Raw genomic sequence first — 132,554 nt, forward strand, 5'->3', positions numbered from 1 at the left:
AGCACTGGAACAGGCTGCCCAGAGAGGTTGTGGAGTCTCCTTCTCTGGAGATATTCAAAACTCTCCTGGACGCATTCCTGTGCAATCTGCTCTAGGTGAACCTGTTCTGGCGGGAGGGTTGGACTAGACGATCTCCAGAGGTCCCTTCCAACCCCTATCGTTCTGTGATTCTGTGATTGTGTGATGTGTACCATATAGCTCCAACTGCCAGTCAATGACTCCTGAATACTATGAGCCTGATCTTGAAAGAGGCTTCAGTTGAATTTTGGTGCTTTAATGCCTTTGAAGAGAGGTTTGATGGAATGTTTGTCTTAGGCAGGTTTACCCGGTGAATAAAGGGAATTTCTTTTTCGTCTCACCTGTGGCATCACAAAAGCATTGGCCTGGATGGGACTTTGGGGATCATCTAAGCCAGCCTTTTGCTCTGCAGGAGAAATAGTTTACCTGGAGATATTTATTTAGACTATTCACAAACTACCTACTGAAGGAGATTTCATCTCTTCCCAAGGTAATTCATTCCTATGCTGTCTCCCCTTCTTGAGTGATTTCTCTTTAATTGGCAGGTCTCTGAAGAATTCCTGTTGCTGCTGAATATTATTGCAGTTGCCACCAGGTCTCCAAAATGGTTCTGTTCTATTGATGTACCTGTCAGTACTGATTAATTTCAAGTTAGGCTGGGGAGTCCTGAATCCATTTGTATCTGTTTTGTCACACCCCAGGTTACATTTTTCCAAGGGGAAGAATTACAAGTAGACTATATATTCATGCATTAAAAAAAAAAAATCTGTCAGTGATTCAGGCTACAGACTGACAAGACTAAGCAAGTCTGCTTTATTTCTTCCACAGATGCTGAATTTTTAGAAGGGGGAATAATATAGATAAAATGAAAAATTTCTTGCTCAGCTAACTTCTGTAGCTCTGACAGACCATTTTGTACCCAATAATCCACAACTTATGGCTTAGTATTATCCCCCATTTTATAGGTCCTTTCACAGTGTGTCCTGATAACCAGATTCATCACAGAAATTAGAACTTTAACTGCTGTTGTTAATGATGGAAAAGAATTAGAGCTTAGGGGAGTGATTATTTCTTTCTATTTGGCATTTATGAGGCAGGATCTAAATTACTGTGTCCAGTTTTGGGCTCCCAGTACAAAGAAGACTGACAGACTGAGTCCAGGATAGAGACATCAGGAGGCTTTCGAGGTTGGAGCACATGTAGGAGTCACTGAAGGAGCTGAGTTTGCTTAGCTTGGAGAAGAGAAAGATAAGGGCAACTCTGACTGCAGTCCTTGCCTAACTAATGGGAAGTTACTGAGGAGACAGAGCTAAGCTTTTTGCAGAGGCGTACAGCAAAAGGGCACAAATTGTAGCAAGGAAAATATAAGAAGAAAAATCTAAGGAGAAAAATGAATATATGAATATAAGAAGAATAAAAGAAGATATTCTCCTTGTATGAATATAAGGAGAAAAAGGAATATATGAATATAAGGAGAAAAAACCTTCAAAGTGGAGATGGTTAAGCACTGGAACAAGTTGCCCAGAAAAATTGTGTAATCTCCATCCTTGGAGTTCTTCAAAACTCACTTGAACAAACTGCTCTATGATAGACTAGATTATCTTAATGACAACAGTAACTAGAAAGGAAAAAGTATTCACATTATGTGTCTGCAGTACATATTAAAAATCACTGGCACAAGAGCTTCTTGTTCTTAGCTGCAATTCATGGAAACAAAGTACACAGGCATTCCAGGTTGGATCATGGTGACAAAACATGACTTCTCTTAGGCTTAAAAAAAAAGTCAGCATTGATTCATTCTCAGATGAAAAACTGTGGCATACTAGTGTGGTATTCATATCTTTTCAGACTGGCAAATCTGAACCAAGTTATTCACCAGAACAATGGTTTTGATTGTCACTTTTCTTGTGACTTTGATAGTTGCTCAGTATTTCTCAGAGATAGTACTTTTGCCTCTTTCAGGGTGATGAATTACGTAGATACCTAAAAACCTTCCCTTGCTTCCTGTCTTCATTCTTTTGTTGTTCAATTATTTTCGCTTTTGGCAAGGTTGTTGTTAATATATTATCATCATCATGTGGTTTTTTAAAATGAAATTGATAATGTATTTTGTACAACTGTTTTGATTCTTTTTTAATCTTTGCAATCAAGACACAGATTGATTATTGATAATACAGAATAAGTGCTTGACATTAGTTGGTAGTAATTCCTGTATGTGATTAATTTTTTAGTCATAGACAGAAGTTTCTGCATAAAGATGATTTAAGTCAAAATATTATTTGTATATTAAGGACTGTATTTATTTTTTCTCAAATAGTGTTCCATTTATTTAAATTTACTTTATACTCTCTTTTGTTAGAGTATTCCAGAACTTTTCCTGTGAAAACTGGTTTGATACAATTGTGATACATATTATCACAATTTATTTTACAGTATTAAACTCGATTATTATCATACTGAATAGTGAAAGGGATTGTAGCTGTCCAAAATACGTTTATATTCTGGTGGTCATTTATTATATTACACTGCCCTTTCTTAGTATTTATAGCATAGCGTTTGTACTATGCATCAATAAAAGTGATCTAGGCTGTGTCATTAGTGAACTGACGGTGTAAATAACTGGAGAGAGATAGTTAAATTAGACATTTATTTCAATACAATGGTTCAGAATGCCTCTTAAGAGCAGAAAAGAATTTGGATTTGTTTTCCAAATAGGAAGTAATTTAAACAAATAGTCTAATATGTCATGACTTCCACAATACTTTCCCACTGTATTTAATGTTGGATTTAAGTGATACATGACAAATAGGGCAAATAGCTTTGTGTCCAACCCCAAAGATATTTACAAAATTAGGAGTCCTGTGGGGCCCAGTTTTCATCATGCTGATACGATTAAGTCAGGAGTTATGCCACTGAACCTAACTGATCACCCTTATTTTAGATTGGTCTTAGGGCAGAGAGTCAACTTCCTTGAATTTAAAGGCAGTTTTATTTTCACATTTTTTCTGAAAGCGGGCATGCAAGATTTGGCTTTGTGTCTCAGTATTAATTTAATATAATTCTAAAGATTAGCAATCTACTGGAGAGCTACTGGAAGTTTTAACATAGTCTGACTTGGAAAGACTTCTTTTTGTGTCACCTATTTGCCACTCACTGTTCTATAACAAAGAGCCATTCTGTTGTGTTTATTCCAGACAAAACGTAACAAATTATTTTCCCTTTTAGGTATTAAATTTGATCAGGTGATAAAAAAACCCTAAACTTCGAAAATATATAAAGAAGCAGATTTCACTGAGTTAGTTCTTGGAACAGTCTATTAGTTGCATGTGAATTAGGCCTAGGTTCTCAAAAATATTTAGATTCTTTATTCATGTTGATTTTAGTGTTGTCCAAATACTTTTGAGGATATTGGTATAATGGCAAGAAAGACTGCAGAAGCCTACACATTGGGCAAGGCAATGCTCACCTTTTAAATATGGGGGCCTCCATGTGAAGCATTTGTGCTCACAAGGAAAAAGTTTGGGCACACTGCAGCAAGGGTGCTTGTTGTGAGCATTGAGCCCTGGCTTGCAGTGCTGCACACAGGACTCTTCTACATTTTCCATGTGACCTTTAGAAACATAGGAAAAAAAAAAAAGGTTGAAATCCTTTCTTTTGATCCTTTGGAGAAATTCAGAGCATCTCAAAACCAATGGCTCTAAGGCAGGGTCATTAAACTGAAGTGTCTGTAGCTCTGAGGTATGAAATCGGAGGTTTTCTGCTAGGAAAAAGTTATGGAGTGAACTCCTTGCCCTTCTGAAATCAGTAAATGTTCTGTCATTGGCTTCAGTGGGGACAGAAGGCCGCCGTGGTTATCTGTCCTGCTAAGCAGTCTCAACTTCTGTTACGGAAGCAGTGGTGGAAGACTGTCTTTATCAGTGTTCTACACAGCTCCAGAAATGTAAAAAGTGGAAATGAAAAGTTAAAGATAGCTGTATCATAGTCCTGTTCCTGTTGTTTGGACTCCTGTACCCTCTGTGCCTGAGTGCTTTTAACCATACTGCTGCTACCTCTCCCTCCTACACAGGGGAGTTTGCAGGTGATTCATGTCTTCTGAGGTCTGACATGTATATGTGACGTGTAGAATAATTTGGGTGGAGAGGTGAGTGCTATAGTCATATATGTTTAGCATGATCTCTATAATCTTCATTAGCATATGCTGCAGTGTGAGTTGTAATATGCATTTCACCAGTAATGAGGCAAAGGTCAGTTATCAGACAGGAAGCCTTTCGAAGAAACAAAGAACCGTTCAGACTTCTGTTATTTTGCTGTCTTTGCTGACCACAAGCAGGGCTGTCCTGCATCCCCAGGGCCTCCTCCTTATCTGCATCCTGTGTTAATCAGGCAAGTCTCCACTCCCCTGGGTCTCACAAGAGATAGCAAGGTCAGTCTTAATGGTTCTTTGAGCACAGGAATCCCACCTCCTTATCCAAATTCCACCTTGTGCAGGAGGAAAGCCAAAATATATCAGGACAAACTTTTGTTTTAATATTCCTTAAAAGTAAGTGGAGGGAAAACTTTAAAGATATTGTGTGTTTTATTTGTTTAGATGAAATTGAACTTTTTGAGTGTGGTGTATCTTTCCCTAGGCTATAAACAGGTCCTAAAAACAAGAGGGTTTTTTCATTCCTTATCTTTGTTCATTATTCCTGAATTTCTCTTAAACTGCCTGAAGTCTGTGTGGTTGGGTTTTTACGTATTCATTCTTAAATACAGTAATATTATCTGGACTATTGTCTGGCATGCGCTTCTTGTAAAAGAAACAAATAAATAGAAATGTCTTCTTTTCTGATAAGTCTTGTGCAGGAAAAGGTGGATGAATGATGAATCACTTCATGGTTCTGGCAGTACTGCTCCCCCTGAGGACTTGCTACACTACATACTTACAGCAAGGTAAATATCTGAACAATTGCTTTCTTACTTGGAAGCAATCTACAACAACTGAAGCTTTGGACTTGCTCGTTTGTAAGTCTCCTGTGATTAAGCAACATGTTACACGCTTAATAAAATGATTCTTTTTGGTAAGGTGATGAAGCAACTTGTATAATTACTTTTTGTAACCCCATAATGTAGAATTGCTAGTTGAATCAATAACTAGCAATGATGTCAAGCCAGAGTGTATTTATTTGTCTGCTCCTCCTCTGTCTCATACATTTCTGAGCTGTACTCTGTCATCTTCAAATAATTTATTTCCTCTTTGACAACTTTTATGCTTTTCTACCCCTTCCCTTCACTTTCTCTTTTTTGTTTGTCTTATTTATGAAAACTTTAGCACTTCTGTTGGCTCTTTTCTGAATGTGCCGCAAGATTCCAGGACCAGATTTTTATTTCTTACACTTCACATATGTATCCAATACAAAGAAATAAGCAAATATGCATATTCAGAGGGAACAAAGTTGAATATAAGGATAACTTTCCAGAAAGCTGTGCATTTTAAGGTAGAAGTACTGCTTGCACACTTGCACACTTGCAGCTAGCAGTAGCATTGGGCATGACTCCATTAAAAGGAAAAAAGGAATGAATATTTTTAATTGACTCTTCTGTGACCACCATTAAGAAGGCAGAATTTACCAGACTGTAGTCTGCATTATAGAAGTTGTATTGCCTTAATTAAGTTGGTGAAGGAGGGAGAGGGGTGGGCTTTTTTGTGTAAATGTACTTGTTATCATACTGAAGGGGGTAATACATCTGTTTCAGACTTACTGGTCTCTCTTCAACCTTGAAATTCATGTGTTCACACTCCATTCATCCAAGGTGTTAGTTCCTTAGTTTTGAGATGCTATTACCAATGCCCCTAGAGTGGCAAAACTTTGTAATGCAGGCAAATCCAAACAGTTACTACATTACAGTAACTTGGTCACTTGTTTTCACATGCAGTTTTTCAGGAATAAAATTAGTCTCTATTGTTAATCATAAAGCTATTCATATAGTCTTGAGTTAGCTTTCAAGTTAAAACAAGTCTTAAGATGCCTTGGTTATTTTACTTTGCTGGGAGGGGAAGATTATAACTGTGAATGCTACAAATATTTCTACATGTGTAAATTATACTACAAAAGCCTTTAAGTCCCACATTGTATCTCAGTGGTCGTCAAGATCTTGCTATAACCTTAACTATATTGTTTCTTCTGTTTGTTGGTACTGTGTATAAGCCCTGACTGGTGATCTAGACTGTCTTATGCCAGGCTCTGAGGAAAACAAAATTGTGTGAGGTCTGAAGTGATATGTGTTTGTGGTGAATTGACCCTGGCTGAACACCAGGTGCCCACCAAAGCCACTCTATCGCTCCCCTTCCTCAGCTGGATGGGGAGAGAAAATATAATGAAAGGCTCGTGGGTCGAGAAAAGGACAGGGAGATCACTCACCATTACCGTCACAGGCAAAACAGACTCGACTCGGGGAAATTAGTTTAATTTATTACCAATCAAAATCAGAGTTGGATAATGAGAAATAAAACCAAATCTTAAAAACACCTCCCCATCACCCCTCCCTTATTCCCAGGCCCAACTTCACTCCCAATTTTCTCTGCCTCCTCCCTCCGAGTGGCACAGGGGGATGGGGAATGGGGATTGCAGTCAGTTCATCACACATTGTTTCTGCTGCTCCTTCCTCCTAACACTCTTCCCCCGCTCCAGCGTGGGGTCCCTCCCATGGGAGACAGTCCTCCACGAACTTCTTCAATGTGAGTCCTTCCCACGGGCTGCAGTTCTTCACGAACTGCTCCAGCGTGGGTCCTCTCCATGGGGTGCAGTCCTTCAGGAACAGACTGCTCCAGTGTGGGTCCCCCGTGGGGTCACAAGTCCTGCCAGCAAACCTGTCCAGCGTGGGCTCCTCTCTCCATGGGTCCACAGGTCCTGCCAGGAACCTGCTCCAGTGCGGGCCTCCCACGGGATCACAGCCTCCTTCGGGCATCCACCTGCTCCAGCGTAGGGTCTTCCCCGGGCTGCAGGTGGATATCTGCTCCAACATGGACCTCCATGGGCTGCAGGGGGGCAGCCTGCCTCACCATGGTCTTTACCACAGGCTCAGGGGAATCTCTGCTCTGGTGCCTGGAGCACCTCCTCCCCCTCCTTCTTCACTGACCTTGGTGTCTGCAGAGTTGTTTCTCTCACACATTCTCACTCGTCTCTCCAGCTGCAGGTTGTTGTGCAGGTTTTTTTCCCCCCATCTTAAATATGTTATCCCAGAGGTGCTACCATCAGAGTCGCTGATGAGCTTGGCCAGCGGCGGGTCTGTCTCGGAGCTGGCTGGCATTGGCTGTGTCGGACATAGGGGAAGCTTCTAGCAGGTTCTCACAGAAGCCACCCCTGTAACCCCCCAGCTGCCAAAACCTTGCCACACAAACCCAATACAGTCATCTAACCAAAAGGAAATAGTGGAGGGACACTCGTACAGATGGAGAAAAAACCAGAAACTAATGCGACCTTTGTTTATTTTGTCAAGTTAATTAAGTCTGGCAGGTGAAAATATTCTCCATGGTGAGAAAAGGGATGAGATTTTAGCTTGGACAGAAAGCTACAGATGTAGAGAAGAGAGGCAAGCTCATCATCAATGCAATAGGCATAGTAGTGACACTTGCAATTAGAATTGGCTAGAGAAGGAGCAGAAAAGAGGATAGGGAAATTCAGAAGGTATGTAGGGGTTGCTTTTAATGGTGCACCCTGAAAAAGGAAGGGTTTTCTGCCAACTGGATGGCCTTTCTTTCAGGTGTATTTGTTTCCTTTCCCTGGGTGTCTTACTTTGTGCCTGTGAGTTTCATTGAGAGATTAGCTGGGTCCCTTTCTTTAGGTTTGTTTATTTGTGCTGGGCCCATCTGCCTCCCCCAGTTGCTTCAGCCCTGCAGAAGGAAAACACAAGAATGGCAAGGGCCAGAGCTTTAGATCAGCCATCTATTTGCATATGTGAAATGAGATCCCCTCAGAAGCTTGGTACATCGTGCTTCAGGTAAAAGGATGATGTACGTACAGGTAAGGTTGACCAGAAAATGGGCAGCTAAGATTACATACTGGAGAGGAACAACATTACAGTCAATTCCTTAGCATAAGTGGGATTTTAACAGCCTTTATCTTGTTTTGATGGTGGAATTCTGTAGAATGTGGGGAGATGAAATGTGTCTTGTATTACCTTCCCAAAATAACGTAAGGTACTCTGCTTCCACAGTTAACTTGATGGCTCACTTTGTTGTTTTGGTTGTTCTGGCTCCTTGCCTGGTCAGTCCTTGGCAGTGAAGCTAACAGTATTTTTGTTTTCCAGTAAACCCTAAAATTGCTGCTCTCTCATCATTTATGCAAGTGAAATTTATCCCCAGGCCTTCCCCTTTATTTATTCAGTTCCAGACATCTACTAGTTATCATGAATGCTGAGTTTCCTTATGGTAGTATAAAACTGATGGCCATTATTTTTCAAAAGCAACTGTCAAGCAGCAGGTAGGTGGGGTTTTTTAAGGACCATGTCATAACCATAGCCAAAAAAGAAATTTTACTTCTGCACTTGAAACATTTTGGATTTACCTTGCAGAAAACGCTGATGCTGTAAAATTCTGCTTTCATGTAATATACACATACTCCTCTTTTTCCAGTAATTATATATAAAGGCTGCAGTGAGAACTGATAGAAGGTACACGTGCATATATGTGCATGTATGCTTCTTCCTTAAAAACTTTTTAGGATACCACAATCCTGTTTCTGAGACCAAGTGTTTGAACAATGAAACCTTGATTTCTCCCTCCAAGCATATCTGAAGAAGCCTATGCCAGTAGTTTCCTCTAGATTGAAAGCATATGGTTTCCATTTTGCTTTGACTTCCAGTACCTTTCAAAAGGAAATGGATTAAAAATATACCAACAGAGTTTGAGATTATTTGCTTAAAGAGCAACAATCCTTTCTTTCAGCAGTTTTTTACGCTGTTACTAATGGTACGATATATACTTTCCTCCATTTATTCTTCAATTATAGGCTGGACTTGTATAAACAACTAAGCTGTGTCAATGTCTGTATTCTCATAATTAATAAATATGCTTATGAAGTTTTATTTGCTTCCTTTGATCAGGGATTGTTATAACTGCTGCATCTCTTGAGCCTTTCATTTCTTAAGCTTAATGTAAAGATCCATACACATGGAAGCTGCTGCACAGAAGTTAGTGCAGAGCAGGCATCACAGTATAAATTGCAGAATGGTTTGGATATCAGATTGCTGCCAGAAGCATCTATCAAAATGTGGATTCTCAAAGTGAATTTCCTGAGTGCTTCCGTTTCTGCCAGTAATATTCTGTAAAAAGTCTCAGATAATCATTGGGTCAGCAGGTGAAGCACATCTGGGAGAAATGACTGGAGGTGGCAGTTTTGTGAGAAGGAGCTGCTGAGGTCTCTCAATCCAGCATGTCCCTGAGGACTGTGGCTGTAGCGGAGCAGGAATGCCCAGAATGAGTTCTGTTTTACTAATACATCAGTTATTTCTGTGATTTCTTTTCTGTGTCCTCGTCAGTAAAAGCATTCTGATCCTCTAATTTGTAACAAGTTGAAGCATCTTGGAAAGACACTGTGGCAAAAGAAAAAGCCTAGTTACTTGGCCATTTCAGTTTCCTGCCTTCATTAGTAACCAGATAAGTTTAGGGGGTTTTCTGTTGTTTTTTTGTTTATTTTTCAGGAAGTAGAGAAGGTATAGATCAGTAACCACCATATTTCATCTCTTCCAAGAGTTAGGGTTTTTTGGGAGGGATGATAGAGCAAACATCTACAGATCATAAGGTGATCTGTAGTTTTCAGTAAGCTAGTCTTTTTCAGGCGCCTTTCATTTCCTGATACCAAAAGGGACTTCAGTCTGACTTTTACTTTATTTTATTCTGGGAATTAACTCCAGACCCACAAAAGGATGGAGGTGCCATTATAACTAGGCATTATAAAATATTATAACTATAATTCCGGTAGAAGAATCCACAGCCCTGACTAAAGTACCTAAGCTCTGTGTAGAGCAACCAGGAATGTGCCTAATACTAGACTGTCATCCGAGCTAGCTAGTGGACGGCAAGCTCTAACCTATCCTGTTCAAATATTTGATTTGCATTAACTAATTTAATCTTAATTTGGTCAGAGAGCAAAATTGAGCCTAGATTTTCTGCCCTAATGATGAGAAGTCTTGCTGGGGTTTGGGATTTCATGGGATTCAGTCCCTGTTAATACATTATGTTGTTCCTTTTCATAAGACTATAAAGGGACATATCAATATTCCCATAAAGTAGCTAGTAAATTAAGGGCATAAAGAAATTAAGTAGCATACCCAATGTTATGGTGGGGGGGCTATTGAGTAGGTTCAGGAACCTCATTCTAGCCTGCTGATGTCTAAAGATTATCTTTGCTTTTGATATCAACAGCATGGGTCTTGATCACTTTTTTTTTTCCCCTTCAGAACTGTGTGGTGTGGAACCTATTTTACCTCTAACCACTGTTGTTTCAGATCTGCTTTGTAACTTACAAAAACTTGCTAAACATTACTATTTTTGTGTCCTTTGTGTGCTCCTAGAATCCATTGTGTTTCCAGTAGTGTACCTTAACATTTCCAAGGATTTGGCTCTTCAGCGGCTGCTGGTGGCATGGGATGTTGGCAAGTCAGCGCATGATGCTGAGCTGGCAATGTCTTTTGAAATACAAATCCTTCGAACAGATGAAACTACTACTGTGTGGACAGTAAGTGTATTTTGAATAAAGGTATCTTAGTTATTTACAATATAAAGGAAACTAAAGGAAAATCAAATGTTCAGATGCATATGCAGATAGCTTTGCTGTATAGGTTTACAATTTACAACATAGTATTTACAAAACTGTACTAGAAATACCTCTGTATTTCACTAGGGGTGCCAGACTTGGTCTAATGTTATGCCCAGCTTTTGTGCAAAAAATATATTGGTTCAGATGAAGTCATTTCCACCTGTGCAGAATGTAGATATGCCTTGCATACCCTTATTGATGGGTTGTGGTGGGCAGATTTAGGAGATCTGGTTTTGAAAGTCTCTGTTTCCCTTTCAAGGTGCTGGTCCCCTAAGCGGCCTCACAGAAACATCCCTTCCATTGTTCCTAAAAGCAGCCTTTTCTGTAGCATGATTGCTACTCTTCACTGGGGACTAACTGAGCATGAGTCATGTTGCTGCAACTCCTCTCACCTTATGAACTAAACGATAGTTTCAGTGTGAGTGAAGCCTTTCTGTGCTGTGCTTGACCCTGTTACCAGTTACCTTATACCCACCTGTTCCAGTTAAGGAAGAAGTAGTGATGTCTCTTTTGCAAAGTCCCTATCCTGCTAGTTTTCCTTAACGCCTAAACCAGCCAGATTTTCTGAAGAGGTGGAGATCACCCAAATCATAGGCTTAAGCCTGCTCCTGATGTTTTCCCAGTTCATGACTTCAGTGTGAGAACTTTTGTCTCCAAAGAAAATTTCCTTTCCTTTGGATCTGACAGAATCTTTTGGGAACTAAATGCATGTTTTAGGGATATTATAACCTATTATGAGTCATCTGCTGATTGAACTATGGAAGAAGATGAAATGCACATGTTAAAGCTTAGCAAAACTAGAAAACTCTTCTAGCTCATTTAAGGCTGCTATTTGTGAGGAAGCACATAAAGCAGAGAAAGGCTTATTTTTCTGAAACCAGAAGTCAATAAAATAAGGTGGGCACCTTTAAGAATCACAAGTTACTATCGTCAGCCAAGTTGCTAGTATTTTGTCTCTGAGTTTGAAGAACCACGTCTTCACTGCAGATGAGCTCTATGAAGTTCAGAAGAGTTTGACCACTTTGATACATGGGGTAGGATTTTTAAATACCTCATGAGTAGATCTAACCCTGAAGTCAGAAACTGGGGCCATATAGCCACAAACAATTAAGTGGTTTTTTGGAGTATCTTTCCAACAAACTCTTACTAACATGCTGGAAGAAGAAAACAGTTTTTCAAATCGAAGGACATAGTCTGTTCTGTTACTCATAATAAACACGACAAGGAAAATAAACAGGGTATTTTGGATGTCACTACCACAAAGGAATGTATTCACTTCTGTGTTTTTCTGAAGAATGTGTACCAATAAAGAAACTTTGTGAGTCTGCTCATACCAAAGTGCGGACATTGTATTAACATCCAAAGCAGTGACTACATTCCTCAGTGCTATAACTGAGAAATTAAATTGTAGACTGATTGCAGAGTTTTTCTCAGAGTGGTGGTACTATGAAAGTGCAGGTGTTGCTGATGGAAAGCAGTAATGGAGAGCAGTTTTCTAGTTGTCAGCGTGAGCCAGGGCTCTGGTATAGCTCATACAAGCAGCATGGATAAAATGCTGAGAATCTGGTACAGTTGTTTTAAGAAGTACTGAAATATATGTTCTGTTCTAAAATGTATTGATAATTACAGGTGATTAACAGAGTTTTTTTGAGCCATTTTTTCCTTCTTATGGGCTTTCATGCTGGACAGATTCACACTTGGGGTACATCTTCATCTGTCTGTCTGTGTGACTACATAGTGCCCTGGTTAGTTTGAGTTGCTGTGCCGTGTATTGGTGCAGCTCATTTAGTGCCCAGGCGGACCTTAGTATCACAGAATCATTAAGGTTGGAAAAGACCTGTGAGATCTTCAAGTCTAACCATCAACTACCACCTCCATGCCCACTAAACCACGTCCCACAGTGCCACATCCACACATTCCTTGAACACCTCCAGTGATGGTGACTCCACCACCTCCCTGGGCAGCCTGTTCCAATGCTTCACCACTCTCTCAGTAAATAAATTTTTCCTAATATCCAGCCTAAACCTCCCCTGGCACAGCGTGAGGTCATTTCGTCTTGTCCTGTTGCTAGTCACAACACCCACCTCTCTGCAACCCCCTTTCAGGTAGTTGTAGGGAGCAATAAGGTCTCCCCTCAGCCTCCTCTTCTGCAGACTGAACAGCCCCAGCTCCTTCAGCTGCTTCTCTTAAGACTTGTGCTCCAGACCCCTCAACAGCTTTGTGGCCCTTCTCTGGACACACTCCAGCATCTCAATGTCCTTCTTGTAGTGAGGGGCCCAAAACTGAACACAGGATTCGAGGTGCGGCCTCACTAGCACCGAGTCATCCAGGACCTCGGGGGAGGTCCCGGACCACTGGAGGATTGCCAACGTGACACCCATCTACAAGAAAGGCTGGAAGGAGGATCCGGGGAACTACAGGCCTGTCAGCCTGACCTCGGTGCGGGGGAAGATTATGGAGAGGTTCATCTTGAGGGCGCCGTCTGCAAACTTGCTGAGGGAGCACTCAATCCCCTCATCCAGATCATCAATAAAGATATTAAACAAGACCGGCCCCAAAACTGAGCCCTGGGGGACACCGCTTGTGACTGGCCGCCAACTGGATTTAACTCCATTGAACACTACTCTCTGGGCTCAGCTGTCCAGCCAGTTTTTCACCCACCAGTTTTTCAGTAGGTACATGCTGAGAGAAATTTGTAGGCTACCTTCTCTTAGAGAGCAGTAGAACAACTTATATTTTTTGCTCTTTGTCTGCATTTATATAATTCAATAAAAAAAAGTTTGCCAAATTACAGAGCATTTAGCTCTCATGATTTTTGAACCCCATTTTATATTTTAGGCTGTTACCTTCATGGAGTGCTAACAGTTTTGGATGTATTTTTTCATGTTTCTTGCACGAGCATATTACAGCAGTCAAGCATCCTGGGGAAATCAGCAGATATTTTCCTGCGGTGCCTGTCACTGATGGTAGTACTGTCCTCAGACGTTGAGCCTCAGAACTACAATGAGATGTCATCTGCATAAATCCTTATCAGCCATTGCAGATTCCTGCTGTAATTCAGAGCCAGGGATACGTAACCCAGAGCATTATACAAATTGCACTTGCAGGCAGCAGCATCTGTGCATGCTATTACTCATGTAATAGCAGGCACAAATAACCCACTGAAAGTCTCTGAGAGCAAATCCATTTCATGAGAAGCAGGGCCTGACTCACAACTATGAATCAAGCATTCTTGCCAGCACATCAGTCACTCCACCTCTGCTAGTACAGATCTCTAAGCAGCTACTTAGCTTGGTGGTTACTTAGCATGAGTTCACATGTAGCAAGTGGGATTTCAGAGATTCATTTTTCAAAAGTATTTTCTTCCTTTGAGCTTTCTCTCTCTCTCACTGTTTTTGATTGTACTTCCAAAGAGTCTACACATCACTGTGTTTTCAATACTTTGCCTTCCTGGCCTTTGTTTGTAGGAGTTTCATAATGTCACACTTGATAAATCAGGAAAGCCTCTTCATTGGATATGGGATTCAGACTTACCTTTGGAGTGCGTGTCACACTCAGTGAGAATCAGGAGCAAAGCAGAAGTATCAAATATCTGGAGTCAGTGGAGTCTGTGGGAGACTGTCCTGGGTAAGCAAAACAAGACTTTGCAATATCGGTTTTATTTTTTCTAGTTCAAAGCTAGATTGTAATCACCAGTGACTGTAATGATGAAGTCCGATTCAGGAGAGGTGGCATCAAATCAAGAATCCATTTTGAATTCTTTCCTCTCTAAGCACTAACCAAGTCTTTTTTTTTGCTGGCAATAATAGCAATGCCTCAGCCGTTGTTTTAATTTGCAGACTGTTTTCCTAAGCTAGTAGACCAAATGTTTTAGAGCTTTTCACACTCACACGTTAAAACAATGCAGTACATGGAGTTGCATGGGATCTTGGATAGGCTGTAGTGTAGCCTATCACCAGGTCAGATACAGCCCTGGCCCAGACTGCGGGAGAGGAGACGAAGTGCATAGCTATGGCTACATCATCTGATGCATGTGTTGCTTTTGTCTGGGGTTCATAACTTTGATTACTATTAAAGAAGCAGAGAGAGAAGAGCAAGTCAGCTCCTTACATCACTTGGAATGAACTTCTGTAAATTATATGAGAGTAAACAGGGAGTGAATCAGTAATGTAATTGTATCACAAAACCCTTTTTTTTTCAGATTACAATGTCTTACTAGAATAGTTTGGTTTCCAGAGAATTTGATTTAAAGGAAATATGTAACTGCTTTAGAAAAAACTACTACAGTGATTTTGTAAAGAAACACTATTCTTTGGAGCAGCAAGGCTTTTAGTTATGGGACACATAGGCAATAGAAGCATCACAGGTCCGTATACTTGGATTGTGGCTCATAAATTGCCCATCTCCCTCACTTTATCTAATGGGAAATAGAATGCAAGACTCCCTTTCCTTCTCACTAACCGCAATCTTGGAGATTTTATTTTTTAAATTGAAATTGGATAGGGATCAAATATACTATTTCTTTGTCACAAACTGCATTACAGACCTGGTTTAGAGCTCTCTGAAAGATAGTGACTCTAGACTTCATCAGGTTTTTGGATCAGATTCTTTAGAGTAGATTTTATCTCCAACCTGTGCAAAAGCCTGTGAGTCACTTAAATCTCACCAATTTTTGCATCCAGCAAGGAGTTCAATGGTGAAAGCCATAGGAGTCTCATTCCAAGCTGAGTATCCCCTTACTGATCTGATTTATTCAATGTTGACTGCTCTTAGCTGAGCTCTGCATGAGCTTCAAAACATGATGTTTTTCTAGCCCCCTGCTCATAATCTTCAAGAGCAGGCATTTTGGCTGCAAGCATCAGCTTGTTCATAGGTGCAGGAGGTAGTGTTCATCTGTAAAGGCAATTCTTGAACACACACTCTTTGTTTCCCATAAGTGAAAGGCAGTGAGATGGATTTAGTCTCTCAGGTAGTTTGTTGGACTACATTATATGTTTATGGGTTTAAGAGAAATACAGGTATGATTACATGTGGAGTTGATCTCTGTATGGGGAAGAATACTAAATAAAAGTCCATGAATGGATAATACAACATTAGCAGATTCTTGTGTAAATGCTCAGTTATGTGTTCTGGTTGAAGGCTGCTGCCATGAGCAGATTTTGAAATGGTTTATTATGTGTTAATTTGCAGGCCTGGACACTTCAAATAATAGTGGACCACAAATCTTTCCAAATGAAAAAATTGTAGAGGAAGGCTCTGACATCACTCTTTGTTGCATTGGAAGGAAAGGTCAAATCATTAAGGAATTCTTTCTAGTCCCATCTGTTTATGTTTTCAATCGCACAAACAGTCAAGTCAGATTTCTCACTGTGAAAAATGTGGCACATCAAGAAGTGCCTCACATAAGTGTCTACTGTCGAGAGTCTTGCAATGAAGAACAATGCTATGATAATGCAGTTTTCTTTGTGGGTAGTAAGTGAATGCTTTATTACAGTTCTATTTTCCTGTTATTATTAAGTCAAGAATGGCTTTGGAGAATGGGGAGAGAGAAAAAAAAAAGCTTGCTGTAAGTTGTCATTGTCCTGTCATGTACAGCTGAACTCTGTTTGATATGTGACTTCAGATCTGTACACTTACATATAGAAAGCATTAAAGAATAGCATTAAATGTGTTCAGATCAATCTTATTTATTGATCCTAGGACAGGTGACTGATTTTTAAATATACCTACCCATTTAAGAATTCAACTTCATTGTCTGTGTGCATGTGGTAAAAACACAGCACAGTCCCCCTTTCGAAGGCTAGTAGCAATTTTTACAGATAGAAAACAATACAGATTAAATTAATGAATGTATGAATATAAGAAAAATAATACCATACAGAAGTGTTTGGATTGCAATTATGGTGTTGTCCTGATTTTTCTCTGCAGAGTGGTCATTGCATAAGTATAATTGAAATAATAACATCTGTAGTAAACCAGACTTTGTACATATCCATTATTTCTAGTTTGTTAATATGGTAAAAAGGTTGATGACTTTGGCCTTGACTGCCATGCTGTTGGTGTTTTTTTGGTTATTTCTTCTGACAAGAACCACCTGATACACCTAATGATTTTTCCTGCCAAACTCAAGACATGAGAACAGTAACATGTACTTGGAGCCAAGGAGGAGACACCTATCTTTATGGACATCATTCACCAAAATACTCCTTGTCTGAAGAGTAAGTCTCCTCATTGTTATATTGCCTGTGGCCTGTGCTGTACAGAACAGTCACGTTCTTTCCTTTAGAATCTGTGGAAATGTTTTTTATCCTTGTTGCAATTAGCTGCCTGCCTCTTTCCAGCTCACTGATCATCTTATTTAACAAAGTTTGAGCAGTGCAGAACTGCTCTGAATTAGGCAACCTATAACAAGGTTGCAGGTCCATCAGACCAGGTTCTGCTTGATAAAGCTTGTTCTAACCATTCTTTTGCGTTAATTTGTTTGGATATTTTTCAGTAGGTATGAAGACACCCTGCAATCAGGATATAGATAACTTAAAAGTATAATGTAATTATTGGGTAACACACACAACAGATCACTAGGATTTAATCGGCTGGTAGGCTGAGTATTAGTGCGTTCACAATCCATTGACACTAATGCTTACTCAAACTGATGATTCCCAGCTAACCCTCAGTTAGCCTGATTAGCCTCCCTAGCTCTTTTTCTTTAGGATTTTATAACTTTACATGCTGGTTTCCTTCTTAAGTTCTTGAGCTACTAACAAACTTACCTCAAAAATTCTACTTCTGTCTATAACTTCTGTAATTTCAGCTTTTTCTTTTTTTGTAAAATCTGTCTGCAGACTCCTTACAGCTCTTTCGTAGTGGTCTGAGTCAAGGTTACACAGATGTGGCATATCAGACCTGGCCCTTGGCTCCTTGCCACAGAGGCATCTAAATGGAGAGGAGAGAGGCTTTACAGCAGGGCCTGCAGAGAAAGGGGAACTCATAAAACAGAACAGATGCCTCATCATAATGACAAACTTTCAACAAAATGATCTCAGCAGAAATCAGGTCATCATTGCATATACATGTTCTTTGCATCATTCACTTTCCTTAAGAAATTATGATAGTGATTTACAAATGGAAGTTTAGAAAATGCACTTGAAATTACTGCTTCATTTAAAAACATAATGGTAGGCATGTGAATGTTTTAATTCTTGGCAAATAGGTCCCTAGTTTACAATTTCCATGAGGAAATCACTAAAAGCAATTTAGTTGTATCTTGAAAGGATAAAGTAAACTTAGCTGTATCTTAAAAGGATAAAGTAAACCTAGACTTTGAAGAAAACTTTATTCTAATTGTACGAATACCTATATTCATCCTACTTCAGGCTAGAGGAAAGAACTGAGTGGCTTCTTCTAGTCTCCCTGTCATGGTTTAACCCCAGCCAGCAGCTAAGCACCACACAGCCGCTCGCTCACTGCCCCCCTGCCCCAGTGGGATGGGGGAGAGAATCGGAAAAGTAAAAGTGAGAATGCTCATGGGTTGAGATAAGAACAGTTTAATAAATGAAATTAAATGGAATAAAATAATAATAATAATGATGATGATAATAATAAAAAAATTGTAATGAAAGGGAAAATAACAACAACAACAAATAAAACCCAAGAAAGACAAGTGATGCAAATGAAAACAATTGCTCACCACCCTCTGACCGATGCACAGCCTGTCCACAGGCAGTGGTCCCCTGGACAGCTTTCCCCCTAGTTTATATGCTGAGCATGACATCATATGGTATGGAATATCCCTTTGGTCAGTCAGGGTCAGCTGTCCCGGCTGTGTCCCCTCCCAACTTCTCGTGCACCCCCAGCCTACTCGCTGGTGGGGTGGGGTGAGGAGCAGAAAAGGCCTTGACTCTGTGTAAGCACTGCTCAGCAGTGACTGAAACATCCCTGTGTATCAACACTGTTTTCAGCACAAATCCAAAGCACAGCCCCATGCTAGCTACTATGAAGAAAATTAACTCTATCCCAGCCAAAACCAGCACACCCCCTCAGCCTTATTTTTTATGAAGCTTTTTTCCAGTTGGGCATCAAAAATTTTGAGCTCTATGTCGATTGTACATTATGGAAAAATGTCTTTTTCTCTTTTCCCCTCCTTCCCCCTCACGCCTTTTACAGGTTTTCCAAAAAAACGGTTCCGTGCACAGTAAGTTGTTCTGAGCAGTGCTCGTGTTCTTGGGATATAGGCCAGCAGAGGATCTTTAATATCACAATGACTGTGGAAAACCCACTGGGAAAGAAAACTGCCATGGATGTTTTTGATGTAACTCACAGAAGTAAGGTCTTTTCTACGTCTTTGTTGACAGTTTTTTGTTGCAGGCGTTGTCCTCCTTCTGATCTTAATTCTTAAGTGCCCCATTTTAAAGTATATAAGTATTTGATTTTTATCTTCACAATTTTTATTAGTTATCTGTCCCTGTGCTATAGTTATCTGCGGTCTCTTCAGTTTCAGATTTGCAAATTTGTGTTAATGGTAGAAAATGGCTTCACTCCAAAGGTCAGATTTCATTATTGAAATGACCCCTTAATGCTTCAAAATCTGCTGCTTTGCTGAAGCTGGTTCATAGTATAGGAAGCAACATGATACAAGAATATAAAATTGGGAAGTTCAAGAAAAATATCTGTGTAGGTTACTTGGGAATTCAATCCTTTCTCCAAAATATTATTGCTGATGTTACTGTCTTTCCAAAATAGAATGGAGATGCACTTTTTGAAAAGTGAGTAAATAAAATTACTAGCACCTCTCCAAATGAGATGTGATACAGGTGTAAGCAGCTATTGCCAAGAAAGAGGTGACAGTGCTAACCTGTCTTGCTGCTAATACGGGGCAGTAACATCCGCTGTCCTACTGTATGGGAGGAAGAGTAGTTTATCATCAGGGAAATAAAACAGGTTATTCTGTGAGTAGTAACTAATGGCTGTGGTTCCTTCTTCCCTATCGGTTGTGTCCTTTATCACAGCATGCCCCAGGTCCAATAAGCTCCGACCTACTCCTGCCTCAAAACACCTGTGTATTTCCTGCATCTCCAGCAGTACTTCCAGTTCTCCTTGTGTCCTCTAGCCCCGCCACATCCACCTCAGTTTCCCAAGGTCCTGTGACTGCCTTACCTGTTTCAAGCAGCAGAAGGCAACATGTGCTTTTTTTAGTTCTGAAACTAACAAGCTGATGGACCAGGAGGCTGCTGGGGTAACTGCTGCATTCTGGCAGCACTTCCTTCCTCAGAGACACTGATTACAATTTTGCTGGACACGCTTTTTCATATGACTTGTAGGGACATATGTTAAATGCCCGTCTCTGTTAAATTTGTCTCAGAGTGTTATGAGTGTTCTAAAAGTTGATTATTGGATTGTTTGGGGATGAAAGAAATAGAGCAGGAAGGGAGTGGAGGCGTAAACTGACAGGTTGTAGTGAGACAACACAATATTGTTACCTAAGTTTTCACGGGAAATCAGGCTAAAATAGGTTATAATCAATGTATAACATTTACTTACATTTACATTCTAAAATTAATTTTTACTAATTTAGATCTGCTTCTCCTAGACTGGCAGAAGAATCTGTATTTCTTATTTGCTTTTACTACTCAGCTAAAATACCTTAAAATACTTTTGCATACATTTTATGTTTTACAAGAGCTAACTCAGATTTTCCATTGGCAGTTTATCCCGCTGCACCTTTCCAGCTGTGGGAAAAATGCACAGATACAGAAATCACATTACACTGGAAACATCGAAACAAAGGAATTGAACTCTTTTGTCAGATCGAAGTGCTCCAACCCAATGGGAAAGTAGACCTGGTATGAAATTCAGGTTTCATACATAAAAACATAGCAAGTATCTTTTTGATGTGAGATTAAAAAATTAGTCCCCAGCAATATGAATACACTCTAAATCTTGTGAGTGTCTTGATGTATCTGTTTTCTGGATTTGTTTGCTCCCAAGCTGTACACTGATGATGTGGTCCATGTGGGCAGCCATTGCTGGCACTAATTCATACTCCCAACACTTCCTATAATGCTGGCTGAAGTGTATGGTATGACTGGTCTGCATATGTGGCTCTGTCATCTGCTGGATGGGTTCTGAGATTTCGTGAAGTAAATGAAAATACTTATGCACCTTATAATTGCTGTTAGCTATTGCTAATCTTGATTTGTCATGTTTTTATTACTCATATCATCTTACACAGAAATGGTGGAGAGGTGTGTTGAAGGCTTTTTTTGTATTAGTCCAGGAGCTTTCTGTGTACTATTTACTGTACTTGATGGTAGCATGTCTGGTTTCTAGTGAGGGAACCCCAGAACAGTTTTTCTTCCCATCTTTTTCCATCTCCTTGAAGATAATTTGAGTAGACTCCTTGTCTTGTTCCACCTCTTTCACAAACAGTGAGGCTGACTGACTCTTTGCATGCATACTCTGCTTTCTCTGTAGCCCTTTTCTTATGAACGCAGCTTGCCTCTAGCATATTAAAAAGGCGTTATGAAGATCAGGATCACGTTCCTGTTCTTATGTAAGTGTTCTGTCTTAAGTATTGCTCAAGAGCTGTTAGATCAAATGGTTGCCACAGATAACCATTGCAGAAGACAGTTTAGAGGAGAGGCTTAAAAGCATGCTTACTTTTTGACTTGTACCAGAGCTCACTCTGTCTCTTAGGACGGAGTGGGTTAAAAGGTTGGGGAAAAAATGGAAAGAAAAGGTAGCTGTAGTTGCTGTGCACAGATCTGGAACAGCATTCTACTTACATGAACTGAGTAAGAGACCCAGACTCCGTGAGGATAAGATCTCGGTAAATTCCCTCCTTGATGTAAAGAGTAGTCATTTGGCAGGTTGTGCGCAACTCCTGCTCAGACAGTTACAGAGTTGGCTTGAAGACCTTTTTTTGGATCTCCCAGTCTTTTGATCTTGTGCATATCTTTTTTTTTTCCTTTTTTTTGACTGATGTTCCATGATTACCTTTTCCAAGTCAAGCCTAACTGGCTATCGTAGGTTCTAGAGGAAGAACTATTTTTTCAGGCAATAGCTGATGAAGCTGAACTGAGCTCTGACTATTCTGGTTTTCTGTCTTGCAGCACAACACTTCGGACACACATCTCCATTATTCCAGCATCACCCTGGGCGGACTGCAGCCATACACTGAATACACAGCTAGAGTACACTGTGGGGCAGCTAAGCATTTCTGGAGGTGGAGTGAATGGAGCGAAGCCTTAACCGTCAGAACAAAGGAAGGAAGTATGTCCAGCCTATTGAGAAGGGAAGCTTGAAGGATGTTCTTCACCTGCTACCTCTGTTTGCTATTTGTTGCTACTTTTCTGCTGTGTAGCTAAAGCAGAGGCCTGTTGCATGCATAAAAGTAGAAGCACACTGAGCGAACTTAAAGAAGGCAGCTTATTAAACAACTCTCATCCTACCTACCAGTCTCTGCCATTTCATCCAGTGCAGGCAGTGGGAAATCCAGATGACTGGGAGGATGAACAAACCGAGTTACAGTATTCTGTGAGGGCTGGAGGAACGGTGCTGATGTGGGAACAAGCACCTGGGAACTTGTGCTGGTTTTGGCTGGGATGGGGTTAACTTTCTTCATAGCAGCTAGTATGGGGCTGTGTTTTGGATTGTATGGGGCTGTGTTTTGGATTTGGGCTGGAAACATGTTGATAAAGCAGGAATGTTTTAGTTACTACGGAGCAGGGCTCACACAGCACCAAGGCCTTTTCTGCTCCTCACCCCACCCCACCAGTGAGTGGGCTGGGGGTGCCCGGGAAGTTGGGAGGGGACACAGCCGGGACAGCTGACCCCGACTGACCAAAGGGATATTCCATACCATATGATGTCATGCTCAGCATATAAAGCTGGGGGAGGAAGAAGGAAGGTGGGGACATTCGGAGTAATGGCGTTTGTCTTCCCGAGCAACCGCTACGCGTGATAGAGCCCTGCTTCCCTGCACATAGCTGAACACCTGCCTACCGACGGGAAGTGGTGAATGAATTCCTTCTTTCGCTTTGCTTCTCCGCGCAGTGTTCTTTTGCTCTACCTATTAAACTGTTTTTATCTCAGCCCACGAGTTTTCTCACTTTTACTCTTCTGGTTCTCTCCCCCACCCCACCTGGGGGGAGTGAGTGAGCGGCTGGGTGGTGCTTGGTTGCCAGCTGGGCTTAAACCACGACAGAACTGCAAGCAAAGAAAGATTTTCTAGGGAAATGAACCAGACATTCATTCAGAAAAAAGCATGAAGGGAGAAAGAAGTTAAAGGATAATGTTTTTGGCAAGACCTGGGAGCAATGCGGAAAAAGAGGTTTTGGGGTGGAATTTCTTCAAATGGGAAGAAGCAATTAAACAGTTTATCCTTTCTGAACTTAGAGCATATTTGTTTTGCTGTATTTATTGCAGTTCCTTCAGGGAAATTGGACATCTGGAGAGAAATTACACCAGTTTTGGGGGGGCGGAATGTGACCTTGTTCTGGAAGGTGAGACATTGGTACAGAAACGGAAGCAAAGCCCTTCATAAACGGGTTGGAAACTTCCCCCATGAACTTTAACAAGTTTGTGTGCACATAATAGCAATTCAGTATGAAAATGTCTTTTAAGAATCTAAGACAAATATTATATATAACATATTTCAGAACGTATGTAGCTGTATGGTGGTGTGCTGCCCTGGCATTTTAGACATATACTTCTAAGTATTGTAACACAAGAAATCCCATTACTGAGATTTCACATTTCCATTTCAACCAGTATATGGATACATGTATGGAAACAAGTGTTTGTATTCTTACAGAGATAATACATCCAATTAGTTATTTGAAGTTCTAAGTGCTCCTCATATTTTTTTGGCAAAATTTGCTAAGTAATTGGTGTTTACCCCCGTAACTTTTTCCCCAGCAAGCACCAAGTTTTCGAGCAAACGATAGAAGTATTTCATATGAAGTAACCTGGGAAAAAGTAGAAGATGGCTCTAAGCCTGAAAGCGTCTCCTTTTCATCAGTCTACAATAGCACAAGGATTTCCATTGATAACCATTCCTACAGAATCAGTGTCATGGCAAAGAACAACGTTAATTATTCACTTCCTTCAGTGTTGATCATCCCTAGAGCTACAGGTAACAATAGGAGTATTTTCAGTTACATTTCCATTATGAGAGTTTTGTTTCTACCTATTTTAAGTGAAGCGATAATTTATCATCTTGGGGGAAGAAATTAACCTGGCCTTTTAACTCGCATCACTTCTATCTGGAAATTACTACTGTATTTTTGCCTACAGGGTGGTAACTGTATGTGTATTAAGCTAAAAAGTGCCTTGATCCATCCCTTAGAACAGAAAGTCTGTTCTGCATAGAGAGTCTCCGCAGAGCAAAACATATTTAGCCTTGAACTAGGGCCTCAGACCTGTGGCAGGTGCCGTGAAGGTGCAGCCACTGCTGCGCAAGGAACTCTTGTGTGTGATTAGCCTCTTGTGACTTTCTGTTTATGACTCCAGGTTTCTGCTGAGTTGAGCTCTTTTTCTGACTATACAGTAATAATTACTGGATGTTTTTCGAGCTGTCAGCTTTCAGCATGCAATGAGATCAGCTTTCAGCATGTGAAAGATCCCATATGTCTGATAATGAAGGAACACAACTATTTTATTATTATTTTAACAGCTTAGCATAGGAACTATATTGATCTTCATTTATGAATCAGGTGTCATGCAGGAAAATAATAAGACACTCTGTTTTGTTCATTCCTAGGCACGAAAGAGCTTAAAGAAGAACAGGTTAATGGTACAGATGATGGTATTTTTATTTCCTGGGAGCCCAGACAAATATATGACAGTTACATTATTGATTGGTGTAACTTTCCGATGTTGCAGCCTTGTGATTTGCAGTGGAAAAGATTTGGGCCCAACACTTCCAGTGCTCTGATTAACTCAGGTGAAAGCTGAATGATTTTTCTTTCTGATGTCTGTGCAGCAATCTTTCATGCTGTGGGCATTAACTGAATTTAGGAAACAAATCCTGTGGAATATTGAAGCCTGTGCAGTACAGGTGTAATTCTTCAAAGGCTTGTGGCATCATGTTTTGCCAAGCAAATGAATTAGATGCCACAAATGTGCCAGCACCATTAAACCTTGGAAGTCAGCATAGTATTTTAGAAGAAAACTCTTCTGAGTAGCTTGTAGTAACATCTTGAAGGAGGATGGTGAGGTTAATGAAGAAGTTAAAAATCTTTTAGCAGGAAAAATGCAAAATGGAGCTCTGCCTTATCTGTAATGTGAGTCAGAAGTTTATACTCAGGCAATTTAACACCCACTGTGTAGTGAGAGGTTTAGTGCTGTCAGCGTGCCACAGATAATGTGTCTCAGCACCGGTCCTTGCTTAGGACCAGTTGTGTGTTTTTTATCCCAGTGGTGACCTAAATCCTTTCTGGCTGTGTGAAAGTTGCTCGGATATACTTCCACAGCTGCTAGCCTTCCTGGAGTCTCTCAAGCTGAGAGTTCACTTTGGAATGAAACATTTGAATAAAATTTGACGGAATGCATTTCAATATGCAATAAAGGAACTGCACTTCAATTCATACAAACACATGGGAGCCTGTGTCCTTACTGAAGAAGAGTGTGGTAACAAATGGACAAAATGTTGTCTGGTTGTTCAGTGGATTGCACTCAGTTAATCCAAATGGGAGTGGATGTCAGTGAGGATAACATGGAATCCTAATGCAGGGGTGTGTGTCTACATTAAACAGTCCAAAACATGACCTTTGCCTATGCCAGAAACAGAAATGAAATTATCTTGCTCTTTGATGCATTTGGAGTCTATTGTGCACTCATCTTGAATACTTAAGGGCAACAAAAATACATTAATCCTGCCTCTCAATTCTCTCAGACAGAATAAATTTATTCAATTCACATTATGCATACTAAGAACTGGTTTACCCTGTGTCTCCTTCAGTTGCTTTAATAGCACAATACTACAGAAAGAAGTTTTCTAATGGATTATAGACCTCTGTAGAAAGCAGTTAAATAAAAGCAAAATGAAAAGACAATCCATAACCCATTTTTGTAATCAGTTCCACTATTTTCTAGCTGCTTTTGTTCCAGGGGTGAGATACCACTTCCACATTCATGGATCTGTTGCTAACAGAGCCTCCTTACTGGAGAAGAAGACCGGTTATCTCAGGGAGCTACGTAAGTTGGGAACATATTTAGGGTTTGTGTATTTGCTAAATTCATCTGTCACAAACAGAAGAATTCCACAGCGTTCCTCCTGCAGCTAGCTAAAAATGTATTTGCTGTGTTGTTTTTATATCATCAGTGAAGCATTTAAAAGTTGTACAACAGCGTACATAGCCGTTCATCGAGGATATTTGACTAGTGCAGTGACCAGGTAGACTCCATGTTAATTAGAATAGCTAAACAATGCTGTGATTAGCAGTCACTGCTTTGTGTATAATGTGGACTGTGTGAAGGCTCTGTGAAGTTGACAGTTTTTCTAGTGCACTTTGGCTTTGTTCAGCTTTTAAATACAAGTAAGATATAAACAGAAACACCACATGGGAATGTAGACGTTTTTCAAGTGAGAAGATAAACTTTCTTGAAGAATAACGGCAAGTTTAACTTGAATTTCCTTTCTTCCAGCTCCTCTGCTTGACCCTGTTGTCGAAAAAGTTGAACTGACTTTCAATGCAGTAACACTATCTTGGGATTCTTATCCCACAAATGAGTCACAGTCTGGTTTTGTAAGAGGCTACCATGTTTATGTGTCGCCTATGCAAGAGGACTGCAGTTTGAAAGGATCCAAAAAACATGTTCTTCCAGGTAACTTGAACTCTGGGATTTAGGAAGTTGTGTCCTTGATATAGGTGAAAGACTTCATGGCTGTTGCTGATATTGCAGCCTCTTAGAAAGTTCACATTAGGCAGGCAAATTTGGTCATTAGGCAATATATAGATTTCAACACCTGCTACTTCTGTTTCCTCTCTAATGCTTGAGGTGGTAATGGGCGGAAGTAGGTCCTGGCTTTATACATCATTTATAGCTCCCATCCTGTTGTCCGTAGCTCCTTTTAGCTCCAGTGTGAGCTCCAGAAAAGATTCTTGCAGTACTGTAGGAGGAGTCCAGTTTCTGCTTCTTGTGGTCTGAGTTCTGGATGAATTTCGAAAACATCTGTTTGTGGTCTACTTGGATGAGAATCATATGAAGCATGTTAGTTTTACTAGGGTTTGGGGTATTTCAGAAACAGATGGGATACAATTTATTTCCTTCAGAATTGGAGCACTGTATAAATTCCCCATTTAAATTCTTTTATAGTGAAAGTATTTGTGGCTGTGCCCTACAGTGGAGTTCCTTCAGCAGAACTGAGCTGTGGGGTGGCACAAAGCCACATTTAAACTTCTATATCTGATCTTCCTGCTCCACGCTCAAAACTGCTCCAGATGACTTTGCTCCATTATAATTTTCAGATGTTTCCAACATGTTCAAGGATATACTTTTTTTTTTTCCTTGCTTCTTCTTCCAGTTGGGTCATGTCCTGTATCAGATCCTTCTGCTGATTAGACTAGTACCAGGCTGAAACACGTAGTTTGAACTGAAGGAGGCTTATGTAGGAGTTCCTGTCAGAACTAAACTAACCATAGAAGTACCATGATTCTGCAAGGAACCCAGTTAGACTTTAAAATGTTTAGATTGAAGATTTCCTGCTTCCCAGTTTGTCTGAACTAGCAGACAAGGGGTGTGACTGGGAACAGGAGGAATAAGCTAACCCTTTTCTCCCTGGGGTCTGGGAGTTGCACAATAGAGAGGCAAAAGAGTTTTTTTCAGACAGAGATTTCTTGCTTTTGATTATCTTCAAAGAACTTGACCTAAGCCTAGGGGCTACAGGATTCTGGCAAAAAAGGAAATAGCAAAACCCAAATTATTCTGTTAAAAAGCTCTAGTAAAAGGAAATTAAAATAAACAGTTGCAGCTTTTGACAGCAAGTTGTTAGGTGGTTATTAGACCTTATTGCAACCTTTCAGTACTTAAAGAGGGCTTATAAGAAAGCTGGAGAGAGACTTTTTACCAGGGCCCGTAGTGATAGGACAAGGGGTAATGGCTTTAAACTGAAAGAGGGTAGATTTAGATTAGATATAAGGAAGAAATTCTTCACCATGAGGGTGGTGAGGCACTGGAAGAGGTTGCCCAGAGAACCTGTGGATGCCCCCTCCCTGAAAGTGTTCAAGGTCAGGTTGGACGGGACTTTGAGCAATCTGATCTAGTGAAAGATGTCCCCGCCCATGGCAGGGGTGTTGGACTAAATGGTCTTCAAAGGTCCCTTCCAACCCAAACCATTCTGTGATTCTGTGTTATATGTTTCATTTTAGATGATTCAGTGCTATGTAAATACACAATTGAAAACCCAGAAGAAAAGAGATACACCGTGGAACACCTATTGCCAAACACAAAATACAAACTAGTGGTTAAAGCATATACAGGTGGAGGAGAGACTCCCATTGTTAACTTCATACACATAGACACACCGTTTAACTGTGAGTATTGGCTGTGGAAAATTTGTCTTCTAGCAGAAGGATGAAATGACTTGAAAGGTTAGAATTATCTCCCTTTCTCAAGGGAAAACATTTAATTCAACGTAACATGCATTTGAGAAAAGATCCAACTGGTAAATGAAATATGCATACCAACACAGCATTTTGATACTTTTAAGTAGCTATGTTTTTTATTTTAGAATGAAAATAATTTTACATCCTTATTTAAGTCTTATATCTTTCTGGGAAATAGCTTAATATATGCACATTTGCATGACTAGTGAGTTCTGTTTGCTAGAATGCGTTGAAGAATTGCATTTGTATTTAACTAGGTTTCTGATATGGGAAAAACTACAGACCTGTGTGCAAGCAGGTAATTTCTGTATGGACTCTTGAACTTCTAATGTTGATTCTTATTCTCATCAGTCTTTAAATCCATTGCCAAGTTAACTCCTTCATAAGAAAGGGTTGTTGGCTTGAGCATTGTTGTTTGCTAACTGGGCAGATCTGATCATCAACGCGGAACAGGAAATCACTTGCCTGTAGTTCTGTTCCCCTGAAAAATACCACCAGTCGTGGTTGTGAAACTTATAATCCAAATCAGAGGTGCCTGGTTTTGAAAAATTTGTTGGGAGTGCAGGTGAAGGAGGGAGTGGTAGGAAAGGGTGAAGCATTGGCTCATGCAAGGAGACTTCATGTTTTAGGCTAACTAGCAGAACAGTGTCTAAACCCTCATGGTACCCTCACAGAGGCAGTTCTGCCTCACACCCGTGTTCCAGCTCCCATTGGCCAGCCTTCTCTTGTGCAGGCACAGACGTTTGTACAGCCATGTGGGGAATCAAAATGGGGGGCTTAATTAACCCAGAAGGGTTGTACACGTAATGTACACGTGTCCATTCCCTGCTGTGGTGTGTGGTAAGTACTCGCAAACTCTCTGGCACAGGGGCAAGGGGGCGGTGGCCAGAGCAGAGGGTGAGCGAGCACTAACTATTGCTCCCTTTCAGCCTGCTTATTATAGCCTCAGCTGTTTGTCAAAAACGTAGCCCAAGGCTGTGTCTTCCAAATGGAAGGAAATACTGAGATTCTTGTGTCAGCATAAATCCTAGGAAAGCATGAACACTTGTGTAATGTCTGTCTTGCTATAGTCCATCCATAGTGGAGGTACAGATGTTCTGTCAACACCTCACGGTAAAAATCTGTCATCTTTGGAGATCTGAGAAGAAACGTAAAATGTGTAGACATGGCACTGCGGGACATGGTTTAGTGGGCGTGGTGGTGTAGGGTTGATGGTTGTACTTGATGATCTTACAGGTCTTTTTCAACCTTAGTGATCCAATTCTGTGTTTCTGTGAAAAAATTCAGTGATGATGTCATTGCCTTAACTTTTGGAAATTTACTCTTATAGTTAAGATGCCAACATGAGGGCAAATTAAAAGCAATCTAGTAATAATTCAGTTTTGTCCAAAGACCTACAGCTGTACCCCAGAACTTCCAGCCAAACTATCTTGCAACCACACACCACACAGTTTTACTGCTGAGTTAGTGGCAGGTATCCCTCATGGGCTTGATGTTATTTTAGTCCCAGAAACTCAGGCTATATTGACTTTAACAGGTGAGAAGTGGAAAACAAATTTTTAAAGTATTTTTCTTTCACAGCAAACACGCTGTACCTTCTAGTCCTGCTAGTGATAGTTCCATCACTACTAGCAGCTATATGCCGCTGGAAGATGAAGTGGTAAGTTACAATGCATTTTTCTGTTGTAGACAGAGACTGTTAGCTAGCATAATTCACAAACCACCGCTGCAGCTCGCTGCTTCCAGCCTGTTGTAAGGCCTTGTTCATTTTTGCCTTTGGCTGTCCAACTGTGTGGATATTGTAAGTATTTGGCGTGCAGCATTTCTGAGACACTCATCATCTGCTGCCATTTCTGTATACATCTACGTGTGGCTTCTGCTGGTAGAATATGCTTTGATGAGAGAACAAAAATGCCGTTTGTTTTGCACTGTTTATTTTCAGGGTGAAGGAGTGCTGCTGTCCTGTAATACCTAGTCCTAACAAGAGCAAAGTGCTGTCATTCAAAGAGTTTAAGGTAAGATCACTGAAAATCTAGTATTTTTAATTTTGATTAGTAAAGTTTAAGAAAGATATTTTTCTTGTGTTGACTACACTTAATGATGAGTTACACTCATTATACAGAAATTAACATAATTTAATCTCATCATTTAGTGGAAAATTCTCCTTTTGATATTCATGTGACTCTGCAGTGATCAGTTTATACTCTTCAGTCTGTTACTGCAAAAACTGAAGGCATAACTGGAGAATAAATGAAATATTTTGGTACGGTAGGTCATTCTTCCAGTATTACTGTTCAAAACTCAGCAGTGTCTGAACACAACAGACGAGACGATCCTGCACTTCACTGCAGCCTGTGAACGGTATCCGTTCGGTCCTCCTGCCCCACACGTCCCTTTGCGGTAGGGCACAGCAGCGATGCACTTGCTGGCCCTTGGGAGGATGCAAGGGGTTCTGCCAGGCACTGCCAGGTCCAGCTGAGAGGAAAGGATCAGCAAAAGGCCTTCAGTTTCTTCTGCAGGCCCTTTGAATCAGGAGCTGCTGCTTCCATGCAGCGTGCAAGGGGGTTGCAAAACTAGGAGCATGTCTTTACCCTGGCACACGTGGGGCTGCTGCGTTTGTGCTGCTGGTGCTTGCTGAACAGTAGCACCGGAGGGAAGAGTCTGTACACCCTAGCAGCCCATGCTGCTGCCTTCCAGTTGCTAGTGGTTCAGACTAAAAACTGCACACATCAAAAACCTGGCAAAGTCTTTAAAGGGACATGGTTCCTTCTTCAAATGTAGTCATATTGAACTTACTTTAAAAAGAAATCTCTAAATAAATACTCTGATAAATTCCACATAAAAGACAGCTTCCATTGAACATTCTGTATGTAGGTTTGCCTTCAAATTCTGTTCATTTATTTCAAAAATCCAAACTGAAAAAACCTTATAAGACAATATTGAAGTGCTTGAAGTAATCAGTCTGTTTTCTGTACTCTGGGCCTCTTTCACTGAGTAATTATTTTTTTTTTATGATTCTCTTGTAGATCGGTCCTGAGAAAGTATTGAAAATAAGTGACTGCACTCCTGACATGCTAGCAGTGGACAATAAGGCTGAGGCCCAGAAATTACATCCATGGAGCCAGTTGTCTTCAATGCCAAGAGAAGAGAAGATTGATGGTCACAATTCTTCCTGGATTTACCCTAATGAAAATGAAGAGAGAGACTTTACACCCACACCTACACCTCAGATTCATACTTGGTTTGAAAATTTTGCTTATTCTTCTCATCTTGCAGTTGAACCTGATCCCTGTCAAATACGGGAGACGCTAGAAGCAAGTAAGCCGGAACTGTCAGTAGTGCTGTACCAGCCACACTACTACTTTGATATTTTTAATGACAATGCTGCTGCATCACCCAGAGAAACAGCTGGCAGAAAGACCAGTGTGAGATATATTTCACAAACAGATGTGCACTGCCTAGGGAGGAGGCTTTGATGTATTTTCCTCCATTGAGTCCATCCAGTGTTTGGTTACACAATATAAGTAAGAATTTCTAAAACCACAACTTCTCCTTTTGACAAAGGCTTTCACAAGCCCAGCTGCCCTACTTCTGTTAATGCTGCAAAGCTCTTGCTTCAGGACTAGTTTAAAAATACCGAGTTGTGCACAGAAATGATGCATGCTATAGTTTCATTACAAGTTATAGGCATTATGTAAGATTTACAGGCTGGTTTGTGGCCTGTGTTACGTAGAAGGTTAGATCACAGCAGTTTCTCATAGCCTGATGCAGAGAACTACTATGTTTTGCAGAGATTAAAAACTTACTCAGAAAGTAGAGGAGCAAGTTAAACAAGCAGGTAGGTTGTTGTGCTCAAGGAGTCCATTTCACTTGCCATATTCTGTGTGTGCTTACTACATGCTTGGGCCACCCCAGCCAGTGTGTACGTGCAGCTGTGCACGGAGCTTTACCCAGCTTCAGAGTATGCCTCAGAACAGTAACATTGCGGGGGGGTAGGGGCTGTGGTGGTGTATTTTCTCTCTCTAAAATGATGTAAGGAATCAACATGGAAGGGTTACCTGCATTCAGTGTGGTGCATTACTGAAAGATTTGAAGGAACTTTGACATCTCTAGGAGTGCTACCCTATGCACCAAAATCCAATGATCACCCTGCTTTTACTTCACCTGTTGTCTAGCTACACGTGGTGGGTGAAAGAGCACAGAAAACAGATTTTTACAGTGCAGGCCCCTGTTAGTGGGCTGCCACTTCCACTTTTGTTAACTGGGGCTCTTCACACTTCTGCCTTCTCTGCCTGGAAGAATGACCCTTTGAAACCCTAAACAAAATCCCCTTAATGAAACAAAGAACTGGGGGGGGGTTAAGTGGAAAGAAAAGGTTTTTCCAGCAGGACAGGTCTTTGCACAGGTGTTACCATGGCACTGTCTCTCCCTTGTGCACATGAACTCTTCTGGCATTAACCCCTGCACTTAGGTAGAAAGGCCCAAACATCCAGGTGGGCATGCACAGTAATCAGATGCATAGCTATATTAATCCTGTTTGCGAAGAACATCATATTCAGGCTGCATATCAGCTAGACCTGCCAAACTTTTTTTTTTTTAATACATGGAAAAGTAAAGATTTTTATTGTAATGCTCAGAATCCCTACAGCAGGCAGCGGTGAATTTGGTCTTCCATTTTGATTTTAAAAAATTGTACATTCGTAATGAAGCAGAATACTTGGAATTGCATCTGCAAGTCTCATCAGATTAACCTCTGTAGTGCTCAAGGAACCCTTTGGTTTTTGCCTAATTACAATGCTGTCTGGGATCTTTCACAAATAAAAGAATTCAACTTAGAAGCACAGAATAAGCAGTTCTCAAAAGGGAAAAAAAAGAATGAAGTGTTTTTTATAATTTGATAATTTGTTAAAATGCAGTTACTAGCCTTCCCTCTGTTTAACTAGCTAATCACACTGCCTAAAAACTTAAGCAGTTGCAGGCAGAAATGAGTTTTGATACTGAACCACATCTAGGTTTTATATTGTTGCTTATAGATACTGTTTCAATGTCCATGGGCTGTGTTGCAACGGGAAAACCAACAGGACCTTACCTAGGCTTTGGCCGAGACAAGCATTGACTGCAGAGGGAGAGGTATTCAGGCAGGCAAAGGTGAGGTACAAACACACAGATGGTGAATTGTGTTAGAGGTATCCAGTCAACGCACACTGTGCTGCGTCCATGTGTAGATCACACACTGATGTACTTGAGAAGTAGAAAAAAATGCAGCACAATCCTTCCTTTCAGCCTTCAGACAGCAGAGTAAGGAAACACAGCTGGTCACATTCAGCTGAACAGCCGTTTGACAGAGAACAGGGAAGTAACAGAGGAGGCTGATGCTATTCCATGGAACTTTTCCTCCCTTTATGTTATTGTCCTTCAAGTTACAGTTAATTTGAAAATTTGATACCACATTATCTTTACAACTTAGAACACTTCCTTCTCCAAAGTGTTTCATTGCATCATACGTACTTGTGTAGTTTAAAAGCTTTACTGCTAGAAAACAGGCCAATAAACAGAAGGGACCTGTTTTGCCACTACCGAAATAAAACTTCCTAGCTGTGCATTTCAAATAAAGGCCAGTTTATTTAAAAAGGTTTGAAAGGTATCCTAAATCAAGAGTTACACATCTAAGGAATTCTGACAGAGCAGTCAGTCAAAAAAAGTCAGACTATCCCACAAAATATTTTAAATTTCAACATGGTGCAGTTCCTCATGCTAGAGGACAGCTGTAACAAAGTGCAAATTCCAACTTTTGAAAAAAAATGCTATTTCTAGAACTAAAGATTAGGAAAGTATTTTTGCATGGGTGGGGAAGCATGTATAACTTCTATATGTAACACATCTGTCTTGCATTAATGGTTGAATGAGTTCAAAACTGTAAACTGTCTTTTCTTTTGTTTGTAATTCAACTTTCACAGCTGTTCTTGAAATACTAGTACTTAAACCATCACATAATGGAAAATTGTTAGTTCTCAGTATCAGGATGCTAAATTTTTAAAATAAAAATGGTGTACAGCCTATAAAACAGTCCCCTTCTATTTTTATAAGGCATCTTACAAATCACTGATGCAAAAAATATTTTTGACAAAAAAATGTTTATTTGGAAAGCTTCAGGCTGTTCTACTTAATTAGTAACTTACAAATATAAATAAAATTCCAACCCATTTCTAGTGCTGAGAGGTAAATATGAGACCAGACCAACTATAAGAAGTTTAAGTACATTTTATTAACAATGCATCCCTTTGATAAGATTACGCTTCAGGAGGCTTTTAATGCCCATTAACATGAACTGTACACACTATACAAAAAACCAAAAAAAAAAAACCACAAAAGAAAATCAAGGTGGGCAACACCATTTTGGGACAAGCCTCTGTTTAAATTATACATAGCTCAATGCCATATTCTTACGGAAAATATATAAATACTTTTTCTTCCTATGTTACAGGTATACAATATAAATCAGATTTCAATGTCTGTTCAGTGACCTACAACCACCAGAACCTCCAAATATGTAGCAGCGTGTTACTAAAAAAAAACAAACAACCATATGGGACTGGGAGAATAAATCTTAAGATTTTCCTTGATCCCTTCCCTCCTCAGAATGATCAGTTTAGATAATCTCTTGCAATGCAGTTTCAGGGATGCTGACAGCCCAGTATTGGTACAATTTTTCAATTAAATCTGCCTTTCCCTCCCTTAGACATTGTACCCTATTCAGTGGCAAAATGGCATGTTACCCTTTTTGGCATAAATTACATCTCTCAAATAAAATAGTGTATTTTACAAAGCAACTCGAGCAAAATGTGCAATTTTTGCATGTTGTGGCATTGTTGTCCATCTATGTTACAAAAATAGTCCCAAGAAAATCCAGATTCTTTACTGAACATACAAATCTGTTGAAAACAGAACTTTCCAGGGAACCAGAATCAGGAGTTAAACAAAAACCAAGGAGATGGGGGCTTCTAGCGAAATACAAACATGGTTTCTAGCCTGTTCCCAAAGGTCTTTTAGTCTCAGATTTTACTCTCACCTTGTAATACCTCTAACAAGCAGGGTAGTACAAGTGTAACTTAAGAAAAAAAGTTACAGGACCTGCTTTCAGCTGGCTCCAATGAAGCTCCGAATAACAGGACTGCTGTGCAGCCCTCCCGAGGCGAGCGGAAACCTCAGAGACACTCCAAAGCCTGGCAAGAACTCTTCCACTGTGATTGCTCCGCTTGAGCTTGCATTCATTTACAAGGTAACACCAGCTTCCCTCAGTCTAAAAAGCCAAATACCAAGTCCAGGACACAGACTAAGAAGCAGCAACAACTCATTCATCTCTCACTAGGCTTTATTACCTGTTTCTCAAAGAGCTACCTTTCTCTTCAGCCATCTAGTAAAGGTGCTATATGTTTTTTCAGTCTCTCACTGCAAATTACAACTCTCATTCAAGACCACTACATGTATTTCAAAAGAAAATGACAAAAAGATCAGCAGGATTCCCACTGCCGCCTTTTTACATGTTGTAAGGGCAGCTTACCCCAGTGTGCCAAGCCACTGTGCCCAAAACTACCAAATACTTCAGCACTTCATTGTGTCTTGGGAAAAAACAACAAAACCCAATGACAGCACATTTAGGGTACATACGTCAGGTCAAATTAAGAACTATCAGATGAGGAAAAGCAACTGCTTCAAATACAACATGCCAAGGGCCCAAGATACAAGTCGGGCACCTCAAAGCCTGACCATCTCCAGCCCCCGGTGATGTCCACAATAGCTGGAAGCACTCAGCATCTCTGAGTTTCAGACAGCTGAAAAGGTCTCTCTCCCCAAAAGGACACTCTCAGCACCCAGCTTTGTCCTCCTCCCCACTCAACAGAGAGAAACAGGCCCTCGGGGAAGTGACTGGGAGCCCTTTAGTTAGCACTCTGCCCTTTGTAAAAGGCTATCGCTTTCCACTGACTGTGAAAGGAGACTAAGAAAATTAGCCAGCTCATGTAGTAGACTAAATGCGACTGGTTTCACAGCCAGCCTCTCCTTCCCACAAAGGTTTTCGCCTCAGAGCTGAGTATTTTGTGTTAGCATGTTGAATCATTCAGTTTTCTTTGCCATAGCAACCAAACTGTGTTTATAGTGTAAGTGAATGCTATAGGCTTTACCATTTATTTAACAGTATCACCAATCGTTCGGATTGAAAAAATACAAAGCAGGTGGTCTGTCAGCTTCCCTTGCAAACCTTTCTAGGAGAAGTGGAAGGAGTCTTTATTAGGTTTAGTATAAAGACAATTTTTATTTACTACTGTTTTGTTTTGAAGTTTTATCATGAAGAAAGTAAAACCCCAAAATAAGAACTTTGAAAGGGATATTTTAAAAAAGAAATCTATAGAATTAGAAATTCACAGTTTATAACTAGGCCAATATCAAATTCCTTCAATAACAGTATCCCTTCATTTGCCAATTAAAATGAAACATTAATGTCCGCTTAATGTAAATATGTAAATTAATTATAGAAATGTTGTATGTTATGTACAGTACAGACTTTACATCCTTGATGCATACTTGTTGAAATCTACTGACACTCATACACTTTCAGAAAAAAAATCATGTTTAGTAACTGAATTTGCAGCCATAATTTGTACGTCAAGTTTCTGTAGTCATGGATCCCCACACAAGCGACTACTTCAGAACACATGAGCATTTCAGGATGGAGATTCTTTCAAAAGTATATTGACATCGCTTTTGCTTACCTTTTTATAATCAGAGGCCTTCCTATGGCGCTTCTTACGTCAAGTGCTATGGGTTACACTGGTAACAAATGACCAAAGGTGTTTTTTAAATACAGGTGATAAAACTTGTTTATTTTACTTTAACTGCAGAAAAATAACATGGAGTTGTTTGATGTAACCCCATGTAGTTATGAAAACAAATCTCTTATACTCTAGCCTAACTGAGGTAGTGTTTGAAACTACTGTGTAAGATATGCTAGCCCCATTTTTGGGAAAACTACATTATTTCCTTTGGAGTTTATACCACTATTTGGTCTACTGTGATTGACATTTTGGTTTTACAGAAGCATTTATTTCTTACGACCAGAGAAGTCCAATAGTTACTGGTGTGGTATGTTTTCAGAGAATTTCAAACATGCCTTGACACACAGATATATATTATTTGTGTTTTTGACCACAGAAGAGTTGAATCAGTTTCTTTTTGCTCCTTCTTTCAGTGGGAACTCATGAAAAGATAATCTTAGGAACTAAATTTAACTATGAGCAGCAACTTACAATCTGCTTTACCAGAACTTGATGGTATGCAGTGCACATAAGAACTCAGTGAAGTGATAGCTGCAAAGCAGTGCCTATGTGGCAAGATGCAATTTCCTATAAGAACAAATAAATTCTGCATTTCACTAGGAATCGTGTTTTACTGTTCACAGGACTACTTATTGAAATCTCCAGTCGCATAGCTAGTAAGAACAAAGTTATGAGCATCAGGATAAATTTCACTTATCTTAAGTATTAATCTGACAATTATAAAAAATGGTAAAAGTGAATGGATAAAAATACGTTCTACTTAGTACAGTCCAGCTGAATTATTCACCTATATCAAAATCAAAGGGTAATCCCTTCTATTACAGGCATTCTAACAAAGGTGGCCATGCTACTGTATATACACATTTGCATATATTTATATTACCTTCGTATAAAGGCTTCTGAATCTTTAGATCCATGATAAAAGTGACGGGGATTCTTACTTTTGTTTTTTTAAGCTTGCACTCACTAATTTAGAAACCTCACTAGTAACATGATAGAGGCAACTAATTTCAGTCATTAACAGTCACTGTATCATTTAACTTTTGCAACAAGTCTTAAATACCAGTATAAAATTTTAAGTACTGCTGCTCCAAAATTTGGTACTTAAGGCTTTTCACTACAATTATTAGTACTGTCTCATGCTTGATCACTCATCCACTGAAAATTCAAATAAACCTTTGTTTTTATAAATGGCTGTTTCCATGGAACCTGGAAAACACTCATATTATGTTTCACAAAAGCAGCAATGATTAAATGTCTTCAAGTTTAGTTTATACAATATTCATTTATCTAATAAAAATCATGCTTTTTAAAGGATTTTCGTTAAGAGTAAGACCAACATTCGTACTATATGAGCATGAGTGTAGAAACTGCAAACACATGCATATCATTCAGGAAAAACAATCTGATTTCAGCACTTTAAATTTAAATGATTTGTTATTTTTAAAATCAAGCTGTAGTGAAAATCCTTAACGGGTTCAGATAAGATACATGTATGTAAATGTAATGAAATTGGAGAGACTGCTAATAAAATGACTTACAACTACAGCAATATTAAAATAACTTAAAGGAAACCTCAGATTCACAGAGGCTTTTCGTTCTGTCTGAAGTTACAAACCCCCAAGTAGTGTTATAAACAGTACAAAAACCAACAAGAAGAGCTAACATTAATCCCCTGGAGTCCACAATTACAGCATGGGTCCCCATTGCTGGCAATGGAATGCACCCTCATCTCTCCGATTCCTGGTATCCAAGGTTTAAAAAGCAAGGCATCATTCTGCTTCTCTGGAACAGAATCGGAAGTCAATCAAAAAAGATGTCTCTGCATGTTGTCCTGTTTTTTCTTAATTTATGGTAGAGAATGAAATGAAAACTTGTGGAGGTGTTCAGTGCTCGGCTCTTGCATATACTGGTAATTACTATTATTAAAACTATGGTAATGTTTAATAACTCCCCAAGGGGCTCAAAAGACTGGGGCAGTAATTGGTTGAGGAAGAAAGTTTTCAGTTCAGTCTTCAGGTACCAGTAGCCTCTGGAACGGTCTAGAAGATGATGCTCCAAGCTTTTTATCCAGTCAGTCGGAGGTTGTCTGAGGATTTCAGAAAGTCTATATGCAATGCACTGTGTGAGACAGAGGTCAGGATTCAGCTGATATATTGATTACTGGCTGTTTTGTTGGTGTTGCTAAAATAGCCTCTGCTTCTTCATGCATCTAAAAGAAAAAGACAGACGAACTAGTAATGTTGTTAGAGATTTTACTAGAGAGACGTCATAAAATGGTTTCCTTTAAGACATATTTGAAAGCATCTTTTATTCAGAACATGAAACCTGGACCCAGCTGGCACATTTCGGTGCGTTCAACACATCTGAACCCTCCACTTACTTGTAAGAACTGTACATCTTGAAATAGTTCCTGAATGAACCTTCGAGATGGAAGTCGAAATGTACAATGTGCTAACAAGTAGGACACCTCAGAGTAAAGGCATATGTCATCAAATGCTTGGGGATATTTCTCCTTAATTCTGAAAAACAGAAAAAACAAAGTTTTATAAGTCTTGAACAGATTTCCATTGTACTTGAAAAAAACTGTTCAATTGGATTTTGATTGTCATCATTAACAAAGTGGAACTCTTTTGTAATAGGCATTACAAATTCTGGATCGGACGAAGCAAGAAAACAAGAACAGACAGCATTATTTTGTACCAAACTGGAAGAAATGCATATTAATGAGATGAAACAGAATATGTAATTTGAAAGTTGTACAGAATTGCTGAGATCACCTAGTCTTAAAATAATAGATCTAGAAAGAGAACAGTGTATCAAAGAATTGGCATCCACATGCACAGCAGTAATAAAAACCATGGACAAACTAACTTAATTACCTGTAAGTATTTTTGAAACTAAAATGATGATTTCTGCATTTTCTTTTAGCAGTTGTATGTCAGTTCCCAACGTCTCTAGCCCAGAAACCTAAAAGTTTTATTCTAACATTTGGTCCCTGGATTTATATTCCTATATTTTAAAATGATTTTTTCCTATAAATTAATTCCAGCAGTTGTACTCTTGCTCAAAGCAGATTTGTGTTTCTCAAGAAGTTACTTTTCAGTTTGTTATTCTGCTTATCTGATATATATTATTTGGCACAAATACCAAAAAAGAATTATCATTTCTTTTTTAAAGATGCATGATATACTGGGTATGTAATGAAATATCACTACAGCTGAATTACTCTTCCCCAGTCTTTTTAAAATAACTAAGAAATGAAAGACAGAGCAAAAATGTTAAAAGGAAAATTCTTTGCTTAGCTTTTACATTACATTCAATCATATCTGCTTGACAATTTTTTTGAGAAGTCAGAAATAAGGTGAATCACTATCCCAGAGATCTTAGAGAATACATACAACTAAATGTTGCTAAAACATCTGTAACGTATTGAACTTACGTCAGAAGTCCAGTTTCATGGCCCTTAGTTCCTACTGAACTACTCAAATTGATTACTAAACGTAAGACTTCTTTCCGCAGAAGTATTCTGCACACTGGTGTATCATCTGGGATTGATTTTACTCCTGGAAAACAAATTAAACAGTATGAAGTTTAAACAGAATAGTCTTTGACTGCGTTAATCTTATGCCACCTAAGTCTGTTTTAGCATTCCATAAACACGCACACCCAAGTATTTAAGAATATATTCTGAACTATAGACAAATATTTCCATTGAAATTGAAACTTAAAAAAAAATATTAACATAGCAATAGTTTAAAAAGGTAAACTACCATTTCATAAATGGGAAAACCTGAAAGGTTCAATTACAGTGCTGTCTTTACCACTAAATCATGTTGCAAACTGGGCGAGTGATTACTTGTTCTGTTTCTATCAGATGCTGGAGAAGTTAGCAACCAGCTACTTCATAAGAAATTGTGGTAATTCAAAATGTAAAACACAAGCCTAAAAAAGAAATGTCTTTCTCTTTACAGAAATGCAGTATTTTTTTTTTTTAAGTTTTGGGTTTGTTTTTTTTTTAAACTAACAGCAGTATGGAAAAGAAAGAAAATTGCTTGAAATGTCGGATACAGAGCTATATAATAACCTGCAGAAACGCTGTATAGCAAAAGGAGAAGAGTTTAAAAGTATGTTCTCCCATCTGGAGATGGTTGCTGTTTTTATTCTTGTTCTTTTGCTGTTTTTTTTTTTTTTTTCTTTGTTTGGTGTTTTTTGAATAATGAGCACTAATTTGTTGCAGTATGTATAAATGAAATACTGTTTTTCCACAATACCTAAAAAATACTTTAAGAGTTGTAGTCCCTAATAATCATAAGGCTTTCAAACTTACCTAGTACAAGCTCTGTACTCTTGGTGCTGCTAGCTGAACCATGGGATACTGCATCACTACAGCCTGAAATTCCAGAAAATTTGGAGGAATGCACATCTAAGTGATTGTGTATGGTCTGCCCACACCAGTCAGTATATGGAATGTCTGAAAAATCTGACATAAACAAGATGTTGCATCTTTGTTATTCACACTTCTCCTCACTTCAAATGCTTTTCTTATTTTTCAACAATGGTAAGCATGCAAGACACTGATGCACTAAGTACTGTGCGTATAAACCAGCTAGATGGTTGGATTTTGGACAAATCATACTCAAAATGTCTAAAAATCACTTTTTTTGAATCTTGAAATACTTGAGTGAAAATAATCAACTCTTTTAGACACTGAAGGAAGCCTAAAAACAGTCATCACACATAGAGCTCTTATTGATATATCTGTGCTCTATTTTACGTAACATAATAAAGATGCATAATTTTTTTTTGTTCATACAATTATCACAGGTGTTGCAGGTTTCACTATCCACAGCCTTCGGCATTTTGGATTCAAAGAGATGAATATAAAATCCAAGCTTTTAACTGTTGTGCAGTTAACAGAACCACAGAAAAACATAGGTCTAAAGGGACTCCTGGAGATCACCTAGGTCAACCCGTTGCTCAATGAAGGGTTCACTTCAAAATGAGATTAGGTTACACTGTGAAGAGTTTCCCCTTGTGTTCAACTGGAATTTCTTTTCCTACAGCAGGTGTTCGTGGTGTCCCGTCCTTTGGTTGTGCTCCTCTGACAAGAGCCTGGCTCTGCTGCACCTGTAATCTCATTAGCTATTTGAAGACTACAGTCTTTTCAGGACATGGATTTTAAGTACTAAATAAAGTTTCGAATTTCAAGCTCTTAGAAATATTTAAAAAAGCATGCAGGTACCCAGTCATGTAACACCACTAGAAATTGAAAAGCTGGAAATGACCACAGAAATATCATTGGTTGTGCAGTGAGCTCATTACAGAGAATTAATTTCAAGGTCAATAGTCAGTAAGAAAAAAAATAAAATCTTACTGATTAATCAATTTTAAAGATGAACAAAATTCAGTATTTTCATTCAGTTTTATCACACTTTCTCACAAGGAACACTAACCTGTACGACTATATGAAGAGTTCATTTTGTTGTTAGGCTGATAACCCAGTATTTGAATGCAGACACAGTAAAGGCAGTTCTCATCTGTGTGCTCCTGCAGCCCCGTATCCTCTGTATTTTCTAAAAACTGAGAGGCATCTGAACGGCTGGTATTCATTATTTCTGTGAGACTGATCTGCTGTCGGAGCATCTGAAAAGGGCTTTTGACAAGATCACTTGTACCTGATGGAAGACCTGTAGACAGGCAATTAGACATCAGAAAAAAGCCAAAACCAAGCAACCAGCATTATTTCAATAATATTTCCCCCTTTAAGCCTTTTAAGGCTGGGGAGAGTGTATGTGTGAAGATCTAGAAACATTTTTTTGACTGGTTAAGCTCCCAAGTTTGGTAGCATTTGGGAAATAGACATCACATGTTAGTCCCTGCTTATCGTATGTAAGAAAACATTGCAAAGGACAGAATTCAACTTCTAAACACACATACTATACACATATACTGTAAGATATGGGATAAATCCTGACATTATAGCAACATTAATAATAGTAATACGCATGTAACACTAATACATTACCAATTTTTACAGTGTCAAACAAGATTAGTACAACAATATACCAGATGTTTAAATGACACATGCATCAATGAACACAGAAACACAACTTAAAAAACTGTAACTTAGTGTCTGCAATAGGAAGAAACTAGACTCAACAATGCAGAAACAAGCCGAAGACACTGGACATGCTCTTCCCTGGATGGAAAATACCAACAAATGTAATTTTGAACAGGAGTTAGTTTACACTGAAACTTAGCAAACTACAGACACACTTTCAGAAAAGTCAGCTTTATATAGTCATTCACACCACAAAAGAAAAAAAAAAAATCAGTAAGGTGTGTCTATTTGGATATTCAAAGTGCTTGTAATAAAATTCCAATTAACTAGGAAGCAAGACAACAGCTGTCCTGTACTACTTTAGGACCAGTTTCAATGCTTCTTTTTCCGTTGTCCTACTGAAAAGACACGTATTGATGCCCTACAGATTTCTGACTACTCTGAAGTAAAAAGGAAGTGCATTCCAGAACAAGCCAGGCATTACAGAGCACTTGCAATTCTCTTGTACCATGTTCCATCACCTCCGCTGATCAACTGTCAGGAAAACATCACAGAAAGACATTTACTTTCTGAAATACACACCTAACACCTTTATTGGTTCCTATAATCAAAGGGAAGTCAAAATGTAACAGCTCGATATGTGGCATAGGTATTTTCTCTTAGCTTAAATTTTGTTACTTTCTTTAATGCAGTATCACTACCAGTATTTGATTAGTGTTAGCTCGTATTATCATCAAAAATATGTAGACTTTTCTCCTTTGTTTATCAGAGCAGGACCAAGCTTATGTTGCTTTGAAGCAACACCACCTTATCTCAAACTAAGTAAAACAGGGACTTAATAGCCTGCTATCCTGAATCCAGAACACAACTCTCAAAACTTAGCAGCTAAAAATAATCTTTTCTGTAAAGAAAAATCAACAAATAAACCAACACCCCACCCCACCCAATGTAAAAATAAACAACAGAAAGGTACAGGAGAGGATCAAAACCAGTACCTCCTGCATCAGGTGCAAAGACCCTAGCTCCACGATCATCAAATGGAGGTGTTGTTTTCTTCTGGAAATAGGGAGTTTCCTTTACCTGGAATATTTAAGTGAAAATTAAAATTAGCACAGGTGATAATCATATACAAAGGAAAAATAGATTTTTATGAGGAAATAAAATGTTGTCCCATTTTTCACTTCAGGAATAAGATCTGATTAAAGGAGGAAATTAAGAATGGGCTCCTGAGTACAAAAGAAGAGCCAATGAGAAAAACATACATTTGTGAATGAACATTTATTAAGCAAGGCTTATGAACAGTCAGTAAATGTTAAAACAGTAGTAACAGGCTGTAAGGAAACCAGTGACCCAGAAGTGGCTATTAATGATCTGTCCATGATCACTCTACACCACTGGAGATCTCAGGAGAGCAGTGCAAAAACACCCAGGACCTCTAAAATGTTGCCTGTAAGATGCAGAGTCGAGATGTGTCTCAACTCTACAAAAAGAGCTGAGAGAGAGAGAAGAAATGAGCAATATAAATAAGCCACAAAGACTGCGAAGGAGAAGGAAAAAGTAGTCATTTCATAAAGGGGGAACGAAAGGCAGAGACTAAGTAAACTAAAGATAAGGAAGCCCACTGATTTACCTTTGACATAAACAGTGTTCTGGTTTTGATAATTAAGTAACAGAATATTAAACCATGTGATGCATCACTTTGTTAGATGGGAATGTGTTTTAACCAAGTAGAAAGAGGAAGACAATTGATAAGGCACTTAAAATAACCTGTTTTAACTTAAGTGTGTGTTTATCTATCTATCTATCTGTCAGGTTAAGTAAAGACAATACAATTTAATGCTATGATGATATATATACAAAAAAATCCTAATATTTAATCAAGATCATGGTAACAGGAAGTTAACTGTGTGATTATGCACATCATTTATGGTTGACCAATGAGCGTATCAATTAGTTGGCTAAAGAGGTATTAACAAATGTACACAGACTATGCTAATTTTAGTATAAAAGCTAGCCGTCAGCTAAAAATGTTACGACAGCATTATTTATGCTACCATTGTTTAACATAATTCTAACCTAGTCTGTGTCGTTATTTGCCTAGTAATACAAAACAGACTAGCACTTTTCTGTAAATAGGATTAGAAAAGAAATCTTGTTCTCCAAAATGCATTCCTTGAAAGTACCACATCAGTTTTTCCTCATTTCTCTAGATCTAATATATTCTGATGAAAATGCAACAGTTGGCTACCTTTCAGTATGAAAATGCAAATGAACCCAGTAAGTTAACCACATACATACCTGAAACATTTCGTTGATATCCACTGGGAGAGCAAGGCCAATGTAATCATCAGAGCTACCATATGTAGCATTAGAAACCATGGAGCGAACAGAAGAGGAACGCTGAAGCGTGTTTTGGTTAATAGGACTTAATAAATCTTCTTTATCTAACGAAGCATAACTTAAAGCTTTCATGAACCTGTAACATTGAAATAATAAATCACAATCTTGGTAAATCTCTCATTCTAGCACAGTAAAAGTAAAAAGGACTGCTGACACAAAGACTATCATCATCTTCCCACTGTAGAACCCAGAGCTTGTTACTCTGTCAAATTACAGCTACAGCCTCACTGCTTTTTTCTGTCTCATATTGTATTGCCTGGTTTGGCAGTTCCTCGAGTAAAAAGTTTTCCCCTGAAAGTCCTGGGACAGGGACTTGAAAGATTGCAGGATAGAACTTCTGTGTGAGGGGCTGCCAAGCCTGCAAAACCACGAATTTTCTCCAACTTACCAGGCTTTGAAGATTAACAGCCCAGACATGGTCAGTAAAGATTTAGGCTTTTAAACTGCTAACTGCCTCATTTCGAAATGTGCCTATACACTGAACGTTCTGTGGATGCTCACAAACTCTGAGCTGAGCAGGCACACCCCTTCAAACGCAAAGCTTGAGCCTGCTCAGGTACCAGAGATGTGAACAAGGAACATTTTTTTTCTGGTGCTCTAAAGGAGCCACCCATTAGATCACCCAAGCACAGAGGAAGAATTTGCTCAATGTGAACGCACAAAGAATAAACCTGAACCTGCGCAGTGAGCAGAGCTGCCTGTGACAAGCAGCATGAGAAACAAAGAAAGAGAGAGGTTGGGAAAATGAGACAGGAGAGAGGAGGCTGGAGAACAAGTCCTCAGTGCTGATCAGAGTCCTGATGATGGAAATTTCACATTTGGCCATCTGTCATTTTACTTCTCATTGAAGATAAAAACCTATAGATGTTTTCTACTAATCAGCCTATGTAGGTGGTCTATATGCAGTGGATTAAAGCTTCCCAGTAAAAAGAGACACACCTCAGGAACAGCAAATTTTTATTATATTACAGCAAATTATTATACATCGGGAGGTAAGGGACAGTAAACATTTGATTTACTGACTTTCTGCCTTAGAAATAATTTTCTACCATGTTTTATTTTAGATGGGCAATTAAAATGTCTTCTTATCCCTAACAGGTTAACAGATTTATGCTGAGATAAAAATAAGTTATCAAGGTTTGACGATGTAAGGTTCAAGTTATTATGCACAGAAGACAAATGATCAGATATCAATAGTTTTCTTGCTACTAACTAATTCTGACCAATGCTAGTGACAGTAGCAGTGGACTTAGAATAAAAGTCAAGCCATACTTGAAAAGGACAAGAGGAAATGGCCTCAAGTTGCACCAGGGGAGGTTTAGATTGGGTATTAGGAAAAATTGCTTCACTGAAAGGGTTGTCAAGCATTGGAACAGGCTGCCCAGGGAAATGGTTGAGTCACCATCCCTGGAGGTATTCAAAAGACATGTAGATGTGGCACTTAGGGACACAGTTTAGTGGTGGACTTGGGAGTGTTAGGTTAACAGTTGGACTTGATCATCTTAAAGGTCTTTTCCAGCCTGGATGATTCTATGATTCTATAACCCAAAAAGTTACCAATTGCATTAGTTATTTCATAATAAAGCATTCTACAATTACTCTCAACATAAAATTTAAGATAGAAGTATTAATCCTAAACATTTATCCCTGCTTTTCCTGGAAAAGCTAACAGATAGATCATCAGTGGTGATAAGCAATGGTAAGTTTTCAGGAAAGCATGTCTGCAGGTGATAGGGTGAGAGCCACAATCAGGATTTGAGACACGCATATTAACATTTCCGGTTGGTCTTCAGAGACAGAAGTGGAAAATTTAGCCTCACAAAATAATTTACGCAAAGAAATAAGCTTTTCAACCTTTTGAATGAAAAGAATAACTAGAAACATCACAAAAATCAATTTACAGCTGCTAATTGTTATGAACACATGAATTTGTCAATGAAGCATGAATCAAAGAAATTTTTCTGAAGACTGACAGAAAAATAGCCTTGGTAGACAAAAAGGACAGAATATTTCTTTCCAATTTGTTACTGAAACAGCAGTTAAAGACAATATTTAGCTGGTAGTAGTAACATACTCTGAAACCAAAAGGACCATAATTATTCAGTGCAGACACTCAGCTGTAACCAGTAAGAAAAACATATATACTTGTTTCATTATAGTCTTTCCAGTCAATTATATTAGTAAACAACAGAATCTGACAATCTTTTGTAATATGTATGTCTGCAATTTTTTGACCTTCTCAGAGATACAGGCACTCCAGCCATTTCAGTTCAATGTTAAACAGGTCAGCTCAAATCCTTGAGCCTAACCACTGATCTAAGAGATCATGAGCACCTAAGCACCAGGAATACTGTTAGTATTACATCGCATGCAGAGTCTGAGGATGAGAGTCCACTGCAGCAAGGCTGCTTTGCATATCAACAGCATGACTGCAAGGAATGGTACAACATTACTACAGCTGCAACAGAACCTGTTCTGTCACTGAAATAACCGTGATTTGCTCCTGCATTAGCACAGGAAGCCAGTGACAGAGCAAGCAACAGCACTTCTGATTTCCAGGGTAGTGCAGCTTAACTACTGAATTGTCCTTAATTTAATCAGCACACTCAGCCTAGTTCTAACTTAATTGAACAAGGGGAACAAAACTTATCTTTTATGGCATCTTTGCAAAATCGTATGTGAAAATATCAACAAATGAATGTTGCTCTTAATCAGGATAAAAATGCCTAGTAATAAACAGGCACTATATACACTCAACTGGGTACGTGGAGTGCAGTTCAGGGACTGGGCATTTACTCTTCTGTGCAGTAAGAAGGTGACTAACGTACTGGTAGCTTCTCCCCTTTCTCTCCCCTGAGAGAGGATGTTTAGGTAAAAACAGAGATAGAAAGTGTTTTCCCTTTCAATAGTAATGTGAAAATCCAATGCACTAGCTAGAAGATGATCTGAAAGGAAAAAATTGGTAGAAGAGCTTATAAGAGAAAGTTGTTAAGCATTGACTGTAGCCGCTGGGAACAGTGTTAATATCATGAGCTGGATATCTTACGTAACTATCCAATTAGTCTTCAGAATATCTAATATTACTCAAAAATAAAGAGGTGACACTGCCATCTAAAAATAAAAGCTACAAGTAAAATCTTTGCTCTGTTGTTGCTGAGAAGCCAAAACCTCACATTCATATCAATAGTACCAGTATCTCATCACTGACCTCGATGCCACAGTGAACATGAATATAGCATATTGGCAGGAGTCCCTGTCCTAAAACCTCACTGAGTGACACCGAGAAAATTCTCTTCTGAAATACAGCTCTGACTACATGGACAATTTTGTGTGATTGCAACTTTAGTAATGTTAGCAGTGTAACTGCATTTAAATATCTGAAAAGTGAAACAGGAAGCAAATGTGATAAAAGGAAAAAAATTCCTTTGTCATTAACAGCATTAAAGGGGCTGAGCTCAGCTATGAAAGCTGGGCTTCTCTGACAGCACTTACAAAGTTGAGAATTCTCATTCTATTATGTTATTCTCCTAATATTGAAACTGCTTTCAGTGAAGTTATGAATCATTCTGCAATGACTGTCACTTTCAGGTGAAGTTGGAAAAAATTATTAAAGAGATACTTTTCTTATTTAATTGCTTTTACAGCTTTGAAGTAAGAAATGAGCACATAATAATCTCTTACCGGCTTGGGGTTAGCCGAGAATCCAGGCTGCCAGACTTCATGGTAATAGTGTCAGTAAACAGCACGTCCTTTGCTGGAGATGCTAGGGCTTCTGAGTGAGACAGTGAAGGATGCATTCTCTGCTGTTGTAGGCGTTTTAGTGTAGCGTAGCCAAAGGCATCTCGAGAACTTGTGTAGCTAAAGTTATAGTCAGCCAGACTTTTTATTGTAGCAAGAGAAGGAGCTTTAAGAGACTGTGCTCTTCGGGGAAGTGTATGAGAAGACCCTGGCGGGACCAGGGATACAGAGTTGGATTTTGAGAGAGGCAAGTGGTTAGACTGTGGTGTTGAACAGTGACTTGGTTTAACTGTCTTTGTGCTTACCACAGTACTCAAACTTCCGCAGTCAGTATCTACATTTGTAGTGTCCACACCTACAGTCTCCCTTGAAGGGCTAGAGCTCATTGAGCTTATGCCACTTGTTGTGGTATCTGTATTAAAACTTAAGCTACGACTCTTGAAATGTGTTTGTGTAGTACCATCTCCTATTAGCCTTTCTCTGCTTGTGTTTTCTCGGTGAATTTCATTTCCAAGACCTTTTGGCAGCTTCAGATCATTTTCTCCAATACTTGGGGTACTATCAGTATCTTCCATGTGCTTACTGCCAACGAAAGAAGTTTCTAATCGTAAAGTCTGGATTTTAGGAACTCTGAAAACAGGGTTGAATTCTTCCCCAGTAGGAAAGTCTATGCTACCAGAAGGTTCTGTTACTGTACGATTTCGCCTCAGGCCTGATTTACTGTCAGATGATGTCAGCTTTCCTCCTTTTGGATCACTGCTACTTCTGTGTTTTTTATTAGGTAGAGTAAGAGAGTTTAGAATGCGATTTTTCACAAGCCTACTAGAAGAAAAAAAAGGAAAGGGACTACGGTCTTTGTCCTTTGAAGGTCCAGGTCTGTCATAAAATATTTGTTCTGCATCTTCAGTAATATCTAGGAAGAACGTACTAGTGGAAGTACTACCAAAACGGTCATCCTCCATGATGAACATACCTGAAATTATATGAGACTTTGTCACTGAAAACGGACATTTCTTCAAAGTGTATAAACTATATTGTGAAAAAGTAAGCAATTCTATAGAAGCCAAAGTGGGAGACTATGCTGCCATTTTAATTTAACATTTTTTCTGCAAAACTTAGTAGTGTGAATTAAGTATCCTGAGGAGTACCTGAGCTGAAGGTCTCATTGCCTCAAAAGAAAAGCCACACTATCTTATTTCAGTGCAAATATCCAGCTACTAGGATAAAAACTGATGCGCTCCTTTAACAAGACCTAAATATGGTATATTTCTGGATTTAAATTCCAAATATCCATAGCAAAATTAAAATCTATTAGGTACTCAAAATATACAAGAATTTAAATACAGCAATAGTGTGTGTGTGTGTATGCACACACAGAATGTATGCATTTATATTCTAGAATATTCCCTTGAGGACAACCAAGTAAATACATCTTTATACCTAAGCATGGCGATTTCTGCAGGGTATTACAGCAAGCTGCCATGACTTGACATAAAAACTACTAACTTACCCTGATGTTAAAATGTCTTACTTCTACACCAAATGTAAACCTAAGGCACTGTTCTCTTCCCTCTCACTTGCCTACATCTCCCTGAATGCATGTAGCTCTGCCCCCTTGCTTGAACTGCTCTTTCTTGCAATAGCACCTTTATACCATGTGCTTGAACCTCATCCTGCCAACAGGTTGGTAAGAACACCAAAATGCTGTTTTGTGGTGGGTTTGTGTTTTTTTTTTTTCCTTGTTTGTTTTATTGTTGTTACTTACTTGAAGGAGCAGATTCGCTTTCACTGTTATGCCTAGAACTGGTGGACTCAGAGTTCAAACTAAGAGTGCTGGGTATAGAAGAAAGTTCATTGCAGAGCTGCTCCATGTCATCAGGGACCACTGGCCAAGGCTGTCTACGACTGTGTCTCACTGCATCCCAGTTGTGATGCTTCAAAATGTCACATCCTTGTTTAGTTTTGGCTATTAGACCAAGCACGTAGACACAGGTTCTGTATTTAATGTATATATAGAAAAATGAGCAACAATAATAGCATCTATTTTAACTAAACTTACTTCTTTTTTTGAAAGGAAACAGTTTCAAAACAATTCAGCAGAAACTTCACAAAACTGCCAAGTAGCTTTTTGTTAATTTTTATTTGTAAATCAATGGAAGCTTAAGAAATGCACTAAAATGTCTGAGAACAATACACTATTCAAAAATAAAACCTAATTATTACCAGAGCCTGATTACATAAAGTAGAAAAGTACTTTTTTTTAAATAAAAAGACAAACATTAATGCAGTAGCAATATTAGGCAAAAGACCATTTATTTATGCTTTTGAAGATTCAAAAAAGATATTGAATAAAAATGATAGAATAATAAATTGATTCCAACAGATATAAGTAGCAAATATTTTAACTGTTTTTAAAAGGAGAAAAGTAGTATGTTTCTTTTTTATAGGTTTAATTTGCTTACTGTATGTTCTTTCAGACTTCTATACAATTCTGTGATTTTATAGGACTGAGATTGATACTCAGTCATCAATGATCTCTAGTAACTGACTTCCAAGTAAGTGCAAAACTATATTCATGTAAATTAGGCAAGGCTATTTGAAAACCTATAGCAACTACCATCTGTAAATTTTATGTATAAATCAGATACACATACCCTCTAACAGACAGAACCTCACAATGTTGGGCAAGTGCCATTATATCAGGAATTACATTCTCCTCTTGAAGCAAGTTAAGACCCCAATTTGATGATCCAATATTGCCCTGGAATAAAAGTTCATCAAGTAAGTTTTGATTTTGATGTGATCTGCAGCACTATCAGTGTAAAGCTTTCAACATTTTTGTTTGTTGGTAGTACAGTTTCAAGCCATATCTTCTCAAAGGAATTAGAGATTTGAGCACCCTTTTTGGCATTTCTTACTCATGCAAATCCAAAAAAGGACTTGGCACACTACGTATAACACCTAAAACTGCTCACAGTTAACTGCTATGTATTCCTCATTTTACCAATTCTACTACAGACAGCAGTACGATCTTGGTTTACTTACTTTACGTTCCTCTTACACAGGCATTTTATTACATACCTATAATATCTTCCAGTAATAGTCACCTTGGACAAATGTTCAAAAATAAACTTTGGGGAAGACAAGAAAGAAGCAGATGAACAGTTCAGGTGGCAAAGCAAGTTTAGAAGTGTAGCTTTGATAGGCAGACACTAGGTTTACACCTATCCCAAGTACCAGGCGTGTCATGACCATGTATATTCACACACACCAACAGCGGCAGCCAACTTTCTTCCAGAAACACTGTATTTTGGACCACCGTAATAAATACATTAAAATCAGACCACAGCCACTTGTAACTACTGGTTCCATACTAATATTGTTGCTATATGTGGCAATTCGTTCTTTTTAGTTGTTAAAAAAGAAAAAAAAGACAGAGTGACTATTAAAAAAACTCAGAACAAAAAAGGTGCAGTGAACTATTTTCAACTGAAAGTGCAGTTAGGGTACAGAACACCAACCTGGGAAAAAAAAAAAAAAAATCACACACACTTTATGACAAAAACCCTAATTAATGATTTTATGGGATTTTGCTTAGTTATTTCAGAATCAAGAGTCATAACAAAACTCAAACAACTGCAAAAAGTTTGTAAATCTATTACTAACCAAGGCCCAAAGTGCTGCTTTCAGCTGCTTAATTCCTTCCCACTTATCCAGCATTGGGGAACGAACAGTGTAACTTAGATCTGTAACAATACTCTGAAGGAGAAAAACAGAAGAAAAAAGCCTCAGTTGAAAATGAAAAGGAGACCTCAGTCAAACAGGTTCTCTTGCATTTTTAGTAAAAACTAAAGCACTAATTTGAAGTATGCACCCTAAAATGAACAGTGGTAGTTCTGGAATAATAAGTGTAAATTAACAGCAATGGTAATGCAGGTAGAAAATTTTAATGTAACCACTGATTGCATCAAGTTAATTCAGATTTTATAAAGATAACAGATTAAATTAGACTAACACACTGCAATATATACGCTTTCTCTTGAACTTTTCAAATACAATATTTAATTCATTATATCATCTTGCAAACCCACATTAGAAGTGAATTAATTTAAGCAACTATGAACTGGCTTAGGGTTTGTTTTCTTAGCTTTTCAGGATATTAGAAGGAAGATTTTATTCCCCCTTCTCCATGTTTTTATATGCATAAAAGGATAGGCACAGTTTTACTTGTCAATATACAATTCACTCACACACAGACTGAAAAATTACTTCTATTGGTGATTTGCTTTCCATTCTAAGATTTTGCTAGCTATTTTAAGAAAAACGTTGCAAGGTATTTCTCTGATATTTCAGTGTCAGGAGGGAATTTCACATGAGACTAGATGGCAAAGACTGTCTTCATAATTTTTTGGCTCCATATAACTTAAGACTTTCATAATCAACTTATTTTGCAATGACTATTTAAATGCCATCTCTTTTAGAACATATTTTAAAAGGGTTACAGTACTCTAAAATCTTTCAAGTTATAAAATAGTTATTATCCTCACCTGAGACTCTAATAAATGGCAGCCTGTTTTATGGTGTACCAGCTGTCCATAAAGGTGAACTGGCAGGTAGACGTGTGGTCGCTGTAATCTGGCAGAAAGAGAAATCATATGCTTTTCCAGCAATTCTGACATTTTCTTTTAAAAATAAATTACACTGCAGTGTCATGCAATGAGTTACTCTTATGGTTTTTTTAGACAAAGATGATTCTTTTGGAGAATTTAGAATAAAACAGAGTATTTCAGTTCGAAGGGATCTACAATGATCATCTAGTCCAACTGCCTGACCACTTCAGGGCTGACCAAAAGTTAAGGTTGTTATTAAGGGCATTGCCCAAATGCCTCTGAAACACTGACAAACTTGGGGCATCAACTACCTCTCTAGGAAGCCGGTTCCAGTGTGTGATCACCCTCTCAGTAAAGAAATGCTTCCTCATGTCCAGTCTAAACCTAACCCTGGCGCAGCTTTGAACCCACGCGTCCTAGCACTGGATACCAGTGAGAAGAGATCAGCATCTCCCTCTCCGCTTCCCCTCCTCAGGAAGCTGCAGAAAGCAATGAGGTTGCCCCTCAGCTTCCTTTTCTCCAAACTAGACAAACCCAAAGTCCTCAGCCACTTCTCACAGAACATTCCTTCCAGCCCTTTCAGTAAAGAAATGTTTCTTAATAACTATTCTGAACATCCCCTGATGCAGATTTGAACCATCCCCATGCATCCTGTCACTGGATACCAGGCAGAAGAGATCAGCATCTACTCTCCACTTCCACTCCCCAAAAAAGCCTCCTTTTCTCCAGACTAGCCAAACCCAGAGTCCTCAGCTGCTCCTCACAGGACATGCCTTCCAGCCCTTTCACCAGCTTTGTTGCCCTCCTCTGGACACATTCAAGGACCTTCACATCCTTCTTAAATCGTGGGGCTCAGAACTGCACACAGTGCTCAAGGTGAGGCTCCACCAATGCTGAATACAGTGGGATAATCACCGCTTTTGACCAGCTGGTTATGCTGTGCTTGATGCACCCCAGGATGTGGTTTTCCCTCTTGGCTGCCAGGGCACACTGCTGACTCACACTGAACCTGCTCTTGACCAGCACCCCCAAATCCCCTTCTGGAGGGCTGGTCTCCAGCCACTCCTCTCCCAGTTTATACTTGTACCCAGAGTGGCTCCATCCCAGGTGCAGAATGCAGCATTTGGACTTGTTACATTTCATCCCACTAATGACTGCCCAATACTCCAATCTATCTTGATACCTGTGCAAGGCCTCCAGTCCCTCAAAAGAATCAACAGCACCTCCCAGTTTGGTATCATCAGCAAACTTGCTAATGGTGCACTCAACTCCTGCATCCAGATCATTGATAAATATATTGAACAGAACTGGCCCTAGAATTGAGCCCTGAGGAACACCACTGGTGACTGGTCACTAGCCAGATGTAGTCCCATTCACTACACCACTTTAAGCTCTGCTCTTCAGCCAGTTCTTCACCCAACGCACCATGAAACTGCTCATCCCACAGTCAGACAACTTCTCCAGAAGCATGCTGAGAGGTACAGTATCAAAAGCCTTACTAAAATCCAGAAAAAACTACATCCACTGCCTTCCCTTCACCCACTAGGTGAGTGACCTTATCATAGACAGATACCTCATTAGTTAGACAGGACTTCCCCTTTGTGAACCCATGTTGACTGTTCCTGATGACTGCGTTGTCCTTTAAATGCCTTTCAACATTACCCAGTATAATCTTCTCCATAATTTTTCCAGGAACTGAGGACTAACAGGTCTGTAGTTTCCTGGGTCTTCCCTTACATGCTTCTTGTAAATTGGAATAACATGGGCTAGCTTTCAGTCAGCAGGGACATCCCCAGACTCCCAAAACCTTTGGCAGATAATAGAGAGGGGTCCTGACACAACATCCACTAGCTCTTTCAGTACTCGGGAATGAATCCCATCAGGCCGCATGTATTTGTGAACATTCAGTTGATACAGCTGGTCCCTGACACTTGTGGTCTTCCAACTCAGGGGAGTGGGCAGCCCAAGGTCTATCAGTATTATTAAAGGCTGAGGGGAAAAAAAAAAGCTTCCGCTTTTTCTTCATCCTTTATTAGTCAGATGACCATCTTCAACAAGTACTGGTCCAATGTTTTATTTAAACCTCCCCTTGCTATTAACATACTTAAAAAAGCCTTTTCTGTTATCTGACACAACACTGGCCAGCTTCAATTCTAATTGAGCTTTGGCCTTTCATGTCTTCCCTCTGCATATATGAACCACAGCTCCGTAACCTTCCTGTTAAGCCTGACCTTGCTTCCAGAAATGATACAATTTCTTTTTCTTCTTGAGCTCCACAAGGACTTCCCCGTTCAGCCAAGCTGGTCTTCTAGCCCACCTGCTTGACTTACAAAACAATGGGATTGCCTGCTCCTGTGCTTTTAAAAGGTGGTTCTTAAAAACTGATCAGCACTCTTGGACTCCTAAGCCCTCAAAAGCAGATTCACAGGGTACTCTGCTAAATAGTTCCCTGAGTTTGCTCTCCCGAAGTCCAGGGTAGCAACTCTGCTGTCTTTTTTTGTCATCACACCAAAAATTTTAAACTCAACCATTTCATGATCACTGTGGCCAAGACAACCACCTACTAGCACATCTCCCATGAGTCCTTCTCTACTGACAAATAGCAAGTCTAGGAGGGCATCTTTCCTAGTTGGCTCACTGAGTACTTGTGACAAGAAGTTATCTCCTACAAACTTCAAGAATTTCCAAGACCTGCTTGTCACAGCAGTCTAGTATTCCCTGTTGATGTCTGGGAAGTTGCAATCTCCCATAAGGAGAAGGGCTACTGATCCAGAAGTTTATCTTAATTGCCTATAGAATAACTCATCAGAGCTAACATCCCGGCTGAGCAATAAGCAGTAGCCACCCACTACATCTCTTTTGTTTCCCATCCCCCTAATCCTCACCCAGAGACCCTCAAACACATCACCACTAACTTTAAGGGCTGTACAATCAGACCTCTCCCTCACATATAGGGTGACACCTCCACCTCGCTTGCCCTGCCTATCCCTCCTGAACAGCCTGTAGCCCTCCATCCTAGTACTGTAATCATGGGACTCATTCCTCCAAATCTCACTAATACCAATGATATCATAGCTCTGGGAACTGACCAACGCTTCCAGCTTATCCTGTTTGTTTCTTGTACTGCGTGTGCTGCTGTACAAGCATTTCAGATACGCTCCTGAGCACTCTGTGCTCCCAGGAGCAGTGTAACGGTTCCCACTAGCATTGCCACCCTCAGGCAATGCCATGCCAACCCTTGGCTTACATACTGCAATCCTGTTGGTATCCTCTTCCCCCATCGATTCTAGTTTAAAGCTCTCTTGATCAGTTCTGCCAGCTTATGCCCAAAGACGCATTTTCCCAAATTTACCTTTGGTTGCTCCGACGAACATAGTTATCACCATCAACAGGTTTGCGGTACGTTGTAAGTGCTTCATTAAGTTGTTCTTCAATCAATTCAACATACTTTAAGTTATATTCCTGAAAGAAAACAGGTAAAGCTTGACACAATACATTTAGTGGTTTATGTTTTTACAGTATGGTACTTGATAAGGCAGGAATAATCCAAGTGCTCCTTAAGGAAGGCCGAATTTCTTTATGATGTGAAGGTGGGGCTCACTAGAATTACTGCACTTCATACATACAATGAGTCTGCACAGTGGGCAATTGATTCCGTAATTATTTCAGTGAATTTGTTTAAAAAAAGGAAGGCAGGAAGGAAGGAAGGAAGGAAGGAAATACTTTACATCTGACTCTAACCCGAAACATCTCAACAGACCACGACACATTTCAGTATCCCGAGAGAAGTGACAGCTTATAAGTTACTAAAAAAACTGCTGACAGGAATGAGACCAAGCACTTATAATCAATTACAAAACCAAAATATTTTATTAAGAGTTTTATTCTAGTCATGACAATGATGCATTTTTCTTAATGGTCTTGTGTTCCTATTTACTTCCTAACAGCATAAGCCAATTCTATCTTCATGAGCTCTAGATTTAACTTTCATTAGCAACAACCAGAGGTAACAGGTATCTTGAAAAGCAGTATTCCTTTACACACTTCTCTAGATGAGACCTTACAAAACAACCTATTTAGAAAGTCACTACACTCCTGAAATATTTGCTGAAATATCAACATTATATAAAAGACCTGGGTAAATCAAAAGCATGCATGTACAGAAGATCTATGAAACTAAGTCGCTGTCAATCTTTTTCAGGAAAATCGTAAGTCACTGATGCAACACATGTATTAGCATTAGCAATACCCGCATATGAATATGCAGTATTTTTAAGAATTTTTGACCTTCTAAACCTGCATATTCACATCCTTCCTCCTCCTAATATCAAACACACTTTTTATTCTTAGCATTACCTTTTGCCACTTTTCCATTTGTTTTGTTACATAACCTCTTTCATTTAGATAAGAAAACCCCTTTGGGATGGACAGAAATCTGTAAAGTAACATCAGGCAGTTAGTACCCCACTTTAAACAAATCACATAATTTGAATAAAAACAAACACTTAATTTGTTTCCACAGTGTAAAGTCAAACAGCATATGCAACATTTACCTTAGAAGTAGAAGCAAACCCTTGTCTCCAAGATGAGAAAGAGCGGGTTTCATTTGGATAAGGGCATGAAGATTGGCCTAAAATAATTAAAAATGCATAAGGAGTATCTAAGCACTATGCAATTCTGAAAACTACAACAATTACAACAATCTGCCAGAAATAAAGCAGCAAACTTTCACAAAAGGAAGTATTAAACAGCACTAACCTCATCCTAATATCCACCTTAGATACCTTCTGTCATTAAATACATATTACTTCACAAAAAGTATAATGATCAAAATAGCTGAATTAGTCTGAATTCATATTTAGAAGTAGGCATAATCCAGAAGTCTGCATTTTTTGCATTAATACTGCGGTATTTTCAGCGAGGGGGTCTATAAACTATTATGAAGCCCATTAATGACAATCAAGAAAGGAAACCACTGGTAGCTTCTTGCATACTTTTACTTTGCTACTGGGGGAGGGAGTGGGGAACAGCTAGCAGAGTAGCATACCAAAAAGAGGTTGAAGAGGGAAAGGATGCTCACCTTGTCTTCACATGCCTCATCTAGAATATCAAGTGCCTCAGAAGAAATAGTTTTATTTTTATCATGTAACTGGGTCACCAGTAACTCAATCCCCCAGTTGCTGAAGAACTCTACATTTGCTCTCAGTAATACTCGTAAGTGTTTTGTTGCATACAACCTGCAGCTCTGCAAAAGTAAGGAAAATGCTTTTTTGAATGGAAGAAAAACAGCTTATGTAGTTAATGATTTATCACTTTAAAAATACATTTAAATTATCATATTTTACAGCAAGTAGCTGTGATGCACACCTTATTTATTACAACTACAGTCTATTAGAGAGCTATTTCTGTCTTATCAAATGAGAAATTTCAGTCTGAGATGACAAGTGATCTGGTCACTGCAAGTCTCCTTGGAAAGCCCTTATTAATTAGTCATTCACCGTGACAGTACCACACAAAGTCATCACGATTAGCAGGAAAAATTCCTTGTAAACAGCCGGTGCAATTGCATGTATGTAGTGTTTTGCAAAAACACTTTATCAAGCAAATACTAGACCCTCTGTGGAATTTATTTTAATAGATTTTAAATTGTTTCCCAGAAGTATCTGATCTTCAAAACTTCTTGGAAAGCCTTCTAAATAGAAAAATACTATTTTCTGTAATAAAGATGTTGTGAGGTTTTGTAGGGAGAAAATTAGAAGGGCCAAAGCCCAACTGTAACTTAACCTGGAAACGTTTCCATATTACTGACAAAAGGAGGGCTAAGGAGAATCTTCATCCCTTACTGGACATGGGGGGAAACGTCGTGACAAAAGATGAGGAAAAGGCTGAGGCACTTAATGCTTTCTTTGCATACTTCCATATTCTTTCAGCTATCTTACCCTCTCGGAATTGAGAGGTATTTTCCACCTCATATGAATATTTGAATTTCTGGAAGAGACTTGTAGTTTTGTCAATTGCAGTTGTTCAAAAATACCACTTATACTGCTAAGGATACAGTTAATACCAGAATAATCAAAAGGTTTTATCCTTTGGGTTAGCTTTTTACTCTTTGATCCTCTATTGGGAGCCTAAACACCAGAAACACTGAAGACAAGCATTCTGTCCAGGAGAGGATACTTGCAATATTGTATACACCAAGCATTGCCAAAGGGTTCTTCGACCAGTCAACATTTTGCCTTTTTGTCAAGTAGTACTCAGTGAAATTTTCTCCTCAAAATCCCATCAGTTCAGTTTCCACCATAAGAACATATGCAGTTGGGCACATGGTAAAACAAGAAAAGAATTTCTTAAGGAAGTAAATTTTATCCAAGTATGAAATCATCTGTGGTTGATGCAAACGTAGACCCATTTCTGTTGGCTAAGAGAGTCCTTTTTATTTGTGACTTTCCTCTTTTAGATGAAATATACAAAATATTTCCCTATGAATTCCAGGAATTCCAAGCAGGACAACTAATTCAAGAAATAAAACACCCTGCAGTAGTTCTATCCATCCCTCAGGGTTCACTATGTTTCACAAAGGAAGTCAGGCTCTAATTTAAGAGATTTAAACAGTAAGTTTTCCTTCTTTTTTAATATCCTGGTAGTAAAAGATTCATTTACATTTGTGATGAACAAACAAGATTTAGTTTTTTAATATTTCTTAGATGTGTTATCATAAATAATTCATGGTATGTTATCATATATTAAAAAAAGAATATATTGAAGGGATTCTCATGGTATTGCAGTGTACAAAAATCAGGGTACAGTCTCATCCAGTGCAACACTGAACTCTAAATAGTAGAATTTAAGTCACAACACATCTCACCTATGAACTTGGCAGGAGATGGCTATTGTTATAGACTGCTATACCTGAATGCACACCTAAGTCTGATATTAAGGACTATTGACTCATACTGTGCACATATGAGAAAGATTACACTTTTACTTATAGAGTAACTCAGTGCTCAGCAGTTGAGAAGATATATCCTAATAATTTCTATTCTTTTATGTTTCAGGAGACTGCCAAAAACAGATGGTTACATAATCTCTGCTGTTTCCCTACACAGTGTTGCTAGATCCATGCATCAATGCAAGACTGGGAAATGGAAGCATTAGAACTCAGTAGTCATAAGGTACTAAGGTAGGCTGAAACCTTAAAACATCACGGATGTGAGAAGGTATCAGTGTATCTGGCAAGAAAGATCTGTAACTTTAAAAATAATTATTTAGGTTTGAACTAAAAAATCTGCATTCTTAAATTTCTGACCCTGTAGAATGTCTCTTAGCTTTCTCCAAAGAGTTCTATTTCGACATCTGTTAAGGTCTGGCATTAAATTGTCAAGGTAATGCCTGCGATGAGATCCTTTTCACAATCCCAAACAGACTAGAACTGAAATGGGTAAACCTGGGGGTTCCGCAAGCTTTCTCAATTTCTAAGGTGCCAGAGAGTGATGCCTATCCTATTCACATCTGAAGTAGAAAAAGTGTTTACTACTTATTGTTCATTAAGCTGAATTACAAATAGGTGGAAATTGCATTTTTAGTTATCATCACTAAGAGCAGCAGCAGCTCTCAACTGCTTTCTGGCTTTGTATACGCCTGGGACAGTATGTTCAAACAGTATTTGGACCACACTTCAAGCCTGTTTCCTTACAGCTAGTGATACCTATATGAGAGTTGAATATGTTCTGTTTTGTTTGGGTTTTTATTTCCCCTGCTAAGATTAAAAAAAAAGCAGAAAAGTAGGTCTTTCCAGAACATTTGGAAGAAGATCAACCCACTCCTACCTACATAAAGCTTCTGGATGCTTGAAAACATTTGGAAGTATCTCTCTCAAAATAGAATTTAAGTCTTCATACCTTAGATATCAGAATCAAGAAATCTTTCCCAAAAATCTAAACCACAAACACTAATTTATAACAAAAATGCTTCGAATTATCAGTGTAACTGTATACGTTCTTGAGGGGATTGTGACAGCATTCCTGGACTTTTCTCTAATTGTTAACTAGCTGCATTCAGAAGAAACTGAAGTGCTGGAGTGCTCTTCCCCCACTTATGGCCCCTTTTTATGAGGTAAAAATAGCTGGGAGGTGGTGAAGGGGACAGTAGCCATTGACATGAACTCTCAATAGAAACAGCTAAATGAAGTTCCACAGCCTAAATTGCTCTTAATGGACAGTCATCTAACAGAAACTTCGAAGTCTAATAAAGACACAGGCATGTGTCCTCACAACGTATTAATTTCTGTTTCTTGCCCAGACTAGGCATAAAACAACTTTGGAGAAAGGGTATCAAAGTCATCACTTCACTGAAAGATTACTTAAAAATTATTCCATACGGAGCTTCACCCTCTTCTTTCAATGAGTCATTCCTTCAACCCCAACTATCGTCACTACTTTTCTATTCCTTGCCCTCTCCTCTTCCAAAATACAATGAGACATTTAAAAAGTTAGTATCTGCCTTATTCCCTCTTGTATCCACTCTAGAATATATTCTGCCTTGTCCAGGTGACAGGGGACTAGCTCTCCCTGAAGCAATGAAAGTTCTTTCCTAGTTAGATTTCAACTTACTAGTTGTAATTTCCCTGACATCAATGCTTGCTTGTCTAGTATGTTACACCTCACAGAAGCACTAAGGTTGGAAAAGACCTATAAGATCATCAGGTCTACCATCAACTAACACCACCATGCCCATTAAGCCATGTCCCACAATGCCACACCCACAAGTTCCTTGAACACCTCCAGGGATGGTGACTCCACCACTTCCCTGGGCAGTTTATTCCAGTGTCTCACCACTCTCTCAGTAAAGAAATTTTTCCTAATATCCAGCCTAAACCTCCCCTGATCCGATTTATTTTCTTAAAAGTTCAAGAGTTTCCTTTCCCAAGTCTATGTAAGTCTGTTTTATTTCCACTCACCTTCTTTGATTCAGAAGTACAAATCCCAATGCCCATTTCTGAATCACCCCCTTGTTGCAGGAGCTTCTACTCAGTTCCTCCACAGTGACCTCAATCATTACCAAAACAGTACCTACCACTGGAAGGTTAACCTGTTTATTACTGTTAGAAATACACATTTCTGTTTGTGAAAACAATGCCTTCACAATTGATTTACTAACCTAGACAACAATGTTACACTTGGTTTATGCATTTAAAGACTTTAACCCCCTTCACACATGAGAGAAACCTCTGTTTGAATGACTTAACTTCTTGAGCACAAATATACGGTGTGAAGTTCACAGCAAATTCAAAAGCTACATGAGCAGGAGTTTCATTTCTCTGAATATGAAAACAAAAACCTTTCTGGATATATATTAGCTTAAAAATAAAGTCATACACCTTGAATAACAAAATAAATGCTTAGTGGCAAATAATAATGTAACGTAAGTTGAACTGAACTTACATCAGTAGCGGCTGTCAGGATTTTAGAAAGTATGACTCTTGCTAACCCATCTCTGCTGTAATCCAAACTAGAAACAGTCAATTTTAACAAGTGATCCTGGTTCTTCAAAGAACAAAGATTAAGAAGACTTGGAGGGGAGGGAGAGAGAGATAGAAGAAAATAAAAATTAGTATTTGAACCCACTCGAACCCACTCGAACCCATTTATTTATTCAATCAATAATTTAAACTTCAGTACTTTGAATTAGACTTTCATTTCTATAAATGCAAAGTAAGTTCTCATATGAAATGAAGTAACTTTAAACTGTTAAAGCTGTTGAGAGTCAAATGGGGACCAAATAATGCACTAAACTGCAACGGAAAAAACACCAAACCAACATTTTTTTAATAATTGTTCTGTAATAATTTTGTCAGCCTACTTTAATTAGTGATTATGAGTACAAAAATCAATGTTCATGAAGCTCTGTGAACAATTCCTCATTGTAAAACATTCTGTGTATAAAGCCTGCCATAAGGTTAGTCCTATTAACTGTCTAGATTTTATTGTGAAACAAGTTTTCTGAAGCCAGTAAGAAACTTGCATTCTAGTAATCAATGAAAACGACTTAATTAAAAAAAACAGAGTACCTCAAAACATCTGAATTTTCACTTGAAGTTTACTACATTTAAAACAAACTGGTATTAGCCACTAGCCCATTTACTCTCAAAACCCAGTAAGTTTATTTATACCAGAACAAAATTTTGAACTTCACAGCTTCACTCAAATATACTGGACTGAAGTTTAGGTACAACATGTATCATCACACTTCACAAACAGTATGATACCTGCCAGTTTTTAGTGGTTTGTGCGGTTTTTGTTTTGGGGTTTTTTTTAGGTTTTATTTTGTTGGGGTGGTTTTCTTTTTTTTTTCCTCTGTCCTTTCAGTACAGTATCATCCCTCCTGATACTGATTTTTGTCAGATAGGTGTGGACAGGAAAAAGTAAGCTATTTTGTGACAGAATCACCCATATCTGTTCAGTAATGACAGACTAGAAGACCCCTTCTTAAAAAAACACTGATCCCACCCCCCCCCACCCCCACACAACTGGGGCTCCTTACTTCTAAGTAAATCAAAAGAACTTCAGTTCTCATGCACAGTTTACAATTTTCATAACTGTTATACCCATAAGCACAATTCAAACAATAAAAACACTCACCACTGAAACACATTACATTTTTCAAGCATTTTCACTCCATGAGGGTGACAAGAAAGAGTACCAAAAAACAGAAAGTAGTGCTGGCTAAGGGTATTTAGCAACCCATTATTTTGAAGACTACGTTCAGGTTTCATTCCTGATGAAAAGTTGAGCCAATGTACAATATCTTTAACCAACTCCTCCAGGTAACCTTGTCCATCCTAACAAAACAGAGAGTAATAGCATTTACTAGTAACAGAACCGGGTCTCTATTCATTACTGAAATCCATCATTTTAGATTTCTTAAAATGTACAAAGACAGTACAGGTACAAAATAGAAATGCTGTCTGGCAAACACAATTCACACTAAAGAAAAAGGTTCAAGGCAAATAAAAGGAGTTTAGCTTGGAGACATCTTAGGACCAATTCTATCCTTTCCAGGAAAAGGATTGTTCAATGACATTTTCCTCTGGCCTGAGGCATAAAAGTCTTTAGCACACAAGACGAAAGGAGGCAGAGAAAGGAAGGATATACATAGCAAAAATTAAAAAAACTCCAAACCCCTACATTGCATTTAATAAAGCTGTATTTAATAAAACTTCTACTTAAACACAGGCATCTTCCTCACTGCCTCATCTGGACAATTCAATCATTTTAGATTCAACACCCAAAGTTTACAGAAGTCTTTACTAAAATTAAGGGTTTTCCTCTAAGTGGCATACAGCAGCACTACTCATTCTACCTCCGGTCTTGTAGCTGAAAATAAAAACGAGTAGTAAGAAAATTTCTTACCTCTTCTGATTCAAGAAGAAATTCAGTAAACTGACAACCCACCACAGTAAGCTGCTTAGCCTTGGCATACTCCAGATCCAGGTTGGCATATAGTTTACTGCTAGGCTTGTAAAAATATAGCAATCTCCTTACAAACCTATGGAAAGTAAAAAAGAATTTACTATTTTTCAGTATGACAAGTACAAAATGATGCTGGTAGAAAAAGTATGTTATCACTAAATTAGCTTATTTGCAACAGATTTTCAAAACTTATTAGAAGAGTAGCAGTTAGCAGTAATGACTCTATCCAGACACGATTTCACAGAGATGCAGCTATACTGTGTGTTATAAAGGGTCTTCTATGCCGTGACATAAAATAAGCAAAGGAACTCAAAATCTCTATGCTCTTAGAAGCCATGGCTTCCTTCTCATTCTCATGCTTGTAATTTCTTCTGCTGTAATTTATCCTGTGGTGAGTTTCAAAGACTAGACTATCTAGACTTAAAGAGCTAAAAAAGAATCTGTGACATGAGTTTTCTTCAGCTATAATAGTTAACGCTGGTGTGAAAAATACATTTTTGTGTTCTGCCAGAAAAAGGCCATATTTATTCAGCAACAGTATTTTCGTTCACCTCACTTAAGCATTTCTGAAGCATAACACAGTAATTGCAAATGCAGACTCTCGCTCAGACGTTTTGAAATCATGGTGAGCAATATAGCTCGAGTTTTGCATTGCAGGAATACATCTTCAGGTAAGACCTTCCCATCGCCAATTCTTAGTCAAAAAATAAATACACATTTGTGCTTTAAAATAACACAGAATGTTCTGTCTGAAGGTAGGTATGTCAAACATTAAGAAAACTTAACTAAAGTACTGTGCGTTTAGTTAAAAAAGTGAAAGTAAGCCACTATCCCCAACTCCAAACACAAGACCAATTATAAAGGAAATCTGAGGGCTTCTTTAAATTCTGTCAAATGAAATCTATTTTATTCTGGGTTATTAGCAATAAATATAATAAACATATTAACACACATATTTATCTGTGTGTGCACATGTATGTGTACACTTAAGTATGTACATGTGTACACATACATCAGATTAACTGTTTCTCTATGAAATGAAGGAATCTATATTAAAAAACATCTGAAATTTCACTATAACAGCTGTAAAATCATCACAAGAACACTACCAGTAAAAAACCCTAAACAAACTTATGGAAGGACAAATAAATGTACTTTACACTTCAAAAAACAGTGACTGAAGATTTTTTATTGGTAGCAGTGAAACTAGAGAGATTTTGGGCTTAATTACTTATAATTAAACAAGAGCAACAGCATTTTAAAGACATTAAAGCATGTAACCAACAACCCTGCAGAAAGGAACAACGAACTGTAGAAGTTTTACACTAACTCAATCCTAGATTTTCTCAATTTATTTGCAGTTAAATTATTTAGGCACTGAACAATGCTTGAGTGCAGCACAAAACTCAGGGAACAGAAACACTGTCCCAGGTAGGTAGCAGGGTGGGTGTGCGTGTCATAGCCAGGACTGCAGACATTGCTTTAGAGAAGCAATGTTATGAACAACCAGATTTGGAAAATAATCTTTTACCACAAAGTACAGATTGGCAGTTAATGTTTAGAGAAAAAAAACCCAGAAAAAACACAAATGCAAAATTAAATTATGGCTATGATTACAACGGGACTACCGCTTACACTGTGAACACTATACAAAAGTAACCCAATTATTTTTCAGTAAAAATTTAAAATGGGGCAGCATGAGCCTTTCAGCATATGTTTTAGCTTTAGGTTTTTCCTTAAATTCATGTAGAAGTAGCTTTCCATGCCTACAAATACAGAATGACTCTTCAAAATAATTTAATCAAATCAATTTCTGAAATGGATGTTAAAAGGGACACCCAAGAACTAACTAGTCACACTATTGCCACACATGCACAGAAGTAATAAAAATGTCTTAATGCCAACAGACATGAAAGGGACCAGTGCTGTACTGGTTTTGGGTTTTTTTTTTTTCTCGTCTCCAAATCACACATGCTTTCTTTGCCATTAATAGCAACTAGAAATAACTTCCTCTTGGTTTTTGATGAAAGCTGGAACTATGTAACTGTACAACCGTAGACCTGTTCTGTCAAAATTTGTGAGGTGCTGACATCAAACACTAATGTATGAAATACCAAGGAGTTAATACTTTAAGGTTTAAAATGAAACAGGGTGTTTGCAAAGCTGGTATGATTCTTGTTAATGAAGTAAATATATAAAGTATCTGTGCATAGAAAAGAAACCACTAAAGCTTAAAGACCTGTTTATTTAAAGCAAATATTACAACCTAATTAATTTTCATTTTTGCTGCTTATCTATAGATTAGGTTTTAGAAATGTGACATATCCAAGGGATAGTTTATTACATATCAAGAACCAGTTTTTCCAAATTTTTTTCTTCAAAGGAAATCTACATAATTTTTACATACCTGTGCAATTGTTCATCTTTATAGTTCCTTAGATTTACATTTGGCCACTAGAAAAACAGCAAATATAGCATCATATAAAACTTGTACATCAGTCCTTGATTAGACACTAAAATTTACTCATTTCTATTATAGTTATATTTACCTAATAATTAGAAGTGTAAGTCTTCTTGCATCTAACGTTACCTATAAAAAACCCTTATTTTATTGAAAAGCCCACACTTCTTGCTCCAAGAACTGTTCCATTTTTTTCTAGAGAAGGATAGGGAATGTCGGCCACATGCTATGTGTACAAGGCCACAATTCTAATGAAAACAGCAAACTACAAAAAGCTAATGAAAAATAGACAATTTCGCTCAGTTTCTTCTCTGCAAATAACAAAAAAAAAGTATAATAGGGAAATCATTTTGTTGTTGTTTTCACTATTCATCAGATTTGTTTTAAAAATAGTCATTCTGTTATAGCTCACTCAAATACTGCATATTAAAATGGTATTTAGACCCCTCTGTTGATGTTTTAAGGAGGGTCACATGAAGTCATAATACTCCCTTCTGGACCTATCCTTTCTTCCTATTATATTTTTCTGTTTTTACAGTCATCTGTTGTCTCTATGGTTTCAGATTTATTTTTGTTGCTACTACTAAGTATCTTCTTGGAAGGGATGGAAAAAAGTGCATCAAAACATTCTTCTTTCTTATCTAAGCAATACAGTTCAACACATACAGTGCACTAGTTACTGATTAGTAAACACTGACTACACTAGTAACAGTGCCAGATAAAGTATGAAGCTCTACTGTCAACGACAAAAGTCGCAATTCCTCCATCCTGACCACTGCTACTTTTGCTGCTCTTTTAGCAGCTTAGACAGCAAGCTGAGAAAGTAAAAAAGGCAGTAAGATATCACATGAAATGCAAGTAGTGAGGTGGTTAGAAAGCTGATGCTCCACAGCCATAAGGCTGCCACAGGGGCAAGAACGAGGTGAGTAGCCACATGAGATACCAAAGTCCAAACACTGGAATCTGGATCCTGCTCATTTGAGCACAAAAGATGGACCACTCTGATAACATTATCTTAGTTTATGCTGGTGTTGTGCAGTTTAACAGGAACGGAAGTGGTTAGTATTAAACCAGAAAACACACAAACTTCTCATTCTGAAAGACAGAAGTCCCTGATTTTGAGACATTTGCAACTGTTCGACAGGACACTAAAAATATACTGTTGGAGAGGCCTGACATAGCAGGAAAACTGTCAGTTTGACCTAAATTCCAGATAAAAAAACCCAAAAAACCTTAGCAGCCAACTACATAAAACTTCCATTGTCAAAGTAACAGACTAAGTAACACAGACTAAGTAACAGTGAGATTCTGAAAAAGTTTCTTGATAATATCTTTAACACTAAATCAAAAGGTAAATTATCTATGATTAATGTTCATAGATATCTAGTAATCCACTAGATCTAGTAATTGCAGTAAAAAGCCTGTAAACAGTGAAATTTGGTGGGGCAAAGCTGTCATACATATATTCAGGTCTTTATACCAGACAGATTTCTTGCTGCAAGTTTATCAGTCCCTGAGAAAATGCACAGACATATTTAGTTTCTTTTTTTTTTAAATATAATCTTGATTATGATTGTCACCATTAATCCTTTTTTTACTTTCCCCACCTTTATAACAACACAGTAAAGACGACAGTAAGAAAATATTACTTCGGAGTAACAACAGAAGGATGGCTTTGATGCACAGAATGACAGGAGCTATTTCAGTTCAAAGACTGTACTGAGTACTCAGAAAGTTTTTCTTACTCAAACAAATGAAGTTTTCTTCTTAAAAAAAGGCAGTCTCTTAAAAGTTGTGCATTAAATCTATTTAAGATAATGCCCTTCCTGTCAGAGGTATTTCTTTTTTTTGTAAAAACAAATTAATTTTCTAAATGAACTTGATGTTACAGGAGTATTTGTATTAGTTAAAAACATACAATGAGATTCCATACTACTGGCTCAGTCTAAGCATTGAGTTTGATCTATTACCCACCTCCAGCCTTAACCTTCACCTCATGTAATATAAAAAAAAAATCTGCTATGTAACCAAACAAGGCCGTATCCCCGTGTAGTTTGGAATGAATTTTAAAGTATTAGCAGCTTTAAAGTCATTATAGCTAATTCTGTAAAGTCTATTTCTATACAAATAAAGTTATGTAAAATTTAACACATGCTTATTAAGAAATTTGTTAATGTAACTGTAGTGTATTTTCACATATAGTTTAAGGGTTGTATATAAAGCAACTATATCAGCACTGATTAAACCCATGAGATCCTAATTTTCTGAAATAAAACAGATTATGGGATGTAGTATGGAACTAATATTAGAAAGCCAAAACCTGCATGTGAAATGGAGACTTTCCCTCAAATAATTTCATAAAAATAATATCACGCCCTTTTTAAGCTCACCTTCAGTATGGTTCCTATTAGATTCCAATTCCAGTCAAGGTTCTCTTTATGATTGAGAACTTGGCTGTCTCGAAGATTCATTACAAGTGCTTCTTCTGTATCCTAGAATACAGACATGAAAAACTACAGTAAGTTTCCTTGCATCATTTTTTTTCAGTCTTGTCACAATATACTTACTGTTCCTGTAATAATCATTAAAAGGGCTATGCTCCACAGTAATTTGCATTTGAAAGTAAATTGCATGGTTATAGTACTGCATTAAGAATCTAATAGTAAGAGATCACAATTGGTCCTAAAATTACAAATTGTAATTTCACTCCTCAATTTCTAGAAATGCAATATAGTGTCCACAAGTACCTACAAGACAAATTAAATGAAAAAAGTACTACAAAGAAATCACATAAATGGCTCCGGATTAGAGGAGAGAGTGACGCTTGGGAGGCAGGACCTAAGTCTCCAAAATACAAAGTCAAATTCAGTTCTGAAAAATCAGTAATGGTAATACCTTTAAAATAAAGATGTCTTTCTGCACACGGTACTGATCCCTTTTTTGGTGTGTTGAGATTGCTTTCTGAATAATATGATCTAAATGGAGGCTGTAAGGTTTAGGTCCTCTTTTCTTCATCTCGTGAAAACGTTTTAAACAGTTGAGTGCGGCACTTGCTCGTCTAATAGAAAAAAATACTATAATCAGTATTTGGCAGCTGTTATCCAACTAAAGAGTGCCACTGCTATGTCTAGCGTAAATAAACATAGCTCAAGAAAGAACCGACCAACAATTCCGAACCAAATAATTTTCTTGATACAAGTTTTCATACATCCATAGGCCTCAGTCTTGTACTGAAATTATACAGAAAATTATCTTTCAGAATTTCTACTGAAGAATGAGCCTTATTGATGCCTTTTCTTCTACTCTGCAATCAGTGGTGTCTATCACAGTTCATTAGTTGATGAAGTATTGTGAGATACCACAGTAGATCAACGTTCTGCAGTAAAGTTGAAGCTAGCCCCTTTAACTCTCTACTTTTACTAACGAAGTTTTTCTTGTAAATTTTCTTTTTTTTTTTTCTCCAGAGGGTGGCAGGAGTATCAGTAGCATGTTTCCTGCTCTTTGTATCTAAACAGTTCAGCAACAGCATGTAAGAAGTTTTCCAGGAAAAGACAGGAAGAAAAAGAAATGACAGCAAACAAGGGCAGAAACAGTTAATTACAAAGCAGTGGTAGCAGAAGGAAGAAACCTGCTGAGCAAATAAGGAAATCCAAGAATGAGGGGGTAAGTCCATCTTTGTTCCCCATAAACAAAAATTCTCATAGGGTAGGACAGTTTTTACTTTACATTATCTTCAAACAAACACCTTTGAATTTGGTCATGTATCTAAATTATGTAAATTGAATCCATAACAGGGCTTACAGTTCTTCAGAGTACAAAACAACACAGAGTGTTGACCAAAACCAAGATCCCCAAATAAAAAAATACTACTTCTACAAAATCACTTTCTTCCAACAAAACCAGGAATTCTTACTACTCTATCAGGTACATCCACAAATGCCAAAACACAAAAAACCCACAAGTAATCCACAAACATATCCCTTCTGCTCTTCATCTTTCCTCTCATCCCACAGCTTTGACCAAGTGAAATATCCTGTGACCGAGTTTCAGATATGCCTTTTTTGAAAAATAACTGTTTTCACACATCAAAATCTTCTACTGACATGTTAGAAATCTTCAAAACTAAAAAGCAAAAGAGCACTATGTTACTTGAAAGCACTCTACAAGCAGCATTTATCATTTCACAGTAGCAGTTTGGAAAGATTCTGTAATTTATCACTGACAGCACAATGAAAGACAAAATAGAAAGTTATGATATATTCATGAGAATGCTGATCTGACAAGGCAGATCAGGAATGGCAAGAGTAATTAACAAAAACATTTCCTGTAATTTATTATTGGAAAGAAATCCAACACACTCAGTTTAAATGGTCTTCAACAAAGAAATATAACTAAGAACACTGATTTACAGAAACACATTTTGAAGACACGCAAATGTATCAAATTGTTTGACTTCTTTCTTCAGGAGGTTTAAATTGTGTGAAGTACCCATGGTATTTTGTGACAGAGCACTTCAGAAGTTAAATTGCAAGATTAGTAGACGTACAGAGAAATTCTAAAAAATAAGATAAAATAAAAAAGCCCATAGGTTTTTAAAATCTCAAAATTCAGGTATTTCTAGTTCAAATAGGAATAAAAAGCTTCTATAAACTTTTTTTTCAACTCAGATGCCTAAATATACCTCATTTCATTGGCACCATGACTGCCAAACAGTTCCATAATACTGCTTAAATACATGCCACTGCAGAATGCTGCTCTAAATTTAAAATTTCTCTTCATACATTCTTATATTTAAATGGAACGGAAAGGAGCTGAAAAAATTATCAGTACCAACTCTGAACAAAAGCACCACAAAATTTTAACATAATTATTATTGTTACAATCACCATTTTCTTCTGAAGAAAAAAGGTTTAAAAAGAAAAAAACAACAAACCAGCTCCATGCCAATATTACATTTTTTGGTCTTGCTCACACTAATAATGACTCACTGATTTGGTCTATTATTATTTAGATAGCCATAGATAAATAAAAACAGAAGAAAAAATATGTACAGGCTTTTTTAGTTTTGAACGCTTAATTGTATCAAAATGCCAAAAGAGAAGTGTGAAACAATGGTGAAATCAAACATACAGAACATGCCTTGGATGTTGCCTGGTCAAACACTGCCTGAGAGTTCACTGAAGAAAAATTCTATGTACAAATCTTGCAATCTGTCCAAAAGTGTTCTGAAATCTAGTATCAGAATTTTCTTTCCAAATTTCTAAATTGTTACTGCAAACACTTTTGGAATGATACACTGGAAACTACTTCCCTAGTAAGTGTGACTGAACATTTCTATATGCATGTGTTTGTTTCCTTTTAAGGACAGACAGCAGTGGTTTCAGCCACCAGAAAACTTGTAATGTAGGCTTTCACTCAACTGTAGGGGGAAAAGGACATGTAAATATTTTTGCTTTTAAGTGTAACTTAGAATTCTTACAGTCTTTTCTCTTTCATGATGTCAAAAGATGCTGCCATATTCATTAGCGTTGGTAAGCAGTGCAGGTGATGGCTGTGAGAATGAGGAAGAATTGTGTTTGCCTAAAAAAAAGCAAAAGACCAGTTAGAATAACTTACTACAACATTTTCAACCATCTCTTTAGGATCAACATTTGAAGAATCTACCACTTTTCACAAGACCATCACAAACGCAAAACAACAAAACTACCTTTTGCATAACATCAGAGCAATAATTGCACACATCATTTTGAATACCTGATCTAACTAATCAATCTGAAATACAATTGAAAGTAACTTGAGACAATTTTAGATTTCAGAGCCTTCTAATCTGTATTGTTTGCATTGGTGGTTTTTTAAGTGGTAACATGCAAAAACATGCAAAGCATAAGATATGCTTATGTCATGTGTATGAAAAAACTCAAAAAAAATAATTAAAACCAGAAATAAAATTTAAACCGCTAATTTCTATTAAAAACTTTCCGCACAAAAAAAATCAGATTAATTAACATAACTTTTGTAAGTTACTAGACATTTAATTGATTTTATTTTGGGAAACATAGGTAGTTCTGCAAATATTTTTAGAAACTAAAGAATAATGAAGATAAAGAAATTACTTCCATCTCTTAAAACTAAATAGAAGTACAAATATTTGTTCAGTATTTTGATGAACAGTCATCTCTGATTAATGAATCATCTCTTCAGAAAACCAAAAAGTATCTGTGCTTTGCAGCAAACTCAAATGTCAGTAACACTCACTCCCAATCAAAAGTATTCCCAAGACCAGAAAGATAGCATACGTTATTACAGATTCCTCTTTATAAACTACATGGCTGACTGAATACTCAAGAAATCCAACCAATTATTTAAAGAAAAATCACTGAAGAGACTAAAGAACAGATTTGTTGTGGTTGTGACCCATGATGCTGAGCTGAGATGTTGTAAATCACTGTAGTAGTAAGCAATCCTGTATCTGAAGATTGTCATCTTGCTTTTTGGAGCGCTAAGCACCACTGAAATGAGTTGACAGTCTGAAGATGGAGACTATGTCTGATAACTTACATTCAAATTTTTGTAAGACAAAGTTGTATTTCACAATCTTGCCACCTCTTATAACGTAGTTTATTTTGAAAAAAGATAAACACAAGAAAACTGATCAAAATGTGCTCTGCTGCATATGCTATTCTTTTCATGAAGACAGGATGTGAAAAATAAAAACTGTTTTGCAAGAAAGATAAATCAGATCACACATGACTAACAGCTCCTCAAGAGGTTGAGAGGTAGCACTGGAGTGTACATGAAAACAACAATAAAATCTCTATAGCAACATAGTTTAGGTTAAGAGAAGCTACTGCAAAAGATACGTTAGTTAGATGGAAGCAGAACGAAGCAAGATCCCTTCAGCTTCTCTGTAGCAGGGGCTACCCACAGCAGTGCTGAAAGAACACTCCACCAAGCTGGAGTTGCCTGAATGAACAATACCAAGTGCCCCAGCCACATCAAGCCAAACATGAAAAAAAAGTTTCACCTGCCTAGCCTGTGAGGCAGAAACCTAAACACACTGCCAGAAGGCTACAATCATTCTAAGGAAAGCAAAGATCACCAAATGGTCCTTTTCCCAAACACAGTAACAGATGGGTGACTTTGCAGGACTGCAGCTTAAAAATACAACTGGCTACTAAGGCAAGGAAGTATACTGGTGAGAGTTCTAGGCTGAGAGATTATCCTCGAAGCAGAACTGCTAGCACTTTCAATACTTTCCAAATGGCCTTCCTATTGATTTGTACTATTTTTAATATGCAAATTACCAGAAGATGTAATGTAAATTAACCCATTATTCTGATGAAAAGTAGATGTTCCAAGTTCGTAACAAAAATTCAAAGCTATAATAGGAAATACCTATTTACAACTAGCTACTAATATTACTTATTCTCAGCAAAAAGTTTTACTCACCATGTGCAAAAGTTCTCCTAAAAGGATAGTTGCTCTAACAGATACATGGTCATCACTACTCGTGATCACTTCAACCAGACCCTTCAAGAAGTTAAAAAAAATTATTACAACATTTAATGTATAATACCTTATTTTAACATTTACAGGAAAAAAAGTAGCAAGCACCTACTCAAACTTAAAGTCATTAGTTACCTCTAGAAGTCCATTGGTAATAAAAGCTGAAAGCACTAAAGCCAAGTAATTATCCATGAGATCAGGCCTAAGGAGAAAAAAAGTATGGAAACAGTTTAGAAAGTTCATTTCTTATTGTGTCTGCAAGAAAACAACAAATATTTTGCCAACACCACCACAAAACAAAACCACAGGTTTAGACTAAGTTCATTAAATGCTCACCTTGACCTGGCTCGATGGGGTAATATAGTTTTAGCTTCAGCAGCTACAAAGCCATCAGAAAGTCTCCAGCAGTCCTGAAACCTGCTTGGATCTAGAACAAGAAAATATGGACAATGGTAATTATAACATTGGATTTCATATTGTTTTTTAAATGATTGTCAGTTGGCAAATAAGAGTTCTTGCCAACAGATGTTACTTCAGGTTTCAAATTATAGAAAATTTTGTCAGAAGGGATCTCTAACAAGTAATCTAATTCACACTCCTGAACAAAGCAAGGTTAACTTCAAAGCTAGGACAAAGATTGTATCTAAGTATCAACCAAAATAATGACATTTCCAATTCATAAACACATTAAACTTGTTTAACAGAAGATATCATAACACCTAAAATTTTAAAATGTACGTCCCTATGTGGTAAAGTAGAAAGTTTGCAACAAATTATTATTTATCTATGTATAAATGTGGAACAAGGATTAAGCTTTTATAATCAACTGCATGACAAAACATTTATAACCAGAGTTTGTAGAAGAGAATTGCTGGAACATTAAAGGCTGAAATTTACTCCTTTTGGGCTCATACTTTTGCACTGTGAGAAAAAGCAGAGGATACTCTTGGGTTTACAAAGGAGTAATTCTAAAGATAAAAGACTAACTCTGCTAAATGCAAAGACATGAAAAAGCATACTCTTGCCCTAGGAAAAAGTCTGCTAAAGTGCAGTGGAGATAGCTAGCAGATACAAAATATACAGAAAAGACTGTGTAATAACTTTTCTGTAACGTTCACTAACACTTCTACATTACTAATGCTTCTAAAACTTCAAAGGAGTCTAATTTGTAGTAATGTGTTTACACAGTCTTTTGTGTAAATCCTCCATTATGGTCCACTGCTGATCTTTTATCAAACTTTCAACACTTACCAGTCGATAATTTTAAACAGGACTTCGAGAGCACCCAATGAATTCAGCCATGAAACAGTTAATATTGACATAATTTACAATATAGAGGACACACTGAAGGGCTGAAATTTGCAGAAGAGCTTAATAGACCGAGTTCGTATGTGAACTGGTTCTAAATACTTACCCACACTGAGAAGTGCCTCAATAAATTCTTCTGCGATAACAGGGAGAGGAAGGCGAAATATATCATAGAGAACTTCAAGCAGACCTCGCTACCAAAACAAAACAAAACAACAACAAAAAACCCACAACAGGAATTTTATAGATTTACAAAAATTGTCCTTTTGTTCCCTATTAATATTGACGCTGAGATTTCTACCAAGTGCTAAAATTGAGGTATTTGCTTCAGTGTTTCTTTTTTTGATAACACGTTTATTTTCATAAACTGAAGTATTTTGGAGAAGAAGGGAATTTTATTTTACTTTAGAACTGTGCCTTATTGTCACTATGAATTCTACAGTAGCTCAGGCTACTTGGATTACAGATTTTTAAAACAGTTGCTACTGCCATCACCAACTTCTTGATTTAATAGATAGTTGTGAAGAAACATTTTTATTTACCTCAGATTCAACTCTGATTATTATGCTTTAAACTCATAACTGCAGCTACTGTGAGCTCGCTTTGACTTGTGACCAAAGTAAAAATGAATTTATGTACTTTTCTCCCCTCCATTCCCTCCTCACAGACATACAGGGTATGCTTCCATTCTCACAGGAATTTTATAATTATAGACTTGAACTTGGGGTTCAAATAAACTCGAGGGTAGTGGTCTCCTAACTGGAGTCTGTGTTTAAACCACTAAACTGTTAAAATGTTAAGAATATGCTAATTAAAACATCCAATATTGTTCCTAAATCAGTACTAAATATTTACCACCTACCCTTATTTCCATATTTGGTATACAGAGTACCCCAATAAGAGACTGAATCCCAGAATTTCCAGGTTTGCACAGGCTGATAATACCTAGAAAACATTAAATACATAATAATATTCCCTCACCAAACAAAAAAGCATTCTTAAATTTGTTCCAGTTTGAGGACAAGCACAGATGACAGAGATTACTAATCATAAACATTTTCACTTTTATAACATCACCTCCTTTCCAAATCAGTATTTAACAAAATTTTCTAATCACAAAACTTTGTTTCCTCATTAAAAACTATAGCTACTTTTGCCCTTTCTACCGTGAACAGTATTTTCAAATTATCTGCAAAAACAACATTTACATGGAAGAAATGGCAGAAAGAAAAGATAAAATTGTCAATAAAGAATGCATCTTAAACCTGAAAGATTTGCATCATCTTGGCAAACTGTTTAGTTTCTCCATCAAAATCTGTATCTTAGCCTAATGATTATTCGGTTTCTTTTAATCTCAGGTGAATTCTAAACAGCAAGTTTAAACACACTTGAAATAACATTCTCTGTGCACCGTTTTAAACCACCTTTTCCCAAATGACCAGTGCTCATCTCCAGAAGTGTCCACACAGTAGATTTAACTCTGCATAAGATCTCAGAGCCTCTCTTATAATTGGTCCTTTGACATTGTATTTTTCTCAGGTAGTTTAATATTTCAATATTAATAGGGAAAACCTTCAAATTGTTTCTATGTGTTACAGAATACCACCTAAAGCTTACACTAATTTTCAGCCTCAATTTATAAACAGTCTCTTCATGAAAAATGTGGCTGCAAAGACAGTAACCGTGCTCATTTCCTTGACCGCTTCTCTTCATACTTCACAGAATAAATTAAAACTTACAGAAACATGCTATCTAGAAAACAAACAAGCTTCTCCAAAACGTAACTTTAAATTAACAAAAAGAATCCAGGTTTGCACACCTTTTGTCTTACATATCCTAAATAAACCCAAGCCATCATTTTTAAAAAATTACTAAAAGATGAAAAATATCACCTACTCATCTATTTGTTTTCACTAATACAAATTTAACTTTAATGATACGTGCTTTATATGAACTTGAAGAAAGTCCTCAAGTTCAAAGCTTCCACGTCACAAAAAGTTAAGACACGCACATGTGGCTGCAGACACTGTAAGGGCATTTAAATATGTTCCACAGTGCACCTCAGAGGCCTCTTCCAAGATCATATAGTGGCCACATCCCAGTTGCAATGCAGGAATAGATTTGGGTGCACGCAGTCAACGCTGCATGCCCTGATTTTATCTCTAAGGACACAATCATACATGAGGATAAAGGACATAGTAACCATCAGCTCTGAAGAATAACCCAGTCTGGAAAATAAGGAATAATAGAATACAGCAGATAGTATAGACAGGCAAAAAAAAACTCCACAAAGCCAAAACAAAAGCCAAGAACACCCTCAAGCCTGGTTTAGCTACATGTCTTTTGGGAAGACTGACAGTGTAAGGACATTTTTGTATTAGAAACATTTAAGATGTTGGTCTCCAACATAACAAGTAACATAAAAAAAGATGTAACAGTGAAAACGACATGGCAAGACAATTGTTTCTTCAGTCACTTGAACTTTCAGGTGTATGCTGTTAGTTCTAAGTGTCTGAATAAGGGAAGATGCAGCAATACTCCTATCAGAAACTGCTTCCTAGAAGTTTCAAACTTCCCAAGCTTCCTGCCCAAACAAGTGAGAACACATGTGAGAAACACTTGAAGGATACCTGGATATTAAATTAAGCTTATTGATTATTTTCAGAACATTAAAAAATAAAGCAAATAGTCTTACAATGAGAAAGGCTTTCTATACAGTCTGAATCTTTCTTAAGTATAGGCCGTAAAAATCCTACCCAAAATTTTGGTAAATAGTCATATCAACTGATTTGGTTTATTTGCAATACACTGTCTTGACTAAAAGAATGAGCAGTCCCTGAGGCAGTATCTTAATGTTAGATATTGTAATATTACAGAGAAAGGATTTAGAAAAATGCAAAAAACTGCTTTTTTGATTTAGAAATGTCTTCTACATGAAAAATCCCAAACTATGTCCATCTACAATTTCTCTTCAGCTATGGCACCTGGTAAAGCAGGTGCTGATGAAACTATTCTGTTGGTATCTCTTCACATAAGACAAAAAGATTTCTTATTTACAGTGGCAGAACCATCTCAAAGGCAAATTTTTATGATATGAAGTTATTTTCAACATCCTCTCACTCATCGAATGTCAAGAAGTACCATCAAGGTACAACTTGTAAGGTATTCCATACGGGGGGGGGTGGGGCTGGGTGGGTTGCGGGGGAGAAACTGCACCTTGTCAGTAGTCAAACTATGTATGCACCCTCCAATTTTACAATATCAAACCACATCTTAGTAGCATTGTAGGAAGGTGTTAATAGAAGTTAGACACATCAAATGAGACAGATTCTGTGTTTAAACAAACAACTCTTTTATACTAGAAAGTAAAATTCCCTTTCCAATCATCCAGATTCAAACAAACAAAAAAAAATCTTACCTGCCCATGATCGAAATGCTGCCACTATTCCCATTTTACTAGCTAGGAACCGTGCTTCTCTGTCCTCCCTGTCATTAAAACAACAAATGTCACAATACAGTTAATTACTATAAAACTAACAGTGTTACTAACACAGCAAGTAAAAAGTAGTTAACTGAGATTTTAGATGGGGGACAAAATACAGAGTAAGAGAAATCTTTTACGTATGCATATATGTGTGTACATGTAGTTACACAATGTGTATACACACAAAGATTACAATTTTTAAGTATTCTTACTTTGCCTTCTTCAGGGAAGTTTCCATGGTAGGAGAACAACATCACAAAGTAAACACCTGTATGTGGTCAGATGAATCACTCTGCACCTCCACTGACAGTGAGTCTACAGCAGGGACCTAAAGACCTAAGCATCTGATGCTATTTGATAATAAAAAAAACCCTGAGTAATTCAAGTTAGAAGCAGTCCCAGGAGGTGCCTAGTCCAAACTCCTGCACAAAGAAGTTGTCAGCTATGAGACCAGACCAAGTTATACTCAAGGCTTTATCCAGTTGGGTCTTAGAAACTCTCAAGGATGAAGGCTGCAGGACCTCTCTGTACAGCCTGTTCTAATACTTGACTGGCGTCACAGGAAATTCCCCCCTGCCTGTATACCAAGTGGGAACCTCTCTTGTTTCAATTTCTCTGTTGCTTCTTGTCCTCCCACTTTTCACCACCGCGAAGGGCCCTGGCTACATCTTCTTAATAACATCTTCACAGGTATTAAAAAGGCTGTTATTCAGGGTAGGGTGTCCCCCAACCTTCTCTTCTCCAGGCTAAACAAGTCCTTTTAAATCTTAACTGCTTAACAGTATTTTAGGAAGTTGCATTCTAACCTACTGTATTCAAGTAGTTTAGTATTAGGCCATTGCTTTTATTTTCACTTTGGAAAGAAGAATAGTTTAATTCCAATACCATGAACACAACTGGTAGCACAAGTAGCAGCACTAACACTTACTTGAGTTGTCCTTCTGCTGTGTCTGGATTATGCCTGTAGTGAAAATCTGTGTAAGGAGCTAAAATTCGCTAAACAAAAGAAAGACATGCATTACTTTCACATGAGAATACAATTAAATGGGTCTTGCCCTTTCCTCAGTCCCACTCCAATCTGTCATGTTATTCCTGCTTTATAAATTATTATGCTCTCAGCCTAAAATGTTGTATTTTAAACATTTTGCACTAACACAGAGGGTGAAATCAGAGATGAAAATTAAACGTTTTCATTAGTTATACAATGTTTAACTTCTGTCACTAAACAAGTAAAACTGAACCCACCTCTAATTCTACATCTGCTCGCACATACTGTCGGGTCTTTGGATGATTAATGAGGTGCAAAACTGTAGTTATCAGAGCCTCATTTATTCGGCTTAGCTGACAATCAATCACATTTTTCAAGATGGTACTTAAACCACCCCGAAGAGCCACCACCTCGGGATTCTGAAGTGCTAAATAAAGAAAAATGCGTCACTTTGGCCAATGATAGGAAAGAAAACATTTCACGGCTTCCAATATGACAAACTCGTCATCTCTTTAGTACATGTATCTTTTTCTTCCTCAACACTGCTGAGGCACACGTAAAGCTTTTAATGGAACTGACTGACATTAGCAATGAATTGAGAGTCTGTATTAATTTATCATGAACAAAAATACTGGTCAGTCAGTCACCATTGTGCAGCAATTTCCCCAACTTGTTTCCAACAAAGTTTCCATACAGTAGTTCCTGGATTTCCCCGCAAAACAGTTTTGTGCTTCACTGGACTGGCATGGATAAAATTTTTATACTAGAATATAAAAGAGTAACAGAGCGTTTATTTCTTTAAAACAGAAGTTTGTATCTTGAAAACATTACTGCAGTTATTTCTCATTGTTTGATTCTGAAAAAAAACTCTAAAAATCAGCACCCACATACAAGTACAGCAGGTTAGTATAAACCACTGTCCAGATAGCCTTTATATGGACACAAATACTGACTTCCACAAGCCAGCTAACCACAGTACCCACTGTAAAAATTTTTACAGGAAGGTGTTTTGTAGTTCTCTGAACTCTTGTACATTTGTCAGCATCTCCTGTATGGAGTTCTTCCTACTTCCAATCCATTAGTTTTAGAAACATCAACTGCAACAGGGAAATGCAGGTAAATAAAATTTAAGGTAAATAAAAAAATTGGCGAGTCTTAAAAGGAAAGAACAGCACCTGAAATCTTCAGGTACTTCGCTTAAGAGATTTTAACTTAAAATGATTTTGTTTTATATCAAACTAATGAATAAAATCCATGAAACTGACATTAAGAACATTTAACATCTAATTCATTATTAAACAAATACCCTAAATTATTTGAATACTATCTATTTAATACGAACCCACAGAAGAGAATCTCTTAGAAAACTAACGACAACCATGTCAAAATTTTTCTTAATTAGCTTTCAGTTATCTTACCTAGTTCACAGATAATGGCTATACACGCTCGAACCATTCTGTCTCTTTCTTGAAGACCATCGTTTCCAACTGCTATCAAAGAATTAGTAATAGAACTGGGGAACAATGAAGCATTCACAGTGATCATCTGCCAAAAATGAAAGAAAAAGCCCTCTGGTTTCTTCATAATATTTCTCTAAACATACTCACAGATTCACCAGCATTCTGTTTCCTAGATACAACCAGACAGACGACTCCATATATTACTTGGTTGTATCTGGCGAATCCTCAAAACTATTTCTTCTGTTCTTAAAATTCTTTGGTTGTCAATTTACTTTACCATTCTCTTCCTGCTTCAGTTTTTTATTTTTGTATTAACGTAATATGAAAGGGTTAAAAAGATGACTTGCAGAGAGAACTATGGCTACCTTTTTCATATTTCTTTCCAAGAATTTCTTTATCCACAAATAATGCTATCCATTGATACAGAGCAGATTACAAACTCTTCTAGAAGATTCATTCATACTGCAGATTCTTCAATACCTATTCAACTGTTTAATTAGCCAAACTAAAATCTCCTGTTTTGTAGAGAAATCCTTAGATTGCTGCAGACTACAAAGAAGCACAGTCAACAGAAGAAACTCCTATGGTATTTGGAAGGCAACTATCAGTAACCCCCCTATATCCTCTTGCATAGTACTTGATCTTCCTAGAACTGCAGCGTAGTTCAACTTCATCATAAGTTATATAGCTATTGCACAAAAAACACGCCCCCACCTGAAAAATGTTAAAGTGAAAAGCAAAGGTGAAAACAAGACCTCTGTCCATTAATCAAGTCATTCTTACATTTAAAAAAAAAAATTTGCAATAAATCCGAGACAGAAGAAAAGAACAGATCTTAATAGCCAGTGCTTATTTACACTACTGAAGAGGTCCTGGACCACGGAAATCCTCAGCTGCTAGTTCAGGACAAGCAGAATTCACACCAGATTAAGGAGCAAGACCCTGTGCACACATTAGAGGCAAAAAACCCCACTCCAAAACAACAAACCAATACCACCACTCTTCACCCTCTCCCAAGTAAGGCTTTGGCTATAAAGGCTGAGTAGCTGTTTGTTCACATTTTTTTGGAGTTTGCAAAAATTAAATAAACATATCCTCTATACTACGAACATCACTAAACAGATGTATTGCTAAGGAGGAAGTAGGTATTTTGCCTGACTGCCTGCTTAAAAAGGGAACAACATAACATGTTACAGCCCACTCAAGCTTGTCACTTTTTTCCTACTAATGAATAAAAGTGACATGTAAAAAATACTCAATATCCACCAAACATCTAAAAACTTAAGGCTAGTTTTCCAAGGTTCTGTTTAATATCCCTTTTGTTTCCAACAAAAGCAGGCCTATCTTCATTATTTTTCCAAAATTGTTTTGCCCTATATTCATCTTACAGCTCCCTTAGGTGTCTTACAGATATTTATTCAGACAAAGGGGATTAATCCTTTTACTCTCTTCGCAGAGAATGTTAAAATGAGAAGAGATCAACCATTATGACAAATATATTGGAACATGTTAATAAGTTTATTTTTAAGACATGTTTTTGAGAAATTTCTTGTCATACATAATGTTGTCACCCACAAACCAGGAAGCTTTAAGATAGGACTCTAAAGAAAAAACAAACTCTTCCCCACCCACGCAGTCTTTCAGTTTTACAACGGCATGAAGTAACAAGAATTAGCAATAGAAGGGGTGTACCAATCCATTCTACAAAATTATAACCTTTTATCTTCTGATACGGACATGTACTTAGTGTGAGGACACAAGAAGTCTCTCAAGGCTGTTCTGCTTCATTGTTTTCTTTGGTTTTAAGACATAGGAAGGAAAGATTTCTTTCTTTTAATATTTAATTCCAAGTTCATTAGTAGAATAAATACAAACTTTTGCATTTGCTTTCACTCTGCTCTAGGTATTGAAATGCAGTTCTAAAGACCAAGGACAGGTGATGCAAGGCTATTTACAAGCAGCTATGATGAAATAAGTAACAAAGACTATGAATTTGGTCTTTAAAGATTCCTTTACAAAAGGGGAAGAAAGAAGGTCATTCACATTGTACCTAGCCCTGACCTCTGCTTTGAAAATAAAACATCCTGCCTATTAAATTGTAAAAAGAAAAAAAGTCTTATTGACTTCTATCGGATGGAGAAATGCTTTCTGAAGCAACTGTATGCCATTCTTTTCACAGCTGAAGACACTGCTAAATTACAAAGCTCGTACTAGGAAATGTAGAGGTGATTACAGTCAAGAGAGATAGTGAGCACTCAAAGCCTTCAAAAAAAGTCAGAAACCAAATTTAAAAAGTTTAAAGTTGTTTTTCTTTTCTCTTCCTATACTACCTTAACCTGCATATTTTTTAAACAAGTTTATCATTAAGTACTTCAACAAGTTAATAAAACAGGATTAATATTTTGTATTTTGTTCTTCTACTCTATGAAAAGGAAGAGAAGAAAAGTAAGAGAATGTTTTAAAATTAAAGTTTTATATGTATGCTATTCTTACATAGGCATTTTCACTATCGAAGATGAGGTTAAAGAATTGCATCCAGACTTTGAAACTGAAAACAGTAGTTCTGTGATGCTGGTGGAACCCAGTTCAGCTCTTTAATGACTCACAGTAAATTAGCTCCTGCACAAATGAATTAACCTGACTGATTGTTTTGTTTCCCATTCATTCTCCTCTTCTAGACTTTTATATAATCTTTTATGAATCCTGGTACCAAACCACTGAGTCTGAGATATTGGGGGAGATGAAGAGAGACAGGAAAAGGGCAAGAGCAGAGTAACAAGATGACAGTGTGAAAACCAGAATGTGCCATTTGGGACGTGTGTCACAGCATTCCTTCTGAGAAAGAGTTTCTCAAGTACTGACTGCTCTATGCCAATGCATGTTTAACGGCAGTTGCCCAAACAGGACATGAAAAAGGTGTTAACTTTACTGGCAGCCACATTGGGTGGCTTTTTGTTTGTCTCATATTGTCTTTTAAGAAACAAGGATGTTCTAGGTAGCAAAAGATGTTAGGAAACATCTTTCATCAACATAGTACTCAGCATCAAAGAACCATCAGCATCCCTGTTCAGCACATACATCCCATGCACAGCAACTTTATACAACGATGGAGAAAAAAGCACAGGTGGTCTTTAGATCATTTTTCAAATCAAACTAATGGATTTATTTCTCTTGCTTCCTCTTGTTTCTTTCGACAAGACAGAGGTCTTTGCTCAACTAGGAAATGCTCAAAAAAGTTCAGGAATAATGAGGACAAATTTCTGGTCCAAATAAAACCAATTCATTATTAAATGTGTTTCCATTCCATCTTCTGATATAAGTTATTCCAGGTCTATATTGAAGATTTTTTTTTTTTTTTAAAGGAGATTAGCAAGGAACTTTTATAAATTGTGAATTCCTCAAGGATCCATTCCTTTACGGTTGTGTTTTTTGTTTGTTTGGGTTTGGGGGTGGTGTTTAAGCTTTAAAACTCTCTTTTTGGCGCAATTGTTAATCAAGCATATTGTCTCTTCTGTAAGACAGAAACCAAATAAGCTCATTATAAGAAAAGAAATTGCATATAAAATTTCTGTATTTTCAACCTAAATATAAAAAACCACATACACACACAAAACAGATTAAACACACACAGCGTCGCTGGGGAGCCATTCTTCCAATTACTTCAAACTTTACTCGAGTCTTTGGTAGTTTTTCCTAAGATGCTAAGTAGAAGAATATAAGCACGATAAAAAATAGTGAAGTCCAGTACAAAGGCAGAATACTGTGTTGCCTGAAAAAAAATACCTTCAGTAGCTGTATATGCCAATTTCTCTAGGATAAACTGAAAATACAGCTACCATAGCTTCAAACATCTCATATCCATGGGTACACAGTACAATAACCACCACAGACTAACCATGTCTGACTGCATATTGAGAAAAGAGCTGTGGACAGCATCAACCTCTATGGATAAAGCAGTAAGGCTAGAAGCATTCCTTCAACTGATTATTCCAGCGATGGCAACTTGCCTTGTTTCTCAAATGGCTGAAAATCTCCCATCCTTGATTCACAGATGCTTAAACACACTATACAATAAAGTTAAATCATTAAGATGAAACTTAATAATACTGTCCTTATATCCTTGCATTCACCATGTTGTAAGTTTTTCCCAAATCTTGTCCAGTATGATCTCTATCAAAGGAAAATCAGCAGGATTTTTCTAGCTCACTTGAAATTCTCAGTGGTAAGAGATTAAAATCAAAACAAGTCTTAGCACTACCCTTCCTTCTCTCTTTTGAATTATCAGCTATAATTTCTTCTCACATGATAAAGTACGGTAAGGTATTAGAGACTGTATCAAAAAAACTGCTGATGGAGAAAACCAGGAGTCAGCATAAGTGACTGGCATAGCTGATAAGACCGTATATAGTTAGATTTTACCTTTCTGACTAATCGAAGTGCTTGCGTTCTTTCTACTTCATTACTCTGCTGTATGTCAATGCACCTAAAATAAGTTAAAAAACACATTTTGTTTATAACAACGCTAACTTTCACCTTAACTGGTAACATCTCGCATTAGTATTTATGCAATTGAATAAACAGTAGGAAAAGAATATTATGACTGATTGTTTAAAAATTCTGTGTTTCAGCAAGCATACTCATTATGACCGGTCAATCAGCTTCAGTTTATATTTTTTTCAGTTATCTTCATTATAATTAAATCACTAAAATGTTCTCAAATATACAATGGCAAGGCGTAATAGCTTCAGCAAATATTTTCTGAGCTAGCTGCATTTGTCTTTTCAAATGAGACTAAACCAAGTATTTGTAATGTTTCACATCAACATGTTTTCTGTGTGTTCTCAGATCAGAAAAGTCCTTTTGCTCCAACAAAATGAAACAGCACAATAAAACTATGTGTGTCTATTTATAAACAAAAACACACACATCTATATTGGTGTATTAAACGCAACAGGATTTTAACAAAGGAAGCACTAGAAATGCTAATATTTACATACACTCATCACGCTGATCTTATTATGTCACTGTTAGTTTGCCCTTTGGTATTCTTCTGTTGTCATGGGTTATAATTAGATTACAAATTCTTGGGCATGAACTACTTTTTAGCCCTGACTTTGTACTAGAGGCTTTGGAGCACTATGATAATATAAAGAATCAGAACAGTTACCATAAAACAACTTAAGACATGATAATTACTGATGTTTCAATCTTTAATAACACCACAGATTAATTTATGATTAATGGCATTTATTATTTAAACACAGAAATTTTTTAGATTACTCATAGTATATCATGTATTAGGACAGCATTTTATTTGGATTAGCTGGTGTGATGCATTATCCTTGTCATTTTAAAGAACGTTATTCATATTGAAGAAAAATGGCTTTTATAAAACTACATATCAAGAATGTAAAAGGATATGAAAACACCCTTTCTCACCTGTCTCAACTATGAAAAGGCAAGTGATTTACAACTGTACAATTTACAACAAGAAGGAAGAGAAAAATTACCTGGCTATCAAGTAATCCACTTTCAACTTTAGCACCTTCTGGAGAATACTGGAGTCTCGAATGAGATAGCGGAGGGCTCGCAATCCTGCTGCTCGCACCTCTTTTGCTTCATTTAGTAAAGCTAACCTCAGGCTACAATGAAGAAAACAAGGGGAAGAAACAATTATTTAGCAGCAGGTAGACTTCACCATCTGACATGCAGCTACTACCTACTAATTTAAAATAAAAAGTCCAATTAAAAAAAAAAAAAAAAAAAAAAAAGAGTTCTGCATTTAATTTTCTGTCTTGGAGATATTCACCTGTACAGCCCAGAAGGCAAACCTTCACCCTACCAGCAGATGTAGATAAGATATTAACCTGAAAAAGCCACAAACCAATTTTTTCCTCCCTCAAAGAACAGCTTGTACATCCATTGAAATGATACATGATCAAGACCTGTATACAATACGACTTGTTCTTTGACAAAACAGCTGAGCACAATATTAGTCCAAGAACATTAACAGGTAGAGAGTATTTCCTCCTCTGCTAAACTGCCAACCCATAAGCATGAGTCCTCAAAACGACATCTTGACACCTAATAGAGACAAATTTGCACCTTAAGTAATTATATGCACCACTCACTAAAGATGTTATGGCACCATGTTATGTTTACATGAAATATGACAGAGTCATAACTTAAGCAGCCCCACACAGCACGGATATCTACAGATGTCATTTTAACATATAACCAAAACTTATTTCTCTTTAGACAGATTTTGAAAGCATTTTGCTCACACCAAGGTGAGCTTTCCTAAACATAACTGTCATCATAATGTAACCTCCTAAATTCACTAGCTAGGTAAAAAGAAACGAGATACTGAAGGCCTCCAGAGACGGGAGTTTAAAAGTATGAAGTGACACACTGTCCTTTTGAAGGCCCTCAGAAGATCTGCCCCTTTTCCACGACTACACAGTGGGGGAAGAACCCCCAACCTCCCAGTGACATATTTTAGTACGATTCTTTCAGTGGACATTTAAGAATGTAAATACTTCAGCCAGTGAGACAGAGTATCTACCTATACAAATGGGTTTTTTTCCTTTCCTTATTCTAGGATCATCATGCATGGTAATCAGCTACTCCAAGGTCAAAAATCTTCTGAATTTTTCTGGAGATTAATCAGCCTGTGTAAAAGTCACTAGTACAGGAACCTACTGCCAGGTGATATCTAGACAAAGTAGGAAGGCTGCAATACTATACACAAATAAACATGAACTGATTATTACTTTCAGCACCAAGCAGGGAACTACTTCAGGAAGACCATCTTTGCTGTAATACCAAACATGATTCTTCACATAAAAAGAGTGCCACTAATTGCCTTTATTTATTTACTTTAGGCTGAGCTAGAAGCAAATAAGAAATATATTATTAATGCTGTGAGGTTAAGAAAAATTTTTCCTCTAAAAAAAGCTGTACCAGAAGAAAGATTTAATTCCAAAGTCATTCAAGAAAAGCAGACATGTAACTCTCCAATTGTGCGAGTAGATAATAGCTATTCTTTAGATCATGAATCATGCTTTGTTTCTAGTTTTGCAGCTTTGCAGAGATGGAAGTCTGCAGGATGAGCACATAAGACTCAGTTCTACTCAGTGGTATTTTTCTATTTGGACTTTTACCTCACAGTTTACCATTGGTTTGGATATGTCAGTTTAACACACTTCAGCAGTTTCCTTTTAGGACAGAAGTTACCCATTACTCATACAAACAGTGTTGTTGCTATCCATGACATTTTTTATTAGGACAGCCAAATACTCAATCTGGATTTTTTTCCCCCCTCATCAAGTAAAGTACTGTTGTGGTTTAAGCCCAGCCAGACTAATCACCACACAGTTGCTCACTCACTCCCCTTCCTCAGCTGGACAGGAGAGAGAAAATATGAAGAAAAGGCTCGTAGGTCGAGATAAGGACATAGGGAGATCACTCACCAATTACCATCATGGGCAAAATAGACTTAACTTGGGGAAATTAGTTTAATTTATTACCAATCAAAATCAGAGTAGGATAATGAGAAGTAAAACCAAATCTTAAAAAACAACACCTTCCCCCCACCCCTCCCTTCTTCCCGGGCTCAACTTCACTCCCGAACCTCTTCCCCCCCCGAGCGGCGCAGGGGGACGGGGAATGGGGGTTGCGGTCAGTTCATCACACGTTGTTTCTGCCGCTCCTTCCTCCTCACACTCTTCCCCTGCTCCAGCGTGGGGTCCCTCCCACAGGAGACAGTTCTCCACGAACTTCTCCAACGTGGGTTCTTCCCACGGGCTGCAGTTCTTCACGAACTGCTCCAGCATGGGTCCGTTCCACGGGGTGCAGTCCTTCAGGAACAGACTGCTCCAGCGTGGGCCCCCCTCGGGATCGCAAGTCCTGCCAGCAAACCTGCTCCAGCGTGGGCTCCTCTCTCCACGGCTCCACAGGTTCTGCCAGGAGCCTGCTCCAGCATGGGCTTCCCACAGGATCACAGCCTCCTTCAGGCATCCACCTGCTCCAGCGTGGGGTCCTCCACGGGCTGCAGGTGGATATCTGCTCCACCGTGGACCTCCATGGGCTGCAGGGGGACAGCCTGCCTCACCATGGTCTTCACCACGGGCTGCAGGGGAATCTCTGCTCCGGCGCCTGGAGCCTCTCCTCCCCCTCCTTCTTCACTGACCTTGGTGTCTGCAGAGTTGTTTCTCTCACATATTCTCACTCCTCTCTTCTCCGGCTGCCGCTTCCCGGTTTTTCCCCCCTTCTTAAATATGTTATCACAGAGGCGCTACCACTGTTGCTGATTAGCTCAGCTTTAGCCAGTGGCAGATCCGTCTTGGAGTCGGCTGGCATTGGCTCTATCAGACACAGGAGAAGCTTCTAGCAGCTTCTCGCAGAAGCCACCCCTGTAGCCCCCCCTGCTACCAAAGCGCTGCCACGCAAACCCAATACAAGTACATTACTTCTACATTTGAGAGGAAAGTGTTTCTTGAATGGCAGATCAAAATAATCTTTAGATAAATAGTTTCTCAAAAGCAATGCTTTGAAAGCTTGTTCTACAACTCACAAGAGGAGGCTATTCTTAATTTGTAGACAGAAGTTAACTTAAGAACTGGCAACAGTGAAACCACTGCAAAGGACAACACAATCATGAGATTCAACATCCAAAAGCAGAAGGTACGAAAAAGAGATGTGTCACTGTCTTTAAATAGTGAGAATGCAATGAAAATATATAGATAGCCAGAAAGATATAGACGTAAAATAAAGGCTATAAAAATCCATAAAGGTCCAATGAAAACAATGACATATAGAAATGTACAAGGCTGAACAAAAATCTCTCCATTAAAAACAAAAAACTAAACAAAAAAACCCTCACCAGTCAATGACTAAACTGCAAAAACCCGAGAGAAACCTGACCTTATACAGACAACGAAGATATGCTACAGCAGGCAGGAAAAATTATGCAGGAAAACCTATGTGGCTGTACGTGTCTACGTGTTCCGACTTCTCAGCTGTATCACAAGGAGAAAACTTGAAAAATTAAAATCTGACCCAGTGGATAACCCAAAAGAAGAAGGAATGAAGCAAATGACAGACCAACAGAGGTATGACAGAAACAAGCATTTTCTTCATGCTAGTTCATTGCTTTAGAGACCCGCACTAAGATTCCTATCCTAAAGCCTTTTTTATTATAGAAAATATAAGCTAGACTAAGAAGTGAAGATGATGGAAGAACTGGAGGAAATCTATCAGTAAGTACTGTCAGCTGCCCACCAAGATTCATATCTAAGTTTCTGGAAAGAACATTAACATGAACTGCATGTATTTGCTAGCACCATATTATAAACGGTAGTGGCCAATATGGAGAAAAGGCGATAAACAGGTCTATTCAAAAAGGATTCCAAAGGGCATCCAGAAGACTGTTCATGATCTTAAAATAAAATCACCTTAAAATAAAACTGGTTAGCCATGTGAAGGACCCAGTAAAGTTTATGAAAACTATATTCTACTAATGTTTTGAAAGACTTGAAAGGAGTTATTACAATAGTGTATAAAAAGGCATAAGGTGTTGCTAAAGATTGTATTAAGGGATATAGAGAGATTATAGAGTGATGAAAAGTAGTTTCACAAATCAAAATCTGGATTAATTCAAAGAGCGAAGGTGAATGGAAGATCTTTATCCTGACAATTTTTTGTCCTGATTTTTATCCATGTTCACAATCTCCTCTTGTAGGCAGTATTTAGTATACAATTCTTGATTTTGAGGAAGCAGGGTGGAGGGGGGGCAGAAATACAGAGGGCAATGTAGTTTATATTAATGAGAATAGGATGGTGTTATGAAAAACTTCAAGGGAACTTAAAAATTATCTGTATGCATAGTTAACAAGATGGTGAAGAAAATTCAAGATTGTTAGATGTGACTTAAAACACATCAGGACAAAAACTGTGTTATAAACCCACGCTACACAATTCTAAAACAGCCATCAGGTCAAAAAAAAGATTTTGATACTCACACTCCATGTGCATCTGTGGCTGAAAGTGCCAAAAAGACATCATGATTGTGTAAGAGAAAAAGTAGCCGTAATACTCTTGCCCCAGTATTTTAAGTGTCACTGCAGAAATGAAAACAACTTGCTAAGACAGCATTAAGGCTGATAAAAAGTCTGGAAGAACTATCAAAGGACAGATTAAGAAAGGATATTCACTACCTATTACAGGATCATTCTCGCACCTTTTTTTGAAGCATCTCATCCATGCACTACAGAAAGATAACCATGGTTTTGACAAATCTCTGTAATTGTGAATAGTCTGAATTTTGCTTTTATGGCCAAAGCCTCTTGGCACATTACTAAAACACCTCAAAAGTTTGAGGCCTACCAACACACCGTTTACTTCATGGCTCAAGGCTTCCTCTCATCTGTCAATGGTATGGTGCTCTGGGAACTGGGAAGACCCATCTACACTGGGAATGACAACAAAATGTGTCACTATTATCTCCATCTGCTGGTGGGAAGAAACTATAATCAGGCACCTGGACTGACAAAATTCTAAAAAGAGAATGAGTTCTAAAAACCAAATCTCTAACTTGAGAATAACTGTAATCATTGCAGACTGCAAATGTCTTTGGTTTGGGTAAATATTCTTTGAAGGTTACCAACCCCAAAACCTGGGACTTTATAGGAAATCTGTAATTATTCTTGAAATCATTGATTCCCTTATGGTTTAATGCTTTAAGGTTAGCCATTCATACTTCACAAATGCAGAAAACAGAAGTATTTCTTGCATCCAAATAACTTTTCATGTTTTCAAAGAAAAACAAGTTTGTTCTGTAGAACAAAAAGGTTTCCTTATGGAAATCTAAGGTAACGTTGGAAACATCAGAAGAGCAAATTACGGAACTTGCATGTTATTTCCAAATGAATGTATGTACTTAGCCTACCTGAAGGTCATTTCCAAAACTAATTATTCACTATTTGCAAGTTACTCAGAATGGCTGTATGCTGTATAGCAAAATAATATGCAAACAGAATACTACTGCAGAATGGCTATAACTCTGTACAGCAAATTTTTTAAAATTTGCCTGAAAAGTCTGTATCTCATGAAAACAACCCATCCTATAAGTATGTCTAAAGAACCACCAATCAGCACAACTATGATTGTTAAAATGTGAGTATCTGAGTGGTATCCTTGAGTTCCAAAATTATCACTATAGCAGAATAACCTACGTATATGCATAAAAAATTTGTTTCTCATGTACATACACAGAGGAACCATTGGACTGACCAAAGTAACGACACTAACCAAGACTGGCATTTTTCTAAGTAGGGGACTATTTTTCTTCACGTATCTGCCGAGAGCAACATTTTTATATCTTCCTTATCAATATACATAATTGCGTTTGGATTAGCAGATCTTTCTGCAAACTTCTTTCTATAAAAACAAACACTAGTATTTGCATAACCTTTTAAGACTTGTACTTTAAAATATTTGGTAAAGAACTCTGAAGTTTGAAGTTATACTCTCAAGTGATGTTTAGTCCCATCATAAAGCAGTGTAATAGATTACATAAATAAGATCAGAAGATAACCTATTAAAGCATACAGCAAAATACGCATTCACAAAAATATACTAACATTTTTCAATTTTCTAGTTCCAGCAAGGAAAATCAGTTCTATTTAAGAAAACAACTTACAGTATTTCCACAAGAAATTACACAAATTTTCCCAACATTTTACTTAAAGTGACTAGCTTTTCTAAGCTTGCTTTCCTAAGGCAGATAACTAAATTGAAAGAACACAAAAATCATACTGAATACTACATCTCAGATGTTTCTGCCACCAATGCTGAGCCTCAGTACAAGTTTACCAGTGTCTGTGTAAAAACACAGCAGTTCTGGAAATAAGCATGTTGTTACTTTTGACTGTCAGATATGGCAACAAAATAGAGGAAAATTCCACTTGAAAGTACATTCACAGGGCGTTTTAGTAGCAGGGAAAGCAATGCTAAAAAGACATATATACACACCAAATGAACATGAAATGTTTATCTTTAAAGCCTGCTTCGGCATCAAGAGTATGCTCCAAATTCTGTAGGTGCACATTTTTAGTAAAAGTGCTTTCTGCAAGTACTGAGCTATTTAGAGGTATTTTTACATCTGTAAGGAATATAACAAAGAAATCCACATTTTTAACTTGGGAGATTTTTTCCCCTCTCTTTGTCCAAAAGCAAATAATGTATTGCTGATTTTACTCTTCTAAAATATTTGTAAGGTGTATGTTTGCATTAAGAAATTTCAAACACATCAGAAATCACAGAATGATAGGGGTTGGAAGGGACCTCTGGAGATCATCTAGTCCAACCCCACCACCAGAGCAGGTTCACCTAGAGCAGATTGCACAGGAATGTGTCCAGGAGAGTTTTGAATATCTCCAGAGAAGGAGACTCCACAACCTCTCTGGGCAGCCTGTTCCAGTGCTCTACCACCCTCAAAGTGAAGAAGTTCTCCTCATGTTTAGAAGGAATTTCCTATGACCAAGTTTGTGCCCTTTACCTCTCCACCTGTCACTGGGCACCACTGAAAAAAGACTGGCCCCATCCTCCTGGCACCCACCCCTTCAGTATTTATAAGCATTACTAAGATTCCCCCCTCAGTCTTCTCTTCTCCAGATTAAAAAGACACAAGTCCCTCAGCCTTTCCTCACAAGAAAGATGTTCCAGCCCCCTAATCAGCTTTGTAACCCTTTGCTGTACCCTCTCCAGCAGTCCCCTGTCCCTCGTGAACCAGGGAGCCCAGAACTGGACACGGTACTCCAGATGCAGCCTCACCAGGGCAGAGTAGAGGGGGAGGATAACCTCCCTCCACCTGCTGGACACACTCTTCTTGATGCACCCCAGGATGACATTGGCCTTCTTGGCCACACCGGCACATTGCTGGCTCATGGTCATCCTGTTGTCCACCAGGACCCCCAGGTCCCTTTCCACAGAGCTGTTCTCCAGCAGGTCAGTCCCTAACATGTACTGATGCATGGGGTTATTCCGCCCCAGGTGCAGCACCCTACGCTTGCCTTTGTTGAATTTCATAAGGCTCCTCTTTGCCCAACTCTCCAGACTGTCCAGGTCACGCACAACGGCAGTGCAGCCTTCTGGTGTGTCTTCCACTCCTCCCAGTTCTGCGTCATCAGCAAACTTGCCGAGGGCACACTCTATCCCTTCATCCAGGTCATAAAATACACCCCCCCCCCCAATAAATACAAAATACTAGCTCAAAAGCACAAATAAAGTTTATTTAATTGCACCTAGAACAATTAAAGTACCCTAGTATTGCTCTAGTATTTCTTACTACTTACCATATTATGATGCTGTCATACGTAAAACCTAACTTTTCTTCAGCATGGCCAGTATTACAAAGAAGCTGAAAATAAACAAAAACATCCATTATTTATAACTCTTTAAAAATTACTATATTAAACTGTAGACTTACGGCAATGCTTTCAAAGAAATCTGAGGCATTTCATTCATGGCAAGGGAAAGCTTACCAACTTCAAGCTTCCCTGGGAATTTCTGCTGTCAGTATTCTGTTCCTATATACGCCAGACATGCACAAATCTGTGGCCTCTCATACTAGAGAAAAGCTTGCACAATTGAGTAAGCTGCCTACCGGTCAATTTTTCAACTCCAGATTGCTCCTGTTGCTGCCTTTAAGCTCTTTTCAGAAGAGCCACTAGTTGGGCAATTGGTAACCTGAGCAGAGATGAGAAATACTGAAGTGGAAGCACATCTGCATTGAAAAAGAGGGCTCTGGTGAGAGTTCAGAAGCAAAGATTGACACTGATGGTCCACTGTCATGTTTTGCCACAGCAGCACAGGCATAGGAAAAAAAAAATAATCAGAAGACACTGCAACGGTTAAGTGTCCTGGAACCGACATTTGGCCTGGCCTGCCACTGATTCCATAGAACCTGTACCTCTGAAATAATCAGTGCAAAGGTTGAATTTATGCACACAAAAAGACACCTATAAACTGTCACAAATACGGAACATTTCAATCATATCTATCCATTTTGAACACAAGACTGAAGATTTACAAGTGCAGTTTTTATGTCCAAAACCAACCTCAAAAGGAGCAATCCAGTGTGTGCCAATGTTTTAGGCTCTTGAGGGAAGGAAAACAGTCTCTTCTTTAATAAGAGCTCATGTTGTTTTCCTCTGCAAGAGTGGCAAAAATATTCCTAGCAATCTCATTTACTATCCCTAGCTAAAATTATCATGTCCGAATCCCAAAGCACTTTTCCAAGCACTTCCAAAAACTCAAGTGACTAATACTGATTGCAATAGCTTTGCACTTTATCCTCTTCCTTTTAAAACAGGCCTGTGTTCAGTTCTGAACCAGTGCGGTATTAACAGTTTCTCCTCAGTGAGGAATTCAGGAAATGTTTGTGCTAACTAGTGAATACCCCTGCTCTGAAAGTATTAAAATACATAAAATCCTGTGCCACATTCTTTATATGTATTTACTGCTAACAGTAAGAAATTTATAATAAACTAAGTAAACAGTTAAATTAAGGTTATTGTATCTTGAAATGTTTAACATGTTCCATACTCCTGTTCTACTGTTCACCTCCACCTGAAAAACCAGCATAATGCACAGAAACTCTGCTTTTAAGTAAATCCATTTTATTAGCGTGATGCTTTAAATTCAAAGAATACTCAGGTTTATGCTCAACAAGTACAAATTCTTCCAAGGATCACATTACATTTTAAGAAATTATTTTTCATATTGTGAGAAAAATGCATAGTGATAATGCTGAAATCCAAAGTTGTTAATGAGATAAATTCTTAAATTGGCCTGGATCAGCTCCACATTTGGGCTCCAATAATCCAAGTTAATCGAAGTATTTGGATTTTACATTTTTATTAATGGTGGCTATAATCAAAGATGATTATAAAACATAAGTTATTATATAACCTCTTTTCCCCCACCTTTCAAATTTAGGGGATAATAAAACTAGACAATTGGTGCGCTAACTGGTTACGACAGTATGTCACTTCCTAGCATCAATCTATTTTTATGCCACGTTGTTGGACTGCCTAAGGCCACCACTGCTGCTTTAGCATTTCTATTGACATCTTATGAACTGTAAAAATTGGCTGGCAGAGTGTAAGCAAAACAGTGTGAGAAGATAGTGACTAAAAAAAGTTCATTGTTCAGTTTAAGACAAGTACATCAATAGTTGTTTAGGCTCATCATTTACACATCTAAACCTCTCCCCATCATTCCACCCCAGACACAAATGAGAAATCCTAATTTAACATACCAGATTATCCTCCACAGTCTTTATTCCCACTTTAAAAAAACCCCACAGAATTATAATTCTGATGTAGACAAGAACATTTTTGACAAAGCTGCTATTGTGTGCACTAGTGCATTTCGGAAGGGCGTCTCTTATCATCACACTTACCGTTGGTTCGCAGCTTCAGCAGTCCCAAGATGAAGCTAAAGCACATGATGTGTTCAGGAACCCACCTAACTTGCTGCAATTGCTAAAAGGCATTCAATTCACTGGACCAGCTCTAGTCTAGCTGTCAGTAACCATTCTTACCAAGTACATATAGTGTGGTTATTAGCTCCTCAATACCAACTGTTTTCCTCTATGTATGCGCTCCTACTGTGCACACCATCACTGATGTAGAAACTCAAACTTGTCTTGAAACTCAAACATAGTCATGTAACCTGACAATAGTTAACAACTTTCATCGGAGTTTAACTGCTGCGTGGATACTAATTTCTGAATGTCATGGTAATTATTATCAAAGCGTTTCATAATGTCTGTGCACACGTGTGAAATATTTCTCTCAGACAACAAACAGATAAAATTGGCTAAAAAAGGTAAGTACAAGATTAGCTAATTTAGCTATTAGTTTACTCTCATTCCAATAGGCCACCATTACTTACGTATTGGCTTTCTTTGCAATTTACACACAGTAGTGTGTTATAGGATTTCCAGCGAGAAAAGAATTTAAAAGATGGACAGTAAGATGAGAATTCAAAATGTTTCAGTGATTTGAAAGGAGTGCCCAAAGTCAGTAAGAAAATTCTATTAAAAGAAATAGTGTATCCTATCTTTCAGGGTACCACACATTAACAGACACATAAAAACTGAAAGGAGTCCAGCAGAGAAAAACAAGACGTCCAGAAAACATTCAGAATATTAATTACAAAAACAAATTTCAAAAGGAAAGCAAAATCTGTAAGTTACAGCAAACTACAAACTAAATGAGTTAATGTGATGACATTTCAGAAAAAAAAAGGAAATTTTACCTTTGGAAATACTAATAGGGCTGCATTATGTTTGACATTAAAAGACCTTTTTTTCCCACTTCACAGGCTGCTCTCAAAACTGCATGAAGAACAAAATTTTGGGTGCCACATTGTAAGAGCAGACAACCTGGAAGAAGTGTGGCAGAAAAACGTACAAGGCAGCTAGAAAATATACCCATGAAGGCTGAGCCATTGGGTTTTTTAAGTCTAGGAAAAAAAACCCTGGAAAAAGTAAGGCTGGATTGATACATGTTTAAAAGGAGACAAAAAAGGTCATGGGAGCTGCTATAAAGAAGATACTGTTCCGCTGGTCTCAATGCTTGGCATATTTGCTCAGTTATAAATGTTTGGTCTTGATATACTAAAGGGAAAACTTTGCCACTTTCTTCTCATTTCACCTTCAAACAACATTCATCACATTAACGATTCTGGCCCAAATGCAATGATTTTTGTAGATGACTGAATTCCTCACAGAGCCAAATAACTATCATATGGTTGACTGTAACATTTGACAATTAATATGCATATCATTGTAGTATAAGTTTGTAGGCAAGCAGTACGAGAATACAAAAATCTGCTTGTGGCTACACATTGCTATATTTCACTAAAATGGAAACAGATTATCATATGATGTAAATGCCTAGAATTATGCAAATACACTTTATATTTTTCATATATAATCTTATATAAAAATGTGTATATTTAAATATACACAATAAATTTTATATATATACACACAAAGTATACTTTGCTTGTTAAAACGGCCATAAAAGCCAACTCTAAAATTCAAATTTTTTGATAAAATAATCAATGAATGGGAATAGCACAGACTATTTGAGGGTATGATTTAATACTAGGACAAAATGGTACTTACACTAGGCCAGACAGTGACTAACTTACAGTGAAGGGTTTTTTTGTGTTTAGTGTCAGCTATGAGTTTTTCATGCTACTTCGATGAGTCATAGCAATATGAGTAACACATCAATATGTCTTGGAAACTGTAGCTCAAAACAACAAAACCACAGGAGGTCAACAGCATACACAAGTTGAGTGCACACCGAGACCATTCAAATTCATATTTAACAGAATAGCCACTGCAATTACTAGGTAAAGTTATGATATTATTCTATGCATCCAAAATGTAATTGTTATACTGTAATTTTGGAAATACAGTTTGAACCATCACTAGTAATATTTATGAAGAGACTACTTAATAGATGCTAGTCTTAAGAGAAGGCCCTACTGAAATTCTGGACTCTGGATTTAGACCCATTAGCTCTCCAGGTTAGTTCCACAGCTGAATTACCTTAAGCAGATGTCCTGTTACTGTGTGCTACATACTTCATGAGATTTCAAGTTTTGCCCATAGTGGTTTAGCTACTTGGGTGAATGTTGCAGTCAGTCAATACTGCGTTCAGATTCTAAGATACTTGGGTTTAGCAAAGGACAGCTGAGACTCTAAAATGATGGACTACGAATCAGACAGAGACAAAATCCATGAAAGCCTCTACAGCCCCAAACTCAATACATACCCTAGTGAAATTTAGCAGCATGGTCAAAAGCTAACAGATATATGGAGCAGAATAGTAGAGCCTCACTAAATAATGACAGAATTAATTCTGAGCAGATTGAAAATATCATTTTCCATATCACTGATGCTACTGAATTGCTAAGTTTAAGCTAAAATGAATTAAATTTAATTTTGACCTTAAAGAACCACCTTCTTTTTGAACAAAAAATAGAAAACCCTGTAACAACATCTGTGGAACTTTTTTTCTGTTCGTTATTTAAATACACTTTTAGGTTTAAAAAGGTATAAAGGATCTCTCAGAAGATAACAGTGGGATAAACCTTCTGTAATAAAGGACTCTAAATGAATACTTCAAATCCAAAAGATATCTTCCTCTAAGCAAATGCAATTGTACAGTTCCTTCTGGTTTTCAGTAATTTATCACTTACTACGTCTCGTGGAGGTGGGGAAAGCCCCAAGGAAGTAACCATGATGTTTTGGTATTAATCAGCAGAAGCTGGGAAACTTCAAGGTGCTTGCCTGATGTAGATGGCCACATAAATGACAAATGGGTAATCCTACTCAGCCTACCGAAGCCCAAGGCACATACTGAGCTTGCAAACTGCTGTGACAATGAAAGTATCACTGACCACTTACGAGAGGTCAAATCTTCAAACAGTTTTCAGGTCAAAATTCAGGTTAGCTTAAATAGTCATACAGGTGGTTTGAAAGGAACAAAATCATTTTTGTCTAATACAGATAAGGCAGTATTTCAGAAACGTTTTTGCCCACAAAACTGCAGCCTCACTTATTAGGAGGTGAGCAGCAGATGTGGAGAAAAATTTCTAAGTCTGCCACTGCTGCAATTCAGAACTAAACACACCTTCCCATAGCCTGAGTATCACCAGACTAGGAATGCTAATTTCTTGGAGCAGAAAACTTACAGTGCCTGTTGGGCAAGAATAACACCTGTTCTGCAGCCAAAGAGCCAAGAACATGAACATTAAGGTTTTTAGAAATACTAGCTAAAACTTGATGAATGAACTGCAAGTTTCTGTAAAATATCATGTATACAGGGTACTTTGCGCAGTAAGTATGGGTGCTGCGGGGACTTGAACATCACTAGTTAACACTCTTCTTGAAGAGAAAGACAAATGAAAAGGGAGTTACATCTCTTAGGCACGCAAGCTTCATACAAACATCTGCCTTACGGTATCACACTTGCAGATAAAGTAACAAATCCTGGTAAGTTTTATTTAAAGTATTTAACTTCTGCATAAAATCCTGGAGTCTAGTTCAGTAATTTTTAAAGGGTGATTACCTTCCTTCTCCTTAAATAAAGGGGGGTGGAGGGAACAAATGCCAACTTAAAAATTTAGTCCTCTTTCAGAGAAGGAAACCTGAACCTAACATACTTCTGATATCTTGAAATTAATACAAAACTTCATGTCTAACATGATCTCTGTCAGGAAAGTCCACGTTAACTTACATTACTTGTTTCCACATGAATACAAACATTTTGTTTCCCCTGACCAAAAAAGTAGGACAGTGTTTCTTCCAAGTGAGAGATTTGCCCAGTCTTTGAAGCAAAAATCTGGGGCAGTGGGGGAGCAACTGCTTACACCGGTGCTGACATTTTAAGTATAATAATATTCCTAGCCGGAGAGTTAGATTTTATAGTTTTTCTGTATTATTTTATCAGAAATATGCTATAAAAAAACCTTCAAAGGTCTTTTCCCTGCCCATAAGACAAATATCCTAGGTAACTAGTAGCCTTTCAAAAAAGGACCATAAAATGCAAGAATTTACAGACAAGTCAAGTTCATCTCCAATATAATTCCAAGACAGCATACAAACATCCTCAGCTCTTAGCGTACATATCTGCCCCACACTCCTATCTCACAAAGGGGGAACTGAGACTATCAATTAATGGTAGAAGACCAGAGTGCAAAAAGGAAATAAAACCATCTCCCCCAAGCTCCAGGCTTTCACTCTTAACCACTGGAATGAAAAACACAGAACTGTTCCAACCACAAGGTAGACAATGCAATACAATTTCCAACTTCTATTTTCACAACTGCATCTACAGGTCAAACAAAAATAGGAGTAGTTTTCAAAGTCAAATGTACAAGTTACAGATTTATAAAGCAGATATTCCAGGGAGATGAATTAAGAACAAATGCTAAATATTAAATAGAGTAGGATGATTCCCTTATACAGGGTCACTCTGATTCAGTATCAAAACCAGGTTATGAACTACAGCCTCTGTCTTCAAAAGTCATGTCTCATTTTAGCAAGTTGCTTTTCACAAAATCATCATTTCTTGTCAGTCTTAAGTCTAATTTATGAAACCTTCCTTGTGTTTTCGTAATTATTTTCCAATTTTAACACCAAGTAAGTATAAAGAACAAGTTCTTCAAATATTCAATTATGGAATTACTCAATTTTTCAAAACTGCCTTTTAAAAAGAATTTTTGGTTCATCCTTTAATTACAGTATGCACATTTACTAATTTACCACTTTTATAGGTGCTTAACATCTGATTTTCAATAATAAAATCAACAGTTTTAAGACCCTTAGTTTCAAATACTGACTTTTCACTAGGAATCATGCATCAACAAATCTAACCCAGCTCTTTAATTTTAAGGCAACTAGAGAATTTGGAAGCACTCACGTTTAAAAGCTTCCAGATTAGCACAAAAAGGAAACACAGCTACTCCTTGGCCTTTTCTACCAGAATAAAGGGCTTTCTTGCAACACAGTTTGGAATCTCATTAAAAACAGCAGCATTTTGTCAATGGTAGATGTCTGACAGACTGACAGACACATTAAGGCAATGACTCAAAGAGAAGATTTCAGTATAAGTTCAGTTCCTCAGTGAATGCTATGCACCTACATGTACTCTGAACCAACTCAGAAAACGAAGCATTGACAGATTTGTTATTTATGCACTAGAAGATAAATTTATTTGCTGTTGTGATTTTGTTCTCAGCCCTCACCCTCCTTCTAAGTGAATCCCCTACTCTTCCACTGAAGCATTGTTCAATCTTACAAGGAATGCTTTTAACAGACAAGAAGCATGCCTACTTCAAAGATTATCATGCACGTTTGTCCTTCTCATACCTATTGGTCCCCCAAACCTGCCCTCAAGCATTCGTTCTTTCTCTTGAGATTGTCTCAAAACTGTCAAGTAGCCTCCTGGTTATTTTACTCAGTGATTTGTTATCAGCTCATCTACAACAACAATTTAAACTTTACTTTACCCACAAAATTCTCCATTATTACCTACAGAAACAAGGCTACTGCTGATTGCAGGGTCCATCCTCTGTCACAGAAACTTGGGTTTCATCTTCAGGCATACTGCCCTATCTGTGGCGCTCTATCAGAAAGGTTCACAACTTTCCAGTCCTTCCGAGTATCACTCCATCCATTTGGGTAACAGTCGCACTGAAGCTCCAATGTCTCCTAGCTTACTGACTGCAATGCACTTTTCTCTTGCCTTGACAAATGAAATGCTGGTCCAACCACAACCATTCAGTATGGTACAACAAACGCCCTTTTCCTAAGGATGGAAAGATCAGTCCTCTCTGATCCTCTCCACAGGTTCCTCATCTACCCAAAAAATGGTATTTGCTGTCCTTCTGAAGGCCTTTCATGGCCTCTTTCTCAGCCTACACTCTCATCCTGCAGTAAGTTTTTAATTCTTGCCTCCTGTCAGCTCACAATGACAGCTTCCAACGCAGCCATCATACTTTCAGGCAAGTACCTGTCACATTCCCATGATTTGGAAGCATGTTTTTGGAAAAAGCACCTCAAAAATCAGCAAAGCAGACCATTACGAGAAATTGCCCCTTTAAATCTGTTTCACTATGAAAACTGCAGTGAAGGTTGATAGTCGCTACTCTATTAGTGTCCAAACCACTGCATATCATGCTCATTGACAGAGTCCACCCCCTCACCACACTTTGTCAGTTTACTTCCAGACAGTCTGGCATTTCACATTTTTGATTCAATTCCGTGGAGCAGGAATCAATCTGTAGCTCTATGTGTGCAATTTAGCCCATTAATTGGGAGATATTTCAGGTTCTAAGCACTAAAATACTACAAAAATTCAGTCAGTAGGATATGTAGACAAACTTCAGCATAACCCTGCATTCACATACTTGCTTGTCCTTATTTGCTCCTTTCCTCTCCAATAGTATGTAGATTTCAAGTACTGTTCAATGATATTAAGGTCTTTCATGACATAAAAAAGTATTTTGCCTGTATGACCACTTGTTCTATGACACCATTTGAGCCCTTACCTTAGTAAAATTATTCAAGTGACCTAGTTTTCTCATATTTGACACTCCTTGTAATTTGGCCACATTTTGGAGAATCTCTCTCATATTATCACAGGGTTCTGCAAAAGAAAACAGGTTATTAGCAGATACAGTTGGGAAAAAAAAATCAAAAATCTAAACATGCATTCAACATGCGGTTTCCTAAATGCAACAGGTAAGCTCTTGGTCTTAGTTAAGGATGCAGATAACTTTTGCCTCAAGAAGCATCGATTTATGCTTAGAACCAAAACCAAGCATACTCAAGTTCTCTAGAATAAATGCTAAAGCCCATGAAGGAGAGAGACTCCTATTTTAAAGCAGATTTTAATCAGTATCTTAGATTTACAATTGACGAAGAAATCCATTTAGTGTCTGAAACTCCAGTCCTAATATCTTGTAGCTGAACAGCTTTATCCTTAACCCCCTTGAAGTTTGAAGACAAGAAGTAAACTTAAAGACAGAAGTAAAAAGACAGCATGTTACTGCCACACCCTCCAGACAAAGGGTTGGCGGGATTTTGGGAAGCGGGACTCTTCTCTGCTCTCCACATTAATCTCTGTCCGCAATCACCCTCAACTTAGTAGAGGGCTAGGACTTTCTAGTGACATGGGAAGTAAACTACAAGGTAAACAGGGGGACTAGCAACAGCTTCTCCTTTCTTCCCAAGGGTCTGCCATCCCCTGCCCCGCCACCCCCCCCCCCCCCCCCCCCCCCCGGCCAAAAAAGCCCCAAACACATAAACCAGAATTCAGACACCACCTTGCGTTCTGCTGGAAGATGGAAAAGGACCACCAAACATGGTAAGATGAGACAATATTGCCCCACCTTCAGGAATAAGGTTGGGAGTTAAGGCAGAGTGGGACAAGCAGCACAGAGTGGGGCTGGGCACAGAGCTGCGTGAAGACCTGCTCTAACAGAAACTGCAGTAAGCTCTGTACACTGTGGTATTGCAACAGGACGGTCTTCAAAGGGGGATCCTTAACTGCAGGATTCGCATGCAGTCTTGGATTAGACACTGTGTGATAGGCATTACAACACCACTATCAGCAGCACCGTAGTTTGAAATAAATGAAGTATCAAGGCTATGCTGGAGATGTGAACTGTTAGAAAGCATTACATCACCAAAAAAGAAAAAATTGCATTACATAAAATGAAGTATTAAGAAAAAACCTGAAGAGTCCAAACACTAGACATCTGGAAAGCAGCAGAGAGAAGGGTTTTGTGTGGTGCATCACACTAACTTCAGAAAAAGAAACTTCCTTCCTACTGCAGTACGAACAGCTACAGCTGAATTTGTGGCATATACATAGAGTCTTTTACCTCCCTGTTCATCCTGAAAAGATATTTGTATATTTTTCATTACACAAAAGGAAATAAGAAGTGTCAGAGATGTAAAGAAAGCACATTCTTCACCACCTCTCCACAAGTCTTTTCATTAACTTCTGTAGTTTAAAAACCTAAAAAACCAACAAATTTGAAAAAGCAGATGTAACTAGCAGTCTCATCAGGATATATCCAGAACATATTTGGGAAGACAAGAGCCTGTACTTGCACTACCATCAGGAATACAAGACAGTATTTAAAGATTAAGACACCTACAGGTAGGCACCTGAATTAAGGTGTGTAAACCTGTAAACCCACTATGGTCAATGGATTCTCATCTATCAGCCAATGAAGCTGAAAACAATTAACCTGACTGGCTGCAAGATGCCTATTCAAGGATAATGGGCATCAATTGTATTGACTATACTGCTTATAATGAAACTTTTGCACAGGTACAGACATGCTACTGCCACAACACATAACTGTGATTTTTTTTTTCAGAAAAAGGATCAGTGACACTTTGGGAAGACAAGACAGGCTCCTAAGTGTGGGCAACAATCTTAATCATCACCAGCTTGATGTGAAATATCCTTTTCCTTAAAGCTAATTCACACCAATAAGCAAAGTCAACTGTTGGATACACAGCCACAAGTACAGACAGAGCTACATTGCACTGCAGAACAGCACGTATATTGAAACCAAACATCCAGTAACTTTGAATTCAAATTGGAACATGTGCATGCATCTCTTTAAAGCCACCCCCAACCCAGCCAAAAAAAAAACCAAAACAAAAACAACCAATCTTCTATATGATCACAGAAATTAGAGACAGTGAAAATCTTACTACATCCATGCCAAGTTTAGGATTCCTCTGCATAGTTTATTTTGCCAGGGCTTAACTCAGTTTGAGAGGTTTGCAATAACTCAAGCCATAGAAACAAGAGAACAAGAGAAACACTGAAGACAAGTAGGTTGGGATAGTTACGGCACTACAAATAGTTCACATCATAGCCCCTAATTTCAAGGGAACGTAATAGGAGAGGAAAATAACTTCCTCATAATTTGGTTTCTCTGAAAATACAGTTTGGCTGATTTCTACACTTTGGCCTGCCTTGGGTAATGGGTGGGAATTTCCCTGGCTCACACCACTTTTGGACCTGTAACATACCCCATTACGCCACAAGAAAGATCCCACGTGAGCAGCCTTAGAGCTATCCAGAATGTTCTACTTCGTTTCCCTGGAGAACAAGCAGCAACAATAACTTTCCAAAGTGACTGGAAATACGCTTGTAAGTTTTAATTTTGAAAGTGCAGATGGCTACATACCCAAGGCAAACCTCTACCAAGACTAAGCTCACTATATGGACAGGAGAGACCACGAGACTAGCCCAGGAAACCTCTTGTATGTCATTGGCAATGAACATTTCTAGTCAGCTACTCGACAGAGTGGGCACTAACTCAGAAGCAAACAAGGTATGCTGTGTAGAAAGGCAGCCAATTTGTATGTGAAGAAACCAGGACATGATGATGCTACCACTTCCCATGTTAACTATTCCATAGCAATGGCAGGCCTTTATAACGAAGCTGCCTAGTTAAAATGTGCACTAAAACCATTTTCCTCTACGTGTGTATGAAAAACTGCACTTACAGCAGCTTTTCCTCATATTGTCCTCTTTCTGCTGAGAAAAACTCTCATTTCTAGAGAGACAAAAGTTTGAGGAGAACCATCTTTGTAGTGCTTAGCACAGCAGCCAGGTATTTCACAGAAGCTTCACTAGCAGGTAAGTAATTTGAAGCAAAGTGGGAACTCCAGTATAAGATCTACAACACTCTGAGAAAATTGAGAGCATGACAGATATTTCCACTATCAAACTGATAATATTAATACAGCAAGTTAGCTGGCTCACACTTCAATTATATCAAAAAAACTAGTACTGTAGAAAAAACAAGACAGTAAAGAAATAAATACCCTCATACCCTCTAATAGCATACTACCTAACAAAGAACTAAGATTACAGAAGCCTTTTCGTCAAGCCTTGTCTGTTCAAGTCTTGTTTTAAACTTCAAAAGAACCTTCCTGCAAAAAATCTCTTCAAAAAAAATTTAACAAGAATTGTGATATATTAACTTCAAGGGAAGATGAGCTATCCTGTTCTTCCTCTTCTGGAAATGCATCATATATTAGAAGGAAGTAGAAAAGTTACTTAGTTACTCAAGCATGACTCATTTTTATTAAAAAATAGAGCCAATAGGGAAGGTAGGCAGGCCTAATAGAACTTCACACAGTGGCAGATGTAGAAGAATTGAAACAAAATAACGTGACTTCACAAATGGAGATACAGCCTCTTGCTAGTCTGTCCCTTACATTAAAATAGGCTTGAAAATAGACTACACACATTGTGGATTCTACCAGCTAAGCCATGTGGCTTTCCAATAACCAAAGATCAGATCCAGTACTGCATATCCTCCTGTCACAAAATCTCATGCAACAGCATTGAAGAACATGGATTAATGCAGACACTGATCTCACAAAAGAAGAAATATCATGGCCTTAACATCTCATTGTCAAGCTTAACAGCTCATGTCGGTGTTCACAAGGACTTCCATTTTTTGCTCTTTTTTTGGGTTTTCTTGTTTTTTCAAGGACCCCAGTTCAGACCTCTGCTGCAGACATTTCTTAGCTCTGATTAACATTTACTCTTCAGCTCATCAGTTCTGTCTTTTTTTCAGATAGAAAAGCAAAAAGAAGAAAAGCTACTTGTTACAATTTTAAGACCCCTCAAAAGTCTGTTTTCTCCTGAGTTACCTCATTTATTACTGAGATGCTGACTCATCTCAAGCTGGCCCACAGTGACAACCAAAAATCTTCACATTCTTTCCCATGGTGCTTCTGAGGGTGGAGTTGTGCAAAATGACTCTTCTACCAGAAGATGCACAACCCCTTCCTTAATTTCCTTTCCTCTGCCCTGTTCCACTGTATGATACACCCTATCCTTTACACTACTCCGGCACCCATCGACTTCACATTAAAATGATTCTGCTAACTAACTCAGCAGAATACTTTTCATTCTTTTGGCTATGTTGGTTTTCTGCTGGGTTACCGAGTCAAACTGAATACTGAAGTCTTACAAAATTCCACACAGAAGTGGCTGTGCCACTGAGCCATTCACAGGTAGAGCGGTGGAAGAAGGACGTACCTTTTCCAGAAGAGACTCATTAGAAAAAAGTCAGACTTTTTTTTTTTACCTGCACTTTTACACTTGGCAAATTGTCCCAATTAATGTACACAAAGCCACTTTGCCTCAAATCTCATCTAAAAACTTGTTGATACATGCAAAAATTTCAAGCCAGCACACTTGTATTCTGCAACAACAGCTTAGCTTGCTGATCATTACCATCTCATTTTCTGTGTATCTGTCTTTTTTTTGGACAGCAAGCACTTTGAAGTAGCAGATATCTTTGTTCTGTGTACTTCTGTTATACCAAACAGTTTCTCACCAACTGCACTGAACAACACCCAGTACCTATACTGGTAATCTTTAGCACAGACTGAAATCGGTGTTTTTAAAACCTTAGCCTCAAGAATTCTGTGATTCTCTATGCCTTAAAGTAATTCATAGATGCAGATATATAAAAATCTTCAAAGTTGTGTTGTTGTTTGTTTTTAAACTCTCATGACCTTTTAGGGCTTGACTCATTTTTTCACCCCTTCAGGACTGCGACATTGTTTTTCCCCAGCGAGAATCATGATGCGTTCTGACAGATCCCATTCTCCAGCGAGAAAGGACACCGCAGAGCTCCAGCTACACAAAACAGCTAGCACTCCATCTAATGCAGGGATGAAACAGTACCAGCAATAGCTAGATTAGCACAAGTGACGACTCCTTTCCCCTGACAGATTTAGCAGCGTTGTTTCACCACGTTCAGTATGCTAGCAGCATGCCAGTTCACTATTCTGTTATGCACATGTGAATAAAAAGCAAACAAGAAGAATGGTAGGCTTTAACACACAACTAATTCAGTAACTCTGAAGTCAGGCATAATGAGTTAAACTGAGGAGTATATATATTTATATGCATCACTTGGTAGATGCCAGGACAGTAGCTGTACACAGAAACCAGTGTACGTACAGTGAGTAAACTCTCAAGTAAGAGACTGCACTAGCAGCTGCTATCACACCTACTAGAATCCTAGTGCCAAAAAGTGAAGTAAGAGACTAAACACGCCTAAAGACTTCTCTTAAAAAAGGAAGTTATATTTCACTACAGTTAAGCATTTAATAATTGACTAAGAACATGAGAGATCTTCCTTTTACTGAAGGAAAGAAGCACAATATAAATGAATGATCCTGGTGAACTTACTATACACCCCTACATTTATCAGAGATTTTTAAAGTCTAAGTGCTATGCAACTGTATATTGCAAAGCTGCTCTTAGTGGCTTGTTAAACTACCTGTTGCCAAAATGAAGGAAGTTGAGTGAAACACACCAACTAGAAACATTAATGTACTGTTCTCCATTTCCACTAAAATAGTCATGAGTTACCAGTTATTAAAAGCAATGAAACAGTAGAAATCAGTTAAAGGTGTCAACATAAGCCTAGATGACATGTAATCAGTCTGCTAAAAGACTTTTTACCAACATCTTTAATAATGAAATGAAACACCAATGTGAAGGCATATCCTGCCATAATCAACTTGTTGGGGGAAAAAAAAAATCAGGACAGTTATGTAATCTCTCATAACATGAAGTATTCTTAATTTACAACTAATTCAAAATGTGGAAACTGCACAGAAGAAAAACAAACAGGTTCCGAGAACAATAGAAGAAAAGAAAGCTACATTTAAGAAAGCAAACTGCATGACACAGAGATCACTCCTGAATTATTTGTGTTGACATATCAACTCCACTTTGCCAGATTCAAAAAAATTAGTGCATGAACAGTTTGCATTCAGCCTACGATTTTCAAAAAACACAAAAATGTATGTTTAGACTGAAGGTATGTCTCAATTTATAAGGTAAAAACATAGAAATAATTGTTTGCAGTATCAAGTTTAGATAGTTACTATTATGTTGAAAAGTGTACTGCATACTAAGCCAGATAGACAACCTTGATGATCACTGTTAAAATTTTATTATCACACTTGAATCAGTAAGGTGCAAAATACCAGTGCAACACACTGGTATAGTGTGATTTGCAAATTTTGCCAAATAATTCTCATAAATTTTAGGTTAAAAAACCCCACAATGTATAACAAAGCTTAACAATTGAGAGCATCCCCTTGAAAAGTATAGGTGACCAAAACCAGTGATTTTTGTAGAATGTACCTAGAAATTTATTTAGTTTGATTCCTATAGCTTCCATAGGTCAACCATACATAAAGCACTTTATTTTTAATACAAGAAAGAAGCTCCAGTAACCCATGTTCAAGAAAACAGAAAGAAAATAAAAGCTAAGAACTCAGTCTATTTCCACCCTTGCTGCTTAAGAAAGCTATGAATAGATGAAAGTGGCTCAGTAATACAGAAAAAGGCACACCTCCTCTCTTTCATGGCAGTCAGCAAAGAAAGTAAAAGAACTGTTCTTCCTACATCAATCAGGCAGAAATTAACCTTAACATTTACAAAAATGTGTATTAACTAGAAAGCAGTGCAAAAGACAGCATATCCAAGGTATGATCCAGGAATCACGAGAACCTCAGGTAAGAACAAAGTCTTGCATCAGGATTACGTTTAGGAGTCTAATCCTTCATATTTAGCTCTGTACATCTAGACCTGCACATACATCCTTCTGTAAGTAAACAGGAAAGTAAAGTTTAAATACCTACTGGGACTCTATAGATGTCTCTTTCTCAGACATGCATAAAATATTGTAAATTAAAGGATTTTTTTTTTTTAATATTCCTAATTATGGATAAAGGTGGCAGGAAATATACATTCTGGTGTTCCAGTCAGTTTGAAGCAGTGACAGCAGTTCAAAAGTGGACCACTTTCCAAATTACTGTCTTACAATACTATTTCTAACCAAGACACTGTGATTCTATGTGTAGAAAAGCAATCCTTATATCCTCACCCTTGGAACTATGTTAATTATTCCCAGTGTGTGATCTTGCATGCCAAATTTGTAGACAGAGTTGCTTTACTGCTAAAACTTCTGAAAAACAGGTTTTATAGTTGAAATGTTAACAGCTTTTCCAGCATCTAAAGCTACAGTATTACTACTTAAACAGAAGCACAGAACAAAGCTGAAGATTGGCCACATATATTATTTTGGCTTGCTGGAGACAAACTTAAAACACCTTTAAATTTTGAACACAGAAAGAGAAAACTGAAGGACCATTCCAAAGGATAGCTACAATGCCGATTTGAAAATTAATTACACAAAGCTTTTGATAAACAAACTATTCTTTAAATGCTTTATAGCAGTACACAAACTACTGTCCTGCATGAGTTTCCTCAAAGACCGATTATGAAAATAATATTAAAGTTAGGACTACGTAAGGTACCAAGGCAGGTTTAAAAAACTTGTTGTTCTTTAAATAACTTGTCTATTCACAGAGAACCAACATCTGATTTAGTCCTCCATTCAAATTTACGGTTAGGTCTCAAGTCTCAGGAAGATGTGATGTTAATGCCAAGAACCTTAGCAATCATTCTTGGTATATACAGTCTTTGTGTATTACATATGTATTTCCCCCTCCCCATGAAAAACATAATGCCATTTCTCTACAATATTAGATAAAAAACTGTAACTACTGCACCAAACGAAGATTATAGTCTCCTAACAGAATTTCTCTCATTACCACTTCATAATAAAACAGAAATACAAATTATTCCAGAATATACAGTTAAACTCTAGAAGAACTTGCTTTAAAACTTTCAAAAGTTTAGATGTTTATCAGAAAAATGGGAAGAAAGACAAAAACAAAAAGAACACCAACGGAGGCACAAAATGCTGGAGGCTGGGGAACAAACAGTCCATCGTGGTACAACTACATGTTTGTTTGCCCTGTTATTGTACTCTCTCCTCTGCATCAATTATCAGCTACTGTCAAAGACAGGACACAAGGTTGGAGTGACCCAGTACAGCTGTTCTTATGCTTAAAAGCCAATAAAAAGCTGGAGGATAAGCCTTTCCCAGATTCACAATATTGGTTACGTTGGTATACAAATCAAATTAATACTTTCCAGAACATCAACTATGAATTTGAATGGTGAATATGAGTTTATTGTAATGGTTTAGAAAATTATCTTCAATTCCTTCAACCCATTTTCTTCTTTTCTGCCACCAATTCTAGAAACAAAAAATTTAGGACAGTCAGAATTTTTAGTTGCTTTAACAAAAGATACACTGTGACTGTTTCACATCACACAACTACCGTTTAGTGAGCATATCAGGCAAATTGCCTTTCAAAACTACTCAAAATAATTCTCATCATGTATGTCTCTGAATATTATTGAACTGACATTAGAAGAAAATTTGTGAAAGGCAGAAATATGATCATATATACAAGTATTTTCCCAGCTGACATCCTGATTCTTCACTGCATCATTTTAATTTGTTCAAGAATCCAAAAACGTATACGTTGCCCACTTAAATGGCCCTTACTAACAAGCTCCAAGCTGTCAGGAGGTAGCCATCACCCCCAGAAATACCCTGTTACATAGGGTGTCATGTAAGAAGAAAAAGCCTAACAACATCAGCAGATGCAGGATCACCCAGTTTGCCAATAAAGATGTGAAGGGCAATTTGGCAAAACACGGAAAGCGCAAAGTAGTAACATCCTCAAATTCAAACTAATAAAGGTACACAGCTAGAAACTACAAGTAATTCACAAGCAGCACTAACTGCAGCAGGAAACCTTTAAACTGTGGCAAATGAGCGATGTCATAACCACCCCCCTCAAAATGTTATAACCAGAAGATTTCAAAATAGTGCACAGGCTCGTGGTGCTTGGGAACTGCATTCCCTCGTACTAGGGACAGGACAGGTGTCATCCATTGGTAGCTGTGACTGTTCAAGCCTTTCACTCTTTCTCCTGAAAAGGTGATTTTCAGAGAAGGGACAAGAAGCATCACATTCATAGATTTCACAAGATCTAAGTACAATTACTGAACACAGAAGACACCTAATTTGTTGGTCAATTTCAACTTCGAAAAATCTATCCCACTGAAGTAACAGGCTAACCTAAAAAACTGAGCTGGAAACATCACATTTATGGAAACAGCAAGATTTTTTCCATTTTTTTTTTGTATTTAATGAAAAAAAAACCCCAGTAAGTCTACCCATGAGATTCACATATGGTTTGCATAAAGAAGGAGATGAACACATTCTAAATTCTCTAGATACGAGGTTGCTAAAGCTGAATTCTGACTTCACTGATGCTCAGAAGTTAACAAAGGAAAAAGATTACTTACAGATTTAATCACATTTTTTAAAAAACAGTAATTTTCAGGCAACAGCTGTTCTTGATACTCCTCTATTTTTATGAAGTAACTGTTGTTAAAAAACCATATCTTTTTATTTACAGCCTGTGTACACTTCAAGCAGGAAACCAATCTTTTATGCAGCTGAAAAAACCAAACAAAATCCCTGTAGTATTCACCATACGTCTTTACATGAAGAGATTAATGAAATAATTCTTTGTAACTCTTTTATAATTACCAAATATTTTTCCATAAATCAAGACCATATTGTTCTGCTTTAAATACCTTACCTCTATGCATAAGTACCTCCTACTAATCATTGTGTAGTCTTAAATCAACAGCTGTAGCTCATTTCACAACAAACAACATCTATGCAAATGGCATATAGAAATGTACCTCTTTCATTCTAACCACACAAGTGCTAACTGACAGTAGCCATTTCAAACATGGGTGAGTAACTGTCCTAGCTCATCTCTACCACTTTGCCATACCTTTGGTCTCAGACTCACAAGGTTACTCAAAGTATCACAGATAAATGGCATGAAATTTTGTTAACTACCCATTTCTCCAACTGAAAGGGAATTAAAAATCTTTGTGCTTTTCATTTTACATCACAGACAATTAAGCGTATTTAATTTCTACAAAATAAATTTTAAAAAAATTTAAAAGGTAGCTTTCTCAAATGTTCCAGGAGCAGCTCCCTGAATAAATGGTCAGACGTAGCCAAAACCATAGCAATAAGCAGCACTTGGACTAAAATGAGCTTAGAGAAGTCTACATAGTGAAGAACAAAAACAGTGAAGAACAAAACCAGTAAGTTTAGAAACAAAACCTCACCTTTTAGGAAAACTTTCATAAAGGCTCTATCACTTAGACTAATATATTAATGAACAATGTTGATTCCAAGGATATTGCTGTTCACGTAGAATTTGGGAGAAGAGACATCCTCACAATATTTATTTACCCAAACCTATTCAGGCCACCGTTGAGATGCAGCTTGCTACACTCTGAGAATATAACAGAAGCATAAGAACATGAATCCTACAGAGCTTTCAGATATGTGCTAACAGTAAAATTCAGTCACATAACTAAGAAAATAACAACCGTAAGTAGGGTTTTTTTGTTCTTAGGGGTTGGAGTTTTTTAACTGGATTTTGCGTCGGGTTTTTTACTCCATTTTCTCACTCACGCATCAGCATTCCTCCTCTTCACCAGATGCAAGGATTTGGTGAATACACTTTTCATTAACCATGCTCTGAAGTTTTGCTAATTCTGACTTTTTTTCCTGATGTGTTCTACCCAAATTTTCTATCACCACAACAGATGGTTGGCAAATGAAAAAAATAATTTCTGCAGCATACATGAATATACTAATACTACAGATTTTTGAACTAAAATAAAGCAAAATACATTTTATTGTGAGATTAGAAGTTACAAGTGCTCCAGTTAAAACAATTTGTCAAGTATCAGCCAGTACTTGTGTAGCAGTGTTATGGCACCTTCCCTTCTGTATCAGCCATGACAGGAATGCTGCTCAGTGTGCAAATTCACCCGCGCTATGGTATAAGCATCTGCCTACCTTCTTTCCAATGAAAAGCAAACTTCTTATTTTATCTCATCTTTTGTGTAGTTACCAAAGCCTCAAGTCACATCCTTATGTCTGAGTTGTAAGAACCTAGCTGATATTAAGGTAGATGACTTGTGTCACTTATTATTTTAAAAAAAAAGTCTCAGGCAGAAGTATGAAAGATAAAAAGTGTATCTGATTTTTCAGTACATTCCCCCAAACCAGTCAGCCACCATTTCAACATCAATTCCCAAGCCTTCCTGTAACGTTCTTGAATACCATTCTTTTCTGCAGTGTTTGGGTTTATATGGATACAAACAACTAGAAAACAGCAGTTTTTCCACTATAACTATTTCACTTCTTCCCACTTTAAACAGAAAAACTCTACCTGATGTTGAGCATCTCTTCTATGTTATTAGAGGAAAACTTCCAAGATTGCTAGGTAATTGGTAAAGTATGCATGAAGATCATGAGATTAGGCAAATAAGTGATGTATTTCTTTCTGGGAAGGCTATCATTGACAGAGCTTCCTTATTTACTGTAATTATGATGAGGGGTGTGGTTTTTTACACAGCATCTACACTGGATAGGCTCTGACAAAAAAAAAAATTCTGAAACTAAGCATTGCATTAATCTCAAGGGGGGGTGGGGTGGAGGGAAGGAAAATCCTGAAGAACATTTATGAGAGACTAAAGCATTTATATCAAGAAGGTGGCAGAAACTAGAGATTTTGGTGCTTCAACAGTTGCTAAGATTCAAACATCAGCACGAGGGAAAAGCAGAATACTATAATGTTGTGGAAACACAGCATTATTAAATACCTAAGAAGCTATTTATATGGATCCAAATCACAGAATAATCTCTTTTGCCAAATATAAATAGAAACCACAAGATATAAGAACAGTCATTTTATTCTCTGCCCTTACGAAGAAAAGTGCTGACATTTGTTGACCAATCTGAACCACAGCAACAAAAAACCACCCACAAAAACAAGTTTAGAGATGCTGTACACAAAAACTTTAAAGACAGATATGAATGCAATCTTGAAAGACATGGTAGTGCCCAGCTCCTATGGATACCTTAGTGCTAGGTAAGCATTTAGTAAGGTTTTAAAGTTGCCTTTTGTTAAGATTTTTCCTTCATTAAAAACGTTGTTCCTGTTTTCAAGAAATGAAAAGTGAAAATACTGTAAGCATGCCCCATTTTAGCACTTCTGAGAAGTCTTAAGATTGTGAAAGCAGTAGTATCTTAGGAAGCAAAACCAAAGGTACACAAGTGTTATTAATAACACACAAGTGTTATTAATCTAACCAGGCCAGTGCACTATACAATTCCAAAACAAGAGCCAACTAAAGCACAAGTGCAGACAGGAAAGCTAAGTGTATGCCTTAATTTTGGAGTGCATATACTCAGCACCTCTAACTCTCTAACTTCTAAAACCTACCAAAAGGCTACATATTGCCCAAAAAGTTAGCAGGCCACTGTCATTGATCACTTCCCCTTTGGTCTCCCTATATAAGAAAACCCCAATATACAAGAATAACACAGTAGAAAATTTCTCAGACAGCAAGAGAAGTAAGATTTCTCTCCAGCTGTTTTTCAAGTTGCCCCTTTATATCTCAGAAGAACTGAAAGAAATGTTACTAATTACCTTCTTTTGCTCCTGTTGCAGCTCCTGTTGCAGATTCACAAACAAGGGAGCAAAAAGCCAGCTATTACTCTGTGTGATCTGCTCTCTCACAAGCACCCTGCTATAGTTACCCATCACAATGATAGCATACTGCAAAGCAAGAGTGAAAGGTGCCCACACATTTTGCTTATTTGGGTATTTTGAAAACACTGTTTCTACAATGCGGTGGAGCTCCACTTCTCCATATTTTCAAGCCAGACCACGTACTGCAAGAGCACACAAAGAACCTAAAGGCTTTCCGTAACAGTCTTGCCATTAGTGTGGAAGAACTGCCTTTGAGCCACCAAGAAAGTATACACCAGCTACCATCTCTGCACTGGTTCCCTACTGCCTTGCTGCAAGCACTCCAAAAGGGGTTTTTCCCCTCCCCAATTACTTAAGGTCTCAGTATCAGACAGGTGCGCAGCATCCCTCCCTGCTTCTTCCATACTGATGGAGGAAGCAAGAAGCGGCATGGTCATCAAATCTCAACCTGAATTTGGAAACAAAATTAATCCAGCCTTTTTCAACTATCCCGCAGATGACCCTTAAAAATGCCCGACATTTTCGTGGGCTGTAAACTGCAAATAGCATCCTGAGATGTTTGCCCTGCATGCAATGCATTACGATTTGCCATGTGGGCACAGGGACTCAAATACAACATGGTTTCAAGTGATGCAAGGACAGTAAGAAAAGTAATACAGTTCAGATCTTGGGAAGCTAAATGGAACTTCTCTATCTTTCATTTTTTCTTATATGACAGAAGGAAATGATGGAGAATGGAGGCAAAAAAGGAGGAGGGTATCTTTTCAGATAACACCAGCCAATTCTATGAAACTTGCTCTGAGGGAGAAAAGAAAAGCCTGTTTTCTCAGCTACTTTATTCGTATCTGTCTCGTGTTAGAGCCAGAAGACTCAACGTTTACAAAATAGAGAGAATTGGCTGTACAAGAAGTGCTTCTAAATTGAAGTAGTATCTCGTAATGCCTGCTCATTAATAATAAATGAAAGTACCGATGTTAGAGATAGGTACATTTCAGTTAATTAAAGAGTACAGTATCAGAAAGCGAAGATGGTCACCCTCAAAAAGGAGGAAATGAAGTCATACAGGCACGAACAGCACTCGACCATCAGCAGTTGGCACCCTTGTATCTCTCCCAAGCTTCAGTAAGCAAACAAGCTCTGAAAAGTTCTTAATAGCCATTGCAGGCTCAGAGCTACAGGAATCCAAGAAAGCAGGCATCCCTTGAAGGAAAGACATTTAAAGGAGCCTGACTACAGATAAGGTACTGTGAGACACAGCTTTCAACTAGCCAAGTTCTAAACTTCTTAGGCCTTCACAACCCAAAGGCAACAGCTGAAAATACAACAAAGGAAGAGGTGTTGGTCACCCAACAGGATGAGGCGATTCAGTCACAGAGGTGAGCAAAGAACTTAGCAGTAAAGCATGGATTACACAAGCCTTTTACAGTGCCCAGAGCTTTGGGAGGTATATAAGCTTCTGTAATTCAGCTTGGGATATGTGTAAAACAGTCAGAAACAAAGACTAACTATGCTAAAAGCATGTAATACTTGTTACTGTGGTTACATAAATAACCATGACCATACGCAATGCAAGAATTCCTACGAAAAGCACTAACCTGGTTGGTAACTCCAATTGTCCTTTCTGGCCTTAAGAAGTTATGAGCTTGATTTCAGTAGTCTAATTAAACCAATCTGCCTCATCCCATTGCTCATTCCTTCCAGATGACTGCAATGGGAGTTGCACTGGTGGTGTGTCTGTCCTCCTTTTCTGTTCTATTCTGAGCAGGTACTATAACACAGTGCCAAAACCAGAGTACTTTGAATCCCAATTATTAATTGCAATTTTGTGATCAAGAGAAGACACGACATATGACCTTAAATAGACAAAAGCAATGAGTCTATCCTGCACCTGCACAGTTTTTCCTTACTATACCAACATTATGCCCCACAATATTTGTGCTGGGGACAGTTTTTCCAGAGTTGATCATCCTTTCAGCAAACTGATTTTCTTAAGAAAATTATTGTCCAAAAGAAGATTTATCAGAATCCTCTTAAAAGATGGGGTACAGCCCAGGCTGAGTGGCCTAGAAGTTAAAAAACAAACAAACAAACCAGAAACAGCAAACCAGAGACTTTACATTATCATCTTTAGCCAGGCTAATCTTGTTCATACAGAGTTCACAGACATATACACTAACACACACAATGCACCATCATATAAAATGCCTTTCATAAACGTTATTATTTATCATTTTTAAAAAGGTAGAGCACCAAGGAGCTCCAAAGGGTAAAACCCTACTATACCAGCCATGGTATGTAAGAGAACGACATGGTGTGTTCTGGGAAAACATGGGCACCCCTCAAACTACAGCAGCAGAGAAAAGAGCAAACAAAAAGCACACACGCAAAGGCAGATCAGCTCTACAAGCAGCAAAGCACTCCCCGAGCCTTACTGCACAAAAACCCAGGAAGAAGTAGAACTCAAAGCAGCACAAACAGGGCACCCTCCCCACACCTATTATTAGTTCTGAAATACTTAATAACGGCACTGGCCTTTTGCATGAAAGAGCACAGTTAGTATATAGTCCACAGGTATGGACGTCTGACTTGTATGCTAAGTCATGTTTGTCAAGTGATCACTAATAGGAACCTGTTTAAAACAAGGCAATACCAGTATAGTTTCACATGTTTGTAATAAAGAGGCCACTGTAACTAGAAGCATATGGCTGAGACACTGTTTATGGTGATTCTCTACTTTGCCAAATCAGATATTTCACATTAATCAACACAAAGTTCAATCGTCTGGGGAAACAAAAAAAATTAGAATATTCTTTTAAGTTACTGAAAACTCGTGCCTTATGGAAAACTGTGATCCACTCAACACAGTGAATCAAAACAGTGTATTATTAGTACAGAATTAGGATAACAATTTAAGATATTTAAACTAATTGCTTATATAACTATCGTGACAGCTCGAAAAAAAAACATTCATTGTCTTCAGTGTGAAAGTCAAGTTATCATCTAGCTTAGTTAATGTCTCGCTGAGCCTTTTTAACTTTTTACTTTTGTTTTCTCTTTAAAAGGAAGTAAATACCTACCATGGATAGCTATACGATTACTGATCAGTCAGCTGTAGTTTCTCTGACAAAAAAACAAAACCCCCACTTTTTTGATAAGGGGTTCACAACTAAATTTAAAGCAGCTTCTCATTCAACTGTGACCACCATAACAATGATTTACTTTTTTTTTTTTAAACATGGGCTATATACAGCCACAGTGCAAAACATCTTTTTTTCAATGTATTAAAATCTTATTTTGCATCTTACCCGAGAGCCTCTTTTACAGTACGATACATGTGAAGCAGTTATACTGCTACTACTAAGGTCTCATGAAATCAGTAGGTGACTGAAAACAGCTCATGGCAAAAATCAGTATCATAATGATAGTCGCCTATCAAATTCTGAGTAAAAGACTTCAAACAGACCACATCTAAAAATCACCACTCCAGCATTTAAATTTTGTGTATTGTTCTTTCACATCAAAACACTTCAGCATGCTACACAACATAAAAAAAGTTACTAAACCCATTCATTAAAATCCTGATTCTGTAAATTTCATAAACAGGTAACAGGTAAGACATAAGAGCCTGTTTCTTTCAACTGGAAAAACCTCAGCACTTTTCCCAGGAACTAAAATACACTTGTAAATACGATACCTATATGGAGAGGTAACTTTCAGCCCATGGTAAAACTGCTTAATAAAGAAATTCTAAACACAGATCATACTGGGGGGGGAAAAAGAATTAGAGGTGCAATTGTTGATACAGCCTCTTACTAAGCTGAAAACTTTATTGATGCTGCTAATATTTGTACTTCCTTTACATTTCACAGACCACTTTTATTTCACTGATTCTGTCATTTCCCTGCCTACTTCCTCATAAAATGGATTTATTCAGGATAGCAGCAGTCCTGGCTCTCCTGAAGCAGTACAGTTATACTACAAGCACCAACTTTATTTCTTCCCCCAGACCTTCCGACCCAGGGCAGATCATTGCTTCTATTGTGCCAGTTTGTTTTCCGCATTTTATTTGGCTCTTTGGGGTAGTCTAACCCTTACCTTAGCCCTCTGCAAAGCAAGATGACCTACACGTTTGGGTAAAGAACGAGTTCCTATTTGTCTGACACAAAATTAGTTAGTGTGTAGCAGATGTTGTTGTTGCTTCCTTCCTCCTATCCCCCCCCCCCCATATCTGAGAGCAGTGGAAGATGTCTGGAGCAATCTATCAAGTAAACGGGAGATGACTGCCTTTATGGCAAGAGGCTCACGGCAAGCACCGCGGCCAGCCTGCCTAGGACAGGCAGGGATATACGACACGGGATGGAGGCAGTACCAGCCGCCGCTGCCGAGGTGGTCCCTAGAGACGCACGGCCGAGCGGAGCGACGGCCGGAGGGAGCCCCGGCGGCGACGCCGACGGCCGCGGCGCGGGCAGCCCCACTGCGGGACGGACGGTGTAAACAGCCCCGTCTACCAGCAATGACCTCCTCCGAAAACAACCCCAGAAGCGGCCGAGGGGTCTCTGCCTACACGCAGGGGTTTCCTTCGCCGGTGGCCAGGGCAGCCCAGCCCTGCGGCCCCGGCACCGCAGCGCGGTGCCCGAGGTGCCCGCGCTGCCCCGCAGTCGGCGGGGGCTGAGGAGAGGCTTCCACCTACGGGCAGCTCCGCTCACTACAGGACGTCGGCCAGCCCACCGGCGGCGGGCACCGGCATCCCGCTCCCTCTTCGTCTCCCCCTTCCCACCCACCGGACCCCCGCGGCCGCCCCAGAGCACCAGGCCGCTCGCCGCCGCCGACCTCCCCCCCCCCCCCCGCCCCCTCCGCCGCGGGGGCGCAGCGAGGGGCAGGCGGCAACCCCCGCCCCGCCAGCCCTCGCTCCGTACCTCGGCTGAGATCGAGGGGGACGTTCTCCTCGCCGCTGTCGTTCCGACCTGCGGGGACGGGGGAAGAGAAGCGCGTTAGGCTGGCGAGGAGGAAGGAGCCCGAAGAGGAGAGAGGGAGGAAGGGAGTGGAGGGGGCGGCTAGGCACCGGCGTGGAGCGAAAGCCGGCGGGGGTCAGGCTGCCGCCGCGGCCTGCCCGGGGCCCCTTACCTCGGATGCGGAGGTGCCTCAACGACCGGGCGCGGAGACTCACCGCCATGTTTACGGCCCCGCAGTCACAACACCGGAAACCTCGCCCGCTCTCGCGAGGAGAAGCCCGCGGAGCCACCGCCACGGTCGGCACCCCCTCCCTTTCTCTCCCTCCGCCCCGTCGCCGTGCGCTTGCGGGAGGCGCGCGGTGGCGGCTGAGGCGAAGCGGGGCGGGGCGGGAGAAGACTGAGCGGCTGTTGCTCGGCCGCGGCGTTTCTCCCGTGTCGGAGTGGTGCCCGGTGGCTCCGAGGCGGCTGCTCAAGTACTAGAGGGCGGGTGAGGGCTACCGCTCCTCAGCCGCCCCGGGGCGGTGGCGGAGGGCTCCGCCTGCCTGGGCGCACGCCCAGGTCACGCTTCCAGCGGCTCGGGTGTCGAAGACTCCCGGGCGCCCACCCCGCCGCCCCCAGCCGCTGGAAGCGTGACTGAGGGTGAAGCACCGGTGTCTTCGGAGCCGCGCGGTCCCAAGGGCCCCGTCTGCTGCCGGGGTTCGCTTTGTCCTCCCGCAGCTCAGCCCCGAGAGGCCGAAGCTGAGGGGAAGGGAGGGTGGCGGGAGCGAAGGGGCATCTGAGGGGGCTTCCCGCTGCATGAGAAAAAGTGGCGAAATGCCTCCTTCTCCTGAAGAGCCTGCCCTGCTGGGAACTGGCTTCCTACATAACTGCTCTGTCGCCACATCTGAAGGTTTTGGTCTGTCTGAGCGAAATAGCTGTTTTTCTTTTGGTTTTGTTTTTATGAGGTTTTCCCGCTTAGTTTTCCTTTTTTAAGCTGCACTTGCCTTGTGATGAGATGGTAATTCATGTGGATACGGCATGACCATTGGCTTTGTACACCGGATGTCTTCTGCACTCTGCTTTTTAATATGTGAAGTAATTAAAAACAGGAAAAAATACTTTTTCATTGCTTTCTTGATACACTCACGGTGGGTCTCTCTGCAGTCTCAAGCGTTGATCTATTTCTTACCTTGATATTTGTTAAACTTGCCAAACAAAATAAGTATATAAAAAAACCGCTTGAAGTCCCACCACAAGAAACAATATACTTATGTATGCTTGTTCTTGTTCTGTTTAGGCAAAAGTTTAGATGAGCACATAACACCTTACATCGTGTCCTGACACTTGAGACAGCCGTAGCCGAGGCAAGTTCCTGCACCCAGACTTCCCAAATTGTCAGGAACAAAACCAGCAGATGATAATCAAATTGAGGTGTAGAAGTCACCAGCCTTATAAAAATAGCTTTGCAAACTCAGGTAATTTTTTTTCTGTTTTGTAGAGAATAGTTCTCCACTCTGAGTTTTCCCTCCTCTCTTGAGGTCTTTCAATTCAGATCCTGCATTATTCATAAAAATGTGGTTTTATTAACTCTTCATGCAGTTTTGTCTCAAAAATGGTAAATTAGTTTTTACACTGGTGCACTTCTAAAACATTAGTACTGATTTAGAAGATTAAAAATAATTATTTGTAAAGCCAGAATAGGAAAACTTTCTGGCACATGAGTTTATGACACACATACAAGAATCTTGGTTTATTAGGATTATGTCAAGTATATTTAATTTAAAATACCATTTTCAACAACTTTCCTATTTTGATTTTTGCTTATTAAATATGAAGCAGATGTTCTTGAAGAATGCCAGGTTCTCAAAATTAAAAGGTCTAAACAATAAAATCTCATCAATCCATAACACAGGACCAAAGTGTATCGAACTTCCTTAAATAGTTTAATGAATATGCCTCAGGGCTGCCCTTTAAAATCATGTCCAGGGAACCCTTGACTTCCTGAAAATGCCAAATTAACTGCTGCTTGTGGTAGTAATGTTGTATCCTGTTTACTACAAATTCTGCTGGGACTAATTAATTTCATATAAGCTTTGAAGCACCAGTAAGCTTTGGCCCGCTATTAAACTTCTGGATTGGATTTGAATTTGTAATCTGCAGGTAAAATGCTTTGGACGCTCATGCTAAATGCTGGTGCTGTACAGCACTTACTTTTTTCCTTACAAATACAAGGTCAGCATGACATGATATGTTTTAAAAGAACGAGAACATCTTCTTCCAACAGGGAAGAGTAAGAAAGGAGTAATGTTTAAATTCCAGAGTACTCTTTTGCAGCTTTTTTCCTGCAGGCACTCTTTAATAACCAAAATATCCAAAATACTTCACTTAACTCACTGGGCTCCAGTTTTCTCTTCCCTCCCCTCCCCGCCAGTTATATTTGATTTATGCAGACAAAATTGAGGTTGTCTCTGATAATGACACACAAAATAATGCCATAATGTCAGTTATAAGTGGTAACCCACAAGGCTACATTGAAGGTAGTTTCAGGTATAATTAATATTTGCCACAACTGGGGTAAAAAATTACATTATATTTTTAAGGTTTTGTTATGGTGAAATGAAAATTACCAAGTATGCATTAGACTTAACTACCGCTTAGATAGGTCGGAACTCCCCACAAGAAAAAATAAATGCATGCTGCGCAGTGAGTCTGGCCCTTAAAATGTCATGGTGATCACTGGTATGAGGAGTCCTCACCTTGTGAGAGTAGAGGACATTTTGGGATCTGTTTCTGGAGCTTTTCCGATGTTCTGTTCTCCCGTTAAATGTGGGGAAAGAATCACAAAAGTTAAATTAAAGAATGATGAAGGTTCCTTACCTATCAAATTTTCCACACATTTTCATCAGCCACGGTTGCTCCTGAGTATGCAGGAGGGGAGAAAAGTGGAGGGGAAAAAAAAGCTATTTTGCCCATTTGCAAGGAGGAGATCAATACCAAAGAGAAAATTAACTTCTTCACTGGTTTGATGGCTTGTCTGTGTCACAGCTTACAGTTGATCCAGTGTAAGGCAGCCACTTTGATTTATTATTTTTGTCTTTCAGTGTCTAAAGCACTATAAATCAAATCACAATAAATGAAATTAAAGAAAATATATTTTAATGGCCAAATGGGGAAATCAGACTAGTTCAGTTCTACTTCTTTATAATTTTATGTGACTGTAACATCTCTATATAGATAAGTAAATCTCCTAAAGCTGGGGACACAGTGTGAAAGCAGAGTTTCCTGTGAGCTGCTTGTATACTTTCTTTCCCACCTGCAAAGCACGACATATGAGAACATAACAACAAACCTCCAGTGTCATCTGGAGGTTTGCAGAGGCAGGTTAATCTTGAAACAGTGTTAGAATGTTTCTGTGTGTTCAGTGGTGGCTAGGGGCTTCTAAAGCTAGAACTAAATTTTTGCGTGTATGTGCAAAGGACTGATGAAGAAACTGCTTTGTTCCATCCTTTTCCAGTCAGAAGATTGTCCCTTTTGCCCCCTCACATGTGGCATTTTGCCAGTGGCAGCCTTTTTGTATGCCGAATAGGGTTTTGCAATATGCTATAGAGGATACTACTACATGAATTATAAATCTTCAAGATTTAAAATCTGGTATGAAGATCAAAGAGAAGACCTTTCCACTTGTTTGGGGTCAAATGAAGAAATACGGGTATGAGGGACAAGCTAGGGGCAGAGCCTTAACTGGCTTCAATTGTTTAAACTCTGTGGAAATGAATAAGGATGTGCAGTTTACACCAGCTGCAGCCTGGCCTTTGTATACACATAGAAGGAGAAGAAACATAAACTTGAATAAGCTATGCAGGTAAGAAGTTAACCTATTGAATTCAACCGAGTTACAGTGATTTGTAGCATTTTATGTTACCCAAATGTATTTGTAACAGTCTTCCTTAATTTGCAGTATCATAAAATTGGCTTTAAATAGATGATAAGTCCTGGATGATAGTGGGACAAACAGGAAGAGGAGAAAATCCAGTGAATGAGATCACAAGGTTAAAAAAATAATCATTGCTTCTTTTGCTATCTCTAGATTGTTAGGAAGAATTTTTATAATCACTCTTTGTTTAATCTTTTCCTTCACATGAAGCCCATCAGACTGCTTAGGAAAGGATAAGACATGAGCTCTATTTTATGCAGCCAAGAAATATTAGCAACGGAGATATAAAAAAGGAAGGTATAAAAAACCATAACTGATTGAATGAAGTATCTCAGAAGTTGATCAGTGGCCACATATGATAGATGAACAGGTATGCACCAAAGATGACCAGTTATTGGTTTGTTCATTTGATATTGCAAGAATCACTTGACCTGATTTTTCTTATATAAAAAATCTCAGGCTGTAAAAATGCCTGGCTCAGCAGCAGCTCAGAGTCAGGTGAAGAACAGGTGCTGGTGGGTGTTTGGTTTAGAAGTTCTGCAGTTTGAGACAATCAAATCCAGCTTGTCAGCACATTTTTAGCAGCTGGACAAATGCATAGTATCAGATCAAGTTATTGGCTGCTCTGTACTACCAGCAGTCACTCTGAAGTAACACACAGGTACTAGAGCAGTCCTGCACAATGCCTGGCTCCTGGGCAGCCATGCACTGATATTCTCAGACCTCCGAGTGCTACACAGTGGGTGTAAAGTGGTAAGAGCCTGCACACCACATCTCCATCCAGTGATGCCGAGCAATCTTGTGGGAGGATGCAGCTGCAGGTCAGGGCTTGTGTGCCTGTTGTGCGATGGAAGGCACTAGGATCTGCTAGGGAGAGGGTTGTGCTGCAAGATTAAAAAGGCTGAGCCTTCAGAGGATGCGGGAAAGGAAACGAGGGGAAAAAGGTGACCATACTAGCTGCAGCTTAATCAACATAAATCAAAGTCCTTTAATGAGCTGTTCTTGAGATTTGTGTTCTGTGTCACCATAATACAGCAATGAGCAGAAATAGGAAAGGTCCTTCCTGCTGCATATAAAATCAGCTGCCTCCTGGGAGCAGTGTCTCTTTGCCCTGGACCCTGTCAGAGGATCTGAGAAAATGTTAATGTGGTCAGAGCGTCGTTGAGAACCTAGCAGAATTTGGAATATCGGGAAGGACAGAGGACAAGTGCAATGTGAAAGCATGGATGTTTCATTTTACACATGCCTGCTCCCTTGGCCATCCAGCTGGCTCCTGGGGTCACTTGGGGAGGGCACTGGTGACATGGAGATCCTGTAAGTACGTGCTGGGCCACCTTTGGACAGCCTTGCACTGGTCCTGAGCCAAAACTGTCCGGTTCAGCCAATGTGCCAGCAAAGACCATCAACGTCCGGTGCCCAGGGATGTTCGTTCCCTGGCAGTGTTCTAAGTGACTAGTATGGATGCAGCTACAGTGCCTAGCCTTCATGTGGTTATAGGCAAGGAGTGCATTGCCAAACTGCTCATACTGGGGCCTTTTCAAATACAATCCAATAGGTGTATTGTCACGGAAAAGGACTTCTATAGGTAATGCTTTAGGTATCAGTAATACAGTTTGCAAAAGCAACATGATTTGGCTAAAGAAAAAACAATTCCTGACAACATTTTCAGCTCAGTAAATATTTTTTTCTGGTATTGCTCTGATTTTGAAAAACAACATAATCTCAGTTAATTCATTAATTAATCCTTAAATCCAGCTAGAAATAAAAACTATTAATAAAATAATATTAATAATAATATTAATAAATAATAAATAATAAAATAGAATAATAAAAATAAAATTAATATTAATAAAAATAAAAATCTGAATTGATAGCAACTGGGTAAAATGTTAGTATTTCTCCAGTATCCAGTAACGGAAGAAGTTTAAAAATGAACATACAGTGCATAGCAGAAAATAATGCAAGAGTAGCAATAAGTAGCATACTAAAGCAACAACAAGCAGCTGCAAAATAACAGAATGTCAAGTGATGCAACAAGTCTTCGTGATTAACTGGGCAGCTCGCTAACTAGATTGTTAATTACTGCAACCTCACATTTAGACACCCATTCATGTAAGATTTTTCACAGTATTCCGCACTGCATAATCCTGTTGAAGCTGTGAAAAGCAACAGGTGTTGAGTTTGGGTCTGGTTGGCATGTTAATCAGACCTGAGGAAAAAAACTTTAAAAAAATACATCTGTTAAGTGTTTCAGTCCAAATAAACTCCAGTAACAGGGCTGAAGCTGTGTGTAAGGGTAACTTATCATCAGCCAATTCAAAATCCGTATGGCAGCAGAAACTATTTTTTGTAAGTCTTCATAGTCTTTTTTTTTAAACTGAAGAAGCCCATTAACATTTTCTTTGGGCACTGGCTGACAGAGTCTGGCTAACATTTTAATAGCAATGCTGTTATACATCATGGTATCCATACTGAAATATTTGGATGTCTGAGATGCTCAGGAGCCAGTGGATATGATTAGAACAGGCTTCAGTCTCTTAAACGGCCCGTAGCAACTAGCTTGCTAGGAACATTCCTAGCAGTACGGAAAGGAGCAGAAAAAGGAATGGGATAGAAAAGATGTCTTTTTTTTTTGTTACTTAATTTAAGCTGGCAGTATTAAGATTTACTTATATATCATCCCAGCTTAAGTACTGAAAAAAACCTCCCCCAAATACTGAGGGAAAAAGGAAGGTATGTTTGGCCTGATTTTAAATGCTATGGGATAAACAGCGTAGAATGCAAAATACAAGAATTGTAAGTCTTCTCAGTGGTTGGTGAGTCATAAAACCTCTGCTGGTGTCACCCACAGAGTTAGGAATCTTGCACAAAAAATGAGCATTTAAACAGGGTAGCTTTTAAAAATGGGATGAAAATGAAAGTGCCGGGGGCAGGAATGCAGAAGTAGGGGAGCAGTTTAGAATGAAAAGAGAAAGGAACAAGGAAGCAGAAAAGCAAAGGACAGAACGCCATGGTCAGAGGATCAAGGAAAAGAGGAATAATTGTAGGGAACGGGAAGTAATCGAGAAAGCAAGTAGAAGAGTACAGAGAACATCTCAGGCAGTGAAAGGAGGCAATGAAAACACAAAAATAAAGATGTCTTTGGATCAATACAGAAGAAACTGGGCTTACCTGTGTGAGCTGGAAGGTATGTGATGGCATCGTCCAGGGCAGAAGAATATGAAAGAAGCTGAGATGCTGGAGAAGGGAAGGGAGCTTGGCAGAGTGTCCCTTCTGTCAGCAAGAAAAGGGGACGGGAGCCTGGGATTCTGTGTCTGTGTTTTGTGTACATTTTCCACCTGAAGTGCACCCACACGCGAACGAAGGAGCAGGCAGCTTTTCCTGCTAAGAACTTGAATATCGGGAATCAGGCCAAAAAAAGAATTAAAAGGCAGGGAAAAAAGCCAGTGCTGATTTTTCTTTTCTTTGTCTGTCTTATGATGCTTGAGCTATAGGATTTGGCGATATTACTGAAGTAATGCAAATTGTATAATGTTTCTTAAAACCCTTGGTATCCATCTAATTCACATTTCATTCACATTCGTGTTGACATTTTACATACTTCCTTTCTGCCTAGCATTGAACATTTTAAGTTTAAGCAGTATTTATGTGTCTGCATGTCAAGAAAGAAAATAAACATACAGTTTCCCATATTCATTTAAACGGGGCTCACAATATAAAAAGCCTCGAGCAAGAAACTCTATGCATTTAATAACAGCTTAATCCTCTCTCTCAAAGTGCTTTAGAAGGAGGCAAATAGAATAATATAACAAATTCTACTTATGTTCAGGAGCCAGCTAGCTAGAATGAAACACAGAGAAGAAAGGCTTTGTGAGATCATTGTAATTTTGCTCCACCCTGGAAAAGAAGGGGGCCTGGGGCTACCATGCTGCTGCTCTGTGCAAGGCTAGGACATGTTGCGGTGGCATTCTGCAGTACCGTTGCTAACCTGAGTGGCACAGAGATGTCTTCCACTTGGCTTGGATGCTGGAAACTGCTTCGGATGACCCTTCAGCTGCACTACTACCTTGTTTCTTAGCCAGACTAAGTAGTCGAGGTGGAGGGCTTGGAGGGCTACACAGTTGTCCTGGGTGAATGGCTTCTAATAAAGTTAATTCTTTTGGAACTGGTTTGGGTGTCTCAGCCTGGCATATCCCCAGACCGTATACATGTAAGGTTTAATTCTGACTAAAGCTGTAGACCTGGCTCAAAACCATGCCAACAAACTTGCTGTCGATGTGGGAATTGGGTGACAGCAAATAATGTAAGTGGAGACAATAATACAGACCATTCAATTCTAGAATTTGTCCCCAGTTTTTATTAAGCTTCAGAATATAATCTAAACTATTTAAATTAAATTTTAATCAGTATCCCCTATCCGCCCCCTTTTTATTACCGTAAACATGGTATATTTAAAATTTACATTTTTGATACTAACGCTTTTTAAACATAAGGTTTTTTCTCTCTTCTCTTTGTCTTTAACTACAAGTAGAGACAAAGAAGAGGAAGAGAAAATCGTGAGAGTCCTAATCTAGGAAAGTACCAAAATTATAATTAATTTAGCTTTAGCAGTTTGGTTTTATATCCAGGATTGATGGATATGTGCTACAAATTGTCCTCTGTTCATGCCTTCCTTTCGTACATTAAAAATGGTGGTAAAATATTTTCCTGTCTCACAAGATAAATCCATTACTATTCATGGGAATCTGAGATATCATTATGATGAATACCATCAGAAACTAATAATTCTGGGTGCAGCACAGGCCTGGGAAGATTTGCACTAAATAAAGGAGTGGCCAGAAACTGAATAAGCAGGGCTGAACAACTGCCTTTTCTCTTAACTCTCATTCAGCCCATGCGCTAAATGAGGCGGGGATCCTGTGGAAAAAAATACTGAGCCATCATGTAATTATAGGCTGTGCACACAGTTAAAGATGCATCCACACAAGGAGCCAGAACTGAGGCTGTGCAAATAGAAACTAATTTCTTGCACCTCATAGCATTTGAGTGCTTCACTCCGTAGTGAAGCTACAGGCAGAAGCCTTTCTATGTAGGATGGTCTGGGGCTGCTATGTAGAAGTCATAAGGGTATCCTTTTATGGGTCCATTAGTTTCCTCAGAAGTTGTCTTATTTGACATAAAATATACATACACACACACATGCGTACACACACACATGCTTACACCTGTATCTGTCATGAAGTAATGTAGCAGTAAGGGGTAATCTAAGTCACAGAGTGAATCTAGGTTCCTCCACTGGATTTTCTTCCCCTAACTAAAGCACTGGTCTTCCCAGCTGAGGTGGATGATGCAACAAGATCGCACATAGAGGAGGGTTTTGTTCCCATTGTGGGAGGAGTAGCCAAGGGATCTGCAATTACATGGATCGAGAATATAAACCTCTTACACAGGAATGCACAGGAGATCAGCTGCATTCCTGCAGTCCAGAGCCTGCTATAGCAGCAGAGAAATGCTCTAAAGCTCCTGAATTAGAGGAGTCTTTTTTGCCCTCCCAGTTTTTGTTTTGCTTGGCCTGTTTACTGGGACAGCATAGAGGTACAACACAGATGGAAACCCACTCTGTTTACCTTAACTGGGGTGTTCATGCTGAAATCTAATTTTTATATCAATATTTTGATGTTTTCACCGCTGAATGTTTTAGCAGGCACAAACACTCCAGGATTATAAACTGACTTTGGAGAGGGAAAAATATCAAGAAAG

The 132,554-nt window shown here is 38.4% G+C and overlaps 2 protein-coding genes across 5 annotated transcripts; one reads left to right on the top strand and one right to left on the bottom strand.

Annotated features, from left to right (window-relative positions):
* Positions 1-360: 360 nt before the first annotated feature.
* Positions 361-34,500, top strand: LOC104259714 (oncostatin-M-specific receptor subunit beta). Of its 3 annotated transcripts, none has more exons than XM_059833958.1 (18): positions 361-508; positions 4,854-4,950; positions 10,573-10,736; positions 14,285-14,444; positions 16,008-16,289; positions 16,906-17,035; positions 18,981-19,138; positions 20,520-20,656; positions 21,926-22,085; positions 23,241-23,317; positions 23,733-23,961; positions 24,577-24,759; positions 25,911-26,012; positions 26,463-26,642; positions 28,187-28,351; positions 30,005-30,083; positions 30,366-30,438; positions 31,450-34,500. In XM_059833958.1, exons 2-18 carry the CDS (start codon positions 4,878-4,880, stop codon positions 31,897-31,899), a joined length of 2,802 nt encoding a protein of 933 aa, XP_059689941.1. In that variant the 5' UTR covers positions 361-508; positions 4,854-4,877; the 3' UTR covers positions 31,900-34,500. The 3 variants fall into 3 exon arrangements, with proteins under 3 accessions (XP_059689941.1, XP_059689940.1, XP_059689943.1); XM_059833957.1 differs by having other exon boundaries at positions 23,733-23,949; XM_059833960.1 differs by having other exon boundaries at positions 23,733-23,949; positions 25,926-26,012.
* A 2,314-nt stretch (positions 34,501-36,814) lies between these two features.
* On the bottom strand, positions 36,815-80,278 carry RICTOR (RPTOR independent companion of MTOR complex 2). 2 transcript variants are annotated; one of them, XM_059833956.1, is made up of 29 exons: positions 80,228-80,278; positions 77,672-77,754; positions 76,916-77,003; positions 75,838-75,928; positions 75,637-75,703; positions 75,445-75,525; positions 73,475-73,575; positions 70,891-71,053; positions 70,386-70,487; positions 67,942-67,988; positions 65,475-65,610; positions 64,704-64,903; positions 63,507-63,633; positions 59,147-59,311; positions 58,620-58,696; positions 58,423-58,501; positions 57,419-57,528; positions 54,004-54,091; positions 53,123-53,215; positions 52,111-52,217; positions 51,222-51,451; positions 49,400-50,429; positions 45,617-45,794; positions 44,314-44,398; positions 42,711-42,830; positions 41,585-41,737; positions 40,697-40,820; positions 39,638-39,776; positions 36,815-39,466 (listed from the first exon to the last, which is right to left on the bottom strand). In XM_059833956.1, exons 1-29 carry the CDS (start codon positions 80,259-80,261, stop codon positions 39,392-39,394), a joined length of 4,173 nt encoding a protein of 1,390 aa, XP_059689939.1. In that variant the 5' UTR covers positions 80,262-80,278; the 3' UTR covers positions 36,815-39,391. The 2 variants fall into 2 exon arrangements, with proteins under 2 accessions (XP_059689939.1, XP_009813508.2); XM_009815206.2 differs by having other exon boundaries at positions 42,711-42,944.
* Between the last annotated feature and the right edge of the window lie 52,276 nt (positions 80,279-132,554).

The sequence above is a fragment of the Gavia stellata genome, chromosome Z (genome assembly GCF_030936135.1).
Source record: "Gavia stellata isolate bGavSte3 chromosome Z, bGavSte3.hap2, whole genome shotgun sequence".
Taxonomy (NCBI): Eukaryota; Metazoa; Chordata; class Aves; order Gaviiformes; family Gaviidae; genus Gavia; species Gavia stellata.

Coding starts and splice junctions, on each gene's coding strand:
- LOC104259714 (XM_059833958.1), top strand. CDS start 4,878: ATGATGAATCACTTCATGGTTCTGGCAGTACTGCTCCCCCTGAGGACT. Junction 23,962..24,576: donor AGCTACAGGTAACAATAGGA/GTATTTTCAGTT, acceptor GTTCATTCCTAG/GCACGAAAGAGCTTAAAGAA. Junction 30,084..30,365: donor TGCCGCTGGAAGATGAAGTG/GTAAGTTACAAT, acceptor GTTTATTTTCAG/GGTGAAGGAGTGCTGCTGTC.
- RICTOR (XM_009815206.2), bottom strand. CDS start 80,261: ATGGGAATAGTGGCAGCATTTCGATCATGGGCAG. Junction 57,529..58,422: donor AAATGGAAAAGTGGCAAAAG/GTAATGCTAAGA, acceptor GTTTTCTTTCAG/GAATATAACTTAAAGTATGT. Junction 52,218..53,122: donor AAGCAGCACTTTGGGCCTTG/GTTAGTAATAGA, acceptor CTTTTATTCCAG/GGCAATATTGGATCATCAAA.